This window comes from Copadichromis virginalis, linkage group LG1 (assembly GCF_057382275.1).
Source record: "Copadichromis virginalis isolate Kocher_CV1m ecotype Utaka linkage group LG1, C_Virginalis_male_GT1.1, whole genome shotgun sequence".
Classification (NCBI taxonomy): domain Eukaryota; kingdom Metazoa; phylum Chordata; class Actinopteri; order Cichliformes; family Cichlidae; genus Copadichromis; species Copadichromis virginalis.
Window position 1 is genome coordinate 8,464,800 of NC_140618.1, and position 120,871 is coordinate 8,585,670.

Sequence of the window (120,871 nt, forward strand, 5' to 3'; positions counted from 1 at the left end):
TTCACACCACTGACATCTACCATACCTTCACACATACCTGCAGCAGCAAATAACACGCTCACAAGCATTGTGATATATACATAAGCTAGGTGTGGCAGTTTCTTCTGTACTTTCTGTTGTGTCTCTTTAGCATTCCAGTTTCATGAACGCCATCTTTGGTCTCCTGCTGTATGAAGCTTGTGAGCTAACAATCTGAAGGATTACTGCCCTCACTTATCACACACGCCAGCACGACAAACACAAGCTGGCACTGTCAGCACTGTCAGTATCTATCTCTTCCTGGATTGCTCATTTTCATGTTTTACAACTGTACCAACACACCTCACATGTCATCCCTGCATGTAAGATAAAAATAACTGCTCACAGTCTGACCCTGTCAGCTATAGCTGCATGTGCATGCATAAATGCCAACGTACAAACACACTCACAAAGCCACTGGCCAGATGTGTCAGTCCTTATTCTTATCTTTCTTCTTGTCACTTACTGCAGTGCATAAAAGAGCATATTGAGACAGAGGAAGATCAGATATTGGAGTGCTTTACAATGCACACAATTAAACCTATTCCCTCTGGTACAAAAAAGGGCTGGTGGCTGTGTAATTCATACCACTGCCCACCGGCTAAGTCAGCACTATCAGCCACAGTGTTGTCATCCAGCCTCCTTTTTCCCACCACGTGTAATGAAACCAGTATGTCTGAGCCTTAGCATGCACAAATGATTAACTGATGGCAAAGAAAACTGATTAAGGAGATAAAGTTTGGCACACAATAGTCTCAGTGCTACAAGTGTACCTGCAAAAACCAGAGCTTCTTCAAATGAAGAAATTATTCATCTCTTTGGATTTGCACAAACTTGAATTCTGAGAGAAATCACTATATATAAATAAATAACAAATATCAAGACATTTTAATGTGACGGTTTCTCACCACAGAATTAAAGCGTAGTGCAGAAGAACAGCAATATGCTTTAAGTTATTTTAGGTTATGCTGATAGTAAAAACAATTCTGGAAAAGACTTTGGGGTGCAGAAAACAGTCAAAACAAACAAAATAACTAAAATAAAGAAAACAGTCAAGTGTTCAAAGTACAATGTACAAAGGACGTGGCAGCACCCTTTTCTGGCAGTACATGCACGGTTAATTCGTGAGCCACATGAAAACAAGGTGGGCTTTATAAGATAATTGTTTACTTGGGGCTGATAGCAGTGGTTGACTTAAACATGCACTTCACTCATCTCTATAAAATCTATGTTCTCCGGTGCCTGGAGAACATAGATTTTGCGACTAAGAGAAGACCCAAGCAATCAGGTTCTACTGATATAAAAAAATAAATAAAAGTGCAGTTATAAGGACCTGGCCTGTTTGGCTTTTGGCTCATGATTAAGTTTGCCAGTCTCTTTAGTCCCACTAGCAAATCAGAAATTTAATCATCATCTAGTAAGTTCTTTCTTTGTCCCTAAAGCAGCTAAAGAATGTGGTAGCCCTTTTCACAAACAGATTTTGGGACAGTTATAGCAAACTGGCAGGTTTAGTAAAAGCTGTCATATTCTAATGGACTCAATCGTCATCAAAAAATGTTTCATTACTCTTCAGTTTTGCTCTGCAGGTGAATTTACATTGGTCAGTGTACCTGGGTTACCCCAGAGCACAACTGTCACTTTATTTAATCATAATCTACATTAATAGTGTGAATGACTGAAAAAAATTATGATATGGGACATTTTGTATTATAAGGATCTGATGTGTGACTCATTAGATGCATTCTTCATTCAGTATAGTTTATTATTAATTTTTCTTCCAGATTTTGTTTTAACTTGTGCAGGGCTGCACTGCTTCTGAAAAGGACATTATGCACTGCAAAGCATATCTAGCTGGCTACAAATGCATAATCGCTCCATAATTGCACAAATGCAAACTTTTCTTTCCCGTTTTTTGCACAACTTTGCGTGCTGTCTAAAAAAACGGCCGATGATTGTTATGATAGAGAAGGGTGAAGGATACCTCCCTCAGCTCTTTCTGTACACAACCTCCCGACCCTTGGCTCTGTCCGAGCAAACACAGTCTGCACGCAATGCACAATGATTAACCCGCAGATCGTCTATCGAGGGAGCACTCACTCAGGAAGAAAATAGTTAGTTTCCTGGCCGCAACATTTAGGCCTGAACTTCTGCTAGTTTATTTTTTCTTACTGTTTTCCTCGTGTCAAATCCAACGTGCTAAGAAGTACTAGTGGAAGTTATCTGGACGTTTTCTGACTTTATTAATAACAATAATAAAAAAGTATTTTGAAGTTTAATTTTTTTAAACTTTTATTTAAATTTAACCAAAATGAACTATCATTCATTTCATCACGTCTTTATACTTTTGTTAAAAATAAAAGACCCAGTTCGGTGCGTATGGTTATCCACAACAGTTTCCGTAAATATATTTGTCATCGACGTGAAATTGCAATACAAGCCACTACTCGGGTCAGTTCTTTAAAATAAAGCAGAGTGAAACCTCTTAAAATCGCGATCTTTGGTTTAACCTGTAGACGATCGGCTCGTTGACAGGCCGTTGGTTTGTACTGCAGAAAGAATGAAGGTTATGGTGGGGGCATTGTGTATGTGTGCTTGCGTTCGCGTTTGTGTGTGAACGGGGCAGAAGAGGTTAAATTGTGTCATGCGTGACTTGCTTTGCGTGCCAAGCTTAACCATATCTTATTTCTCCATAGACAAAAAGAAGAAAAAAAATAGAAACGAAGATCAGCTAACAATTGCAAAAGAAACCTATACACTGTTTATCCTACAGAAAAAAACAAAAATAAACAAACAAACAGAAAACTGGGAGGACCTTCAGCAGTGGTGCCACATGTACAAAAGTGCTATTGATGATTGTTTAGTGGTAAAGGAATAGTACACGGTCCATTTATCAGAGCAGTAATTAGAGCCTGAAAACAGGCTTACAGTCTATAGTTTGGTTTGGTTTGACACCATGTAAAGTCCCTTTACATTTTGCATAGACAATGTTAATGGTATTGACTAAAGGAGCCTTGAATATTTTCTTGCATGAAGCTGGAGATTTTTTTTTAACCTAGGCGCCAGCATCAGGCCAGGGCTAGACACTTACAGTCTCATGACCCCAAAGCTCATTTACTCTTTTTCAGCTACAGCAATCAGTCAGTCAGCAGATATCCCATAACCAACAAAACTAACACAATACAAAGCTTGCGACATTCAGCAACTCTTTTTTGTCTTTTTTATATATGTATGCATATTGATACCGCCAAGAAGGAGGTTATGCTGTTGATTTTGCTTGTTTGTTTGCAGGATTACTCAAAATGTTATGTATGTATTTGCATGAATACATTATTAGTTGGGAGTTAGGTCTTCTTAGAACCGATTTGGAGTCAATCTGGACTTGATCTGGATTCAGGAATTTCTGCAAAGATTATTTACCATTGTAAGAAAAGGCAGAATTTTATATTTCCCATCAAATCTAATTACATATCAAATTGAAATAGGGAAAAAAATGGAAGATATCATCTAGGTTACCTCAGCAGAATATAATTAACTGATTCACATCCAAATATGTTTCTGGATCCAGGGACTAAGTTCATGGAAGTATGCAATGATCATTTGCTGTCATTTGTGTCATGTGTGTGGTGGTGGTGCAAAAGAGTCTACCAGACTACTTTCTATCTTTATCTGATTCAATTCAGATCATTCAGGGCCAGGTGGGGGCAAGTTTATATATACATATTTGTGCGTGTGTGTGTATTTATTTGTTTAGTTTTAGGCTTCTCTTTTTTTATGCTCTGCTTTTGTTTACTTTTTGCAGAGCGGGTCATAACTCGACCCAGACACGCGATCTCAAGCTTTTTTTTTGCTTTATGATCGCTCTCTCTCTTTGCCTGTTCCTTCAGTTATGACACCTTCGTGCTCCGCTCAGGAAGAGGTGACAGAAAGATGAATGACCGAGATATTTCCGCACGCAACTATTGTTCCTGCCACAACTCGCCAGTATACCGTCTTGCATAAGGACAGAGGAGAGTTATGGGGATAGGAGGGAGGGGACATCATCAACCATTAGCTCAGTTACTAATGCGGTATTTACGCCTGGTGAGGAAGGGAAGGTGATCCAGCAGCCCCCTCCCCACACACACACACACCACCTCCTCACCATTACTCACATAAAATATTTGCCTCCTCGGCATGCAAATACAGACGCACACAATTCGTGTGAAAAGGGTTTTTTTTCCCCCTTAGGGACAATGCAAAGTGTTTATGGTTGCGTGTGAAAGACAGCACGTTTCAATGACCTCCCTGACATGTTATCTTTTGGTTCTGCCTTCTTTTTTTGACCTAAAAGATTAAACTGACTTTGTGTCCTCTAAAATGGTGTAATCACTTGCTCTAGTCATTGGCCTTTAGATAAACTGCAGTTTTATCACTTCTGAACTGTCCTAAGATCACTTTAAAGAAAGAGAACACTTAGTACTATAGATTTTTATAAGTGAGATATATGTTTTCAGTTCTTAGAGCTTTGAATGTTAAACTTTAACATCAGTTTAACACTGATTATAAATACAATGAACAGAGTGTACATTGGATACATTTATTGTAAGATCAACCTGAAAATCTGGTGAATTTGGTGTATTTCACAAAAAAGGTCAGAATTACAAGACAACTGCACTGTGTGCTCTACAGTGTGTAATTCAAATCAACCAAAAACAACAACATTTCACCACCACCATTTCCTAGCTGTTCTGTTTATTCAGTTCACATTTGTGCTGGTACCAAAAGTCATATTGTTGTGTCATTCAGGCGAATTGTTTTATATTGCAAGAACATGACATAAAACCTAATCCCAATATTTTCACATTTAATGCTAAAAAAAACGACACTTTTCACTTTTAAAATTGTGCAGACAAAAAATTCACATCTAAATATGAGGTTAATGAAATTACTGTTTGATGAAGTGCAGCAGGCGCACAACCCTGCAGATATCCCAGCTTTTCATTATGTTTAGGGTTTCCCCTTACAGTATTTAATATGTTTTTGTTTTTTGTTTTTGGTGAGCATATTAGTGCCAGCCTTCCAAAATGTTGGCTAGTTTGTTTTTGTGTAGCATACAGGGGTGATGGTGAAAATGTGAAGGAGGCCATATATTGCGAAATTACTGCAGTGACAAATCCATATGCATTTTCCTAATGTGTCGTGTCCATGTTTAGTGAATGTTCCCAAAACCTGAGTAATACTGGTATATATAATATGTGCTAATCAGAAAATACTATATTTCAAATAAGATTTATCACCTCTAAGCAAAACCTCATTCCTTGGCTATAATCGCTGATTTTTTGTCAAAGTTGTTACACTAACAGTTCCTCTGACTGCAGCAACTTATTCAAAAACTTATCCAAACTGGGCATTTGTTCAGGACCTCATGTGAGCACATTTTAATGAACTAAGAAGCCTTAAGTATCATTTTAACATGCAGAGTTATGATCTGTGGGCATGTTGTTAACTCAAACCAGGATTCTAAACATAATCAAGTATTTTGTAGTGCTTAAACTTAAAGTTAAAACAAAGTGAAACAAAAGCATTAGGCTTCAAAATAAGTCCACCACCACTTTTCCTGCTATTTTCGCATTCACATAAATCTTACCATCCTTTCAAACAGAACAGTAGTGTGTTCAGCACCAAAGGACATATTATGCATGTTTAGTTGCTTGGCTTGGGTTTTTGATAAAACAGCAATTTCACTGGGTGACAGCAGGGTCACTCTTTAACTGACCTGTATCAAAATCAGAACATTCTCACATTCAGAATAGTGGTGGAATATCAATCTTCACTTTTCACTTGACAAGCGTATGTAATTTCATTTTAAAAAAATTTCTTTCCAGTCTCCAAATTACAAATGTCATGATACACACGTCCCTAAAATACAGTGGAAAAAAATCAAATGGGATCTGTAACTAAAACAAAGACCCTAAATAAATAAAACACTGTGTAATAAATAAGCTACTTACATAATCAAATATGATGCATTGCTCAATAGATAGTCATAAACATTTAACATGCGCAGGGGAGCTGTAGACTAAAATCTAATGTGACAAAAATAACTTTTACACCTTGCGTACAGCAAAGAATGGTACATTGTATGTTCATTAAACACACAGGTAAGCATGCTTTGTGTTTTATTATGTTGTTAAGAGAAGTTGAGCGGGAATTCTTCTCTACATCATTAAGCTGTCGTGAAGACCTTTGATCATATCAAATGCAACAGATGATATGATAAAGCATAAATGCAGTTATGTGAGGCATGAGCTAATCCATAAATATGGCTCATGTTAGCCTGTGGAGTGTTTGATGCAAACTTACGGGTTTAGCTTCATATTAATACCTATGCGGCATATGTGTATTAGCTCATAGGCAACATTCCTGTGTGGTGTCATGACCTGCAGCCCAAAATAATCCTATTAAGTTTTGCTCGATGGGGCACACGCAAGGCCAGGAGCCTGTTTGCTGATGTCCTACTGGTCGGGCTTTGGTCTCATTTATAGTAAACGTGCTGTACATTTGTGTTACTTTGAGGTTTACCTTTTGAATTCACAATTAAAGGAGAAGCTGAATAAGCATTAGAAGGGCACACAGTGATTTCACACATGAAACTCAGGTTACTAATCAAGAGAAGTACTGCTGTGAAAATGAAAATGATTGCATCCTCTGATGTGGCTCAAAAAGAATCTTTCCAAAGATGAAAAAAAGAAATGGTGATGAAAGACATGGGAAATGTAAAGCTGACTCGCAATTGTTGCATACACTAAGATTTAGAATATTATTGTATGTGTTGCTCAAGTTGGGGCAAAATTTTCAAAATCAGCTAATGAGCCACAATTTAATGTAAGAGCAACAGAAAACAGGTGCCATAACTAATCAATAGACCCATGAAAAAGAGACCTGTTGTTGACAAGAGTTACAAGGGAAACTCCACAGACAAAGGTGATAAGAATTAAACATGATTCTTCCTTTAAGACCATTGAAGGGAAATTCCTATTTTCTGTTTTATTTCCCTGGAGGTACTGTACAGCTGTCAGTACAGCTATCCTAGACCGGGTATACCTCCACTGTTTTATGCAGCAAAAATTGGGTTGACTGATTATCAGATGGTTTAAGCAAGTATTGTACGATTGTAGTCGTTCGTGTGGATTATTATCATCTAATAAATATCATTCATCATTATTATTTTATAGAGTTTAAAAAAAAAACAAATTATAGCATTATAAGAACCAGAGTGGTGTGCTTTATTTCTCAGCTGATTCTAAATCACGAAACTAACACACAGAAAAAAACCAGCCTCCTCACAGCACTGGTATGCAAAGAACCACGATCACACACTTAGGCAGTACACACCTGCTCTCAAGGTGTGTGCGTGACAACCTTTGCGTGAGTAGAAACTTACCAACCTTCACAGTCATTACACCAGCTTTTATGTCCAAGAATTCTTTAAGAGGTATATGGCTGAGGGCAAAACATTTTTTTTTCTTGTTTTTTCTACTCCCAGTCCTACTTCTCTGAAATGGACACATTTGCAAACTTAGACCAAGCACCTTCAGGCCAATGTACAGCCTATCACTGTGATCTCTTTGGTCATTTGTACACACAGCTTAGTATCTATACAGTAGCACAGCTGATGGCTTCCCGTTGTAGCAAATAATCTCTTTAATCCTGTTAAGAATGTGCCCCTCACCACAGCAACTCTCCTGTCACTCACATCAATGCTCCCACATCTTTCCTCACCTGCTCCCCACGTTTGTGGCATTTACAGCTGTTGAATACTGCTCACCATTTGTGATGTGACACACACTCCTGCAGCCACTGTAAACACAGTATTCTCTGTAAAAGCTCCCATGTCAGGCGGTCCGCACACAATCTCAGTCGCATTCATCTCAAATCGGGTTCAGTTTTATCCCTGGGGCTTATTGACACCCATCACACAACTTACAAATGCAACAATTGAAATGTGATCCGTTTGATTCGGAAACACTTCAAGTGGTGTATACTGTATAATGCCAAAGGGATACTCCAATGCTGTTCCAGATTTTGGATTTACTTAGGTTCACTGGACTGCATTAAAGTTAATATTTATTCTTTTCATATTATTGAATTCTGACACTGCTGAAAGATGAGTTTCTGTTACTTCCTCAGCTTGGCAAAATCTTGCAACTGTTGCAAAGGTTTTAATGCAAGGTAAACATAATCTTTTCCCTCCATAACTGCATTATAAACCTGTTTTATAATTTATTTATGGTGTTACGATAATGATATAAAATATATTGTTACAACCAGTTTGTAGGGCTAGTAAAAATGTGACATATTTAAAACATTGTGAATAAAAATAGAGCTGCTTCATTGTAAAAGGAAAATTAACTTCAGCAGATCATTGTGCAGTTACGTTTCTTTACATATTAAAGAAAATATTTGAAGATTACCACACATGATCACAGATCTAAAAGCCCTTTTTACTGCAGTGACCTCTTTTGTTAAAATTAATTAATAGTTTTGCCCAGAAACTCCATCCACCTTGTTCTTATCCTTGCAAAACCTCTGGGAACTGCTGCGTGACAGAAAGGGTGACTGGTTCACCTTGTTCCTAAGTTTCAGTTTTCGTAACTTTCTTTGCCTGCTTTCGGTGGATTCTCGCCTGTGTGGCAGTTCGGAATGGCCCCACGGTGTTACATGACTGCAGTGAATGAAGCCTGAGTGACAGATTGCATGACTCCAAAGCCCCAAGATCCTCGCATTTACAGAAGCTATAGCGCGCAAATATGTGCACCTTCGTGCCCAAGCAGGGTGGAGAAAAAAAAGTGTCTGCGCTCTTTGTTCTGCAAGTTTAAAACCCTTGTGTCTTTTCCAGAGGCTGTTGCCTTCGCGTGACTTGACCAAGCAGATTTAGGATTGTCCAGAAGACCGAGACCCTCCCCTTTGGACGGCAGCTCCGCTTCTCACGCAATCTGCAGCACCAGAGGCGCAGCGCCGTGGCGCACTGCAGAGTCTCGGGAGAATCAGCACTCCCATCCCGGAGGAGCACGACAAAGCTCAGCGTCGCCGATTTTGCGCCCCAGATGAACAAAGAAAAGTTTTGCCTTTATTTATTTATTTGTGTGCTAGTTTAAAGTTATTCGTGAGTTTTTTCATCTTAATTAAAAGAAAAGGGGGGGGGGGGGGGGGAGTAAACAGGCAAATCAATCAATCAATCAATAAATTGTGGTTATGTGCTACACCCTATTAAAGCGAACGGGATACTTTCAACAACCAAAGAATAGATTTCATTTTTAAAAATTAATTTTCCACCCACATTCACTTGATGAAGTTAATTAAAGTCTTTAGGCTTAAAAATGTCTATATCACGGGCAAAACGCATTAAAATACATTTGTCCATAATATCTTTCTCTTTTTCCTGCTATTTAGCTTGTATGGTGGTCAGAGCACTCTTGGTGGTGTTTTAAATTAAGGCTGAGTAGAAATTTTCAGGATGTAACGCAGAGACTTTTCATGTCACTCTGCATAATAATAAATAAAATGAAGTGAAATGAAATGTGTATTTCATAGAAAATTAGGCCCAATAACAGGCTTGGTTAAAGTTTAAAGCCCGAATTATAACTGACACTTCTGATCAGGATTTTTCCAGAGCAACACTATTTAAAAGGCTGCGATGGTGAACGCCGTGCTTTGATTGGTCATTTTTAATGTTTTACCAGTGCTGCTTAAAAAATAATGCTATCATGGACATTTTTGATCTACTGTTTTAAGATCTATTTTCTGAGAAATGGCGATTGTCTGAGTTTTTGTTTCCTCACAATAATAATAATAATAATGATAATAATAATAATAATAATAACCGCCAACACGGCCCAACCCTTTAGTTCATCATCTTTGCATTGCTGTGGCTGGAATAAGAATTCGGAACCCACGATGGACTGAGAACAATTTTTCAATATCATTTTCAGAGTCTTTCCAAAGCTCCGGGTAAATACAAATCACACGGACTTTCAGAGAAAATTAACTTTTTGAAGAACTTATTGCTGCATTAAAATCAACATTTGCCTCCAATCACGTCGTAGTTGAACAAATATTCAGAATATTACATGTTTCGTATAATTAACTAATTAGCACTAATACACAGGCCTAAAAAATAAAATGTATATCTGTCTGTTGAATAACCGTTAAATTGCTTTGTGATGACATTGTGATTGTACGTTAAAAACACAACTAGTAAGTTGATTGTAAAAGCAAACGTATACAATTAGGTCATGTTGAAAAAGGTCATCTATATTCTGATCATAAGTCCCCGAGAACTTTATAGTAACACATTTTGACATCTGTGATCACACAAACTGAAGATCAGTGAAATGTAAAGTGCAGGTTGCGTTCTGTGCGGGATTCTTGCTTAGAAGCAAGTGAGGATAGTTTAAGAGTTCAGACTTTTAAATCTTATTAACACTTAATTCTACAAGTTTTTCTTTATAACAAATCTCATGCAGACGTATAATAGTAAAGACTATATATATTTTAAGGGAAATAATTAATCAATATACTTATACACTTGCAGGGTGGGGGCAACTTTAAAAAGCTTCACTTCTCAAATGAAGTTATTATTAAAATGCAGTTGTTAACCCCTAAATTACACTGTGTTCTGTGTAATTATATACTGAAAGAATAAAAGTGGTGACAATAAGATATGAATACTGAACGTATCTGTCCCAGCGCTCGAGCAGTGAAACCTAACTGCTCTCCCTCCCTCCCTCCTTTCCTCTCTCCCTCCCCTCCAGCATCCCCTTCAAAGGAGAGGTGAGGGCTTGATCACTGTGCTCTCACGCAACTGGTCAATCTTTAACTCCAGCGGAGAACTAACAGGTACAAGCACGCAATGGTATCTGACTGTTTTATCAGGACTTAAAGCCGTCTGGGAGGTTACAACTGGGGGGTTGTCACAAACGTCCGTTCTAACTCCAAATGTTTTAAGCATGACGAGGTCCTTCTGTAGTTCAATAAGTTATCATCTTTAGGGGATACATTTTTCATGCAAAACTGGGCTGCAATGATGTAGGTGATTTTCGACTCATTGCGCTGTCCATTCTTGCCCAGTAAAACCAATTTCACATCACGCTAGTAACAAGCTGCCCTAAATTATCGATACAAGTTACAGCGGGTTATAAGTTGGTCGAAGGAATTGCTGAGACATCACCGAGTGCTTGGGCAAGAATCACGGAGATGCAACAGCCTGCAATCATTGGCAATGAGAATAAGAACAGTATTTTTTACCGCTCAGACTGTGACACTCGAAAAACAAGCTAAATCAGTCCGAAGAAAGTTGGCACAAGGCAATGTAATCACAGATTAAAAACCCTTCTACAGTTGTGGAAGTTATAAAAAATGATTGTGCCATATGTGGCCCTAAACAAAAAATATAAACTCATATAAATGATAAAGACATGATGACTCCTCTTTGCATTTCTTATGTATTTTTTTTCCAGAACACACGCGCGCGCGCGCGCGCAGGCAGGCAGGCAGGCACGCACCGTTTTTTCTGTACTAAGTTCATTCATGACAAAAAAGGGAGGGAGAGGGGGCAGGGTACGTCACAAACAGTAGCCAATCAAGCTGTCGAGCACAGTATAAAGCAGGAGTCCATTGCCGATTTTAGGGACATCAAGAGTGTGACCTCACAACAACTCTTCCAAACATTTTACATGCACTTTGGAAAAACTACTCCAGGAATCAGAGTGCCGTTTCTCCTGCATCAGTTCATCAAAGGTAAGCTTAAAACATGCATATACAAAATGGCAAGAATGCAGCAGACTGATTTATAGGCTGACTGACTTATTAGCTGGAAGAAAAGAGAAGTGCAAAATGGAGATTATTTCTGCTAGAATAACTTTGATGCATTACTTAGTATTTTCACCTGAATCATAGACTGTAGTAATTAATTTATACCTATACACATAGGCCACTACTTTGCATAGACTACCTGTAATAAGTGCTGGTGTGCTTTTAAAAATAAAAAGCCAAATAGATACATGCAAATACACGTCAGTTCTCAGTTACTTCAAACTTTATAGTGAATGTTTTCTACATGTTGCGTAACACTTATTTCTCTCTCTCCCATTGTCTACACTGCTCTAATGCACCTGCAATTTAATTTACAGGTTGAAGCCAGAAAAACGTCATCATGGCACTAATGATACTGCCATTCATTGGAGCACTGTCAGTATCACATGTTTTGGTGGCTGTGACAACAGCGTGTCTGGTCTACCTGATTATTAAGAATGCACAAAACAAGATTCCCGAGGGGCTTCAGCAACTCCCTGGCCCAAAACCCTTCCCTATCATTGGGAATGTGTTAGAGCTGGGAAATAGACCCTACCTGAGTCTCACTTCTATGAGCAAACGCTACGGTGACGTCTTCCAGATCCAGATTGGCATGCGTCCTGTGGTCGTTTTAAGTGGTAATGAAACAGTTCGACAGGCTCTCATCAAACAAGGGGACGAGTTTTCAGGCAGACCTGACCTGTACAGCTTTCGCTACATCAATGATGGCAAGAGTCTGTCTTTCAGTACAGACCAAGCTGGCATTTGGCGTGCCCGCAGAAAGCTGGCCTACAGTGCCCTGCGTTCTTTTTCCAACTTAGATAGCACAACCCCAGAGTACTCATGTTCCCTGGAGGAACATATCAGCAAAGAGACTGAGTATCTGATCAAAGAGCTCAACACTGTCATGAAGACCAAAGGCAGCTTTGACCCCTTCCGCTATGTCGTCGTCTCTGTTGCCAATGTCATCTGTGGCATGTGCTTTGGCCGGCGCTATGACCACCATGACGATGAGCTGCTTAGCTTAGTGAACCTCAGTGATGATTTTGTCAAGGTTGTGGGCAGTGGCAACCCAGCGGACTTCATCCCCCTTCTTCAGTACCTGCCCAGCACAAAAATGAAAAAATTTGTGAGCCTCAATGCTCGCTTCAGCAAGTTCGTTCAAAAGCTTGTCACCGAGCACTATGCCACCTTTGACAAGGTACGCCTCACACTATACAATATTATTTAGCTCATTGTACTTTGCAGAAATTACAGACATTAATTTAGATGGTCCTTAAATCCACTTTTAGGACAACATCCGTGACATCACAGACTCCCTCATAGATCACTGCGAGGACAGAAAGCTGGACGAGAATGCAAATGTCCAGATGTCAGATGAGAAGATTGTTGGAATCGTCAATGATCTATTTGGAGCTGGTAGGAGAATTATTTTCTTTGTGTTAAATGATATAATCATAAAGGAACATAACTTCGGAGAAAAAAATATTCTGACCGAACTTTTGTGTCTCTCCTAGGTTTTGACACCATCTCCACTGCTCTGTCATGGTCACTGATGTACTTTGTGGCTTACCCTGAGATCCAGAACAGGCTTTTTGAAGAAATTAGTACGTATAGTTTTTTTGGGGACATATTGTATTTCTCTTACATGATAGATTTTTGATAAAAGAACAACTAAATGATAAGAAAGTGCATCGATACATCTTGTTGCTCTCAAAGCAGAATGATTAACTGTAATTTGGTAATCACTGACAGAGTCAGAAGGTACAATGTCAATCCTCATCTTCTCGTACGCTAATATTTTATCATCTCTTTTCATTTTCAGAGGAAAAAGTAGGTCTCGATCGTATGCCTGTTTTTTCTGATCGGAACAACTTGCCCCTTCTTGAAGCCTACATCCTGGAACTCTTTCGCCATTCTTCATACCTGCCCTTCACAATCCCGCACTGGTGAGATTCATTCATTTTGTAATAAGAAAGTAAAAGGATATAGGTGTTAAATGACCTGCTAAGTATCACAGAAGACCAAAAAGATGGACACAAAACAAGGCTTTTACAGTCATAAAAATAAACGTGAAAACCTGTCATTATGCAATGAATTAACACTTTGTTGTTTTTTAGCACCACAAAAGACACATCACTGAATGGCTTCTTCATCCCCAAAGACACCTGTGTCTTCATCAATCAGTGGCAGATCAACCATGACCCGTAGGTTTCCTTTGCTACATTTTTACTTTGCCAAAACGAATGATGCAAACTGACTCATATTCAAAGCTACCCTATACTAGAGAAATACAGTAACATGTCTTTCACCAGGCCATTTTATGGATAGTTGTAAAGAAAGACAATAGTAGTCTTTATTTCCTTCCCCAAATCTGCCTAGAGATTTGTAAGCTTTCAAGCCTGTTAGCGCAATATTTTTTATTCCTCTTTTTTCTGAACCTTTCAGGGAGCTGTGGGAAGATCCATTTTCCTTCAAGCCAGAACGTTTCCTGAATGCTGATGGCACTGAGGTCAACAAGGTAGAGGGAGAGAAGGTGATGACTTTTGGCTTGGGAAAGCGACGCTGCATTGGCGAGGTCATTGCACGAAATGAAGTCTTCCTCTTCTTGGCTATCCTCATTCAAAAACTAAACTTTCAAGCTTTACCTGGAGACCAGCTAGACCTGACCCCAGAGTATGGTCTAACAATGAAGCACAAACGCTACCATCTGAGAGCCACAATGCGAGTTAAGAATGAGCAGTGAGGTTCCTTGTAATGTACAATTTGTAACTTAGTAAGTGATATAAGGTGAAGCTGTAAGGATCAAAGTTAGAATGTAAGACAATGGATATCAAATTTGGCTTATAGAGCTAATAGCATTAAAGCAAATAAGCAGAGTTTGCTTATTGCACAAGTGATGTCTAGGTCCGTGTCTCTTGTTCTGTTTTTGGTTCGCTAAGAGATACTTCTGCAAATGGCTGCTGCTTCTCAGTGAAGTTTAAGGAGTTAGTTTTTTTTCTCTTGCTGTGTTGTTAGCAGCAATATAAACTGCTCCCATTCAGAAATGAAAACAAAACAACTGAACTTTGGGACAAAGCATATGTCTTACTGGGTGGATAGTTTAGTATGCTGCAACCAAACCTTTTCTACGGGACTCTGAAGTGAACATATTTTACCTTGTGATAACATTTACACATGTAAGCTAATTATTTGCATTCCATTATGCTGTGGATGTAAGACACACTGAAGCTATATCTGTATCCCAAAATGTGATTTTGAGTGAACACCAAGACTTTTGTATTTCATAATGTTGTTTTTGTTTGTTTGTTTATTTTGTTTTTAAGATCATAACATTTATATTTGCTGTGCAATTATATGACTTATCAAGACAGCATTGCGATCAATTGATTTTGGAATATATGTAATACACTTTTATATTTCAGTTGGTAATGTACAAAATGTAAGGGCATGAAACCTTGATACACAAATAAAAATGTATTTTAATTAGTTGTTCTCGTTCATCTTGACTTGGGGGAAAAAAGACCGCCAATAAATGAATAAAGAAACAAATAACACATAAATAATCACAATATAATTAGTTTTGCAGAAGAATCGTGTACATAGTGAGATTATGTGTGAGTATTGATCGTCACATGAGTGGAGACAGACACAAACAAAGCAACGTGGGACATAAAGGAAGTGACGTAGTATCCCGGAACACAGCGCTCACAAAAAAAAAAACAACAGCCTGGGCTCTGTCTTGCTTTGACATTTCACCACAGCTTTTCGCTAAGGTAAATCTACCCACTGTAGATTCAGTAGATTTAGGCTCTTAGCTCAAGGGCGACAGAAACCAAATTCAAAATTGCTGCAATCTGCTTTTATTAAAACAAAGAAAGAAAAAAGAGGGGACAGAAGACAAGCTAATGTTAGCTACCGAGCTAGCTATCATAGCTTCCTTGGTATACGGCGAAATGTTGAGATTTGCGTAATTTTGTTTAAATATTGTCCTCACAAGAATGTCAGCAACAGCTTTGGTCATTTTTAAATAAATAACTAAGTATTACAACATGACAAATGAAGGCTTTCCTGCTAAAACGGTAGGTTGCTAATATTTACACCTACTTGTGAAACGTCTGATTTGTAATACGCCCACCACAACCACACAGGTGCTGGTTAGTTAAGCTAATTAAAATCTAGTTTTATCTTGTGATTTTTAGCTTCCACGGCCGCTTTTACTAACGCAAAGTTTATACTCAGCGTTCAGGACTCTTAGTGTAAAGTCTTTTTCTTATAAGGTCTCTGGTCAAAAAAACAAGTTGTACGCCAGATGGCTAATTGCTGGTCACGCCTACAATGGCCCAAGTTAGCCAAGTTTTAATAAATTAGTCTGCAAACCGTATGTACTCGTTACACTGAATTAGCCTGTTAAACATTTATCTAACACTTATCTCACTAAAGCCCTTTTTCCGTTGTTGTTTTTAAAACAGGATCATTGTAAAGAGAATGGCCACAGACTGGGTGGGTAGTGTTGTGTCCATAGACTGTGGAGCAACGTTGGGAGTTTATCAGGGTGAGGTTTCATCTGTTGATCGAGTCAGCCAAACAATCTCCCTGAAACATCCTTATCACAATGGAGTCAAGTGTCCTGTTCCTGAGGTCACATTCAGGTAATGCATAGAATACACCAGGGAGCTCAGAACTTTGACCAGGTTTTGTAATTCTCCTTGGTGTGTGTGTGTGTGTGTGTGTGTGTGTGTGTGTGTGTGTGTTTTTAAAGACCCTTCAGCTTCCCCTTTAGTGCATGAGTACAACTTTGAAAAAAGTGTGTGTTTGTATAAAATCCTCAGTGCGTGCTACTGACATGTCACATTTTTATTTTGCTGAAATAAAAAGCATCTGGAAATTAATACAAAACTAAACAAGTGTACTACCTTGCTTAATAATTCAACAGATCCCCATGTTATGTTGAACTTTGATCATGTTTTAGCAATTAAAAGTAAAGAATGATTATTGAACTCTTTGCAGTGAACTGAAGTTTGAGTTGACTGAAAATTTTTCAAATTCAAGGAATCCATGCTCACCACAGAAAACATCAGCACAAGCTACTGCTTGCCAGTAAACCCAGAGGTGAAGGCCTGTTTTGACTTCTGGTTAGACGAATCAGAAATGCGTTCTTTTTTTCCACCGTAACAGTGGACATAAATTGTTTGACAGCATCAGTTTCAACAAGCAGTATTGTGATAATGAGTTTTATAGTGGCTTCTAAAGTCAAAAAGATGTAATAATAGGCCCAGTATGAGAGAAAATCAAGTCTTTGTTTATCCAAATGTCATGACGTCAATAATGGTATATACTTATTTTTTTCCATAACTGTACCAGTATTACTTAGTTTTTATTAAGTTTGGCATCACCATGTATTCATTGAAAATTTTAAACATAGTCATCCCAAACTCCATATTTTTCTATGAATGACAAACGAATTGACTGTAAGTGCTTGTTGAATGAATAGCTTTAAAATTAGGCAAAATATATTAATTTAAAATTTTAGAACCAGTCAAGAACTCCGTTAATATCACTTTTTCTGGTTTTGGATTGAAAATTATTTCCCAGCAATGTAACGAATGGATATTTCATTATTAACGTAGTACCATTTGGATTCCAAGTAATGTTAGTTTTGTTTTTGTTTTTGTTTTTTTGTCCCTTTTAGTGCTATGGATATCAAGGACTTGAAGTTTCTGGATATCCAGAACAAAGTCAACAAGACCAGCGCTGGGAAAGACACTGCAACAGAACCCAGCTACATATCAACAGGACGCCATGGCCAGACTAACAAAACAAATCACTCTCTTGCAATAAGCAACAGCTCTGGTTTGAGCAGCAACCCCCGTAAAGGTAGGTCATGACCTGAAAGAATTGACATTTCATCATCTAGCTGTTTATTTAATCGGTAGTTAATATAGGAATAAAGCACTTTAACACTAAAGGTCAGTACCTTATAGTCACTTGTGTAATTCACCTCTGTTCATGTTAACAAAAATAAGCTAGTGTTTTGTTTTGTTTTTCCTTCCATACCCTTCTTGGGTAAGACTCAAGCAGGTGCACACAAACTTAGACTTTGGCAAAAATGCAGCACTTTAATAATTTGTTCTATGTTCTACTTATCTAATTATATTCCTATTATTTGATGCAAAGTCTAATGTTTGGAAAGTAATAACAAAATTCAAATGTATGGTGAAAATTACTAAATTCATTTTTTTCATTTTTAAGTATTGTTTTTTTTGGACTTGTAGGGAAGAAAAAAATCTGTTTTGTACCAATGAAAAGGCCAAATTTATGTTTTTAAACATGTCAGAAACCTTTTTGCTATGACATGAGACAAATGCTGTACTTGTAAGCATCCGTTCATATAACATCTTGACCACTGATATGACAGATAACCGAGTGACCTTTAGACTCAACAAAGGATGTGCTAATCAAACTACAGCAACTGAACACAGCTTGGAAAGCATGTGGTTAGGCATTATCATACGAGAATGGTGGCATATTATTTTACAGTTGTTCCAGAACAATGAGACAGTTTGACATCTTTATAAAATGGGGAAATCCCTGTGTTTTTAAGACTTCAGCTTATTGCTTACTGTGAAGCTTTGTTTCCTAGTTGTCAAATCACAGAGGGCTATTGTTGCAGAGTGCAGCAATAATGTTGAGAGTGATGAAATACGTAACAGGAATTTACCACAGCAATGGCCATAGAGTTCTCTTCTGTTAAGTAGAAAATGAAATTGATATTGTTCACTGACAATATAGGATTGGGCAATATGTGAAATTGTTGACAATCAGCAATTTCACATATTTCCCAATCACACTTTTAATTGCCTGAAAGTTGCCTCACTGAAGATGGGCAAAAGTGCAGTGTCACTCAACATCAGAGTTTGTGTTTGTACAATCGAAATGTTCTTCACCAAATAACAAAAAGGAAGTGCAAATCATTTTTGGTTACATAAAATCTAAACTATAAAATGATTAATAGCCTGATACAATGGCTTTTAGTTTTTAAATTCTTACTGTTTTTAACTTGTATTGTGTTTTTACTTGTACTGCTATTTATCTCTTTTATTTATTCATCTTTTTAGTTTCAAAAAATCAATTTTTGAAACTAAAAAGTATTCCAGTATCAATTTGTCTTTGATACTGGAAGGGAGCTCAAAGATTTTGGTTATCACGACTAGTTTTGTATGCCACCCTGACCTAACACTAGTTTGATATACACACTTTGCTTTCACCAAACAATCAATCACAGATTTCCAGTGATTTGGAAATGTTTATCTGATAGAAACAAGAAACTAGCATAAAATTGCTGGATGTAATGTAAAGCTGGGCATACACTGTGCGATTTTTTTTTTTTTTTTTTAAATTTGTATTTTTTTATTTATTTATCTATTTTTGCGCACATTTTAAGACGATTTTTCACTCGTGCGACCCTTTTGGGGATCGGCCCGATTTTCGCCTTAGCATACAAGAGATAACAAGAAGCAATTAGCACCTCACAGCCAGCTCCCAGTCAGCAATCGTGTGGTCACAAGAAAATCAAACCTGTTTGAAATCCTGGTCGCCCCTCGGATCGGGCCATATAGTGTGAGAACATATATCGTGAGCTACGAACTTCTAACCCCTGCAATTCAGTCGTACAGTTTGAGTAGGAGCTCAAACGCGACTGAAAAAAAATCACCCAGTGTATGATCAGCTCAATGTAAAGGAGGACGCGTCAGTATTTTGAACTGAGTAATATAAGGATAAGTGGAAGTGAATGTCAGCATGGTGATTAGCACTGTTGAAGGTCCTGAGTTCAATTCCACCATCAGGCTGGGGTCTTTCTGTGTGGAATTTGCATGTTCTCCCGGTGTTTGCGTAGGTTCTCTCTGGATACTCCAGCTTCCTCCCACAGTCCAAAGACATGCAGTTGGTGGGGATAGGTTAATTGGATACTCTAAAATTGCAAATAGATGTGAATGTGAGTGCGAATGGTTGTCTGTGTCTATATGTTAGTTCTGCGACAGACTGGTGACCTCTCACCCTAAGACAGCTGGGATCGCGACCCTGTAAAAGGATAAGTGGAAGTGAATGGATGATAATTGAATTTTTTTAAAAAGCATACAGCTATTATGAGATGCAATTGCAAGGTGCCTTGACTGATTTGAAAAAAGACTTGAAATTAGTTGGTTTGTTTGAAGTAGTGCAGCGTTACACCACTCCCAGCCAAACTGTCACGCTTGGAATGCACACTCTATACACATCAAAGACAATCTCCTGGATTTCACATTGTCAAAATGGTGATGCGTGAACTTGAGCTTTGTTTCGGGTAAGCTCGAGAGTTGGACAGGTAGGGAGTGACTGTTGTGCTGATATATCTCGATATTTTTTAGCTGGATGGCGATATAAGATATATATCTCGATATTTTTTTAAAACCATAAAGTAAGAACAAAAAGAGAGTTCTTAGTCAAAGCTGTGTCCCAGATGTCACACAGGCACTTTTATTAACATACAGCACAGATGTACATGAAAAAAACTACTCAAAAATAAATTATGAGCACTTATTAAATAATAATGCTCCATAAATAAAAGAAAACTGTTGTTTTTGTCCATAACAAAAAGCTCACAATTGTGCAGTCAAAATGTAAACTAACAGACGCTGAGCATAATAACAAAGATTTCACAGCTGCTCTGTTCCCAACTTCTACTGCGTGACCGACAGCCTGGAGTTTGAAATTCGCTTCAGGTGCCATTTATGGTCCTTATACACACACAATGCGTTGAACCACAGTGCGTCTCAATCCGCGAGGCTCCTCGGTAGCCGTAATGCTCCGACAATCCATCAAGCGGTGCTGCTCCGTAGCTTACCAAAGTTGTACTAAAACATTTTTTGACAGATTGCTGAGCGCTGTGTTCCAAATAAAATCGGTTCGCGGTCATCAAGCACAACCAGAATTCATACATAAGGCGCGCTGTCAACTTTTGAGAAAATGAAAGGATTTTAGGCTGTGCAGCCCCTGTGGGCTGCATGGCGTTAGCGTGGTTAGCTCGTTAGCACGTTGACGCCGTCCAGCCCCACGCACGGAGCGATGCGCAGTAACTCGTTAACGGAGATTTGCCGTGTTCATCTTGTCGCTGCCTGCAGGTGAAGCTATGGGGGAGGAGGGGGAGTTGTGTTCAGTGAAGGCGAGGCGGAGTAACGTTGCGTAGAGACAAAAGTGGACGAAAGAGAGGCAAACTTGTGGCTCCACAACTATAATTATAACGTATATATCGATATAAAGGATATTGTCACATCTTATATCTCGTATAAAAATATATCGATATTTTTAAAAAACTCGTTATATCGCCCAGCCCTATGCTGTGGGTTGATATGTGCCCTTAGACTGCATGCAAAAGATTAACATAACCACTGTGATATTACTCACCCATCCACTTAATTTAATGGCTATTCTTGATATTTTTTGTTTTTGAGCAAGAAGGAACCATATTAGTTTCCAGCTAACACTGGCAAGCCCTATCAACTCTACAGGTGCAATATACAGATGCTGATACCTGCTTATTAGTCTTAAGTAACAAACTAATAAAATACTATCATTTCAGTCACCATAACTAAAGCAACATCTTACAAGTCCCTATACCTCACGGCATCCATTAAAACAGAATTTGTTAAATTTAACAGTTAGAAGTTAAAAGGAAGTTAGCTTTGCTAGTTTCTACCTAAACATGATATAACATGTTCTGACTGAAAGATTGCTGAAAAAATTAAAATGTGCAGCTCTGCTATCACTTCCAACATAAACGAAGACAGAAAACTAAACAGCAGTTACCTTTTGTATGGTGACTGAAGTTGGACCAGCTGGTATATAATGATGTGCTACGTGATCGCTAGCGACACAGCTATGTAAGCATAACATAAACAGTGAAGCTGGAGGATGAACGCTAACTTTTTTCCACTCGATAAAAGTTAACATGAGGGTTCCCGATATTACGTATCGGTCTGATACTGACCTAAATTAATGGATCGGATATCGGAGAGAAATAAAAAAATGTAATCCGATCCATTAAATATCAAAAAAGCACCTCACAAAACTTGAGACATGGCGTAACTTGCTCATAACCGTAGCACGTCGGAGCAGTATGCATCAGGTGATAGAGCGGCTGTGGCGTGCAAGCCCTGTCAGTGGTCTGGTTGAGTATTTGTAGCCTCGCTACCAAACCGGCATTTCATCTCCGAGAAAGTTATCCCAGAGAGAAGTAAAGCAAGTGTGTAAGTTCATCTCTGAATGTTAGTAAAGCATCCCTGCGTTTACCTTAACAACCGATATATGGAGCGACTGCCTCTTCTCTCACCCTCCCTCTCCTGCTGCTACTTCAATATGAAACTGATCAATAATCAGCTGATCAGCTTTTCTGTCGCGAGTCCGTCTCTCTTGTTTATCGCCCACTTTGCGCCAGAAAGAGGAAACCAGCGGCTGAACAACAGCAGCACGTTTAAGCTTGATAATCTGTTGTTAGAATTTATTTAATATTACTTTCTACACCAGGATCTTTTTCTACTTAGCTGACAGGTGGTAACTGTGCAGGGGCGGATCTAGCAAAGTTTAGCCAGGGGGGCGATAGGGCATTAACAGAAAAAGGGGGCACAAAGACATACTTTTCTTTCTTATTCTCATTTAAAATGTCTAGCTTTTAATAAATAATTATCTGAATTTTACACCCAAAGTTTTAATCTGATGTAAAATGTCGATTAAGCATCACGAGCATGAGGTGGTTGCTTAAAATACCAGAATAGGGAGGATGGAGTGGGTTTAAGTTTGTTAGATTGATCAGTATTGCTGAACTATGAAATATTTTGGGTGCAGTGTATGTTTTGCATACAGGTATAACAGAATAGCTTTAGTGTTTGTTTGTTTTTTTGTTGTTGTTTTTTAAACTTGAGTATGAACTTATACAAAATGCAGCAAGATATTAAAAAAACAGTTTTATTGATTAAAAAACACACTATATCGGATTCATATCGGTATCAGCCAATATCCAAATTTAAGATATCGTTATCGGACATAAAAAAAGTCGTATCGTGCCATCTCTAGTTTGACTTATCTGACTGTTTTGTTTCGCTTAATGCGCCTTATAATCCAGTGCGCCCTATGGTCCGAAAAATACGGTAAGTGACGCTCCAATGAGATCCCCACTATCAGAATAGTGAATGCACTAGCCTTGTCCTTGACAGGATTAAATAAGGTTTTATTATGATTTCAGGCTACCAAGGGCATCTCTTGTCAAAAGAAGCTGGTGATAAAGTAGACTAACCCTAGTAGACTAACCCTATTAAAGATGGATTCTACCATCTTTATGTTGCATATTGTTAAATTGTTTGTTTATCTTGCACAGTAGATTTTGCTATAGAGGAATATACAGGTATCTCATTTGGTATGATGGTCAGTTTGTGATCAATGCATCTCTTTCGCAGATGTTATTTTCAGAACTAACTGATTAATTTGTTGCTGTTATTGTAACTTTAATGATAAAGTTCTGTTTTGTATTTTAGAGGTTTTTTTTTTTTTTGTTTGTTTTTTGTTTTTAAACTCATATCGACATTTTAAATATAAAACCAAGATCTTGGGGTATTATTATTGTCAGTCGTAACCTTTTTTTACATGCAAACTCTGATGCATGTTGACACTGAAGCACATATTTAGATTTTCCTGTCCCAAGTTGTGCACATTGCTGTAAAAATCAGAATGTGTTACTCAACCTTCCTGATTAGATAAAAGTTAAAACAGTATTTCCTCTAGTCAGCAGCAAATAAGGAGGAAATCTGCTTGGACAGCTCTGTGGCCTCTGCTGGAGTCATTTAAAGTCTGTTCAGTTTTACACTCAGGATCACCAAACAATGGAAGAGTCAGGGGTCAAAAAAAATTGCCAGTGTTCTCCAGTGTGATTAAACACTACGTCCTGAACATCGAAATAGAAACGTGAACAATAGAAAACTGGTCTTTTCCATGTTTCATTAAATGAATAAGTCATAGATTCAAGTCATAAGTCATAAATTGCTAATCCATTGTCAGTTCCTGTGTGCGTGTTGCTGCCTTCTCTTCAGAAACCTGAGCCTGGGACCAAACAGTGCCTCGCTAAAACTCCCCACTATGATTCCCATAGCGTGCTAAACACTTGTACCAAAGTTCCTCTTTACAATACGTGTGTGACTAAAATCAATAAACATTACCCCTCCCTCTTGGTGTCTGCTCCTAAAGAGAAGGTTATGCAAAGCCAGGCTTTTGTGCTTAGTGCCCTGCTCTCTCTCTCACTCTTTCTCCCCCCCCAATCTCATTTCCCTGACTTGCTTCTGGCCAGCACAGGAAACCGACACCCCCTCCCCGACAGGAAGCCATGTTGTCCCAGTGTGCTTGGAAAGCCAAAGCGATATCAATTGTGGAAGCAATGTTTACCTTTGAGTTTTTATTTTAATCTCTTGCTTTCAGGCTGGAGGCCAGGGAGCTAATGCCCAAATTGCACAGGGCCAACGTGCTGAGTGGCTTGGGCTGGGCTGGTCCTTTCACACGCAATGCCATGCTCCCAAAAAGCCCCCAGTCACAAAGACGGGAAGGCAGGGTGGGCTGTTGCACACATAAGATCACAGATTCTAGGAATTTTTTTTTATTTTTAATATCTGTTAATGATCTCTCTTGGAGAGCACAAAGGGAATATAGAGGAGGATACATAGGGGTATAGAAGAACAGTTGATTTCATTAACCCCAAACAGATCTCATTCAACTTGTCTTTTGGAGGAGCTGCTTATATGGAGTGAAATCATAGTTAAAAAATAAATAATAAATAAATAAATCCAAAAGCCAAATACGAAATGTTTTTACTGCCTCTTTGCTGCCCACTGTGTGAGACTCAAATGCCTACGTGCTCCTTAATGCATATTAAAATCTGCAACCATTTATTTTTAGTTGCAAATCTAATCAAACACTTGTACTGCCCTGCGTACCACCATTGTTGCCTTCCTATTGTGTTTTCCATGCCATCACGAACATCCTTGTTCTTTAAGTAACCTCACACACTTCCTTTAATCGGAAAATGCTGCCGTTATAATAGACTTCGAGAGTCTATTTTAAGTATGTAAGTAGGTCATTTTATTTGACTTTGCCTTTTGATTATCAGTGTGCATGTGCTTCACCACAATCATCAGCAGCTCTTCCATTTTTGATTGATTTTGATTTTGCTCCTCACCAACAAGTTTTCATGGCACTTCTAAGCTTTGCATTTTCAAATGTATTTACTGGTGTCTGTTTAATGTGGTTGTTTTGTTTTTTATTTTTTTTATTTATTTATTTTAGTCACATTTACGTCGTAGGGATTGTTTGGGGTTTTTTTTGTTTGTTTTTCTTCTAATCACTGATGATAACTGATGAAACCAGATATTGAGTAGTGCAAGGACCAATTTAATGAAAACCACAAAGATCTCTAAAAATAATAAAATGTATTGTTTTATGAAACGCTTTCACAGTTTGAACACTGTGTTCTTACCTAAACTCACATTTCAGTTAAGAACATTCCAGGCCTCTGTAGTTGTATCTGTTGTGGGAAGTTTGTCTAAACTCAAATCAGTAAGGTTCACTGTCTGTCTACTTGTTATTCATTAGCCTGTTTAACTTGGAGCTTTGCCAAGTTCATTCAGATTTTTGATTCATAGCATGACAAAACACTTCCTTGTAAATAATGACATTGTTGGCTTGCTCTAATAAGACGCTAGCTTTTATTTATATATATATATATATATGAGTTTCTGTAAAAAAAAAAAAAAAAAAATTGTGATGTAAAAAGTAATTGCATGTTTGGGCACCAATTCACTGCTGAATAGAGTTACAGCGGTGTCAAATTAGTTTTGCTGGCAAATTTGTGTCAAGCAAAGTGTACGATGACAATATGCTTTCCAGCATATAGCGTGAGAGAAGCCAGAGTACCTTAGCTGTCACACTGACAGTAGCGTGTGAGTGTGTCTCCTTGTTAGCGTGAGAGAGCTCTAGATAGTTGGGGTTGAAGGCCAGGTTTTTCCAGTTTGCTTTTTTTTTTTTTTTTTTTTTTTTTTCCCCCTTGGTTCATTTTGTTTTGTTTTGTTTTCTTTTTTTTTTTCTTTTTTGGTGCTTACATGTACATAAACTTTATCAAGCACCGCTCATTCAGCCATTGGACCTTTTAAGTGTTAGCAGTGTTTTGTTCTCATTGAGCTATCGTAACTATCCGTGAGACGATAAGAGTCTGCAGTAACAGCTATCCAAGATAAAAGGGCTGCAACCTCCCAGTCCGAATTTGAAACTGCTGAGTGCAGGAACTTGTGTATGGATTACACGGTTTATAACACAATGGCTTTCAATATAGTATGACAGCTCCTAGCTTCATTTAGAGATGATTAGGATATAAGTGGGGTCTGACAGATTAAATATATATATTTAAAATAATCTGTATTTCAAGGAAAAAAAGGCGTGTGCCAGTTTAGAGCAGAGCCTTTGGCTCCCCGCTCCGAACCTGCAGCTGATGGGGTTTAATCCTGGGGATTCAGACGGGAAGTTCTATATGATTAATTTGTTCTTTAGATTCTAAATGACACCATAGTAGAGATTAATTACACTATAATTCCCAGATTTTTATTGTAATATTTTGTTCAATTTGAGGTACACTAGGTGTTTTTTTTTTTTTTTTTTTTTAAATAAATTAAGAATACTTTTAAATCTATTTTTATGCATATATCTATTTGGGGTTTTTTTGGTGGGGGGGGGGGGGGGGTTTCAACAAAGCTAAGAAATGGTGACCAACTTTTTTTTTTCTTCTTTTTTTTTTTTTTTTTTTTTTAATAAAAAACCAAAACAAAACACATTGCTGTGTCATTTTGTGTGTGTAAAAGACTGGCATCATTTGACACATGCTCAGGCTTAGCTTACAAAAATGAACCTAAATGAACACACTCCTTTTGTCAGCTTGTCTTGAAAATTCACAACTGGATCTAACATGTGACACATGCCAGGACCACATTACTGCCAAATATAGTAGAGACGGTCAACATTTTCATTTCAGTTCAGTTTTTTATTGTTACCAGTTGAAAACATAAGTAATCTCAGAGCACTTTGCAAGTGCCCCAGGTTCACATCAATGTGAACCCCTGCTCTACTCCAACTAAAAGTCTAGAATAAGTTTTCTTTTTACAAACTCGGTAACAGACTGTATTATATTTTTTGGCTCTTTACAATAAGACAGAACGTAAGCAGTCGGCACACTTTGCTTTGTATCATCTGATCCTCCTGTTTTCGCCTTAACCATTATTCAGCTATGAACAGAGTAATGAGGGCGTGTGGCTGTAGTGGAATATTACTATGCCAGCAGGCCTAGCATCAGCAAACTATGAACATCTTAATGGCTAGTATATAAATGTATGGAAAAAGACAAGCATTGCTACTTTATTTAATTTATTTAAATGTAGTGGCGTAACTCTATTGTTTTTCCTCCTTGAGTAAGAGTAAAGGATCTGCTCAAAATGCTAACATGATATACTATTAACTTCATACAGACCACCTCTGATGATTGAGTGTAATCTTTCTTTTTTTCAAATGTTTGCATGCTTGGGTATTTAAATCCATAACAAGTTTTGAATCGTTTGCAATGGCACATATACTCTTTTCCTCAGGGATCATGAGGTCCCATTTGTGCACCTACCCCTGATAATGTTCTGATTAAATCTTTGCCAGCATTGTCCAACACCAAATCCTGTTTTATGTGAGCAATCCTCAGTTTGTGTTTTCCATTGTCTCCAGGTTCATCAAACAGCAGAGGGACGACACAGTCCACACCCAGGAGAAGCAATGTGAGGAATGGAGGGGCTGGAGGGCAGAGATCAAAGAATGATGAATGCTTTGGTGATGGGACTGATGAGAATCTGGACACTGACTTTGATTTTGAGGGAAACCTGGCTCTGTTCGACAAGGCTGCTGTTTTTTCCCAGATTGATGGGGCCAGTAGCAACAGCAACAAGTTACAACATCACAATACACAGGCTGAGCAGAAGACCCAGTCCTATCGCCATGATGAGAATATTCTGGAGGTGAAACCGGTCACATACAGACAGATAACTGTGCCCCAGCATGGGGGCAAGGAATACTGTACGGGTAAGAAGAAGATGCACACACAAATTTTTTGTGGCAAGGACACATTTGTGTATGACCATTTGTGGTCCAGTGTTTCAAAATATTTAACTTCATTTTAATTAAAAGTAGACAAAGTTGCAGAGAAGCCAAAGCTGCAAGTGGAGCCAACGGTGAGTCAGTTGTACTCTGCCCTGCAAGACATCATAGTTCAGATCATTTGGCCAGACCCTTCAGGACATTCAAACAGTAGTCAAACTCTGAGTGATCCATGCTAGACTACGCTGTGAATATTTAAAAAAGAAAAAAACAAAAAAGATCCTTTCTTTACACAATTATGTAACTGTGGACTACACCTGAAAACTGTAGAAATCTGTTTCTTTTTAGCTGGATACCCAGCTATAATAACTAGCAATATTCCACGCAAAATTCAGGTCACTTTTAAAGAGTTGTGATTTTGTTCTCTAATTGGTCATAAAAGGACTTTGAGGTAACATCTGAAAAATATCAGCTTCACTCGGATGTCATGTTGAATGAGTAACAGGCAAATTTTATTGTTTTATTGTTTATTTTATCTCTTTCTGTGATCACACCTCACAGAAATAAATAGTGGATAAGAATGAAGTATGTAAATGCAAGGCCTTTTCTGACTGGTTTTCTATATTTGATAAAAGAACAAAATTAATCTTGCTACCACACAGTTTGACTCACCTTCATTAATACTTTGTGCATCGTGGGAAGTATTCTTATTTAAGTTTATGTAAGATGGTGAACATTAAATATACAGGACATTTTTAAGTGTGTCTTTAGTTTCGTTTGTTTTGGACAGAGTAGTTTTTTCTCCCACTGTTTCAACCTTGGCTAGGTGTACACTCTGGTTATATAATAGCACTGTTTTGACAAGCACAGTTGGCGAAAGGGTTATGGCTTTTGTCAAATGGTGACATAGTCTCTATTACAATTGATATTAAATGAGCTTTTAATAGTGTCTCTTTTATTCAACACAGATACAGGCCATTTCCCCCTTTTTTTTTTTTTTTTTTTTTTTTAAAAACTGTTTGCCATTTGATGCAACTTCTGCAACCTCTTGTGGCATAAGCCTATAGAAATGATGGCCCTCTCCTTTCTCAAACTGGCTCAATCTAGGAATATTATGTAATTGGTTAACACAGACACAAGATAGGTAATGGCTAACAGGCCCTGAAGTCAAAGATGTGATTGTTGTCAGGTGAGCAGTAATGGCTGTAGCACAAAGAGTGGCCTGTTTTTAAACTTTACTGATGTGGTCTGATACGGAATTAACTGTAGAATAAATTAGTCCTGCCACAGGCAGACCCTAAAATGAGGTGCTTTTTTTAAAACATTTTTCTTGGTCAAAGTATGCTTCTTAGTTGTCTCTGTGGTCAAATGTAATTTGCATATTTTGCTGACCGTTGGATAATGTCAGGTGTTGAACCCTGCATTGTCACATAATGTTGACACCAAATGATTCAAATTTAAATTGTTTCCTCAGGATGCATGGTTCTATGTAAATTTCTGAAGATGAGCAAGACTAGATATTAGTACAAGGGTGACGGGTGTGTGTGACATTGGTGTTTTTATCCCAGATCGACAGTTTTATGTGGTGACTCAGGAGAGCTCAGTATAAGCAGCTGCCAACCATTCTGCAGATAGCTTCCAAGCAGAGCCTCCTTTCTTACCGTGCAGACAGATTTGCTTCCCAGGGCTGTCATCATAATCCCCGTCCTCTGCACACTGTAATTAGTATGCCGCCGTACAGCCTTACATAAACAGCACCTCTGAAGCAGGAAAAAACCGCAGTGCTCTTGACCTGGAAACTTTGCCAGTAAACAGATAAAACCACAGTGCAAGAACACAGAAAGTAAAACAAAGTGCCCAGCTGTTGGTTAGGTTGACATAACAAGCAGACATGGGGATTTAAGATTCTGTTTCTATAAGTCATTGTTGTGAAGGTTGCAGCCTCTGTAGTTGTGCTGTTCTCTTCCCTACTGTAGTGAAACTTCAGGTCAGGCAAGCCAAATTAGAAAACATTTTGCAATGATTTAAATATGAGCTTCTTTTACTTTAACTATTCGTGCTGCATCACTTTGTTGGCATAGATGGAAGCATATTTTGAATCGTTACAACCCATTTTTAACAACTCTGACCTGGTTGTTTAGAGCAATGTATAGCATGAGCTTGAGCTCATAGGAGTTACTTGCACATATATTAACCTTGTTATTATGTGCACTAATAGTGCCTAGAAAAGGTAAAAACAATAAGGAAGACTGAGACTCAAAAACCTCTGTGGCGCTCCAATATTAAGCTGTTTGAACCACTAAATTACTAAAAGGTAATATTTCAAATTTTAATGTTAGTTTTATTTTCTTCTTGCTACCTCTGCAACTCTTAAAGTGGAACAGAAGTGAATGAAATGGGCTGCTTTCCCTCCCTACCCCAGTGCAAGCCTTAGTCACACATGGCTCGTATCCAACCAGCGCGTATTGCTTTCAGTCTTGCCAGTTTCCTTGTCACGCTTGAAGGATAACTTCCAGCTCAGTTTATTTTAGCGCTGCTGTATACTCACAGCTACCCAGTTTAGCTAGTCTGTTTTTAATACTGCACTGAGAGTGTGTGTGAATTGTATGCATATGTGAAAGCGAGAGAAAGGTGGGGCGTTTTGGTTGCAGAAACTTAAGCAGCAGAGTTACGAAGCGCACCTGATGGGTTGGTTTAAAAGCAATTAGTGCATACTAATGCAACACCCACTTCCTCTGAGCTTGGCACTTAAGGCAGCGCTTGCATGACAAGAACCAGTTGACTTTCCTGTGCTTATCGCTCACAGGAGGATTGGCATGCTCTAGATTTTTGTTGCCCACTGAAACATATTAGCAGTCTTTGTGTGGTATCAATAAAGAATAGTGGGAGGGGAACAGGGCCGACCTAAAGATAAGCAAGAATTTCGGTCAGGCACGGCATGAGACTCTGTGTTTATATGCAATTATCTTGTGTATGAGGGTGTGTGTGTGTGTGTGTGTGTGTGTGGAATGTGTGTGTCATTGAGTGTTGCATGTCTGGGTGCAAAGTCGTGGGTGTATATGAGTGTGATGTGGGGTCTGTGTTTGTGTGTGTGTGTGCACGTGCTTGCATCTCTTTGTGTCAGTGTAAGTTCTGTGCACACCAGTGAGGCCACCAACTTCTCAGCTGCCAGGCTGGAGATGTGTAAGAGGCCATTAAGGACTTAACTGCCTCCCAGTAGCTTTATTTATCAAAGGGACCCTGAGCCGCACAGTTCCCCCAGCTTGACTCTTATTACCCTTATAATGTGCCACAGGCAATGGATAGCTAGGGATTAGCACACCCTCTATGAAGCTTTCCACACAATTTAGTTTGTACAGTGATTTTTAAAAAAAGAAAAACAAACTGCAGATATACATTACAGTAATTCAAGGAAATACACAAGAACAATTGTGTTTGGTTACATAGTATGAAGGATGCAATTTAAAAAAAACAAAGGAATTTAAGAATTTTTCTTGAAATAGGACTTCTTATGAAAAGTTGACTTGTGAACCAAAAGCTACTTTTGTAGTAATTAATTAAATGTGTATTAAGAGTTTGTAACAATGATTTACTTTTTTCTTAACGGTGCTCTTAAAATGATTGTTTTTGGCTCCTATAGTTAGCTAATTAAAAACAGAATTTTTTAAGAAGTCCAAAGTAAGAGTCATTAGGTTAGACAGAACAGTCCAGTAGCTGAAGCCTCCAAAACGATTTGGAGAGTGCTTCACACAGTTCTTAAAGGTTCCTGAAGTCAAAAGGTGGCAAATCTTACCTAAAAGTGTATAGTGCATGCATAATGTTTTTGGGTTAAATACTTTGTCTGATGGTTCATCTGGTCATGGGTAACGGTGTGTTTTTAAGAAGATGAATGGACTCACTTTTTGGCCCAATCACCACCATCATCCATCTTACTTTAGCCCTCCCCAGTTTCTCACCACAAGATGTTGGGATACAGGTGCAGGTGTTCATATTTGTGTGATGTTTGCCCCCCTTTTTTGTCACGCGAACCCGCTGCATGTTTTGACTGAGAAGCAGCCAGTGTGGGGGGTCCAGTGCAGTGCAGTCCTGTCCCGCAGCTAAGAGCTGGGAATTGGTCAGAAACCATGTGATGGTGCGTGTGAGTTCAGGGCCTGTGGGGAATAGGCGTTATCACTCTGACTGCCTCATGTTTGCCATCTTTTCTAAAGGCTGCCAATCTTTCCTTTGTTTGCTCAGACAGCAGTGACAAACAAGAAGGGAAATGGAGAATCTTGTGATGGGAGCAAGATCAGGTCAGATAGAGGAAGAACAACTTTTCCCCAATAGTTTACTCACAGTTAGCTGCAGCCCTAGCCCTAATCCAGTATGTTATTGATTATTCAACCGATTAATCAAGCAATTAGGTAAGACATTCTTTTGTCTTTATGTATTTATTTATTTTATTTAGAAAGAGGGGCAATACATATTAATGAACAGTTTAACAAATGTAAATATGCCAGATTATAGCCTTGGGCTAATTTCCATCTCCAGACCCTCTGGCAGGTTGGTGTTAAACACAAGCTAGTAAAAACATAGAGATACTATTTACAGATCATGTGACAAGGACAAAAAACTGTGATCACTTTATACTAGAACAAACAATGACAAGAAGAGTCATTAGTCTCTTATTAATTAAGAGTCTTACTAATGAGCAATAATAAATATTAAAAACAAAAAACACAGGACTTTCAAAATAAAAGTCTCATTAATTTCTATTTTAAAAATTCATGTTTTAATAGTTTAACTGCATAGATTTCTCAAAAATGCATGGCATATTAAAATGAAATCCAAAAATAAAAAAAATCTCACGTAAAGTAATGTCAGTTAAAAGCATGTATGTCTTTCTTGTGCTGCCCTGCAAGAAAGCTTCCTTGTGTATATTTTTAAATGTATAATACAGTTTTATTTATATATTATTTTTAAAATTGACTAAATCTGAAAAATGATTTTACCTAAACCTTCAAAATAAACATGTTTTACTATACCCCATGCTCGCCTTTAGACTCACCTCTCCTTGTTGCAGGTATCACAACGATAGAACGTGGGATGGCTATCATCAGCCTTCAGCAATCTGCCTATTTTAAACATGGTGTCAGACGAAGTTCATAACAGTTCATTGTCATATTTTAACGTCTGCAGCTTTTGCTGTGTAAAGCAAACGACCGTGGACAGAAGCAGCTACAAGTTCACTTTTGATCATGTCAGAGCTTGTTAAGCACGTCATTTGATGAACCACACTTTTTCCTAGTAAAATTTTTATTGGTGATTACAGTAACAAGTGGAAACAAAACATGCTAGAAAAATGATTTGTTTCCACTAGAGATGGCACGATACCACTTTTTTTTATGTCCGATACGATATCATAAATTTGAATATCTGCCGATACTGACTCTGATGAATCCGATATAGTGTATTTTTTTAAATCAATAAAACATTTTTTTTTAATATCTTGCTGCATTTTGTATAAGTTCATACTCAAGTTTAAAAAAACAAAAAAAAACCAACAAAAAAACACTAAAGCTATTCTGTTATACCTTCATGCAAAAAATACACTGCACCCAAAATATTTCATAGTTCAGCAATACTGATCAATCTAATAAATCCTCCATCCTCCCTATTCTGGTATTTTAAAGAGTACTTAGTAGAACTATTAAGCTCCATATATCGGTTGTTAAGCTTAACGTGGGAATGCTTTACTAACATTCAGAGATGAACTTACACACTTGCTTGCTTTACTTCTCTCTGGGATAACTTTGAAATGAAATGAAATGCCGGTTTTGTAGCAAGGCTCCAAATGCTTTACCAGACCGCAGAGAAGTCTCACACGCCACAGCCGCTCTATCACATGACGCATACTGCTCCGACGTGCTTCGTTTATGAGCGGAGTTATGCCATGTTGCAAGTTTTGTGAGGTGCTTTTTTGATATTTAATGGATCGGATTACATTTTTTTTATTTCTCTCAGATATCCGATCCAGTAATTTAGGTCAGTATCGGACCGATACGTAATATCAGATCGGTCCATCCCTAGTTTCCACCTAAGTTCCCCCAATGCTCTTCTCTGTGTCTGTGTGTGTGGACTGACTCCACATTAAACTATGGCAGCATCATCTTCACTGCTGCTGTTGTGCTATCAGTCTTTTTGTTTAGAAGCTGAGGGCTGCATGAGCTTCATATTGCCGCACTTTTTATTCGCACACATGCTCCCAGATACGTTTCTATTGCAGGTTTATTTGTTGTCGCAAATGTTCATGAAATGCTTGAGTTTGCATGATGTCAAGCAAAAATTATTATTACTGTTATTTAGGGCTGTGCGATATGACCAAAAGCTCATATCCCCGATATAAGACATGTATCGTCCCGATAACGATATAAATCACAAAAATGTAACATTTTCTGTAAATTCTGTGAATCTCGGGCAGCTCGACTTGCGTGACGTGTTTCCAGCTGGGCGTCGTGTACCTGGAGTCGAGTGTTTTAATGATATACGAAATTATACATTTTTAGACATAAGTTGTAACGGCCGCCGTTTTCTTTGTGAGTATTTATTACACAGGGTGCTGCGGGGAAAAGCCTGTTCTAACGTTTGAGTCGAAGGCTTATTTTTTAGCACCTGGCGGCTCTTTTTGGCTTCTCATCCGTAAATACTCTGCATACTCTTTCACGTGATTCAGTTTATTTTGAAAAGGCTCAACAGGATCTTGAGCTTTATTGTGAAAGGTTTATGTGGAAAATAAACAAGCGGACACGCGATGGTTTTACCGTCGTTGTTGCTAAGGACAACGCATAACAACAGGCGCTTGTCCGTCCATAGTGTGGTTATATTAAATATAAGAGAAAGAGAGAACTTTAAGAAATGAATATAGCCACTACAGTGACCATCAAAACGATGAAAAAATATTGCCGTAAACAGTTTATTTTGCGACACCACGAAACAAACGATAGCGTAAAATGAAACGATAGATTTCTTTATATCGTCATCAGATATATATCGTTATATCAAACAGCCCTACTGTTATTTATTTTTTTCTTCTTTTTTTTTTTGCGATCCAGTTATTTGAATTACTTTCTGATTCAATGCAACCCGACTACTGTCCGCCGGAAAACCTGGGAATGTGTTTATCTGTAGACTAGGGTTGCCAACCGTCCCTTAAAATACGGAATCGTCCCGTATTTAGAAACAAAAGTACACGTCCCGTATTGAGCTAATAAGGGACGCACTTTGTCCCGTAATCCAGTGAGAATCAAAAGTAGTCTATAACTTTTAATGGAATTAACGCTTTGTTTGAAAACATAATTCCCAGCCCCTCTCCTGCTTTGTGACCAATGAGCTGACAGCACACTTATGACAATTCGAGTATGACAATTCAGATTACCGCTCATCTCATTGGTCGAGGAAAGGTCGCTTACGGAGAAAATACCGGAAGACAACAGATGACCACAACAAGAAGCATGGCCAACAGGGGAACAAACGCCGACACTGCGGTGCAAGTCTCGGACGACAGTACACCTAAAGCTGGGCAGACACTGTGCGATTTTTTTTCAGTCACGTTATTCAGCTCCTGCTCAAACTGCACGATTGACTCGCAGGGGTTAGAAGTTGGTAGGTCACGATGCAGGTCTCACACTATACCGCCCGATGCTCTGATGCGACCTGAGTGCTCACACTGTGCCTCCATAACATGAAGGTTATAACAGAAAATCTGTCGCGCTCTCTCTCTCTCCGTCTTACACTCACACAGACACACACACCACCATCAACTTTGCTAAATTGCTAATGAAAAACACTCATCAGGCAGCTGTGATTGAGCAGCAGAGTAAATCCAACTATTTTCACGGTTGTTGTGGTCGTGATAATTTTGTGATGCCACATCGAAAAGGCTCGGATGAGCTTTCCAAAGTTCTACAAGTTGTGCCTCCATCGCTTGTGTCCAGATCACACGCTGCACAGCCGTGCTGCTCCGTCTTTTACACCAACGTTTACGTGTTTGCGCGCGAGCAGTGTGAGCGGCTGTGGTGACACCCTCACAAGCGATTGATGATCGGGAGTTGGTCGTGAGGTGTTAATCACTTCTCGTTACCCCACGTATACTACACGACGCACGATGAAGGCCAAAATTGGTCCGATCACTCAAAAATCGGCTCAAAATGGGCCTAAAACCGCACAGTGTAAGCCCAGCATTAGAGCAGCAATGTTTGTTCCCCTCAGAGAAAGGGAAGAATGGGAAAAGGAAAACACCTGGCTGGAAAAAGTTAATATGGGCATGTGCAGTGAATATCAGCGCTATGTGGCCAGAAGTGTGATAATATAATTTATTTTGTGTAATAAACGACTGCAAGGATAGATGATTACAACAAATAGATGACTAATACATAAAAGTAATACATAGATGAATAATGATGATGAGTTAAGATGCGTAATCATGGGAACAAGCGGGTTTACAAACAGGAGCAGCTGATTAGCATTAGAAAAGCTGAAATAATATTTCAACTGAAGCCAATTGTACTAAATGCACTAAATGTGCACTGTTACAAGAATATTTTTCTTTCTATTGTTTTCTATTATTTTAAGTTAAGCAGGACAGAGTTCTTTTAAAGAAAGATTTACTTATATTCTCAAAAGTTAAGCATGACAGGCTTCTGTTTAAGAAGGAGACCTGTTTTATGTGTTAATGTTGTCATTTTGAGCTAAAAATAAATGGCTAAATGATCATTTGTTTCACATGTGTTCATATCACAAAGAATACACATCTACTTAAATCAAATTAAAGTCAAATGGTTAAAAAAATAATTTCACACACAAAAAAAGAGCTAGAAAATTCACCACACTGGGAAGGGTGAAGACAACTGGGTCGCCCGGCCCTGGCCACGAGGTGTCCCTTATTTATTTTTCAGGGAGTTGGCAACCCTACTGTAGACTAATATGTCCTTATCACCAAAGTCCTATTATTAGATTTGACTTTGCTTCTACTTTTGTTTCTAAAGCCATTTTGATGGAGATTAATGGCTAAATGGCTTCAGTTTTATTAAATGTTTTGCTTCTAGAATGTAACTAAAACTGGTGCTGAAATGAAAACACATTAACACAGTCTCTATCTCACATGTTTTCTTTTTGCAGACACAGGTCTGGTGGTTCCCACCGTGCCCTATGAGCTTCATAAACAACTCCTAGCAGCTGCAGAGCGCTGGGGTCTTTCTCTTGAGCGCAGGCTAGAAGCAGTCGGTGTTTGTTCCAGTCAGATGGCTCTCACATTGTTAGGTGGACCGAACAGGTAAGGAGTACCAGTCCTAGCTTCAGTAGCACCTTAGACTTCCCAGTCTCATGGCTAGCTACTGTTAGTGGTTTGTATTATAAGAAAAAGAATGTACAACAGTGTGTTAAACATCCTTGTCTGAAAAACAAGGCTTATTGTTTTAGGAAGACACTACATTCTACATTAAGATTAAATAACATCCTAAAAGACCAAAGCAAACCCTGTTCGGTATTATTTACATGTACTTTTAAGCAGAGGTGGGACCAAGTCATTGTTTTGCAAGTCTCAAGTCTTTATCCTCAAGTCTCAAGTCAAGTCTCAAGTAATGTCAGGCAAGTCAGAGTCGAGTCTCAAGTCACTGGTGTAAAAGTCCGAGTCAAGTCACAAGTCTGAAACTTTGAATTTCAAGTCCTTTCGAGTCTTTAAAAAAAAAAAAAAAACAACGAAAAAATAATGTTGCAGTTATATGCTAAATGTAAATATTAGACCATGTAATTTTTAAATCTGTGTTTTTCTCAACACATGACAAAATAGTGAACTTAGAAAATATACACAAATTGTGAAATTGCACCTCTATAAAATGCAGCTCAATTAAACCTAGCTCCAAGAATAATTTTCACCGACAGTTCTGAGATAAGCTGCATGTTATTCTTGGATGCGGTTGTAGGACCAGCTTTAAAATCGCATGACAAAAATATCATACACATTAAAAAAAACTGTATCACCAACGTAGCCTGGACAACATTTGCTAGTTAGATGAAGTCAGCTATCTCATTGTAGCATATTTATATGCATATTTATAATCATACGGTTCTTGGAGTGAGTGCATACACTCATGAAGTTTAGTAACTTCAGGTCACTGCAACAAGCCCAGGTACAGTTTACCGACGGATGGGTACAGGACCTTGAAATGCACCGTGTAGAACGAAAGACCATCGTACGTATCATAAGTTTACCAGTCTCACAAATCGTCATCATAAATACACATTCCTTAACCGTTTATTAATAGGACCTTTGAGCTCAACGGTAATTAATTAGTAGTGGAAATAATTTCTGGTACCCATCACAGAAATGTAGCAGTGACAACAATATTGTATGCTGTAATCGTACTGGGCAATTAGTGATACAAAAAACCTGTTTTATCCTGTGAATAAAAGTATATGTTTTTGTCAATGTACCATAATAACAGAAGCGAAACGCAATATTGTGTCAGGACAATTCACTATTTATGCACAATAAATAAAGGAGCATAGCGCGACAATTTCTGTTCAGCGCCAGACTTGCTTGTAACCTATATCACCAATTATGTTATGAAAATGACGTATTAACTACTAAAAAACACTGACCTTCGTGTAAATGCTTGGAGCAGACTAACCTGTGAGCTGGAGTGTTCTGGGATGTTATATTTGATCTTTGAATGGCTGCAATCCAGGCCATCCGTCGCGTCTTTGTTACTTCGGAAACATGGCTCGAACAATTTCTCTTCAACGACGTAATCCGATAACAACCGATCTCTTTACCCGTCGGCTTCCCGTGGCTGTCATGCGACCGGCTATTGCAGTTAATAATACAACAGCTTCTTGACATTTTTGTGTTTCTTTTTATCGCTGTGTGACTGATTTTAATTGAAAGCCTGCGTGCGCTAGTACCGCTTGCCACGAGTTCCCAGAATCCTTTGCGGTTCTACCCGTGAATGACGTCACATTTTCAATCTCTATATAATATGCATGTTAAATTTTATATTTGGGGTAAAATATCAAGTCTTTTCAAGTAAACCGGTTCAAGTCCAATTCAAGTCCCAGGTCATTGGTGTAAAAGTCCAAGTCAAGTCACAAGTCTTAGAACATTTTTTCAAGTCAAGTCTAAAGTCATAAAATTAATGACTCGAGTCTGACTCGAGTCCAAGTCATGTGACTCGAGTCCACACCTCTGCTTTTAAGTGTGGCAGAGGCTTATTTAACATCAAAGAAACACAACACAGTAGCTCATAACAAAACTGGTTTATTGCCTCAGTCCTTTCATCTACTTTGCACTGCAATACTTGCATGAGTCAGATTTAAATTGGAAGTACAGTGCACTCAGATCAGGTTTAATTTTGTGTTGTAGTGCAAAATCACAACTATTTCAGTGAGAACCAGCAGGCACTCAATTCTTCTGTTCAGTTTAATATTAAACCTTGTAAATATAGAAGACTTTATTTAAGATTTATCAAGGTTGGGATATTTTAAAAATGTAATTATAAATAAAATACTTAGTATAGCTCACATGCTTTAGTCAAGTACCATTGTCATAATTCCCATAATCAAAATTAACAAACCTTTGGTGGGGTTCAGTTTTTCTTTTCTACAGAAATTTAATGAGTGTTTGACTTCCCACAAAATCCTTGAGATGGGGTTTAGACTTGCATTGCCAGTTTGATCGCAAAGTAATTCATGGGCTTGTCATTGCCTGTGATTTTTATGGAGAAATCTTTCTTTTTTCAAATATTCATAGGCTCACACCAAAAAATGTCCACCAGAGACCCACCGTAGTCCTTCTGTGTGGTCCCCATGTTCAGGGAGCCCAAGGCATCAGCTGTGGTAGGCACTTAGCCAACCATGAAGTGGAGGTGATCTTGTTCCTGCCTAATTTTGTCAAGATGCAAGAGTCGGTCACCAGTGAGGTCAACCTCTTCAGCAAGACAAGCGGAAAGCAGGTCTCCAGCGTCAAAGGTAAAACTCCACCAGTATTAGTATTAAAGTATTTTGTATTCACACTGTAGCCTACACAGGTCTCAACAATGTTGCTAGAAAAGTGGGGCACTGTGTGTTAACCTTGCCCAGTTGTAACTGACTATCATAGGCAAATGTTGCCCTCTAGTGGAGGTGCACCATTTAAGACACTCCTGACTCTTGTGCTTGGAGCTCATACTGATATCTTGGACGGAAACTTATAAATCAAAACACTGGTTTTATCTCTGCAAAGTTTTAGTTAGTCTAAATTAATACAAGATAATCCACTCTTGGTTTATAATTATTTACTGTTATTTTGATAAGTGTTATCTTGAAGACAGCTGGAAGTCTTGCAGGGAGGGAGGGAGAGACTTTTTATCCCCACCCCCCTTTTTTGTGTGTGTGTTTTGTCTTTTTGTTTTTTCTTCCACACACATAAAGCATAAACACATTTCCTTAACAGTTGTTATGTATAGGTTATTTATGAGTCCTTACTAAGATAATGTGACACTGCAGTTTAAAAATATTCTTGTTTTGTTGTCATAACAAATCGTGGATTACTCATTTATGCTCTGCCCAACTCTGCTCGGATCAGCTGGTTGTTGTGTTTATAGCAATCCAAACATGTTGCCAACAGGCAAGCTGCAGAATGTCCTCTGGTGGATGAACTATTTGACTCATAATGTGGTAAAAGGGTGTGTCTCCTGTCTCTTAACTTTTTACATTTTCTTTTATCGGGTGTTTATAAGTACCAACATAATACATCAATGAATACTTAATATATAGGTTGAGCTCTGTAGTATACCCCTCTGGATTAAAAGCTAAATGGTGAGATGCACCAACATCTTTTTGAAAGGGGTGATAATTTCACTCCTTGCTACAGGAATTGAAAGTGCCACATGTGTTGGCACTTTCAATTCCTGTAGTGTCTCAATGTACTGTTTGTAATGGGATCACATGCACTAATATTTTTTTTTTCTGTGTTATGATTTTGCAATACAACTAAAAAACATTCTCCCTCTTTGGCTGTGTCCCAGACTTGCCCATGAGCCCAGTCGATCTCGTCATCAACTGCTTGGACTGCCATGAGAATCCACTGCTGAAAGAGCAGTCCTGGTACCAATCTGTTGCTGACTGGGCCAACAAGAACCGTGCTCCAGTCCTAAGTATTGATCCCCCAGTCAGTGAGCAGCCTCAGAGTGTGGACGCAAAGTGGACCCTCTCTTTAGGACTTCCACTGCCTTTAGCAGACAAAGACAGCAGAGTCTACCTCTGTGATATTGGCCTCCCTAAGATGGTTTACCAAGAAGTTGGAATCAACTACCACTCACCTTTTGGATGCAAATTCGTCATCCCTCTGCACTCAGTATAACAGAGTCTATACTTATTGGTGCTTGGAGTGAATGGGTCATTTGAGTGTGCAGACAAGCAACAACATGCCCCAAGCAAAACTGTGTTGCAATGTGTATGACACTTATTGATACTTTTGGAAGCATCATTGGAAAGAATAAACTGTGTGTTACGCTGTGTGTGACACCTTGTTTTGGAAGGGGAGAGGTTTCCTGTTCTTTGTGCGTTCTGATAAGGGCTCTGTGGTGATGTGAATATGTTTACAAAATGCTGACCACTGTGAGTATCTTTGACCTCTGACCTTGTGACCAGTCAAAGTAGCAAATACACAGTTCCTATTTCCTTCTTTAAATTACATGTGGAGTCAGATCATGACTCCCGGACCTGGAGTGGCGCTCAACCTAAAGCTGACTGCCAGTCAAAACTGCCATTCATCTTCCACAGTTTAGGTCTGTGCCCATTGTATTTCCATATGTTGTATTGTTTTTTGTTTTTTTACTGAAAAGGGTGCTCTTTGTCATATAAATTGTGTAGCATGTTCGATTGAAAATGTGATATTATACAGAATCTATATTTTTATTTTTATTTTTTTTGAACACATCTCAGGAATAACTTCTTAAAAAGGTGGAAAAACAGAAGTTTATATTTTCGTTGATATTGTGGTAGCACTCTTTCTACACTAGTTGGTGTCTTTAGTTCATAGTAGTTTTCTACCACTTTGATTTTCCAAGTATTACTGCTATTTATTGTGGCGTTGTTGTTGTTGTTATTACTATTTGCATAACTTTTTCCTTTTTGGCACTTGCAGTTAAATTACCTCTCTAACTGACTTGCTCTTGGTCATCATGAAAAATTTCTGTTAAAGCTAACATTTCAGCAAAATATTAACTGTACCTGAACAAAAAAGTCTGTATTTTATTTTCAAAACTGAAGCTGTGCACTTTTGAAATGGAGCAATAACAGTTTTTCAAAAGCTCATAAGACTGGTTTTATGAACGTTTTTTTGCATCAAACAAATATAGTTGAAATGTAAGGGTATAAATATGAAGGCTTTGCAGTTTTACACTTTATGTACTCAGTTAACTTGTTACATTTGTAAATAACTGTTCCTTGTTTTTTGTACTTCATCTTCGGTGTCCATACACATTTCTTTTTGTGCATTTGCTGATTTGTCATGTTTTGTTAGAACATGGCAATAGGTATTTTGCCAAAAACAATAAGAAGGAATCAGGGAATTTGTTTAGAGTGAGTGAATTGCAGAAAAATAAATATTCACAATATCAAAGTGACCACTCAGGATTACAAAGGTCACAGTGACTACAGCCTCTTGTGTATTCTCACCGTTCATTGTTTTCATTGTAGCGGAGACTAAAATGTGATCATGACTCATCAGTTCACGTTTTAAAATATGCCTTGGATTTTTGATTGTGGAGAAGTCTCATTTTGAGGTTCATTGGTGTAAAAGGGGGGAAAAGGAGAAGATTTGCAAAATAAAAATGTTGAATTCAATGCCTTTCTGCCTTTTAATTCTTACTACAAAACCCAGTGATGTTTGAACAAATGACTCTTTATTGTAGGACATTTTCTTTCGTAAATTATGCTTGTTGGACCACCAGCAAAGCATGGAAAGGTATGTTTTAAAATTCTAAACTGCGAACTCAAACTATCACCACCAGGGGGCAGCATTATTTGTTAATCTTTTCAGAAGTGTTCTGTTCTTTGAACTTAGGGTATTTCTAACCCTCATTTCCTAAAGGTTACTGCTGTAAGAATAATTACAGAATATGAATAGTTATGAATGATTTGCTAAGGTACTTTAAAAACTTACATCCACTCAGTGTATACAGTGTGACATTACACCATTAAGCTGAAACAAGTTCAACATCACTTGATGTGCTGGTGTTTTAGACATAGTAATTGCAGATGGTTCTTCACAAAGATTCTTGGTAACTTTATTACCATTGTAAAAGGTAATAATCCAAATGTTTAAAATTTGTTTTAAAAAGGTTAACCATTTTAAACAGTTTCTCAAAGTACAGTGCAGTCTCCACTAGGGATGGACCGATCTGATATTAGGTATCGGTCCGATACTGACCTAAATTACTGGATCGGATATCGGAGAGAAATAAAAAATGTAATCGATCCATTAAATATCAAAAAAGCACCTCACAAAACTTGCAACATGGCATAACTCGGCTCATAACCTTAGCACGTTGGAGCAGTATGCATCACGTGATAGAGCGGCTGTGGCATGCAACCTGTAGGTGGTCTGGTTGAGCATTTCATCTCCGAGAAAGTGATCCCAGAGAGAAGTAAAGCAAGTGTGTAAGTTCATCTCTGAATGTTTGTAAAGCATTCCAGCGTTTACCTTAACAACCGATATATGGAGCGACTACCTCTTCTCTCACCCTCCCTCTCCTGCTGCTACTTCAATGTGAAACTGATTAATGATCAGCTGATCGGCTTTTCTGTTGCGAGTCCGTCTCCCTTGTTTGTTTATCGCCCACTTTGCGCCAGAAAGAGGAAACCAGCGGCTGAACAACAGCAGCAAGTTTAAGCTTGAGAAGCTGTTGTTAGAATTTATTTAATATTACTTTGTACACCAGGATCCCTTTCTATCTGATGGCTGCTAACTGTGCAGGGGCAGATCTAGCAAAGTTTAGCCAGGGGGGCCGATAGGGCATGAACAGGGAAAATGGGGGGGGGGGCGGGCGGGCACAAAGACATACTTTTCTTTCTTATTCTCATTTAAAATATCTAGTTTTTAATAATTAATTATCTGAATCTTACACCCAAAGTTTTAATCTGATGTAAAATCCATTACTGTATATAGTAACTGTTAAGTCTAATATACCCTAGTAAGTACTTTTTCCTTTGGGAAGGTACAATCTGTGCAGTCTGCAGTTCTGTTGAAGAAAGATGTTGAATCTATTTAATTTTTGCTGGGAGTTTGCAACCCTATTAGTTAGGTTGCTTACTCTTTAAAATACCAGAATAGGGAGGATGGAGTAGGTTTAAGTTTATTAGATTGATTAGTATTGCTGAACTATGAAATATTTCGGGTTCAGTGTATTTTTTGTATACAGGTATAACAGAATAGCTTTAGTGTTGTTGTTTTTTAACTTGAGTTTGAACTTATACAAAATGCAGCAGGATATTTAAAAAAAACAGTTTTATTTATTAAAAAACACACTATATCGGATTCATATCGGTATTGGCCGACATCCAAATTTATGATATCGGTAACGGACATAAAAAAGTGGTATCGTGCCATCTCTAGTCTCCACACTAAGTCTTCTCAAAGGCGTTCTGTCTGGTTGAGGTCAGGACTCTGTGCAGGCCAGTCAAGTCTTCCACACCAAACTCACTCATCCATGTTTTTATGAACGTTTCTTTGTGCACAGGAAGGGGCCACCCCCAGACCATAACACCCCCCCGGTCAATCGGAATGCCAGATGGAGAACTATGATTTGTCACTCCAAGGTCACGTCTGCACTGCTCTAAAGGTGCCGCACTTTACACCACTGCATCAGACACTTTGCATTACACATGGTGATGTAAAGCTTGGATGCAGCTGCTCAGAAATGGAAACTCATTCCATGAAGCTCTCCACAGAAAGTTGGCAATCTTTGCCCACCACCTGCATCAGCATCTGCTTACCCTTCTCTTTAATTTTATGTGGCCTACCACTTCATGGCTCCACTTTGTTATAAAACCCCTAACAGATGACTTCCCAGATTTCAGTGTAATTATAAAAAGCAATGTTTTGCTAATTTTAATACCAAAAAGTTATTTTTTGTTACTTATTTACTTTAGTATAGTATAAATGGTAGAAAAGAGTCAGAAAAGCTATAAAACGTAAAACCTATGAAACTTAAAAGTTATACTTAAATATACAGGGTGGGCCACCCACCATTGTTTTTCTTGTGACATTACCAATAAGTTTGATGTGTCACATGGTCCTCTTCCTATTGAAAAAACAAAAGTCCACCCATCTTGAGGAGTTTGCCCCCTCACATATACTAATGTGCCACAAGCAGGACTTTAATATCACCAACCATTTCCATTTTATTACGGTGCATCCATATAAATGGCCCACCCTGTACTTAACTTTAGTTAAAAGCTGTCCAATGAGCTGAATTTGAGTCTTTGGAGGGCCAATTCTAGCCCCTGGGCATTATGTTTGACACCCCTGCGTTAAAGTAGATAGGTATACTGAATAAACATTATTCATGCCTTCGGTCTGAATAACAGTACCTTATGGAATTATAAAAATAAACAAACACATTGGAGCACTGCTATCAAAGGTCACACGTGCTGTAGTCCACTTTATTCTTCGAACATGTTGCACTAAATCACCACGCAGCCCTAACAGTCAGGGGCGCCTCCAGAATAGTTTCATAGGGGTCGCCATATGGGGGCCACTAAAAATAATGCGGTGGCACCACAAAACAGAATTTCCATTTTTATCATGCTGTTGTCACTTGGAAAATATTGCAAAAAAGAGAGAAAGAAAAGAATTTTATGTCTATGAAAACCAAATAAGACTTTGAAATTCTTAATAATCTGTTTTAATTGCAGTCTATTACTAGTAAATGACAGCGTATATCTATCCTGTATCCTGTATTACTGCACCGCGGCTTTATCCCGTTGGAAAGGGCAGCAGGTGGCTATTTAGCGGGTAACCTTCCGCTGTAACAAGTCAGCCATCGGTTGACAATCTCACCTGTTGGCCACACGGCTGTGCTCACAGACCGCTCGCCCGTTGGCCGTGCTATTCCCATTCCCAAGCGCATGCGCTTTGCACTGACGGAGTGGAGACCATTTCCTTCCAGCAGCAGGCCTCACAAAGCTCCATACACACACACACACACGCAAACACATAAGCATACACACATATGCGGTCTCAGCACAGACAACAGCCGTCAAAGCGAAGCAGGGTTTGGAATAGTGTAATCTTAACACCGCAACACCTGGATGCTCCCCAACCGCAGGAATCATTCTAATGGGTGTTCATCGCTGAACTGCAGCAGCATATGGTCGACAGCACAGTGGTATCTTTTGGGTGAGTTGCCCACAGCGCATTGACTGTTTTGTCTTGGGTTTGTTGCTGCTGCCGCTGCAACACAGGGTTTTAGCACAGGGGTGGCTCAGGAGCTACACCACACAGGAGTGTTATTACTGGGCTTTCTGTTACGTTTTAGAGTCAGGTTTTTATCTTACATTCACTAACAGAATGAAAGTGCCGTTTGCTCTAAATAGGTGCTGCTGTGAAGCGCAAACCCGAATGGGAGTGTTAGCTTGAGCTGCTAGTTAACGAGCAACGTAGCGTCACGAGATCCATTATCGGACGCAATTCAGTGTTATGCTAGGCTTGAACTGATTTTACTTACAACTCCTTACTCCCCCACCAATGCAGTCAGTAAGCTTGACAGTACAGCAGAAGACGGATAAATAAAGCATCTGTTAAAATGATCTTTGCCTTGTATGCTTTTGTCACCCAGATTTACGCGCCTGTGCTGAAAATCTCCCGAGTCACTACCTTTTTCTTTCATCTGATTCCATAGTCGGACACCTTGGTCGTGTCTTGGGTACTTGACCATTTCCTTTGACAGTCTTTGTCTGTGGAAACGCTGTGGTGCAATACCGCGTGGAAGCCCAAAAATAAAAACATGGGTCCAGCAAAACAAAAAGTACAGCATTGTTATACAGGCAGATTTTCCAGGGTTTTTTTGTTTTTGTTTTTTTTACTTGTGGTGGATCTAAAGGTAGAGGTTCAGTTAACGTGTCGTTGAAATTACAACCCTGTGCACAAATACTGCGGTCTGACCTTTTAGTGTTGTTCAGCGTGTTGCTGGGAATTAAGGGCGACAAAAGACTGGTTCTGTCCGATAATGGGTCCAGTAATCTTAGCCTCGTCCGCCTTGCACTAGAACACAGGGATCGAGCTGAGGTCCAGCCCCTTTCCTGAGGAAAATCTCATTCGTATCTCTCATGTTTTAATATAAGCTTGCTAACATCCTTACTCACTTCAGCATTTGTCTTGGTTTTAGGGCAGGACCAATAAAATAACGATAACTGTTAAAAAAAAAAACAACCAAAAAAACACTTAGTTATGTGATACTCTTTATCCCACGGGGAAATTGTTTTTCACTTGGCATTGCTCCACCGGAAGGTGCAAGGTCAGGTTTAACTAAAATTACATAGGGATGATTTAGTGTCCTGCTCAAGGATACATTCACAGGTTAAAGGACATGAACTGCACTAACCACAGCTGCAATATTCATATTTCAGTCCTATTGGTAGTTTATAAAATTGGCATTACGACTCGTCTTGTCCCTGCAGCTTTGGCATTGTGTGCAGGTTCCGTGCACAGAACTTAAATATAATTGCCTGTTTGCAATGTTGAAACGTACATACCTTTACAAGCCAAGACTTGAGTACCCAAAAGCATGGTTATAGAGTATTTGTACTTTACATAATATTACTGTGTAGTTTAGGAGAAGACTGTCTAACTCTAATGGTTTGTAGTACACCTAATCAGTTCTGATCTTACTCCAGGGTTGTTTTCAGGGAACAAATCTTATGATTAGTGTATTATCTCTGTGCCAGTTCTTGTTATCTAATACATTAGCATGTTGTAGTAGCTTGAAATCTCAAATATCATCAGTCCAGATCTTGTTGCCTATTTTAATAACTGATTGCCTCAGCAGGTTTGACCAGCGATTGGCTTTTTGCATTATAATCTGGATGAAAGCAAAACAGCTGTTTGATGGGAGAGATAGTTGCCTTGCTCTTTTTGGATTGTAATATAAAATAGACACCTGTTTTTGCCTCTAAATTTTGCACAATGGTTTAAGAGTTTACCCCAAAACTGGAATTAAAGCCAAAAACTAACAATAACTTGAAAGAGTAGATTTTTCTTCCTTTGTTGTCAGAAAGTTATTTTTTTTCCCCACCTGTCTTGACTCGTGCTAGTTATCATGAGCACATAGTGCTGATGAAAGCAGGATGAAGCTTCTGGTTTTCTATTAAATAAATTCTTTTACAAAGCATGAAGTGGGGGTGCACAGGCTTGGCATTCGTTATCCCCAGAGGAATCTGGTGAGCCAGACTGCAGCATGTTAGGAATCCATATGCTGTGTCTGTCAGGGCTAACCTGCTGCCCATAAGCTTGAATGTCCAGCATAGTGCACTGAGGGTCCCTGGAAGTACATTTTCTTGTTTTCATCTGAAAACTCTTTACCTTAAATGTTAGAAAATGCCATATTTTGGAAAAAGCTGAGATTGTGCTTTGAGATGAGAGGTCACACAGCTCTTTATTTGAAAAATCAGACTTATGTAGTATGGTGGCCCACACCTTACAGACGGAAACCTTTGACCACACTTAGTTCTGTCCATTCCTATTGTCTCTTTGTCAATAGCTTCATCCCCGTCACCCTGAATGACTGATGGGTAGATCAGAGTAGTCCTGATTGAGGTGCAGCTTGACAAGCAGTAAAGGTGACAATACAAGCCTACTGGCCTGGATACATGTCAGCTTTCTTCTATTTAGCAATGGGTTACGAGAAGGAAAGGGTGGGGGGGGACTATGTCTGCTCGATCCCTAAATCTGCAAGAAGCTGAGCTGTGTTACTGTCTCATATTAAGCTTTGTGCCTGGCTTATGTGCTCAGCAGGGAAGTAATGGCTTCTCTGTCTTTACACTGACCATCTCATTGCACATTTGAAGCTTGTCCAAGGCCCTGCTGACCTCAACACAATGACATCGTTTAGTTGCCCCCACCCCCCCACAGGACTCTTCTCTTCAGCACATGCTGTCTCTTTAATCATTTAAAGTGAAATTGCTTGTTATCACTTTATAGGGAACGCAAGGTAAGTACCCTTTTATCTTAATGTGACTTTTATCTTGGTGGGTTTTTGTCTGGAGACTATATTTGTTCATTTCCCATGATACCGTGCTATGTAGTAACCCAGCCAACATATTTTATCAAAGTCCAGAAGCTGACAGCTTTGTTGTTGTGTTCTGTAGACAAGAGTAAACAAATAAAACAGTATAAGTATAACTGCTTTCACACTGGATATTATTTGCAGTTGTTCTTTCGCCTCTGTCACCCAAAAGGAGAGAGTGTCCTTCACGCACATTCTACTTGAAATACTCTGATTTATAAGAGGGAGCTGCCTTGGTAGATGTTTAGGGGACAGGATGTAGCTTGGCGAAACTGTCTTGGTATGTGTATCAGTAGATTTTAGCATTTTCATCACTTTTTAGAAGCACTTGGTTAATACTAATAATTCTGATATGAAATGTTTGTACTGTTGTGTCTCTAATACTGACATCCATGAGCAACAGGATTTCACACATAGTGCAAGGCACAGTAGGCTCTCATGTCACTCTGCATGGATGAATTCATCAATTATTTCATGGCTGTGTTCATTTTAGCATCGTGGTGTCGTGTGTTAGTAGCTCAGTGTGATGTATTGTGTCTGCTGCTTTTATTGTGTATACCTCCTGAGTAATGCACTTTTATGTTAGACCTTGCAAGATGCAAAGTGGCAAGACGTGGTACACGTGATTAGAAAGAATGATAGAAACGGAAATTGGCAGCACATCTGCACTGCACCTGCACTCCTTCCCCTTTTTAGGTGCATCACACAGTATCACTGGATATAACTGTGTAGTGAACAACAGATTAATTGTCTCAGCTGGTAGGTGATCATAATTTTCATCATATAGCATAACATTATAATACAACTGTATCATAATGTTGTCTATATCAGTTATTTTAGTAATCACGTAATCTATTGATTATTCCACCGATTAATTGGATACGAAATACTTTTGTCACATTAGTAAAAGGACATACGTCTTTCAAAACGAACTGCTCATTGGTTTCAATTTTAGAAATTAGAATAGAATAGAACTTCCATTTATTGTCATTGTACATGTACAACAAAATTGTGGGTGCACATTGGAGAAGTAGTGCAAAGAAAAGACTTGGTCTGAATAGAGTCGGTGTGTGAGTGGCCTGTTTTAAAGTTTAACTGCATATGTCTGTCAAAAAAACAAAAAAAACAAACAAAACCCAAGCCATATTGGTGGTTTCCAAAAGGAATGTGCATATGTGTGCGTACATTGTTCAAGTGTGCGAGTGAATGAGTTAGTTATTTTATAAGCCTTTAAAGGAGGATGTCGTGGCTGCAATGAAGAGAAGTGAGCATATCAGCATTCTGAAGTTTGCCCTGGACTTTGAAGGAGAGTTTTTGTGCTGCTGAAAACAAGATGTTATGATGGTGTAAATGTTAATTAATAATAACCTAACAACTCTCAGGTCAGAAGATCAAAGTTTTACTGGCCCATGTACATTTTTATTGGCTTGTGAAAAAAAACCCCATTTATTTTTATATTTTTAAATATTAATGCACTTTAATTAATATGATATTTTATATTATTTCACTTTTAATCTGAAAATGTTGCGAAAGCCTTGAAATAAATGTGGTCTAGTACACCACATGCTCCCCTTTAGATTCACCCCCGTTTTCTGCAGGTGTCACTTCCATGTAAAATAGGTCGGCTGCTGTCAGCCTTCACCATGCTATATAATTTAAACATGGGGTATCAGACTAAGTTAACAGTTCATCTGCAGATGTTAATTACAACTTCTGGAGGATTACTGATTTTTCTAAAACAAACTGCAGTGGATGTTTGATGAAGGTCTCCTGCTAATTTTTCTAGTTAAACAAAGCATTAAAGCAAAGAATTTGTGTTGATTTTTTTATAATCGATTTATTTGATGAGTCATTATCCAACTCATTACTGTAGTTTACAGGTTCAGGTTACAGTGCAAAACCTGAAAACATAAAATTTACCATCTTATTAAAGGACTGATCACAACCTTTTAACTTTTCATCACACTGTCTTTGAATGAGCACAAAGCCAGTCTTACAAAATACTGAAACCAGAGCACAAAAACTATAAAATTGATGTGACCAAGCAGATAAACATTGGTCTCCTTATGTGAATCGTCATCTTATTTGCAGATAGACCAGCAACTGACAGAAAGGCTAATATCAGTCGACATTGCTCTGCAACATCGAGATCAGTTTCCTGGGTCCAGTTATATTAATAGCCGACTAAGTAACAATTCATTCAATTTAGTAACTGTAACTGATAAGCAGCACAGGCCTTTTTTTTTTTCATGTGTTTCTACTAATGGCAGGCTGGCAGGTTGCTGTTTTGGCAGTCTTCAACATTTTGTAGCTTCTTCTCCAATGATTTATTTGTAAATCACACATTCAAATATATTCTAGCCCAGGTGTCTTGGACTGAGCTGGAGGGCTGGTCTCACCTGCAGGAGCTGTAGAACTAACTCTTGTGCCACCACACTGAGTTCTGCGAGGATGCAGAGCAAAACAAGGACATGCTGCAGGCCATTAAGTTAGAGCTGGAGCAGTTTGATAACTTGCTGAAGACGTAGCTATTTATATTTTTTTGTATATTGTTTTATATTAATCTCTCTGTATGGATGTTTAGCACAGTTTCACACTCATGATTTGTTCGCCCTTCTTTTTCACACTACTGCATCTTCTCTGACCTCCGTCCCCCATCCCCCGTGCTGTAATAGAGGCAAAACCTCTACATCCACTTCTTCCTACTGATCATGCATCCCAGTAGAATAGTGTAATTGTGGCAGCCGTCTTGCATGCAAACTCAGCTTGGCTTTTCCATCTGGGCAGCGGCTGGACAGCTCCTTGACGACCGGGGGCCTTCTACCGCCACGCCTGCTGGCTAGCTGCACAATGCAGGCAATGAGGAGAGCTGTAGGCCTGACACATGCCTTAGTCTTTCACTACGCCCACGGGCTCCGGAGATTTCCTACTGGGAACTGTTTAACAAAAGGATAATGATATAATCCGACATTTTAGCTTTTTCCTGTTTGCCTGTTCACATGCTGCTACTGAACGTCTGAAGATACTACCAACAACCAAGAAAACGGTTTTATTTCTATTAATTTTGTCATTTTCTGTACTTTCAGTGTGTGATGAGTCACAGCTGTCCATAAATATTTTTTCTGGTTTCATATGTAAGCTTCCTGTTTGTGTGGCTGCTTTATATTTTTAAGAGGTATTGTCATCAGAAAAGAAGCCTGATAACAACCCCATGAGATCTTTTCAACCATTTTTAACATGAAGTAATACCTTAGATATAGCATGCTAAAGAATCCCCTGAGTCCAAAATTAAACTGCCATTTAACCACTGGGATCATCCTTCAATACACCACCTTACCTGTCTACCAAGAGTTACCTCATGGTGAAAAGCAGCAGACACAGTGACTGGTTATTTAAATGAAAGATCAACTTGATGACATCAATTTGTTTTGGATTTTGCAAGAGCTGATTTAAATTAATGAGGAAAAGGATATGTGTTCGCTATGGGAAACAGTTGGACACTTCCTCTTTCAGTGGAATCATGCAGAAGAGCACAAGACCAAATGATTCGCTGCTGGTGTAAAGCCCATTTCATTGAATTGGATACTAATTTGCAACGGCGTCAGTACCAAAAGGATGATCTCTGCCTTCTGTAGTTCAGGCACCACTTCAGACAGGCAGGCACACAGCCCCTGCACTCACTAGTAGACGACATTCACAGCAGTGAACAGCACTTTAGGACAAATTTGGAGAAGGCCGTTAAACCTCCCATTGAAGTATTAAATGGTACACCACACATGGTAACGTTAGCTGTTTAGCTATTATCATCACCCGATAGCGACTTTAGCTGTCTTATGTTATTAAGGTAGTGACTAATGGTAAATGGTAAATGGCCTGTATTTATATAGCGCTTTACTAGTCCCTAAGGACCCCAAAGCGCTTTACATATCCAGTCATCCACCCATTCACACACACATTCACACACTGGTGATGGCAAGCTACATTGTAGCCACAGCCACCCTGGGGCGCACTGACAGAGGCGAGGCTGCCGGACACTGGCGCCACCGGGCCCTCTGACCACCACCAGTAGGCAACGGGTGAAGTGTCTTGCCCAAGGACACAACGACCGAGACTGTCCAAGCCGGGGCTCGAACCGGCAACCTTCCGATTACAAGGCGAACTCCCAACTCTTGAGCCACGATCGCCCCTGTTGGCTAAAGCACAACAGCACTTAAGAACTTAAAATGTGTATATATATTAATATATATACATTTGTTTATATCTGTATAGGTCTTACATGCATGTTAATGTATTTTTTAAACCACTGCAACAGACTTTTTAACATGCGCTACATGACTAAAACATTGTTTAATCATGTTATATCAGTGGCTCCATTTGTTATAGATTAGCAACTCTATCCTTTATATTTTGACTTTCCCGATTGCTTATCCAGTTTAGGTTCCTTTTGCCAAGAAAATGAAGAAATTATATGAAAATATCTGAGTCTTGCCACCTGATTATTGCACAAAGATCATTGAGATTTTGACATATTCAGAACAGCTGTCCCATGTAATATGTCCAGTCAAAGGTTTAGGTCAGTTAAAGGATTTTTGTTGCGATACAGTGTATTTATTTGACAGGATTTTTTCAGTAGAGTTCCTTTTCTGTCTGGTTGTTTTCATCTATAAATCAACTAGTTGAATGGACCACGTTACACGATACAAGGAAAAACTGACAGTTTTGTCTACACGAAGTTTATTAGCCAATTGCTAGGACATCCCATTCTGTCAGAACAGCTTCAGTGCACTTTTTCCAAGTCTCTGGAACGCTATTCTTCCAAAAGATTTTACCTTATTTGATAATGGCGGAGTTTAACACAACCTAAAGGTGTTCAGTTGGGTTGAAATGTAGTGGCTGCAAGGCGCATAGCATGTGATTCACATCATTTTCATATTCATCAAACCACTCATTCACCCTTGGTGTGCACATCCTGGAAAAGACCACTTCCACCAGGATGGAAAGTTTAATCACAGGACAATGTGATGACTCAGAACTACTGTGTATTAATTTGTAAAAAATTCATAAAATGCTTCCCACGGGATGAGGGGGCACCAAATCTCCTCATCATATGATTCGTGGTTTAAGGCTTCTTTAGTTTGTCACCTCTCTGCTGTGTATATACCCTGTGTGTTCGGATGCTTGGTCCTTTGGTTAAATCTCATTTGCCTGTTCAGTCTGACTTTCTACATATAACACCTGCGTCCTGGTTCACTGAAGCGCCTCATATTTGGGCCAGTGGGGGGAAATACGGAGGAAGTAGTGCAGTCACTATGAAGTTGGTGTATTCCTTTGCTTCAGTTATGGCGACATTAAACCCAGTTGGAATTATTTTGACTGTTCTAAAAAGAATACAAGATGATTCACTGATGATAATGGCAATGAATCCTGTCTTAGCAGGGGGGCTTCAGCAGTTCCTCTTTTTATCTGCCCTCTTCAACCCCCCAATGCGTTCGAGTCATCGGATACACTTCAAAGATACAGTAAACGCTTGTGCTTTAATGATGTCACACAAAGTGCTCAGATGTAAAGTGACCTGAATTAGCTCCTCTTTAATACAAGGAAGATTTTACTTGATCTATTTTGTGTGCAGTTTCCCTCAGGCTATCTTTTTAATAAAGCAACATTTTTATTCTTTCTTTTTTTGTCTTAGAAGAGATTACACTAAAAGTGCAGATGGTTATCGTTAACTGTGGCCTACATCTGAGCATGTTTCTGATACAACAGCTAATAATCTCAAGAAAATAATATTCTGAGCAGTAGGTGGCAGCTGAATAGATGTATATGTAAGTGGGTTTATAATTACAGATTAGAGATGGACTGATTAAAGGCCGCCTATTGTGTTTCATAAATTAAAATCCTACCTCACAAAAATAGCTTAATAGTATAGCCCACGTGTTTTAGTCAGCACTTGAAATATTGAAAATAGAGAGAAATAGTATATTTTTGTTGCACTTAATACTCTGAATAATGGTGGCGGGTAAAATAAATAATTATTTGGTCTTTAAGGAAGTTTACGTTACATTCTGTATCTGTTGCTGAGGATCGTTTATTTAGGGTACGTACACAATGGGAATCTTACATGTTCATTAGATTCAGCATTGTGTGGCTTGGATCTTGTTATAAATCAAGTCCACCATCATGGTCATTTTAAGTTTCAGGCTGAAAACAAGGCTTTTCTTTTGCAAGTTTCAATTCCCAGGCTAGTCCTGTTACACATGGTCCAATGGAACCTCAATGTTAAACGTGTATTTTTAGAAATACACTGAAGGCTGATCTAGTAGTATGCATGTTAGCAGGTGTTATTGGTTGCATAGTTTGCACTGTATAACTAGTTTCTACTCGGAACTCGGCTCTTTCCCTTTTTCTTGCATATTCTTACTAAGCTGTATGATTGATTGTCTGACACCCTGGCCCAATAAAACAGTTCCATAATAATCTATTCAAAACACCTCCAGATTATTCTTTTCTCTTATATTATAAATAAGCATTTCAATATGAAAACAATATTTAATAAACCATTTATCTACAAAACAAGTGAACAACCTGGGATGTCTTGAGAAAAATGTATGCTTTTTAAACTGTATGTCTTCAGTTTTCCATATTCTGTCAGTCTACGGGCATCACAAAGACATTTGTTGCATCACCATCTCAATTCAGTGCACTACAACAGAACAACAAAAGAAAGAAGGCTCTAAAACTGACAATTCAGACTCCAGGCTTGGATGAAATGAACAGTTTTTAACAAAATTGGTATTTGCAACAGAATTGTATTCTACGTACCAGTACATGCAAATTAAAAATGAATAAATAAGTCTAAATTTAAAAAAGTGACGCAGGTACAATGCACTAAACAAATAAAAAAGTGACTGACTGAATATGTTAACCAGTTAAGAGCTTATCCAAATGAACCTAATTTTCATAAAATTGCGCATCTCACACTCACACAAAGGCTCATAGTCCACTCTGAGTTGTGTACATACATTTTATCACTCATTTACAGATCATCTGCTGTGACTCCTGATGTCGACAACTTTATGGGGTCAGTGTCTAAGGAAAATAAACCCATCCTTCTCAAGTTTCTGTAAAGGCAGAGTCTCCTGGGAATGTAAGAATTCAGGGTCATTTCATATCCAGACACTTCTCCCAAAGTATTTATTTGGTCTTTTTGAGTTTTAATCTCGTTGTCTCAAGTAATTTAGACTTTTAGATCATTTTCTGTGGTTCTTGTCCAATGTTCTTCCTGTTTTTATGTCTCAGTAGGGCAAGCAGAAGATTTTTTGTTACTGGCACAGGAGGTTCCTTCACGCTCATTGTGAAGTTATGATACTAATAAATACTGTTTCCATTTTTTATACCATAGTTATGCATGGATATATCAGGATTCCTGAGAAATAATTTTAACCAGTGCTTTTTAAACTGGGGTTAATTTCCTCAAACATAGAATACATTTGTTGATTTAGAAATAGAGGAAGACTGTATATGTGTTTGTTGAGTAAGGTAGTAGATTCATTGTCTTAACTGTATGCGGAACAATCTACCTTATGTGTGTAGGCACTCCCCAACGGCCCATTGTGAAAAAGTGGAAAAGTCCTGTATTTGTATTGTGTTATAGCTAAGCATTCAGCGTTGGTGCATTTTAATAGCTTGTATTATGGTGAGTTTTAACTGTGAAAATAATTCTCTTATTAGTACTTTTCGCTCGTGCAGATGTGAACACAGTAATCGCACTTTGGTAGGGACCAGAACAATCGCACTGAGACCCTTTGGAGGAGGAGTCTCGGTATGGTCCCAAATGAGCTCCAGAGTGCTTTCTTTATTGTGCGAACCAATAACCAGGTGTACATTACAAGTTTGAGGTAAGGAATAAAAAGCCCATAGCCACATAAACTTTGAATTCTCAATGCGGGAAGATACAATAAATGTGCAAAGGTCTGTACAGACTAGCAACTATCTGTGAAATGAATGTAAATACTCAATATTTTCCAATAGTCATCCAGTACAGCACCTTCTTCCTGTATTTACTCTGTTACTCCCACCCAGAACAGACTTAAAACTCTCACTTGGGTTGTAGTGACGCGTTCCCTTGGATTTTTCTTTGTGTGAAAATAAACTAAACCATGAGTAAAAGCTACAAGTTTACAAATTCATCAACTGATCCGGACCAGAGTAAGCGAACTCTAGGTGTGAAAATGGCCTAAGACTGGCTCAATTTGTTAATCACGTATGTACTTGTTAATCACAAATGGAGGAAGCCCTAACTTTATGAACTCTGCAGGTCAACTTGCAAATCTCAGCAGAGTAAACCGTGTCTGTTTGTTTTTTGTATAACATATTTTTTGTAATTTTCTAATTCTGTATGTTATTTTACTGACCAAGGTATAAAACTGTATTTAAGGTCATACAGTGCATCAAACTTCACTTTAAGGCTGTGTGCCTGTCCCTGGACTGTGAGAGTGAATGGGGTTATCGGTGCATGAAATCTGTCAAGCTTTCATAAATTTGCAGAAGAAATCCCCAAGTCCTACTCTCTGCAGGGAAGATTTGGAGCTGCTGTCTGTGCAAACATTGGCTCTGCATTAGCAGAAAGTCTCCTAATACCTCATGCCTGCCTCGCTGTCTACCTGGGTTTTCTCACCTACACCATTACTGTCACCTTAACACCCAGTGTCCAGTGGTAAAAACAAGATCTGGATGTGCTGCCTAAATGCATTTTTCCAGTTTACACATTCTCGTAGAACCACATGCACTAAAACGTTCACACAGCTGTATATTCTGAGCGAATGTGCTCACTGCGGGTTTCTCATTCTGTTTTTTGTTTCTGCTAGTCTTGTGTTGTTTTCCAGCCCAACAATAGACTGTTTGGCAGGTTGTGTTGCCTGGTATCTGTGTGGGGAAGCAGAGATGTTTTCTGCTTTGATTTAACAGAGGCACAGTGTGTAGGAGAGTGTCTTTTCAGTTAGGCTCTTTTTGCAGCAGATGCAAAGCAGGTGAGTAAGAGGAGTTTTTGGTGTGTGTGCGCTTGCATTTTAACGTCCTAGGCATGCTTAGTATGATTTTAAAAGGACTTAAAGTAGGACATTGTTTATATGGTGAAATGTGAATATTTTCATTTCTGTCGTGCACACAGCCATTCTTTGGACCGTCCCTCATTTTCAGTGTTGAGCGTTTAACATACAGTCACAGCAGCATTGCACATTTATATCTGTCAGTTCTCCTTTAAGCTAATTGGGCTACATCATTTAACCAAGCCTATGAAAAGAAACCAATGACCTAGTTAATAGTATCTCTTGGGGTGTACTATTATGGCTGAAACAGTAGTAATTCTGAACTGGTTATGCTTGCGAGATATTTTAAGTGTAGTTTATCCCTGTCAAAGCAAAAGGATAGCTACGTGTCGTCATTATTTTGATGTGTTGATTTTAGAAATTCCTGTTATAGTTTTGTTTTAGTAATTCTACAGTTGTTTATTATTAAATCTGACATGCTTTGATAGTTACATGGAAGTAACAGTAATGATTACCCCAAGTAAACAAAAACAAAGAAACATCACTTTCTCTCTGTCACAGCAGTTTTCTAAAGAAAAACCTGCTTCAGAGAGAACACTAATTTCACTCGTTGTCAGTGTGGTGAATATGCCTGTGCACACACACACTGTGTGCGCAAGTCTAAACAGGCAAATGTGTCCGTACCCCATAGTGTGCGCTAATGCAAGTCTGTGGTTGTGAATTAATAATTCAGAGTACTGGCATAGCAGGGTGGAGCCTTTATTATTCATGGTTGGCGATGGAACCAACAGATGACTGCATTAAGGATGAGCAGATAGAGTCCTCTGCCAAGAAACCACACTTCCATGCCTCTAGCCGCTGTCATTTACACCTACCAGTCCTCTACGCTCGTCTGACTCCTCCTCTTTTTTTCTATGTCCTTGTTCTCCTGATCTCTGTCCTCTCCATCTGTGAGCATCTTTTTCTCTCTCATTTAGTATCATCTTCCTCTCTCTTTCTGCATCCTAATTGCGTTACAAAGATCTGTTGGCAGTTAAAGAAACATTATGTAATAGCACACGTATATTAAATTGGAAATATAATGTGGAGATCAAAAGTATAGTAGTGATTCGTCAATTAAATTTGGTAAACTATATAAATATTGTAATTGCTGAGCAGAAAGGATTTATCAATGACTGCCTTTTGTGATTGGTCTGGCCAGTCAAACGCTCGTTGACCACGACAACCTGATGAGTGTATCTCTCATTTTTTCAGAAGAACGCTCTGTTTCTAGCTGTTGTTGTTTTCTCTTGAGCAGTAACATCCATTTGTAGTTACCTTATTTTCAAAGGCGGAAAATATTCCGGTTATTTCCAAATCTGGGATTACTCGTTGTGCAGGCAGTCTGTATAATCACCGTTTTGAACCATAATAGTTTCAAGTGTCATTTGCAATTTGGGTTTTGGCTTCATCTTCTCCCTGTATGCCTCTCTTCTCCCTAATTCCCTCCTTTATTGTCCACTGAATCTTTTTCTGCGTGGTCTCAGTGCCACTGCCCCTGAATGCTGCTTTTATTGAAGAGATTCTGAGCTGCTGTTGCCACTAATGCTGCTGCCATATTGTACCCGAACCCCGCTGTGGCTGCTTCTAATGAGATTCTTTGTGTTTCCATCGCCGTGCTTTGCCTCCTCGTCTCCTCTTCTGCTCTGAATAGAGGAGTTGTCGCGGTTTCGCATCAAAGGAATAGGAGAGGCAATGAAAGCAGCAGAATCAGCAGGCGGTTTCTCTGTGTATCCCCTTCCTCAGTCACTCTCCTAGGATGTTTAAACCAATAACGTATATAAATGTGCACGTTTAAGGTATAGTATATTAAGCCATGACTGCGTGTGCTTATTTGTTTATATACGCATATACACTGCATTGTTTCCCACACTTGAGCTGTTTTCACAGAGTCTGGAAAATCTGGAGAATCTGGGCACATTTAGCACACAGCAGTTTGTTAGGGATGTTTTCACAGGGCTGCTCATTTCCAGAAAAGGTTTTGTCAGTATTGAGATCAGAATTATCTCAATACTGACAATTGCTAGGAGAAGAAACAGCTACTTTTGGGTGCTCCCTTATTTATAATGGGCTGCAACAGCAGGTAGCCGCACATATTTAATCTGGCAGATTTTTACTCTGGATGCTTTCCTTGATGCAATCCCAAAAGGGATTTGTGTCTCCTTTCAAAATCAAACTCGGGATCTTTCACTTTTCTGGCAAATGTGTAAACCACTACAATGTGGAGACACATTTAACATGATCTGCAATAAATACGGGTGTAAATTTTTATGTGGCCTAAAAGTGTGTCGTTGACATGAGGGCACCATGAGTGTATGTTCCGTAGCACGCATTACGATTTAGTAAAAAGGAAGCTAGTTCAGCAATGTTGAACAAGCACAATGCTTTGAAAATATGCAAGAAGACTGTTCCTTCTGTCATATTGTGCAGGCTGCTGAAGAGTTAGAAGGTTACGTTACTTTACTGTTAACCTGCTAAGCAGCTTTTATTTAAAATTTCCAGTGAAAACACTCCCTAGGGTACGTTTGTGTTTACATTAGACTTCTGCTGTGGTACTGTAAATACTGCTGTGTAACATCTGTTGCAGTGTAATGCTGCTTGTGGTAATAGAGCTACACTTTGAATTAGGTAGTCTGTCATAAGTGATGGTAGGAATTTTCCCTTTATTTTGTTTGAAGTAATAAATGTGGTAGCCTGCAAGCCGGAGTAACAATAAAGCATTCAGTTTTTTGTTTTTTTTCTGTGTCGTTACAACTTAACGAAAGAAAGAATATCTAGAAAAGTTCAAAGTTTTGAAGTGCATGTGCAAAATGGCTACAGACTTTAGTTGTGCAGGCAGCCTGGCCATTTTAATGGCTGGGACTAATTTAAGCATTCGATTTTCAAAGAACAAACCCATCAATGATAATTTGATTAATGGACAATCCATTGGTTATTAGTTTGACTTCTGTCACTACTACCCACTGAACACGGGGCTTTATGTCTCCGTTCCCACCTGGCTCGCTGATGTAGCCCACTTGTTAAACTGCTTCTCCAGTGAACTTTTTTTCACATGGACTGCAATTCCCCGTCCGTTTCTGTCTCAGACCTCTCATCTCTACTTGAGGAGCTTCCAAGAACCCAAGTCATCTTTTCCTTCTGTTCACCTCTGCATTTAACATGAACACTTGCATAACATCACCACTGAGCTCTCCTTGGTCTGTCACACCTACCATCTCATTAATGGATGTAATTAAGTCTGTACAGCCAGCCCCACACACACCTACTTGCACTGTACTTTTGAACCTGTATTGCTTTCACTTTGTTGACTCTTGCCATCACAATTGCTCAGAATAAACCTTTACAAAGAGCTCCGTGCCCCATCATTCAAAATAGGACTAGAGTAACTTGAAGGTAAATGCTGGTGATGATAAATACTTACAGAAACTACAGTCAACATTTCAAGCATCTGTTACATTTCTTCTGTCTCTCCTTAGTCAGGTGAGCAAGCCATTTTGGTGCCTTGGCAACTCGTAGAGCATGCATTGCATAGTCTGAGATTAGACCAGACTTTATCTAGCAACTCCCCTGACTTCATTAAATGCAGTCCTAATAGAGTTGATTGTCCCTTTTTAATATATTTGGTGCTACTAACTGAACAATCATCGTTCAGCTAATTGTATGAATATGGATTTTTTTTTTTTTTTTTTTTAGCTAATGTATGTTCTTATGAAAACCAAAAATGCAACGCAATTAATAATGGGGCGATCCTCTAAAAGTAGTCCAAGCAGGCTCACTCCCAGCAAGTAGTCTCTTCTTTGTCTCCAGAATGTAGGAAATGATGAAAATGACTGTAGCCTGCCTCCGCCTGCATGGATATTGAGAGGATATAAATAGCTGGGCTAGTATGAGTGTGTGCTGAGACTGGAACCGCAGCACACAGAGCTCAAACAATAAGCCGTCACCACTACCCTTCCTCCCCTCTGCTTTCTCCAGTCCAGCAGCCTCCCAGAACTCAAAGGGGGAGGTGGAGAGGAGTAGGAGGAAGGGGGTATTCTCTCTCCCTCTTCCTTTCTTTCTTTCACTTCCTGTCTCTCTGCTTTTGTAATTTGTCATCAGCGGCAAGCTCAACCCTGTCACTTGTTACGTCAGTGAAGCAGACTGGACGGCTGCCTCCTGTCTTCCCACCTGTCTGTCAGTCAGTTGGCCTGTCTGACTGTAGAGTGAGAGGGTTCTGTGTCACGCTGCTCTATTTTTTATTGAGCCAGATAAAAATAGGGGTCGACGGATTAGATACACTGGAGGGTTTTTTTGTTTTGTTTTGTCTTTTCTTCCTCAGTTCAGACTTTGACTAGTATTTACTGTAATAATTTCTTTTAGGTTTATGCAGATTTTCTGGTAAAATCACAACTTGCTTATGTTTAAAATTTAATTTGAAATCTTAAAATAATTTAAGCTGCAGCTGCTAAGTTCATTTTATGATTATCCATGTATTGGGCACTATTTTTAAACTGGATAAATGTTTCTGAGACCACAAAATCGCCTCAGCCTACATCACTGCAACCGTCCGTCTGTCTCTGTTGCTGCTAAATCAGAAAGTCAAAATAGGAACAAGAATTTCTGTGGGACAGTTACAGCAGCACCTCGGCTAAAAAAAAGAAAAGGTGGTGGCGATGGCTAGAAATGTTTCATGTGGCAGATGGCAGAGGGAGCCACACAGTCATAATGACTGAGTAAGCCACAGTTTCTCTGAACTTCCTTCCCTCTCTCCTGCCGCTCTGTTCTTCTTGAGATTTCAGGGTTCTCTGCAAACACTTGGAGAGAACATGGCTTTCTCTTCTGACTTCAACCTGGTATAATCCGAGAACTGTCTTTCAAGACCAAAAAAGGAATAAGTGGAGATAAAACCCTACATGTATCGATCCAAATGTATACACCACGGAGCCCTGCTTCAAAAGCTGTCACAGATTTATTACTCTCTGTGAAGATTAAAAAATAAAGGTAGTTTTTGGAGCATGTGTAGTTCCAGGGACTTCTTCATTGTTAGCCAGCTGCACTGAAAGGTTAGCCATAGTGCTGAGGGTGTTTAAGTCAAGTGATTGACAACTTCAGTTGACGCTGCCCACTCTGTCCGATTTTGGTTTTGTTGTTTGTTTGATTTTTTTTTTTTCTCCCCCTCTCGTTTTGACTGGTGTGCAGACTGGATGGTGCAATCAGATGGCAGAACAGGTGTCCAGAAAATGTGACCAGCGCTGTTTTATGCAATATTAAGGTGTGATTACGCCACAACCTCAAATAAGTTTCTTACCAAAGCATAACCAAGATTCTTACCATCCACCAGCATCTCAGCAATAAAAAAATTACTTTAGTCTTCTTCCATTGCATTTAATTTTGATTTAAACAATCTAGATGGTGTGAATTAGGATTAATACATGTAGTGTAAAGGAACAAATCAGGCAGATGTTTTTAAAGCTTATATCATGGAATCAGTTTATTTTCTGTAGCTCTTTTCCTCATTAACTTAAAAGCTTTAATAGCTCTGTAGAGCTTTTAGAAGGAAGACGAAGCAATTCTAAGCTGTGTTTACACTTTGCAACAAGCTACGCAACTGTTAAAACATACACCTGAGGTGTGTGTGTGTGTGTGTGTGTGTGTGTGTGTGTGTGTTTGTGTGTGTGTGTGTGTGTGTTTGGATGAAAAAACGTTTACAAGAAAGTCATTTCCTCCTTTGGGTTTTATGCAAACTTAAACATATGTTGTATATTTCAGTGAATTCATGCCTTCAACTTTTCCTGCGTTTTGCCTTGTGGACCGCTGCTGCTGCTTTCTGGTGTTGGCATGTGTCAACTAGGAGCAGGTTACACCTTGGAGAGATCGCCTGTCTCTTTTTAATTTTAGATTTTAACCAGTTTAACATGTAGTTTCATATAATGGTGATGAGTGACATGACACTTCCTGTGAAGAATTATCCAAATTAACTGTCCCTAATAGGTAGGGCTGCTCAATTAATCGAATTTTAATCACGATTACGATCTGGGCTTTCAACGATCATTAAAAATGACTGAGCCGATTATTAGCCCCTCCCTCATTTATCCGCGACACCTTAAAGGCCGGTCCGTGAAAATATTGTCGGGCATAAACCGGTCCGTGGCGCAAAAAAGGTTGGAGACCGCTGATTAAGAGGACCCGAGGGAAGCTCGGAAAGCTAAGCAGAAGTTATTTGGAGAGGAGAGTGACTGCCGTTGGTTGAAAAGAGAGTTTAAAAAAAAAAAACTTCAGTGGTGTTGCACACTATTTGATATTATTTTTTTAAAGTCATTGTTAACCCTTTAAAGCCGTCAGAGCAGCACGCTCCGTTTTGCGTAACTATTTTTAAATCCCTGTAGAACCTGAACCGTGTAAGCTAGCGCAATAATTTGTTTTGCATATGAAACCGGAGGAGTTGTACTTACATCTTATGCCATCAGCTTGTCCTCGGTCACGGTTTCGTTCCACATATAGCTTTGCCTGTTTGGCTGCTTCAGCCTATAAGTCGATCAGATCAAAGTACTTTATCATCAGTGTATATTGATATGGTATATTTTCAAATGTTTTTCTCTGTGAAAAATGCCATATGCTTGTCTTTGAGAGCTAACATGTTGAATGACCCACTAGCCACTACTTTTAGTCCACCTGAAAATCAGCTGAATTCACCCTCAGTTAAGCTTTTCGGTCTTTTTGAACACTGTGGTTTGGTTTTAGAATTGTGGAGAAATTATGTTGTATGGTGATTTTTTTTTTTTTGCCTCGCCCTTGCTCTGAACAGTCAAAGTCATGTGATCAGTGAAGCATGTGGAGCCTCGGTAGTGGCTGCTTGCTGTGCTGGACGACAGCTCATCCAGATGAAGGGCATGTGGACACTGAAGCCTATTAAATGTCTGGGGAAGCTGCTTGCATCTCTAGGCACATCATCTCTCTGCATTTCCACTAATTGGTGCCTACTTCCTGCTTCCTTGTGGGGAGTCTCTTGGCACATTGAATACACACACATCAGTGTAGTTGCAGATGCAGATACGAAGACAAATGCACACCACAAAGCCTGCCTGCTGCTATTTCTTCTTATGTCCATTTTAATCCCTCACCCTGTTTCTTTCAGTACAGCTTTGCACCAGTGTGCTGTTGATTTTGAAAATCAAAAGCTTATTTAAAAAAACCCTGTACTTGTTTTTTTTTTCAGACACTTGTCCTCTGATGGGATGACTCTGTTGCCAAATATTTCTGTTTAACTGTCATCCCATTGGACTTGCTGTATGCTGTGATCTAATAACGACATTGTTTGGTTAGTTACTGCCCCTTCTTTTTATTCTTGTTTTTCTTTCTAAAAATTGGCTTTTAACATTTTCTGTGGGGTTGTATTTTTGAAACTCAATTCGAGTGCAAAGCTCACAGTTTGAACAGCCAGGCGGTCAGGAAGTGATGGATTAACTGTTCACTCTACAAAAGCTGTCTTTTTTTAGTTTAAGCTTATACTGTATATTTGCATACCCAGTAGGTCACATTTCCATATTTCCCTGCCTTTTTTTCTTTTCTTTTACACAATACAAATACAATACAAACTTTGTATTGTGCCTGAGTTGAGGTTCGATAGTCACAGCTGCACTACACTTACTGCCATAATTGTAATAACTCCATGTGCTAGAGATAAGACATTACTGTTGATACGTCATTGTTTAAAAATATACAGTCTGTTTATTTACTCTACACAAAATGAGGTTAGTAAATAGTGTTTATACATATATAAACTCATTTGTTCAGCAGCATATATTATTAAAAACACTACAATTTGGTTCAAGCCCAGGCACCACCAAACTGCTCTGTTGGGCTGTTAAGTCCAGGGCCTTAGCCCTTTTTGTTCCTTGGGTGCTGCATCATGGCTGTCTGTGCTCTGCTCTCTGCTTCTTCCTTCTCTTCTTGTTTCCATAACACTTTATCTGCTGTCAGTTAAATGCAGAATTTAATAGTTTGGTTGTTTTCTTTCTTTCTTTCTTTCTTTCTTTCTTTCTTTCTTTCTTTCTTTCTTTCTTTCTTTCTTTCTTTCTTTCTTTCTGTCTGTCTGTCTGTCTGTCTGTCTGTCTGTCTGTCTGTCTGTCTGTCTGTCTGTCTGTCTGTCTGTCTGTCTGTCTGTCTGTCTGTCTGTCTGTCTGTCTGTCTGTCTGTCTGTCGTTTATCATCAACTCACTTTTAATTTTACAGTAAAACATGTAGTCTAATTTAGTTCAGCATTATATGTTTTTGGTTGTAAATGGAAGCGTAACAGGGTTTTGGGGTAGTGTGTAATGGCCTGCCTTTGTCTTCTTAATTTGTTGATCATACACATCTGTGCACAACTAGAAATAATTTTGAACCTGCAACCCAAGTTGGCTTATAACGCTGTGGCTTTTCTTCAAAACAGTCAGAGAACCCAAAATAGTCTGACGCATGAGCAGGCCACAACTCTGTTCCACGCCACAAACCACCAGACTGCTAATTTTGTAGTTCAACCCTGTTTGTTGGTTTAGCAGTAGCTTACTAGTTATTAATGTTATTACAAGTTGGCTGGTTACAGCAGGCCAAAACGGCACTCATGGCACTGGGACATGTCCAAATGCTCCAGGTGGGCAAATGCCACCGTGTCCTGACTTTGACAAGAATGAACAATGCCTAATGTATGTTCACATTTGCAGTGTTTATTTACTACTACTGCTTCAGTGAATAATTCAAATTCACACAGTATTAGCTGCTGCAGTTACACGTTGCAGTTTACACGTAGATTTGTTCAGTCTTTTTTACGGAAACCAAAAGACCCACAACATTTTTTTTTGTGTGCACCAGCTCTTCCTTGTCTGCACCTCATTTCTGTTCTGTTCTTAATTGCCCCCATAGATGAGTTTTATTAGTTAATGTCACTAGATGCTTGGTAGGTCCAAGCATGCCAGCTGCATCAGTGTGTGGGTGAACATAAACATAGATCAAAAGCACACACTCACTGACAGCAACTAGTTTTTTGGTAGTTCTATAAGCTTTTAATTTTTTGAAGTTCGAAACAAACTGACAGTGTCTGCAGTTAATTTACCCAACATATATTCATGTGAGTAAGATGGGGTCTTTCAAGAAGTCATAAATGATGAATAATTTATTTGATTAATTGCCCCCTTTTAGTAAGACTACTAAGTAAAAAGCTGTTTTTGCAAAATATAGATTTTGTTTGGAGTCCTGCCAAAAGACGCAGAGTTTGCGCAGCGTCGAAAACTAGCAGTTCCCAAGAACCAACACACAGCTGGAATTTAAAACGTGCAATGCACTGAAAACACTTTGTGTTGTGAATGGAGCTTTCTTGGCACCAGATTGAATAGCATTACCTGACTAACCAGTCTTGGAATTCTTTGGGAATGTTGTTTACAAGTTTTATGTATAATGCTCTTCTTTGTTGAGTGTGATGGGAGCTGTGGCATAATGCTGTCTAAGTAAATAAAATTTCCCTCAGGATAGTTATTGGCTGTTTAACAGACAGAAATCTAGGTCAAGCTAAGTTGCCACCCCCAAGTCAAAAAAAAAAAAGAAGGAAAAAAAAAGACTTTAATAAGTTCCTGTAGAAGCATTACTGTTAGATTGTAATCTGTGGATGGCCTTGGGCCTGCTGTGGACTTGAGCTTGCATAACCCAAGGCTTTGTCACAGTAATTTTAGAAATCAACAACAGCAATCTCAGTTAAACACCAGCCTTCTCTGGTGATTTCTGTTTAAGCTCTTATTTATCCAGGAAAACTGACATGGCAGCAATCAGTTGAACATTCTCATAGTTGCAGGCAAATGATAGGTGTCTAGTAAACCAGTGCTGCATTTCTTGGACTGAGTCAAATAATAAGAGCTGGACTAGAACCATAAGCTTAATAGAGGTGGGAATCACCATACATCCCACGATACGATATTATCACAATACTTAACGCACAATACGATATTATTGCAATTTTTTAAAATATTTTGCGATATTCAGATTCTGTACATAAAGGTAAACTTTATCAATATTCATTTTATCTAATAACAAAGTCTCACACTCAGTCTTTCTCTCATTTCAGTTTTATTGTTGACAAACTGAACGGTTTGTATTACAGTCTAGTCCAACTTAACTGAATGCAACCATCTGGTACAATTATAGCTATTCTGAACTATGCAATTTATGAAAACTATGCAGCCCATTCAGCAACTGAAGAATTTGAAAGTAAATTAAAACAAAATATAATTTTACATTAAATAAAAAAGTTTTAAACTTAATTAAAATAAAACATGTTTTAAATTAAAATAAGTAAACTGTCATGTTTATTGCTGCCAAAAAACAAGTTAAACACATTTGGACAGTGAAGGAATGTCAGGATTCTTGCTCAGAAAAAGGAGCTGATCAACATGCTCTGAAGTCAGAGTTCCAGTCCACAAAAACTTTTTTTGTAACAAAATATCGATTTCTGCTGTCCTTGTATCGATACATTATTAGCAAACAAAATATCACGATACTACACAGTATCGATTTTTTTCCCCCACCCCTAAAGCTTAATGGACAAGATTTTAGCTTGCGACCAAAGCAAAAATATGCTCTTGTAGCTTCCATGTTGGCACTGCCCAAAGAGGTTTTGGTCTTCCCCAAAAAGAAAATGACCAGGACTATATTTGTTTTTCAAGTTGGATATCAATTGTTCAAGCATAAAATATATTTTTGTTTATTAAATAATGAACAGTAACACAGACTCTGTATCTTAACTAAATGCCATCTAATTGTGCTTGCATACATACTTTTGCCTGGCCAGCTCATCCAAGAGACTCTATTGAATTCCCAGTACAGGATAGGCAATACACACAATCACTCCAATGTATCCTGGGTCTGCTATGGGATGTCCAGTAGGAAATGCCCAAAACACCCCACCTAGGAGGTCTTCAGGAGACATTGTTGTCAGATGCTTCAACATTGTCAGTTGGCTACTTTAGATGTTGTCTAATAGCAGTTCTACTCAGAGCCCCTTCTGAATGAGTGAACTGCTCACTATATTTCTAAAACCAAGCCAAGACACCTCTCAGAGGAATCTCATTTGTGCCCAGTTTTTTATATCCACTCTTTAGCCAAAGATCATAGCTATACAGTTTATATACATTTGGACAGGAACATTTTTGATTCTGTACATTATCAAAATAAATTTTAAATAAAACCACTCAGATGCAGTTGAAGTGCAGACGTTTAGCTTTAGTTCAGTGAGCTGAACAAAAAGATTGCATAAAAATATGAGAAACAAAATCATTTTTGAACACAATCCCATCAGGGGGCTATAATTAGAACAATTGGACAAATAAAATAACTGAAAATAAAATGTTAATTTTTTAAATACTTGGTTGAAAACTCTTTGCTGGCAATGACAGCCTGATGTCTTGAACTAATGGACATCACCAGATGCTGGGTTTCCTCCTTTTTAATGCTCTGTCAGGTCTTTACTGCAGCAGTTTGTTTGTGGTCTTTCTTTCTGATGTTTATTCTTAAACCAGTGAAATCATGCTTGGTTGGGTTAAAATCGGGTGACCTATTTCGCCATTCAAAAATATTCCACTTCTTTGCTTTAATAAACTCCCAGGTTGCTTTGGCTGTTGTTTTGGGTCATTGCCCATCTTTATTATAAAACTCCGCCCAATCAGTGTGACCGCACGTAGCTGATTTGATAAGACAATATGTCTCTGAACATGTCAGAATATCATCATTAAACACTAGTGTCTTCAGTGCCACTGGCCATGCACGCCCAAGCCATCACATTACCTCTGCTGTGCCTTACAGATGTGGTATGCTTTGGATCACAACTGATACAACTTAACTGATAATTAATGACATAACGTAGGAATTACCCACACCTGCCCATAAAATAGCCTTTGAGTCAATTGTCCAAATACTTTTGGTTCTTTAAAAAAAAAAAAATGGTGGCACATGTTAAGGAGCTCAAACTCCTAAAGCCTTCATCGGGTTTGAATGTGGATACCCTCAATTGAAAGCTGAGAGTCTACACATTATGTCCATGTCCATTAAATAACTCTAATTGAAATATCTTTCAGTAAATGGGAAAAAAAAGAAAAGAAAACTTGTGTCAGTGGTTAAATCAGTTCAAGTACCCTGAGGTTTTGCTCTCTGCAATCACTAAATAGTGATTTTAATCTTTTATATCTAGATGACACAAATTTCCCAGTATTCTAAGAACTGTGAATTCGAAAATGCACTCCAACATTATTTTATGTCAGAGTCAGTCTCTTGCATTTCACTTCTTATGAAATTATGCAATGGGAAAATTTCTATATTGGAACAAATTACAACTTCTTAAAGCAAATGAACCAAAAATGTGTTAAAATGAACCAATAACACAATTAGAGACCCTACGTCAGTGTTACATTTGTTTCAAAGGAAACATTTGTTAATTCTGTTTTGACATTTTTGGTCTTTTTCTCTCTCTTTTTTCTTTTTAATAAAATGAAGCAATAGATTATTTTGCAGTAACTGTCCTGTCCGCTGACGTGGGGGTGTATGAATCATCTTTTGTTACCGCTATCTCAGTTGTCTTTTTTTCAGAGCTGATTTGTGAAGTATAGACACCATATAATAAAAACCCAGTCCTGTCATAGTTTTTGATAGTTCTTTGTATCTGTGTTCTGTGGTGCGCTGAGCAACAGCTCTTCAGGAATCAGGTTGGGGGTGTATAGTACAGAAACAAGAGTTAACATCGCTGTATTCTCTGAGGTCATGGAAAATGCAGAAAGTTGTCTAAGAGCTTCGATGCACTGAAATATTAATGTGGTGAAACAAGATCATACAGGCATATTGTAGATGGGAGGCGAGCACTTAATTTCTTTAATCTACATCCACCAAAGTGCAGTAGGTTGCAGGAGCTGATATGAATCACAAAGGTTTAAAAAGAACAGGATGGCACACACAATGCAGGTTAGAATACAAACGACACATAAAATAAAACCATAACATTATTACTGGCATCTGGCACAGCAGAGAGAAAAGCAGCGCTGCATCAAAGCCTACTGTTACATCACTTGGTGTGTTGCCATAACACTCAGCTCCTGTCACACAACAGAAGACAATTAGGAGGAGGGGCGTGGAGAAAGAAGTGATTTGCATTCATGTGTGGTACATGTGGTACTTGGGGGGGTTGTGAGCCTGAATTAAAAATGTACTCTTTGATGTGATATTTGAACAGCCATACACTTGAACCATTTCTCTTTACAAGATTTTGTTGTTTGTGCTTATTGCTCATCTGGCCAGGATCATGGTTCATATTTACATCAGGCTAAAGGAAAACTGAAGGTTCACATTCCTAGGCTAGTCTGTTATGGATAAACATTTTAAGCAAAAATAAAAGCAAGGAAAAAAAAAAAAGTAATATTCACCGGGAATTGTTTAACTCATGGAGAGTGATGTGATCAGTGAAATGTTGAAGCTCTTGAATAGCTTGCAGCTATTCCTCAGCGCTGGAGCAAGATAAGAATAGCACTCACTTGTCTCCTTTCCATTGACTAGCAAGTGTGGCTGCTCTGTTCCAGCAGGGTTGCTTTAGATGTAAAGAATGGTAAAGGGAAAAGAAGTACCCTCTGGGTTCACAGGAGCAGCCTGGCCTTGGATATATTTGGCTCTGTCAGTTTGCATACTGCTCTGCAGTGGTCTGCAATTAGGCTGTTTCCTGTTTCAACACAGGATATGGTAGGGCTGTGAAGCTTTGCTATAGATGCTCTTAGGGAGAATGCCAGGCTCTTTGAAGGAGATGCATCATATTCATGGATCTAAAATTACACAGAGCTCTGTTATTTCATAAGTTGGGGGAATCGCCTGCTTATGCTCAGTGAAATATAATCCAAGTGAAAGCTGTAGGTTGTTTTTCATCAAGTCCATCTACAATACATAGAACAAGTCACAGTCCAATTTGAAGGGTTTTTTGTTGTTGTTGTTGTTTTTCCCCCAGTACTGACCTCTTTTAAATTGATTTTATTTTAAAGTTAGGTTTAGACCATTTAAAATTAGTCTAAAGATCAGCAGTGTAGACATGTTCACATTGGTATCCAAATACAGCCCTTTCCTGCCTCCATAAGAACCACTGGAAACTGTTCGTCAGCAACTTCTTCCTACTTACGCTCCACCCTCCCTGTTTCAACTTGCTGTTTTCTGGACTGGACGGAAGTAAGATGCTTGAATGGAGCCTACCGTGAGAGACCTGCACCTAGTGTTACTTCTGCTTCATTATAACAACGCTGTGTTGTGTAAGACTTTGTGCAGTAGAAAATTTAAAAAGTAATCTTTTAAAATGCAATGTGGCAGTTAGGGCTGGGCCATATCATACCTTTCACGGTAATACCGGTATAATGTTCGGCAACGATAAGAAAATGAAATATCGCGATAGGATATGGGTAAAACGCACATGCACAGTGCCTTTGTTTTCATATGCACATGGTGGAAAAAGGATGGCGGAGAATGAGAAGGGCGAAAGCGGATCGTTGAATGAAACGGATGAATCAGAATTGGTTTTTAAAAATGCTGCAACTTCAGTGGTGTGGAACTGGTTTGGCCAGCACTATTTTTGGTAGAGCATGCTAGCGGGCCGTCGTTATTACAGTGTTTTTTGGAAAATACGGCACACTTAAAATCAATCCTTTGATTTTTCTGAAAATCGACAGTGCCCTTTATAATCCCGTGTGCCTTATGTATGAATTCTGGTTGTGTTTACTGACCTCGAAACGATTTTATGTGGTACACGGCACTCGAAAATCTGTCAAATCTTTTAGTACGACTTTGCTAAACTACGAACCCGCACAGCTTGATGGATTGTCGGAGCATTACGGCTATATTAGGCAGGAGCCTCGCAGAGTGATACATACTGTGCTTCAACATAATATTACCGTGTTGTGCGTGTATAACCTCTTTTTAAGTTCTGTGGATATTATACATGGTTATGCTGAGGATATGTCGGCCAATTTCAACTGGAAATGCCTTTTGGTTAAACTGTCAGCAAGGAATTTGCATTTGCACTGTTAAATTTTTATTTAACTTTAATGCACATAAAAAACACCTGCTCGTTTAAGTGAAAATACTTTGATCGTTTTTTGGGGTTTTTTTTGCACTAATAAAGTTGAGGAGTTGTAAAGTATTTTGTCTAGTGTCAATTATATTGTCAGTTATATCGTTATCGCAAATTTTCAAATGTATATCGTGATAAATATTTTTGGTCATATCGCCCTGCTCTAGTGGCAGTTAAGCACTTTAATAAAATGCTTTCTTTTTTTTAGACAGTAAGTAAACTTATGATTGCTACTGTGCAATGATTGCATTTGGTTATTGTCTTAAAGCGGCAGTGGGTTCTGGGTTTGAATTAACCGAAGCCTTTGTGTGTTGACTTTGCATGTCCTCTCCATGTTTACAAGAGTTCTCCCCAGATACTCTGACTTCCTCCAACAGTCCAAAGGCATCCATGGGTTAGGTAAATTGGCATTTCTAAGTTGGTCAGACGTGAGCATGAGTGGTTGTCTGTTCATATTAACCCTGCGATGGATTGATGACCTGTCCAGTGTGTCCTGTTCTCTATAAGAGAATGGATAGATTGGCGTTTTACGTTATTTTAATCCTTTTTTTTTTTTTTTTAATTTAAATCACATTCGCCCTAATCTCTACTAACACTTTGTAGCAGACACCATCCACTAATCTGTCAGCCATGCTAGCTGTAGAGTGATCAGATCAGTGCTAGAGTTGTTGGAACTGTTTCATTTGGGCTGATTAACCAGCCAGTGAGATATGCTTGTGACTTGCTTTTGTGGCTGTTTGTGTTCTTATTGTTATGACATACACTGTGATCATTCAGCAGTTTTTATATAATACATTTGTTGTCTTTCTAATGCCTTTATCTTTATGTCTTACAGCTCTCATGGTACTAGCTGAACAGTGACCGCTACCTGCCTGAGGACACCTGCTGCCAAATTCCCTTCATCATGTCTGGGATCCATGTAAGTGAAGAACATATTGCTTTTTTCCACCTTTGCTTGCACACTTTTTGTGTCCACGTGTAATAGAATTAAAAATCCTCTTCCTCTCTATATTTCAAAGAATCTGTTTGAAATGAAAACTCAAGATTCTCTCATTAGCATGTTTTAGTTGTTCTGGATGGTTACAAAGTCTATAAAAGCTTTAGATCTAACTCTTTTCCCAGTTATGAATCTAATACATTTGTTTTGGGTATCTGCTGGTATCACCCCAATACCAGTTTTACATTAATACACTGTACACTCCTGAGGAAGAGACCTTTTTTTATTTTATGTATCGGGCATATCAGGTTTCAGTTAAAACTGCTTTCCTAACTTTATCCAATTTAATGAATTGGTATTTTTCTTTAGTAAATTTTAGGTGAATAAAAATGAGAAACAATGGTTGACCCCATTTATTTGCTCTACTCTCAGTTCAGTGCAGCGAGTCTTCACTGCGTACTACTGTCATTTATGATTGCCATAGTTTCTTTTTACCCTGCTCTCACTGAGTGCACCTGCGCTCACTCACACGTGCATCACATGTAGAGTGGAGCTGACAAGATAGATGAAGTGAAATAATATTAATCACGCTGACAAGAGCACATTATGTAACTGAGTGCAGTAAAGGCTTCCCAACAAGTCTTAAAGTGAACATAACGATGACACATCATAATCGTCTGAGCTTTTCTGTCACATCAAGCAGCTGGCCCACAGGTTACAGTTCAGTCAAAAACTAATGTAACCACACAAAGAAAAGCTGCTAGCATAACATTGTGAAATACCACCAATACAGACATCTGATCTTCCAACAGCACTATTCTTACTTTAGATATAAATACATGTGCAACTCTTCCAAATAAGTTCCCGTGGTTTTGTTTACAAATCATTAAATTAATAATGCCTTTCTGTAAAGATAGAAAAGTTTCCTCACGTCTTCAGTTGCTGCATTACGTTTGCCCTCTGGAGGTTAATATGTCCAAGCAACAGTTGTCTGGTTTTGTTAATGTTGTTTAATGTGGATGACGAGCATCTCTCTCTCTAGATTAAGACAACACTGTAGCATACTCCTCCTTGATCTGCCAGAGGTTTCTTGATGCTGTGATCACAGCACTTTTTAAAACTTCAAGACTTTAACTTTTGTTTGATCCTTCTTCTATATTCTGTCTAATCGTAAACTGAAGCTTCCTATTAGCACAAAGCTGGAAGTTCAAATTGCACGTATCTGAGTTATACTGACAACTACTTTTAACTTCTCTTTTTCTTGTCAATATTTAAATAGTAGAATTTTATTTAGGAAGATTAAGAATTGCATTTTGCTTAACGCTTTAAATATGTAACCATCTTGTGAAATATAATTGCATCAGATGAATGAAATCTAGCTGATTATGCTTTTTTGCACTTATTAGCTTTTTTTAATGTTTTCTCAATCAGTCCAAGTTGTAGCTAATAATAGTTTCATTATTCTAGATATTTAAGCATCAAAATTCAAAGCTTTGCAGAAGTATAAATGTAAAGTCCTCTGTAAAGATTGACAATGTAAGGATGGGGGTGGAGACTGTAGAGGTGGAGTAAGCAAATACAATAAACTGACTTGTATATCGCCCAAGAGGTGAATTCGAGGTGGATGATCTACATCCTCTTCTCGAGCGCTTCCCTCTTAGGAAACAACACAAGGAAAACATGCTGCTGTTAAAAATATATGAACGCAACTTGGTGTTAAATTTAGCCGTAGTTTTCTTCCCCAGCTGTTTTGTGTGTTGCATGAGGCTATGTCTTAAATTACTTAAGAGCCGCAAGGAAATTTCCCCCAATGACACATTAGGTCTAGCAGAGCCTCAGTTTAATAAAGTTCTTTTCTTGATGTGACCACATGGAAATGAAGGCTATGGGAGATGCAATGGTTTTTGGGGGTTTTTCTGTGTCACGGCAGCCATCAAACTCGTAACGCTCTATTGACTGCGATAGACACATTCACAGCCTCCACTGCAAATAAAGCAGCTTGTTCAAGGGCTCTACTCGCTCACTCACACCTGCTGCTTTGTTCTCTGGCTTTGTCATTTCACGTTATTGAGGCATGATAGTGATCATACCGCTTTGCTGATCTAACAGTGCGAGCTGAATGCTCTGTTTTCCTTTCTTTTCTGTCATTTATATGTGATTCTTGCAGCTGTGGCTTTTAGACAAGTCAAGATTGATAGTGAGTGCAACTATATGGCAGAGCTTTAGCTGAGGTTCAAAGTCACTGCAGTGGAGTGAACAGGCAATAATTCTCACTGAAAGCACATTGTTTTGGGTACACACATACACAGGTATTTATTTTTTTCTCTCAGGGTTATTTTATCTCTAAGCAGGTACAGGTTTGGCAGGGCTATGCTGGGAATAAGCTGAGGTCAGCAGATTTAATAAACCTACTGTTTGTTATCTAGGAAGGAGATCTGCCTCATCCGGTTTTTGTTTTACAAGCATAAACAAAATTAACCCATGGAGTGGTAACTGAACTCTAAATGTCTGAAAATGGAAAAATATCAAGTTTGAAATGAGATTCTTGAATTTAAATGTCCTCCATGCTTGTTTGAGTAGCTTGAAACGGTCAACAACTCCCATCTCAACACTAGTTAAATTTATGCGATTAAATGGTGAAATTTCCTTTAAATTACACATTTAAATGCTTTTTAATGGTAGACATGTTTATCAAGCTGATGTCAATTGGCAATCTAAAAGAGAAATGTATTTAGAGAAGATCTGTTTTCATTTTTCATATATAATTTTTATATATGAAAGGCTGCAGTGAGGCCCAGTGTAATGTAAACATGGACTGATCATCCAAAGCTACTTTTGATTCCAAGAATTCAAATTTGGAGCTCGAAATGAGTGTCATAGGTCCCTTTTATTTCCTTTTAGCAGATCATCCAGAAAAATGCTTATTTGGATATCAAAGCAGAAAAACATTTTGGCTTTAGACACTTAGGTGTTATATAGGGTTTTATGCCCGTGATTCATGGGGAGGGTACTACCATTACACAAATAAAGTTGCTGCTTTATACAGTTACTGCTTCTATCTGATATGTTATTGCAGTCTTAACATTTTTGTCAAGATTCAAATAACTACCTTGGGGTGCATTATCTCTGCCTTTCAAGTGTGCAATATCGAGCACAGCTCAGCCCAGACAAATTATTGCTTACTATCTATGCCACACCTTTTGTTCATGCACAACATTTAACGTTTAATTTTTAGATTAATAAACTCTTTTAATGACTGAACAGTGGCTCAGTGTTTAGCACAGTAATCTCCCAAGTAGGGATGGGTATCGTTTAGGTTTTATCTGATACCGGTGCCAAATCGGTACTTTTGAAACGGTGCCGGTGCTCAAACCGGTGCTTAAAGAATGGAGAACACAAAATTGGTCCAAAAACCTCTCATGTTCAGCTGTTTTTTGTAAAAAGATAACAATGTTAGCCTTTTCTGCAGCTATGGGGCATATATGGTATCACTCTTGGCTGGAAGCAGTGCTTAAACAATGGAAAAAACACAAACTTTGTCCAAAAACCTCTCATGTTTAACTGTTTTCCACTTTTTCTTTGGTCATTTTAGCCTTTTTGGCCAGGGTGAAGGGAGTATCTGCCATCAAACAAGAAGACAGCCGCATGTAGCTATGATGATGTTTGCTAGTTCACCTTACATGCATTAATGTAATAACGTGGTTAGCCTACTCACGCAGAGAAGAACGGCTGCTGCTGCCATCATCATCCGTCATCATTTCTGCTACACTGGCAGGGCTAGGGGCCAGGACTCTCCTCTTCGTGTTTTTGGGGGATGTTGCATAACAGGCAACCCACCCGCAGTAGATGCGCTCGTGTGAGGTCTCGCAGCAAGATATCAAATACGGCGCATTTCTGGGCTTTTAAAAAAACGCTATGCATCGCCAGGTGTTTCATCGGATTTGAGGTGTTACCTCCTTTGACAGTATCACAGTATCAGCTTAAAGCAGTTGTTGCAGGCTGCTGAGTTTGCATATTTTGCTGTGAAGTACAGCCAGACTTTTGACCGCTTCGGCTTGGACATTTTTAATCTGTAGCTCTGCTCTAAAAGAACGTACGTACCTGGGCCCGCCTACTATTCTCGGAAACGTAAAATGATTGGCTAGAAGTGTATCACAGCTCAGGAAAAAAAAGCACCGAAATAAAGCACCGAAATGTGCGCTGCTTTTCGGTCTGGTTACTACCGTTTATGTCAGAACCGGTGCCATCATGGCACCGGACACCGGTACCCATCCCTACTCCCAAGTTTCCATGAAAGCTCCAGTTTCTCTAAACATGGGGAAGAAAATTACTTGCTAGGTTAATGTTCATACTTCCTGTACTGCACCAGGAAACTACTGCAAAAAGTGTTACTTACGATTTTATTTGTTGAGGCCTTATTGGATTTGAACAGATTTAACACGGTCCTGAAAGATTTGAAAAGGGAAAACAAACAACATAAGAAGAAGAGTAAACTCTCTAAAGAAACATTCAGAATAAGGACTGTAATGCTGGCAGGCTTTGGTTTTAATAAGTGGATCCTAGTCTCATAACACTGTGATTAGGACTTGTTCTCGCCCTCCCCAATTGCCTCTCCACCTCTAAACTCTTTTATTGTGTTCTGTAATTTGTTTCATTTAGCTCCTTATGAGTTACACCTCTAGATAATGTTGGTTCCTCTGTGTTTTCTATAATCTAGGTACCATGGTCGACTGGCACAGAGTGTGTAGCCAAGTATAACTTTCAGACTGCCAATGAACAGGACTTACCCTTCTGTAAAGGAGACGTACTGACCATCATCGGAGTCACCAGGGTAAGAAAACAAGTGCCTTGAATATGGTTGTTCTAACTAAACCCACAGAGCTGCCATCCTAGCAATTATTATTCAGTGAATAAGTTACTGTTTAAGCTGTTTCTGTTTCTTCATGGGTTTTCACAGTTAATAGGGTTGTTTTTTTTTTTTTTGGATTGTTCACCAATGATTGGACTTGTAAAATGTTCTCTGTATGTTAAAAACAATATACAGATGTATGCAGAGATGTAAAAGGACATGGATTTGTCTTCATTCTTGAAATGTCAGCAACAGTACCTATAACAGGATTTGTGCAGTATTTCATGAGACAATCCTAGTTTTTTGTACTTTAAGTCAGAAGACAAGACAACCAAAAGTTTTGTCCCTAACAAAGTAGTTAGTTTATTCATTTGTATGACAAATGACAAGACAAATAAAGAGCTACATTTAAAAAAAAAAAAGTGTATCAGCTTTTAAAAAGGTGCAATGAACTTAATCCTATCAAACAGCTTTATTGCTTCAGTTGGTGGGTTTCCTTTTAGCTAGAGGCACTCGCTGGTTTCTGTTGATGCAACAGCTTGTGCCCACAAATATCTGATGGGGCTGAAGTGGATTTTGGCTTTTATTCTCTACTGTGTCTTTCTGTGTTGTGTTATCTCTAAGGTACAGAAGTGTTCCTTACCCACAAAATGACTTGGTATAAAAATGGTACCCCGCCTTAGTTATGGTATTTCAGCTGTGTTGTGGTGTGTTCGACTGTTTCAGGATCCAAACTGGTACAGAGCAAGGAACCAGGTGGGCAGAGAGGGCACCATCCCAGCTAACTATGTCCAGAAAAGGGAAGGCGTCAAGTCAGGAGGGAAACTCAGTCTTATGCCGTGAGTACTAGAATGGATAATCCCAGTTAAACTGTCATGTCTGTGTGTTTGTGGTGTTTTGCATTTATTTTTAAGACCATACAAACATTTTTTTAATGCAATGTAAGAGGATAAAATACTTTTTTTTTTTTTTTTTTTTTTTTTTTGTAGGATTGCAGAACTGTTTCATTCTGAAATAACATTTTAGTTGTTATAGCCCGATTCACTTTTGTCTCCTGCTGTGAGAGGGAGAAATTAGTCTTGACTTCAAAAGATGAAAATTCCCTGTCTTCTGTTGTCTGTGTCAGACACCCATAGAGGCTACAGCCAGCTGTGCACTAGATTTGAGTGACATTTCGGGCTCTTTGAAAATGCAGCTATTCAAAACGAGGAAAACATAACGAGAGGCATATTCAAATGAAAGGAGACAGGAAAGCCGAGCTGCTGCAACCGAGCTATGAGCTATAAGATGTTGAAAGCTGTGAGAGCTGTCAGACCATTTGTGTTTACTCTTGAGATGGTAATAAACAAGTCTTAAAACTTTGCAAAGCAGAAGAAAGTTCTTAATTTCAGTAGGAAGTACATGAATTGCAAGAAGAGAATGGTAAGTTGGACCTCAAAGTTGTGGTTTTTTGTAATGGGCATAGTTAAGTTAATTAAGTCAAAGATAAAGTACAGATTGTATTTCAGTTTCTCAGTGTTTCCAGTATTGGAAGTATCTAATTTTCTTTGACAGTAAGGAGTTATATACATAAGCTGCTCATTTATTTCCTTGTACCTTTCAAACCTCGTGCAGCAACAATGAACTCTTCTCGTGCTCCTAGAAGGAAATCATTAACACAATAAAGGTGTCAGCTGCGGATAGAAAGTGAAATGCAGTCTTGTCAGCATTGCATGTGTAGCTCAAACTATTCTTAGTGATATGTTCTTAAAATGTTGGCAGGAAACATTTATATAGACTTTTGACCCTCTTTGTCTCCCTTCATCAACTGCTGCTGAAAGCGTTGACCTCTCTATTTGCCACCTCATACCGTCTGTTCACACCATTTTAAATTCGGTTACTGTGTCATTCAGCTCAGGCATGTTTTGTGTGTGATATTAGGAGGCCCGGTGGTGCAGTAACTTAAAATGAGCCTTGTGCAGCTACAAGGGATTTGTGTGCACACAACAACACTGATTATTAAAGGCTAACGTGGGGAACAGCTGTAATTAATCTGTAGCTCAGAATGAATTTAATGAAACTTGTTTTCAGCCATAACCAAATGTCCTTCTCAGAGTTGCTTTTCTAAAAGAAAGGAGGAAAGAAGAAGAGGGTGCTATGAAACTAACTCACTGCTCTTTGACTCCCAAATATTCAGCATGCTTTCACATCCTGACCTTCTGCTCTAATTGCTGCCTTTGAGATCACTGCATAGTTCAGTGTTTTAACTCAAGTCATCAGAAGTCGTTTCTCTGTATCCTGCAGGGACTTTTGGATTTTTTTATGAATCATCAGCAAATGTCTCGAAGAGGACCTCTCCCTCTCTTCTGGGTTACGTAAGGGTTCATCTGTGGTTTTCTGCTTTAACGTTCACCCGTATCAGTTGATACTCGGCTGTAGATACAGCGCTTGCCTCCTTTACTTGACTCTGCTCCATCTACTGCCCTCATGTGGCAGATATCTGACCCATGTAACCAAACCACCCTAAAGAAAGCTGGCGTATTCATCTGCGCTGTCCTACTCATTCCTTCCAAGTTGTGCTGAACATGTTGTTCACTTTTATTTCAATATGATGTCATTTCTGAAAACTGCGGTTAATTTCTGGAGACAAAGCAGCAAGTGTGTGTCTACCACTGGGCTTTGTGTTACTGGGGCCATCCACTCTTGGCGCCTGCTCTCGGATTATTGGGAGTTAAAGAGCTTCTCTCCATCGGAGAAGCTCCCTATTCTGATCTAATCAACTCGAGCCATGTTAAGCAGCTTTACCACAAGGGCCTCTGCTGTCTGAGGAGACCAAGTGGAGTGATTGAAGAGGAGGAGGGCGTGACAGAGGCAGCCACAGGAAAGTGGGCTAAATCATTCATAGTTGTTAATTACCACCCATTGACCAGCCAGTGCCGATAAGGAGACTTTGTCCTTTGCAATTCTTGATGGCTAATGTGACCTTTCATACAAATAGTGGCAGAAATCAGCAGGGTACATGGGATACCCCCCTGTGTTTATGCTTAATACCACAGATCAATAGCCATGAATGGAAGGAAATTCAGAATACTGAAATAGGGTGTTAGCTTTTGTTGTAGGAAACTGAAATGTATCTAACAAAGATTAAAAAACATTTACCATTTAAGCTCGATGGAGGATGCATTATCATTGAAAAGCAACAGCAGTGTGAAAAAATTCTGTTTTTGTAACAGATGATTGTAAAGATGGTGGTTGAGTAGATCAAAGTGTGTGATCTTGCTGTCTAATCCGTCCTTCAGTAGCATATAGATGCCTCCTATCAAGCCATATGGCGAGGTTGATGCTCGTTGTGTAACAGTTAGCTTCTAAATCAGGAAGCAAGCATTTCTTTGTTGCCACAACCAACAGAATTGTGATCGGCTTTTTAACTTAACAGGAGGTGGAGTTGGTTTTTGATCTCCCTCCTTTTCGCTACAGCGGGTGGTGAAAGTTCAATCCGTCTCTTGGTCTCTCTGACCGCAGTCGGGAATGGGTGACTTGGTTTTATCCTGCTCCCCGCCTTGTCTGAGCAGCTTTTGCATTTTCCTGTTATTGCAGTGCCTGTATGTCAGTTTCCGACTCTGCCCCAGGCTTTGTGTATGTGTGTGTGCGCATGCATGCGTGCGTGCGTTTTAGCACCATGTTTCCTGTTGTTTGGGTTCAGGTACTTTTTCACTGACTCCCCAAGATCAGACAGCCTCGCCCCTTCACCATTCAAGCTGAACAGGGTGGAAGTGCTGCTGTCGGCTTCCCATTACTGCCCCCCTCTTGTTTTTCACTTCTCATTTCAGAGGAATGCTGTGGGCCATGATACATGGAATTTGGTACCTCTGTATGGTTGAAATTTAGTTGTTTTCTTCTCTCTCTCTTTTTGGAGATATATTCTTAAAAAACGGCACAAGTTGAGTTTCTGTACATAGATCAAACAACGTCATTGTTACATAAACACTCTGTGTGCGGCCATAAAACACTTCCAGTCAATCCTGTGTGTCCTTTTTGTCTGACATACTCTCTCTCCCTCTTCCCTCTTTGTCTCCTCACGTCCTTCATTCCCACCCCTCTCTTCACTCTCTCCAGCTGGTTTCATGGGAAGATAACTCGGGAGCAGGCCGAGCGGCTCCTCTACCCTCCAGAGACGGGTTTATTCCTGGTGAGGGAAAGCACCAACTATCCTGGAGATTACACCCTGTGTGTCAGCTGTGATGGCAAGGTGGAGCACTACCGCATCATCTACCACAACGGCAAACTCACCATCGACGAGGAAGAGTATTTTGAGAACCTCATGCAGCTGGTGGAGGTGAGGAAGGATGGAGAGCATATAGCTGTTATTTGTAGTCTAATTTTGTTGACAGAACACCTTTAATAGTACTACTGGCATTCAGTTTGGCAGTAAAAAAACGATGAATGCCTTCTCATAATCATCATCATCATTTCCAGCTGGTTTTTGTTTTTAAGAGCCGAAAGACTTGAGGCATTTAACTGAACGTCAAAGAGAGCAATTTGTAAGAAAATGAAACTTTAAATGTCACCTTGTTTTAATGTTCCAGTGCATACTTCCTCTATCCTGAAGGTCACAGAGAGTTAGGCTACATTTTATTTAGGTAGCTCAAATTAAGTAGTATCGATCCTTAAAATAACTGTTACAGTAAAAAAAGTTGGTGATTTTACAAAGTTTATTCCATCTTAGGTTTTCTTCAGAAAGGGTGGCGCCATAGTTTAGCAACTAACACATGTGCCTGACACATGAAAGATCCCAGTTTGAGACCAGGAGAGGAACTAAATCTCCTCCTGTGGGAGGGTTGCGTTAGGAAGGTCATCTGGTGGAAAAAATCTGCCAAATCAAACATGTGCTACATCTGCTGTGGTGACCCCTTGTGAATAAGGGAGCAGCCGAAACAAGCAGAGTTTCTTCAGTAAAACTGAAGAGCAGCAGGAAAACAAACCTACTTGTTTTGTTTTGGTTTTTTTTGTTTTCCCCTTAAAAGGTTGTTATATAATTCCTATGAGAATTTATATTTCTGTTTGTTTCAGGCCAACTGTTTATCCTCTCAGATATGCTTCGTCTGTCTATCAAAGGTGTTTTAGATCTTAACACAGTTAACACTGTACGAGAGACTTGTTTCTAGTCTATTACAGAGCTAAAAGCCTCTTATATCACGTATTTTCTACAGTTAAATATTGTATCTCATTGTCCATTAGGTCACACTAGGGCTGCTCGATTATGGCAAAAATGATAATCACAATTATTTTCACTGAAATTGAGATCTCGATTATTTGACGATATTTATTTAACCCTTTAAGACCTACTATAGAACCAAGTCCGCCAGAGCTTATATATATATATTTTTTTTTATACATGCTGTAGTGCCATTTCTGGGAGCATTTCAAGTTACTATACATCAATACAACTGTTATAGCCCATAATTTAATAATATGTATGCATTAAGTCCATAGTAACTACATTAATTGCATAAAAGTGCAATAAACTACAAAAAAAATTAATTGAAAATCGTTTTTGTTACATATATTTCTACTTGGAGAAATTTAAGAGGCTTATCCCTCAAAACTTTAAATACAAAAAAGTTGCAAAAAATAGTTTACAACAACAGGAAATTTATTTTGAGTGTCTTCATAGTTTTATTTTTGAGATGCACCAATTTTTATATACTGCAGGAAAAACGAAAAACAATCCTATGATGCAAATTTGCAAAGAAAACAGCAGGTGCATCAAAATAAACTATTTCCAGCAGTGTAATTCGAGTTCTAAGCATCACAGAAACTATTCAGAAAAGTCAAACATGACTTATAAAAACACCAGTATAGGCTTTTAAGGCCTACAAGTAAAAAACTACATTTTCCGCAAAAATGACGTCACTGCCGGTTTAGGGCAGGAAATGGCGGACATGCGACAGTTCGTGCTGACGTCTGTTTCACTGTGGGAAGTGGCAACGCGTGTTTCTGTAATATTATGTTTTTGTTCCTGCAAGCGCTTTTTATGCAATTTTTGCAAAGTTTTATGTGGAAGGAAACCGTGACCGAGGACAAGCTGATGGCATAAGATGTAAGTACAACTCCTCCGGTTTCATATACAAAACAAATTATTGCGCTAGCTTACGCGGTTCAGGTTCTACAGGGATTTAAAAATAGATACACAAAACTGAACGTGCGGCTCTTTAAAGGGTTAACAATAAGAATGTATTGAATAATGACTTTAAAAAATAATATAAAATAGTGTGCAACACCACTGAAGTCTTTTTTTTTTACCTCTCTTTTCAACCAACAGCAGTCACTCTCCTCTCCAAATAACTTCTGCTTAGCTTTCCGAGCTTCCCTCGGGTCCTCTTAATCAGCGGTCTCCAACCTTTTTTGCGCCACGGACCGGTTTATGCCCGACAATATTTTCACGGACCGGCCTTTAAGGTGTCGCGGATAAATGCAACAAAATAAAACTAGTACCGGTACCGAAAAAAAGAATAGTTATTCATAACACACGTGAAAAGACCAAGGAAAACCGAGTTTACGATCAAAACGATAACAAAATAACGCTGAAAACCGATAAAAACCCTGAAACCATACATTTCACACCTGAGCCTCAACTCTCACGGCCCGGTACCAAACGACTCACGGACCAAGGCCCAGGGGTTGGGGACCGCTGCTCTTAATTGTTGTGACGCATGTTCGAAATGCAGAGAGGTGCGCTGGATTTGCCACACGGAGCAGCGTGAGAGTAAAGCACGAGGGAGGGGCTAATAATCGGCTGTCATTTTTAATGATCGTTGAAAGCCCAGATCGTAATCGTGATTAAAATTCGATTAATTGAGCAGCCCTAGGTCACCCAATGATCCCATCACATTCCCCTAGCATTTGTGACAGTCAGTCAGTTGCATTAAAAGCTGATTATCTTACATTACACCTGCAGTCTTTGGTTATTGATTATTTTTTATTTGTTTGGTAAAAAGGAAAATGTAAACCTGTTTGAATCAACAAAAAAGTTGTTTTGTTTTTTTATTAGGAGTAAACAATTGGAATCCATCTTCTAAACTGCATGGCACGACAGCTAATAGAAATAAGTTGTGGTAGTTATATGGTGATAAATGATGCAGCAGTTTGATTACATAACTCTGTAAAGGACACACATGCTGAATATCTCTGTGGACTTCTCCCAAAACTCTGACTCAAGTACGTATCCTTCAAAAAGCTGTCTGATCCTCTCACTCCCTGACTGCTCTCTGTAAGCTGGTTCAGAGGAAGGACGGAGTGTGGAAAGGGGAAGACGGGGAGACATGATGATAGAAACGGAGAGGGAGCGAGATAAAGGCCTTTCATCCTCTTAGATAAAGAGAAGAGCTGGATTGGCGGCTATCACACTTTTAATTGGGCCTCATCTTTTTTGCCTTGTGGGGCGTTGGAAGTGGACAGGCAGGAATGTGCCAGCTGGCAACGAGACCATCTACATCCCCAGCGCATTCTTGTTATCAGCCACCCACAATCTCTCTCTCTCACACACACTCTCCAACACACACTCACCCTCCGGGCTCAGTTCAGCCTCTACTTCCTTTCTCCACCTCCCTCCCTCCTCCTTTCTTTCTGTCTTTGTGTTCCCTGGTGGATACCTGGCATATTGCTTTCTGTCCTCCTCCTCCTCTCATCTCCGTATCTTCCTTTCGCCCTCCACTGTCTCCGTCTCCCTGCTTTACCCTGCTATGTTTCTTTCTTTCGGTATCTCTTTACATCTTTATTCTGTAGCCTGTCTGCATTCCCTTGTCTCTTCTTTCTCTATAATTGCGCATGATAGAATTCCTTACATTCTTGTGTGTTTTTCCGGCTCGCTCGGTGTTCCTCTGCTCTGTTATTCTTCATATAGACCTACACATCAAATGCTGGCAGACCTCTGTCTTCAGTCAGCGCATCCTCTGATGCACGTGGTTTTTAAAAATAACAAAACAAAACAAAAACAAAAGCAAAGCTCGCTCCATATGGTATTTTTAGGGGTGTAATTGCACAGTCAAAGTATTGTCTGTTAGGGTGCTCACTGGCTGTTTCAACTCTGTGATCACACCTTTCTCTGCTAATTACACATGGGAAGATTGTGATTTAGCCACTTGTGCTCTAAAAACACATTGTCATGCATTCTAAGATTGCATTTCAGTGATTATTTGTTATATAAGCAATGCTAATTAAGGTCCGTTCAGGGCTGTCTTTTTCAAGATCATATAGGCAACGCTTCAGAAATGATAAATAATGACCTGATAAATGCTATACATAATCTAAATGCATCATTTGTGTATAACTGTGGCTATTTTACATGTGCAGTTAATTTGTCTTCAGCCTTCCTTCACCATGCTGCCCCCTGGTGGTTATAATCATATCTTACAGTCTATAGTCATCACATCAGTCCACAGTTGTGTAACAGTGGTCACAAAGAGGTTTCATGATTTATGTAACTTCTGCTATCACTTAAGGAGGCACTGATTTCTTTTCACATGATTTTTTTTTTTGCCTTTGCAATTCAACGCAGATGGTCTTTATTTCTTTACTTGCCGTGACAAACAGGGTCCTTGCCTTTGTAATACTATCCTAAATTGATAAGCAGATATGGACTGGGATTAGATTATTTTGTTGTCTTTATAAGGATGAACTGTAAAGTGTAATATGGTCCCACAAATGTGTCTGCATACACGTTTCCATTTGGACAGACAGCAGAGAGGCGTTTTCACCCATGTCAGGTCTGCTGCCATGCAGTCTTCCAAAACCTATCTGCACATCGCTGGAAGCAGATGATGTATGCGTCTGCTGAAAGGCGATTGGTTGACAAGTGGGCCAGAATAGGGAAGGGAGTGACAGAAGAGTTCATCTTGAATGAGAGGATTGTGGAAAAAAATCTTAAAAGATCGGAAATACAGTATAAAAAGTAGAGACAGCAGCTGCAGTGGACACTTGTCACTGTCATTGTCACTTCAGCTGTTTATATGTTATAACCTCACTCTTCTCCGTGGCTGGCAGACAGACCAGCAACAGTACATGCCAGAGTGGCCCAAAGACCGGTTGTACCACATACTTTGCACGCTGCCTCCATCTGACAGCAGAGCTCTCTGTAGGTAGACGAGTCATCCCTGTATTGTCAGCTTGGTGCAAATGCACCAGCCCTCTCACCCTCCTCCTTGTTCCCACAGTAAATGCTCCCCAGGAACCTCACCTTTACACTAATACTGACAGTGTCCAGCAGAGGTTTAAACATTTCCCAAGTGTGATCTTTTCATCACAGTGTGTCTGACTTTAAAGTGTAGATTTTTATTCCTTTGTGTTTTTTGTTTGTTTGTTTTTTTAACTGACTTCTGTTGATAGTTACTTTTCTGTAGTGTAGTGATTATTTAAGCATTTTATATAGTAGCCAAAGCTGCAGGGGATGTAATTTTATAAGTGACTTGCCCTCCGTATTGTTGTCCCTTGATCTGTCCACATCTGAAGTAGCTTAAAGAGACTACACCTTATGCTTTTTCTTATTTTGTTTTACAATGGTGGATGCTCATATCATATTAAACATGTTCAAAGTTTCCAGTAACAAACAAGTCTACTAATGGGTCTGCATGATGTCAGTAAGGGCTGATATCCATAATTTGGTCATCTCAGACACGCAACTCAGGCTGTGAGCATAGGAGACCCACCCACAAACTTTACCAAAGGACAGCCAATCAAAAGAAATCTGTCTTAAAGGGAAGGAAGCTAAAATGTTTTACACAGTGGATGAGTCTCTGTGTAACATGAGTAGGAATCGTTTCAAATGGAAATGCAGTGAAAGACACATAAAAGACCTTTAGTAAGTTTAGACATAGTGGATCATCTGTCTCTTCAACTACACGAATTTAAAGAAAAAAAATAGAGCTTTTAAAGTAATAAAACTTTATTCTGGTGGATTTTTTTGGTTTGTTTTAGAGCTGGAAAAAGGGCAAATCTGAAAATGTACTCATGTCTTTTGTAACTGGAGCTGATTAGAAACACACACTGCTTTAATAGAGTACTTCTGACTGGAGCTGGAGTTAAATTTTACAGAGCAGCAGAAGCAGCCCTTAAACTTCAGGCGAACACCTTACTGTGTTTTCTCGCTTTGTACTCTGCTGTAAATCCTCCCAACTTTGCTGCTCCTGTTTTATTCCATCTTTCATATGGAAATGAGGCCGGGATTCTGTCGTCCCTCAAGACGAGCCTCCTCGTCTTTAACAAAGATGCATGTTGATAAAAGGTAAACCTGTCATGCTGTACCTGTTTGGTGGATGGAGCCTCCTCTCATAAAATCTGACAACACAGCTTGAATCTTCTTTTCATCGCTACCGTCACATTTTTCTGCAGAGGGTGGCCCCGAACATCAGCCTCTCTTTTGTTTTGCATATCAAAAGCTTGTATATAGACTCAACAGTATGAAGTAATCCAAGAACATCCGTATCGGATCATTCAGCTAGGTACAGTGGCACAGTACAGTATATACTGCTGACCTAAATTCAGGGAAAACCTTTTGAGAGAGGATTTTCTTTGTAACTTTTAACACTTGAAGCATACATACTTTTTTTTTCTTTATGCATGGAGATTGTATTTAATTCTCAAACTTTCTCTCTCCAGCACTACACCAAAGACGCTGATGGCCTTTGTACCAGGCTGATTAAACCGAAGTTGATGGAGGGAACAGTGGCAGCGCAAGACGAATTCTCTAGGAGTAAGAGCACATAGAGCTCATTACACAGCCCTACAGGGACACTGGCACCAATACACACAGGGACACTTTGTTATGCTTGTCTTTATATGCCACATTAACCTCACAGTATCAGATGCATGAACACACACACACAGTGTACAGAGAAATCCTGCGTCTCCTACGAGCTTTAATAGCATTAATCAACTGAGGGTGGTTAATCTTTGTGTGGCTGGGAACGACTGCTGGGCTTCACCGGCTCTCAAGGTCAATCTCCAGCTCTGTCTGTCTTTATTTACCCTCACATACCCATCTGACCCAGCTAATTCTTACACTAGAGAAATGCAAAGATTAATTCTCCTGCTTAAAGGATATACATCATTGTCAAAGTTATTTTAACAAGAAAATAGCTGCTGTAACTGCAAAGTCATGAACAGAGGATTTTTTTCATAACGCCTTTTTGGAATAATATTATTACTTACATTATGATTGCAGAGTGTCATTAACGTCCTCTTTTGGCAGGTGGCTGGGCCTTGAACAGAAAAGAGTTGAAACTCCTCCAGACCATTGGCAAAGGGGAGTTTGGGGGTAAGAACCAAATTTAAACAGGATATTTTCATATTTCATTTTCATTTCTCACATCAGGCCAAGGTCACCTTGGAGAATGTACTAAAACTTTGTCCCCTCTGTGTCCTTGTCAGATGTGATGGTAGGAGACTACAGAGGGACCAAGGTGGCGGTCAAGTGCATCAAAAATGACGCTACAGCACAGGCTTTCATCGCTGAGGCTTCTGTCATGACGTAAGATCCGCAGCTATTGCTTTTTGTACTTCACACCACCACAGATGTTTCTGTCTGCAGACATGTTTCTTCATCAAATATTAGGTCATCCTTTGTCATTTTTGTGGGTAGAAGTTGACCATGATTTTTAAAAAATATTTTACTGCATGCTTACCGCATATTTTTTTCCCCCTCTGTTTCTGTGTTTCGACAGGCAACTGAGGCACAACAACCTGGTGCAGTTGCTAGGGGTAATCGTGGAGGAGAGGGGCAGTCTCTACATCGTCACAGAATACATGGCTAAGGTCAGCCCAAGTGCTCTTTTATGACAAGTTCTAAAACTGGAAATGGTACATGCTCGCATTAACCCTCTGCGATTTAAACGCTAGTTCAGTACATTAGGAGAATAAAACACAGTCAAAACCACGCTAATGAAACAGTTGTTAGCCTTGCTTAGCATAAAGACAGGAGACACTGGAAAACACCTGACCTGACCCCATTCAGCGGGTACAAAAAGATTTATATCTTGTTTGTTTCATCTGCAGAGGGGGTTACAGGTTGTGCACTAGAGGAGGCATTTGCTTCTAAGCCAAGAAATGATGACGACTGTGACCTCATGTAAAACAGCAAATGGATTTTTAAAACACTTGTTATTGTACAGATGAAACAAATGTTTCCCCTTATTAAAAAAAAATACTTTGACATGTTTTCTTTTTTCGCACGGGGTCATCGATTTGGTTTTTACTCAGGCTATTCATGCTAAAAAATGTACCTACACAGTTTTCTGTGAGACTTTCTTGAATGTAAGCATTGTGTTAATAATCCAAACTGCACCACAGGGCAGCCTAGTGGACTACCTGCGCTCTCGAGGGCGGACTGTTCTCGGTGGAGACTGCTTACTCAAGTTCTCACTGTGAGTCTCTTTCAAGCAATTATTTAAAGAATTATTTAAAAGAACATTTTTAAACTGCTCTTTTCGGGATCTGAAACTAAATCACTGCCACTTTTAACCCTCTGCGTTCTTACTGAACTTCAGGAGAAAAGTGTCATAGCAGTAACATGAACGTTGTTTGCTGCAACTCATACATCCTTATTTATTTTAATTTAATAATTATCTAGCTAATATTGTTATCTAAAGCAAGTTAAGTCCATTGTGATCAGTACAAAGAATGAGTGTAAGCTTTCAGATGAGCATTATTATATGTTTGTCTCAAATTAATCAGTTGAAGTTTCATTTTTCTGTGCCAGCCTTGTAAGTTTTGAAATAACTTACAGTAGTGAAAAAACATTTTGGAGCATTTACATCTGAAACTAAATTGAAAATCATAATGGCTTAGTTTTCCCTCTAGCCAAGCTAATTTTCCTGACAAGGGCAGGTGATAAAAGTAAAATCCTCAACCACCTATTGCCCTATATTAGTTAGCCAGTTCTCACTCATCCTCTTTCCTGGCAGTGACGTGTGTGAAGCTATGGAGTACCTGGAAGCCAATAACTTCGTCCACAGAGACCTGGCGGCTCGCAATGTGCTGGTTTCTGACGATAACATCGCCAAGGTCAGCGACTTCGGCCTCACCAAGGAGGCATCCTCCATACAGGACACTGCCAAGCTGCCCGTCAAATGGACATCCCCAGAAGCACTAAGAGAGAAGGTGATGGGATGAGACAGGGTTGATGTTGCTGACTCGACTCTTAATTGATCTGAATAAGGGCGGTTTATTTAAAATGGATTAAAAAGGGGAGGCTGCAGGATATCAGTTTATTTGAATGAGAGTGCCAGTCCAAGACAGTCTTTTAAATAGTGGTATAATCTTGATCCCGGGTCTAGCAAGTTCATTAATAGTGTGTTTGTCTGCCCTAAAAGTATTTAAAGAGGCCAGTTTAACAAAGAGTGGTGTTTAGTGGCTCATAAACAGTTTTCCTGCTGGAGAGTAAAAGCAAGCCCAAAGGTTTTCTCAACATCTTAATCGAATCATCTGTCAAGCTGCCCAGAATTTCTGCCCAGATAAAGTAACTCTGGGCACCCAGAGCCTGACAGCAAAGAGTGTATGACTGTTGAACAAGCTGCAAATATGGGGGGGAAAAATAATTATTCAGCTCTATTTCCAACAAAGTTAGGACAATGTGTAAACAAATTCACTGAAATGTTAATGAATTAAGGCCTGAGTTTAACTGAAAATGTTGAGAATGAGAAATGTTTCTGAATTTGATGCCAACATCTTAATGTTGGTTTAAAAAAACACAGACGGTGTGTGTGTGTGTGTGTGTGTGTGTATATGCGAGGGTCAAGGCAGCAGACCAAAATATAATGGCTGTGGCAGCAGTGCAGTGGAAATGGACAGTTATAGAGTGGAAATCTTTATATTTAAAATGAAAATGAGGGACTGTCTATAAAAATGTCAGCAATTCCTTAAGTTTAAGCAGTCCTTTTGTTAATGCCCTTGAATTAAAGTTGAAAGTGTGCACTTCAGTCACATCTTGATTGTTTGGTTTAAAATCCACCGTGGGGGTGCATGTACTGTACGACCTGGTTTTGTTGGTCTGGAGGGAGGCGCAAGCCTGATCTGCTTTCTGAATGCCTTTATGTATAATGTATGAATTTCGGCTTCTCTCTTAATCCAACAGAGGTTTTCCACTAAGTCAGACGTTTGGAGTTATGGGATCCTACTGTGGGAGATCTACTCCTTTGGGCGTGTGCCTTATCCTAGAATTGTAAGTACCTTTATGGGATTTTCTGTGGCTCGCTGACGTCTGACATACACCAGCAGATGGCAGGCTTTATTGCCTGAACCATTTATTTATTTTTGTGCAAGATCAGTGTAACTGCTGGTTCTCTGTGTTGGCCTCATTCATGCCATGAAACAACTGAAGCAGGTGATGTGTCACCGGTTGATACGTTCGCATTTTTAGTTATTTTTAGTTATTCTTGTTATGTAGTTACCTTTGCCTGGAATATTGCATCACCTTTGAGTCCATTGCATCAGTTTGACTGATCAAAATGTTGAGCTAATGTCAGCATTTCTTTGTCTGTGTCTCTCAGCCGTTGAAAGAAGTGGTGCCTCGGGTAGAGAAAGGGTACAAGATGGATGCCCCAGACGGCTGCCCCGCCGTGGTGTACGACCTGATGAAGCAGTGCTGGACCTTGGATCCCGTGATGCGGCCCTCCTTCCGCATGCTGAGGGAGAAGCTCCAGCATATCAGAGCCAAGGAGCTCTACCTGTGAAGAGGAGGTGCTTGTGGGGGGTACCGGGGGAAGAGGACGGGGGCGAGATGCAGCCCAGCACAGCTGTAAAGTGGGAGGAGGAGAAGGAGAAGAGGGACCACAGCACTTTCCTCCTACCTGCCAAGCCTCTTGACCTGTGGGACTGCTACGCTGTGCCCCCTCCCCCGACCTCCACCGTCCACCAGCCGTCCTCTGCTTTCACACTAGGACTGTTTTCCTGTTTGTGTTGTATAGCTTTTGCCAGACAATTTCCTCTTCTCGCGATGGGCCGCTTCTCTTTCCTCCTCCTACACCTGCCACTGCTCACTCACTCTCCCTTCTCTTTGTCACTTGGTCCAAATTGCTCTTCTTCTTCTATGTGAAAGTTCCCTTTTGTTTCTTTGTATTTCCTCCCCTCCTCCTCCTCTCCTGAACATGGCATTAACTGGAGGGGAGGCTGGCCTTTTCCTCCACGTTTGTCAGGTGCTCTTTTCTTCTCCAGTCCACCCCACTCGATCATTCCCAGATTCCCATATCACCATGTGGCTTTGCATGCCTTTCAGCCCAACTCTGTCATTCCTTCCTTGCATCCCTCCTTGCTTTCCCTCGGCCTTGTTGTCAGGTGTGGGGCCTTCGCTCTGTGCCAAAGTGCCTCCAGTCTACAGAGCTCCAGACTTCCCTCCAACACTTCTTTTGATTGGACTGTTATGGTTTCAATTTTTATTTTTTAAACAAAATCTTTTTTTATTGCTTTCTTTGTTCCAGAGGTTATGAAACTGTTTGGGGTTTTTTTAAGTGGCATCTCCTTCACCTCCACCATCTTTACATCAGACTTTTTTTTTTTTTTTTTTTGGTTTTTGCTTTGTTAATCCAAGCATCCATGAAGAGCACGAGAATAGGAAGTGAGGAGACTTGGAGGGGGCCAGTGTCATGTTCATCCTTCCTTAAAGACCGCCCAGAGGAGCGGTAGGTGGGTGGTTGGGTGGCAGGGCAATAACAGGAGAAGAAGGGGGAGAGGCAGTTCACAAACATGGTTGATTCATCATACGTGGGCTTGTTTTTATATCAAAATATATTTAAAGGATTAAAAAAAAAAGAACAAGGAAAAACTGACTTGGACAGAGTTAAAAAAGGACGCTTTTCAGAAGCCAGGAGCAACTTGCCGTTAGGGATGTTCAGTGTCTCTGTGAATGCTAGGGTCGGGGTGGTGCATGCTGTGTGTGAGAGGCCTTGGGTTCAACTGTCAGTGCTTTCAATGTTCATTGTTTTATTATGCTATCATAATTATGAATAAATCATTCCATCTGAACAGTGTGGAAACACCTGCATAATTATATCTAAGTGTGTGTGTGTGTGTGTGTGAGAGAGAGAGAGAGAGAGAGAGAGAGCATATTTTAGAAGGAGGAGTGCTGTCTTACTGTACAAGCACCTCCCCACCTCTATGAATGTGTGGTTTTTGGATTTGACAAGCGCCAAATTTCAGGGTTGAAAATAAAGCAAATGCTAAAATGCCCAAAAAAAAAAACTGCAATTCCTCTGTTGGCCACTAGAGGCTGGCTCCAAAGTAAATTCCACCAGACAAAATTAACATGTTTACATCCCGGTACAATAAAGCCACATGGGCACTGCGCTATTAATGGTTCTAAAAAAAGAAGGGGGGGTTTCCACATCATGATCACAGTCCTTAGTGGAAATATTACTAAATCCTGTTTTCGTTTTCTCGACTTTCGTGGTTTATTCTCCAGGGAGTATGAGCTGTGTGAATCTATATTTAAATTACTTTTGGTTGCTGTTTTGCCATTTTCCTTTTGTCTCTGCCGATAATGAGGAAATCCCTTGATCCCAATTAAAGAGACATTTAAATCCACACTCGGCTTTCTGCATTGTAATGCCCTTCAGTGAGTTGCAAAGTAAATGTGAAGGGTTAAAGATGTCTAACAGGATGAAAAATGCTTATTTTCCCTTGTAAAAGGAATAATATCAAAACACAACAATAGAAAAGAGTTCTTTGATATAACCGTTCAACTCTTTACCTTTTTTGTGATGCAGATCAGAAAGCAAAACGACTGATCTAGAGGAGTGTTTTATACCTGCAGCTATAAATAATCCTCATGTGATCATTCTTTGATAGTACTGCTACAAACAGATGGGGTTTGTCATCAAGGTGTGAAGGAGTGTCAGCTGAGTTGTTCCCAGTGCTGCCTTCACTGTGCCTCCTCTGCTCTTTGGAGAGGGCCCAGTTGTCCCCAGTACAGTGACCTATAGGCTGAAACGGGACCAAGAGTTCAGTGGACTGGCCATCTGTGTGGTGCTTTCACTTTTAGCTCATTTGAATCTCATCCATCCGCCTGCTTCTCAATCTTCCGCTGCAGCAGCAGACAGTTGTTTGGGTCGCATTTTCATGTGAATCCTATGAATTTTAATGGCAGTGACAGGGCGGTAACAATAGGCTGGTTACGTAAGCACGGCAGTTTGTGCTCGTGGCCAAGACTGTACTGCTGTCAGGACTCATCGCGCCAATTTACCATCCTGCCAAGACTGCACAAGACGGGCCTTTTGCAGAAGCCAACCCTGCAAAAAAAAAAAAATCCTAAAGTAGCTCTGCTATTGGTGAAAATTACAGCTCATTAGGGAATTGGGGGAGGATTTCTAGATGTCATCTGACTGCCAGAAGTCACCACCAGGAGGCATCCTACAGTCTGAGATCCCAAGGGAGCTGAAAAGGAGCAGCGCAGAGCTTTCAGCTCAGATTTAATTGCAGTGCTGAAGGAGGCACTCAAGATATCAAACGAGAGATTTTCTCAATCCATGTCAAAGGTCAGAAGCAGCTGCATCCTTTAATGACGTTTGGATTCTTAATGAGACGCCATTTGCTGTCGCAGCTCATCTGCTTCCACCTCATTATACCCTATTTGTTTTTTTTTCTTTAATATTACAGTAAACTATTGTGCGATTATTAAAGTATATTTTAAAATGTAAAGCCCAGCTTGAAGTGTCACAGTGACAGGAGCTTGTGGTTATAGCAGTGACGGTTAATGCACTGCTCTCACATCTGGAAGCCTCAGTCTTTGGTTCACACTTAAGTAATCCTGACAACCGCACAGCTCCTCGTTCTTAGCAGGCACAAGCACGGGGGTTGATGTGTTAATCAGCTTTCGATAAGTTATGGATCTGTGCTACTGGCAGCAGCCAGGCACAACTCTACTGACAGTGTAATCTGATTACACCAACACAGTTTTTGGGAGGGAAGGATGAGGAAGATGCTCAGGGCTCTGCACATGTTTTTGTGCAGTTGGCATGTGCATTGTGTGGTCCCTCCCCCACACGTCAAGCTGGACCTGACAGACTTACATGCGTGACAGAATGAGGGTGAGGTGGGGGGTGTAACTTCACATACAGGCAGCACATAAACATTAAGCTTGTATCATGTGCTGTTTATGGGTTTCACGATGGAAGGGTTCTTCAAGCCCCCGGTTCGGTTGCATAGCTTGGATTACTCTGCAGTTTTTTAATGAGTACTTTCGCAGGGCCTGTATGCAGATGGGCCACCTCCGCTGTAGTTAACCTTTAATACCCTGAAGCAGCTGGAGGTTGCAAAATTTGCACTTCAGTAGGCTACATCATGACAGAAGTGAGTCATCGGACTTTTCCCCTGCCAAACACATGACATTACTTTAATTTAAAAAAAACAAGCTAAACTTGGTCTGAACCAGACGTTAATGATGCAGGTGTGTTTTGTTAACTTTGGAGTGAGCCAGGCTAAATTGAAGTAGCTGACTGATGCCTTAGGCTTTGTATTGGCACCCAGACATGACTGCTGTACAATTTTCTCATCTTAACTCTCAGCAAGAAAGTGTCTTAACCTAAATGTTGAACTGTTCCATTAAAGATTGTTGTCAGTGATGCAGCAGACTGTAGGGGGGGGACATTTGGATGCCCCTTAATTACTGACTCTAGGACTCAAGGGGGTTTATTGTGCAGCTCAAGCACTGTCACCAAGTGTGGGAGTTCTTTATTTTCACACTGTTTTAGTGACAAGGAGCGGGCATTGAGCTGACAGCTGATGAAGGAAATGATATTGACATTATCAGGCCAACATGTGGCTGGCTGTGTCAAATGTGGCCTCAGTGACAGAAATCTTTTCACATGGACACATCCCTTGGTCACATCACGTCTTTTTCTGTCTGGCTTTGTGCCCCTCACCACTTCGCTAAAAAGCCTAAAAACACGCTGCTTCCTGCTGCAATTAGCTTCTATTTAGGGACTGACAAGGATGTTAACATTTCAAACACTGATAGCACTTTTCTGTCCTTGTGTGTGATGCTGTATTCTGGACCTTGTTCTGTATCACTGCAGAGTAGGGTCACGGTTGTTTTTAGCAGTCTGAATCACTCCCCTCTTGGCCATATGCAACATATGTTCTTTACTCCACTGCATGCTCTGTTTGCTGTGAGATCAGCAGTCATGTCTGCATTGTAAATGTTGACATTCTTCTTTGCATCTTTCGGTTTGTGTTAAGTGTGGCACTGAAGCTTCATTTAACTCTGTCACATCAAGAGCTCATTGAAATATTCGTGTCTGAGTGCAGCAGGCATGACATCAGAAACGGAACTACTCATGAGCACAGCCAGCGAAAGCTCATGTACACCATGACAGAAGGGAGCGTGATCTCAGATGTCAGAGAGTGTCATCAGGACATCCTCTGCTGAAAAGGGAGCTCTTTAGCTATGAATTAACCCAGGCATAAAAAGAATTTGGTACAGAACGATGAGCAGACACATCAATTAAGCACTTTAATCTTTAGTTTTATGTTTATTTTCCCATCAATTTGAAATGTATATTAATAGATATCCATGAGTGTTCATTGGCCTCTATGTAAGATGTAATGGTTTTTGGTAAAAGATCCCATTCAAAAACATTTTTGATACTATATGGGTGGAAAAATTCACAGTTCTTGTTCTGTGTTTAAAAACACTCCATCAGTGTGTGTTGCAATGGTAGATACCTTTATAAAAGTACCATAAGTTACAGGTCCAAAGCACAAAGGGGTCCAAATCTTGCATATTTTAATTCACATTACTTATTTTTCTAGCACTATGATGCTCCATAATTTCAGTAGTATTCTTTAAAAAACATCATATTTTCTTTTATGAGGATCATTATCACGGGGCGTACTTTCATGTGAAAAAGAGTTTTAACAGGGCTCTATGCAGACCTGTGAAAAATTAAGCACACCCTTGCTGAATTAAGAGGGTAAAGAAGCAGTCAGGCAGTGCTAATCAAATGCACTTGATTAATTAATCATTAGCAAGTGTGATCACCTTTTTGGCAATTTGCTGGTCTGGCTCATTCCGGTGTGTGCTTAAAGAGTGGCACGGGGATGGACATCCCAGCAAATTCACCATAAGATAAAACTGAGCAAAGCACAAAGAAATATCGGGAGAAGTGCAGGGTTCAGTATGAGCACGGCAGTGGAGGGGTGATGATTTATGCATGATTTCAACCACAGGACCTGGCCACCTTGAGCAGAATTTTGGTCCCAGGCTAATTTTTCTAGTGACAAATCTTGTCCACATAATGACATAAAATCAATATATTCAAACTTAAATATTATGAATATAATAGAAACAGCATTGATGATTACCTTTTAACTGATCAGGCAGCTTTAAGTCCTTTAAACAGTCGGATGCAATAAAAATGTAGTGAAAAGCTGGCTATCAAGGAGGGGCAGCAGATGAGGCACATAAGGCTCATAGTCTCAATCCATACTGGCAGGAATTGACAGTAATCTCTGCCATGTTCCTTATCTTAGCATAGAGTTTTGGGCTGATATGAACATCTTTATTTGGATAGTAATGATAGAGGTCCAATATAAGAGTCTGAATCTTAGTGTGACAGGCTGTTCAGTCGTTGTTATAGTTTTGTCAGTTGAAAACCCCTAAAATGTCAACCTGCTGGTGGTGCTAGAGGAAAAGTCAGGATTTTAACCAGGATTAATTCCACTTCCCCGGAACTGTCCATCCAGTGGTTGCTGAGATATTTCAGTTTGGACCAAAGTGCATCTAAGACTGACAGCGACATTCACAGAGCCACGCTTCTTCTATCATAGTGATGCAAAAGACATGAGGTACAAGTGCCGTCCAGATCACATTTTCACAGTAGACTCTGATATCATATTTATAAAGTCATCGGTTCCAAAGCATCCAGACTCTGATCTTTATTTTTTCAGTTTATAATGCAGCCTGGATGAAGGGGGTTTGAGTCCTGGTGCTGTCCTGCTGCTAATCATAGCTCAGGCTGTGGGCCACATGATGTTCTGGGGAGCTTGGTGTATTGGGACAGATAACGCGCAGGATCTGGGTCCAACAGCGGACCTGGTGGGTGAGAGCGAAGCAGTTTTGTAATGACGGTCCAACGTGAACCACTGTGTGTCCTCTTGTGTCTCATCGTCATTGTATCTCACTGTGGGACTCGGTGATGGCTCACAGGCGGAGCGAGACTGTGGAAGGAGGATAACAACCACAATCAGAGGAGAGCTTTGCCTGCTGAGCTACATGAAAAACAGTCCCTCCTGCATGTAACGTAACACCGGCCTGCTTTCTGAGCCTCCTCTTTAAATAACCCAATGGTTGCCCTGCAGTGTTGGCTGACATGTTCATTTGACTTTGTGAAATATCAAGGTTCCCTGAGTCGCAGAGAACATGTTTTCTGCATCGCTTGTCAGCATGAATTTACATTTTGCTCTTGACATTTCACCACCTCGTGCCCTGGGCCTGCGGCCTGCTGGTTACCAGCCATGGGGGGGAATGTGCCAACACACATCCCAACAAGAAGAGGGTGAAGGGCCTTCTGGCCCTTGTGAGGAGTCATCATATAATCTGTGGTAACGTTCCTACCTGTATTATTCTCTCTTCTGCTGTAAATCTGCAGCGAATAAATGAGGAAAAGCATTAAATCTGGACAAAGATGAAAACACTATGCTACAATCAAAACTGATAGGTGGAGAAAAGGTTACATTTAACAATTTTAATGCTCTTTTTAAAGCTGCTCCAATCAGTGTTTTCATACTAACAATCCATCAAATGAATGTAAGATATTTTACTCACCAAAACAATATGAAATTATCACTCAGCTTTGCAGTGGTCTCTCAGCCCCTGGAGCTTTTTAATCAATTTAAAGTCTCTGCATCTTTTCAAAGCATTTAAATTCATTGTAAAGTTTTGTCTTTTGTGTTTCACTGGCATTTTCTTTGCAAAAGTCAACCAACTAGTCAAGACTGCTAAACATGTAGATATAGTGAATTTCAAGCAGACTACACTGAGCTGTAAATACAGAACTGTTAAGTCCTTAAAGTGAGTGAGTGAATTGAACTTTTTTTTATACTCGGCCTTGGTTTATCTGCCTGTTCTGGATTATTGGAACTTTTCACCTGCGTATTTGTTCAATTTTATTTTAATTAGATTTTTCTAATGCATATGTTTAAATAATTAACTTAGTTTTATTGGGATCATTACTTTAAATATGCTGTGTCAGGGCTTTGATTGTTGTGGATGTGTGATCTCCAAGTTTAGCTAGCAACAGGTCGCCATGCCAAAGAGTCGTGTAGCGATTAATCACTTCCAGAAATTAAAAAAAATAAAAAATACAAAAAATACAAAAGAACAAACAAGTATTTCCGTGTCTGTGAAGTTCTTTGAGCACAGGTTAAAAAATTAAAATGAAAAAAAGGCATTTTACAGTCTTAAAGAAAATACTAATTTTGTTTCTTTTCAATCAGCTCAAGCTAAAATTAAGTAATGCTGACTTACCTTGACAGTTCACATAACTCATCCTGTATGCGTTCCTAATTAAATTAAGGTGCGACCCTCAAAAAAGAAAGTTATTAAACTCATCATCTCTAATTTTACTAAAAAATTTTAAGTATCATAACCATTTCATAACCATTTTTGTACGTAAACTAATTATATTTTAAAGTGTAAAGTCCACAGTCGCTCATTTACATAAATTTATCTGGCACCACTTTTGATAATTGATAATACATTTGACTTTAATCAATCAGGGGTGTTCAGAGGGGGAGAGGGGCGGGTCTCACTGTGAAAGCGCATGCTCATTGGCGAATTTAATTTTTCAGACCTGGAAGCAATGTCCGTGTAGTAGTCCTGCTCACCATTAATGCGGTAGTACAAGAGCTGCTGGAAACTGGAGTTATGGCTAGTTTGCTTAGTGATTTGCACAAATAAGAAAAAGTCCTATTTGAGATGTAATGTATTGAAATATTAGTGGGACTGCAGAACCAAAACAAATCAAGGCCTCACAATAATCACTATATCGCGTCAACATAAACATACTGCAAAATGTTTCAACTCCTGCAAGAGAAAGAGGAGACATACTAAAATTAGACCTTTTGTCATCCCAGTGTGCCGGCTCAGTCGGTAAACATGAACAAACGGAGTCTAGTTTGCTTGACGTCACCTCACAGGATTTATGGGTTTTGAAGTTCAAATAGTTTCCACGGACGGCTCGTTGCCATTTGGAGACGCTAGTGTGCAAAGTTTGCTGGTTCAGCTTGAAAGACTCTTCTCTCCTGACAGCCTGGCGCCTGGCAGATGATGTGAGGTTTGATGAATCCTCACAGAGTGAGTCAGAGCTATAGTCTGACATTTGCTGTCATTCAGAAGTAGGAGTTTGTTATCACTTTTTATAGACGAGGAGCAGGCTGGGTGGCAGGCTGCCTGAGCAGATGACGTCTTTGTCTACCATTTGCAGTGGGTGTACTTGACAAACAAGGCACAGCACCTTTCTATACAAAAAAAAAACCCTGTAAGGAACACACAGGATCTACGAGGCACTAATAGGTGCACACTAGTTTCCAAACAGGATTTACAAATAGAATTATTGACTTGTAAATATTAAGCCAGCCATAAAAACATAACTATATATAGCCTAATAGCCTATGTTGACATGCCTGGTGTGACAGTTGCAGAGATGTAATGGATAAACTGAAAAGGAGACGTCTGAACATTTCCTGTCTCGAAAATGAATGCTGTGTCTTTCGGGTTTTCCACCCTCACAAATGACCCAGGCTTTGTTTCTGTGACTTTGTGAGCACCCACAGAAGACAAACTATAAACTATTGTGACACATGAGGATCTGCAGCCAACCGCAAGTAATGTTAAGGTTCACAAAATGCCTGGGAGACTGCAAATAAAACCGTCCAGTCAAAGGCTTGTCACAACTGTATGTTCACAGTTATATTACTGGATTTCTTGGGTGGATGTTTGTAATTTAAGGCCTGCCTTTAGGTCAGGGAGGACATCGGCTCAGTCCTGCAGCAATGTGTATGAAATACCCTCCACTGTTTTCTTCCAAAGCTTGAAAAATGTTAGCGTTTAGGGGAAAAAACCTTTGGCAACTAGACTGATTTTCCTTTGTTTGTGATTACAAATGCATGCTTTTCAACATTTTAAGAAGAGGCCAATTGCCATGTGCGCTCTCAGAGCTCCCACCTTGTCTCACCATTTATCCACGAGGGTGACCACACACACCGTCTGAATTTTACTCCTGCAGCCTGGCAAGGAGGGAAGGGGGAGGAGAGACACAGATGAGGACTGAAAGCCTGTGCAGTGCTGTTAGCCAGATCCTCCTAGAAGCACAGGAGCTAATGAATGCAGCCAGAAGTCAGTGTGTGGCTCAGCAGCTGCAGCTCTACAGCACACACTACCTCACAGAAACGGCTCTGAAAATGAAAATAAAAGAGGAAAATGAGGAATGGCTCACCAAGTAAAACAAATGACCAGAGATGTGTGTTGGATACAAGGAGAACATTCTTCCACGTTTATAGGCAGGAAAATGTCTGTAAATAACTCTCTCTCTGTGTTTGTGTGTGTGTTTCCTGCTCTGTGTGTGAGTGACATAACAGCCCCTCTACGGTGGGCAGGAATGACTCCGGGCTGCTCCAAGCACATTCACATTAATTAAATTGATGCATTGTGGCAACTCACATGTGAACAGACATGTATAATCACGTAGCCGCGTCAAAGCAAGCTGCTAGCAAGCTCATATGTTCTCCATGTTTTGGGTTGTTTTTTTTAAAACAAGTAAAAGATGGTATGCAGGAGCCTTTTTCTCAAGAGATCATATGGATAATTTGCCTGCTCTGTTCTCTTGTATACTTTACCTCAAATATAAAGTGCACTCGGGGCAGCGCTTGACCCTCCCACTTTGCCCCGTTGTGTTCTTCATTTAATGGATCACTGCTTCAGTGGTATTGCTGTTGTATTCCTGTGCCGATTTGTGGGTCTCACACTGTAGTTTTCTGCGGCTTTATTTAAGGATGTGTTGTGTGGACACTGTAATAATGTGAGCATTAGAAAGCATCTATTTATTATCATGTTGTTGATCATCATAGCATGCTGCTACCTCTGCCTTTTTCTATGTGTGTGTGTGTGTGTGTGTGTGTGTGTGTGCATCTACATTATCTATCTGGTAGATTTTGCATAATTGTATGATTATAGCCACCCTCATCACTTTGTGAACTGCAGTAATTATGATTGCAATTATTGTGCAGCATTTTGGGAATCTTCTATGCACATCCTCATTATTGAGAACCAAAACAAACAATAAATACCCAACATTTTCTCTTCTCTAGGGCTGAAACTGACAGTTTAACAAAATAAAGGACAATTTTCATTATCAATGACTCTGTAGGCTGCCTTCTTGATTAGCAGACTGATTGTTTAATTTATAAAACATCATAAAATTGTGCAAAATGCCCTCGACAAACACCAAGAATTCCACCATTAAAAAATCAGCCAAATCCCTAAATCCATCCATCCATCTTCATCCGCTTTATCCGGGGCCGGGTCGTGGGGGCAGCAGCAGCCTAAGCAGAGAAGCCCAGACCTCCCTCTCCCCAGCCACCTCCTCCAGCTTATCCGGTGAGACATGCCCGGAACACCAACCCCAGGAGGCGCCCAGGAGGCATCCTTGTCAGATGCCCGAACCACCTCAGCTGGCTCCTTTCGATGTGGAGGAGCAGCGGCTCTACTCTGAGCCCCTCCCAGATGGCCGAACTTCTCGCCCTATCTCTAAGGGAGAGGCCAGCCACCCTTCGGAGGAAGCTCATTTCCGCCGCTTGTATCCACGATCTCGTTCTTTCGGTCACTACCCACAGCTCGTGGCCATAGGTGAGGGTAGGGACGTAGATCGACCAGTAAATTGAGAGCTTCGCTTTTACACTCAGCTCCCTCTTCACCACGACGGACCGGTGCAGCGTCCGCATCACTGCAGCCGCCACACCAATCCGTCTGTCGATCTCCGGCTCCCTTCTCCCATCACTTGCGAACAAGACCCCGAGATACTTGAACTCCTCCACTTGGGGAAGGAACTCATCCCCGACCCGGAGTGGGCACTCCACCCTTTTCCGGCTGAGAACCATGGCCTCAGATTTGGAGGTGCTGATCCTCATTCCCGCTGCTTCACACTCGGCTGCGAACCGTTCCAGTGCGAGCTGAAGGCCCTCACCCGATGAAGCCAACAGAACCACATCATCCATGAAAAGCAGAGATGAGATTCTGAGGCCACCGAAGTGAAAGCCCTCTGCCACTTGGCTGCGCCTAGAAATTCTGTCCATAAAAATTATGAACAGAATCGGTGACAAAGGGCAGACACCCCATACTCCCGCAGCACCTCCCACAGGACACCCCGAGGGACACGGTCGAATGCCTTCTCCAAGTCCACAAAACACATGTAGACTGGTTGGGCAAACTCCCATGCACCCTCAAGTATCCTTGAGAGGATAAAGAGCTGGTCCAGTGTTCCGCGACCAGGACGAAAACCGCATTGTTCCTCCTGTATCCGAGGTTCGACTAGCGGACGAACTCTCCTTTCCAGCACCCTGGCATAGACTTTCCCAGGGAGGCTGAGGAGTGTGATCCCCCTGTAGTTGGAACACACCCTCCGGTCCCCCTTCTTGAAGATGGGGAACACCACCCCGGTCTGCCAGTCCAGGTGTACTGCCCCTGATCTCCACGCAACATTGTAGAGGTGTGTCAACCAGGACAGCCCTACAACGTCCAGAGCCTTCAGGAACTCGGGGCGGACCTCATCAACACCAGGGGCTCTGCCACCAAGGAGTTGTTTAACTGGCTCAGTGACCTCTCCTCCGGAAATTGGCGGGTCATTCCCCTCATCCCCAGACTCTGCTTCCTCCTCGGAAGACGTGTTAGTGGGATTAAGGAGGTCCTCGAAGTATTCCTTCCACTGCCAGACAATTTTCTCAGTCGACGTCAGCAGCGCTCCGCCAGCACTATTCACAGTGCAGGTAGAGCGCCGCTTTCCCCTCCTGAGACACCTGACGGTTTGCCAGAATCTCTTCGAGGCAGTTCGAAAGTCTTTTTCCATGGCCTCTCCGAACTCCTCCCACACCCGAGTTTTTGCTTCAGCCACTGCCCGAGCCGCATTTCGCTTGGCCTGTCGATACCTGTCGGCTGCCTCCGGAGTCCCACAGGCTAACCAAGCCTGATAGGACTCCTTCTTCAGCCTGGTGGCTCCCTTCACCTCTGGTGTCCACCATTTGGTTCAGGGCAGGCACCACGGCAGGCACCAACCACCTTGCGGCCACAGCTCAATGCAGCAGCTTCGGCAATGGAGACGCTGAACATGGTCCATTCGGACTCAATGTCCCCAGTCTCCCTTGGAATGCTGTTGAAGCTCTGCCGGAGGTGTGCGTTGAAGATCTCGCGGACTGGGGCCTCTGCTAGACGTTCCCAGCACACCCTCACTACGCGTTTAGGTGCACCAGGTCTGTCCAGCGTCCTCTCCCGCCACCTGATCCAACTCACCACCAGGTGGTGATCAGTTGACAGCTCAGCCCCTCTCTTTACCCGAGTGTCCAGAACATATGGTCGCAGGTCTGGTGATACGATTACAAAATCGATCATCGACCTGCGGCCTAGAGCGTCTTGGTGCCACGTGCACTTATGGACACTCTTATGTTTGAACAAGGTGTTTGTTATGGCCAAACTGTGATTTGCACAGAAGTCCAATAAAAAAAACACCACTCGGGTTCAGATCAGGGAGGCCGTTCCTCCCAATCACGCCCCTCCAGGTCTCGCTGTCATTACACATGAGCACTGAAGTCTCCCAGCAGGACAACAGAGTCTCCAGGTGGAGCACCTTCCAGCACCCCACCCAGGGACTCTAAGAAGGCTGGGTACTCTGAACTGCCACTCGGCGCATAAGCGCAGATGACAGTCAGGACCCGTTCCCCGACCATAAGGCGCAGGGAACAAACCCTCTCATCCACCGGGAAAAACCCCAACGTACCGGCAGCAAGCCGAGGGGATATTAAAATACCCACCCCAGACCGCCGCCTCTCACCAGGGGCAACTCCAGACTGAGACAGAGTCCAGCCCCTCTCCAGGAGACTGGTTCCAGAGCCAAAGCCATGCGTAGAGGTGAGCCCGACTATATCTAGCCGGTACCTCTCAACCTCACGCACTAATTCAGGCTCCTTCCCCACCAGAGAGGTGACATTCCATGTCCCAATTGCCAGTCTTAGCAGCCGGGGATCAGTCCGCCAGGGCCTCCGCTCCTGGCTGCCGCCCGGCACGCAATGCACCCGACCCCTATGGCGCCTCCTGCGGGTGGTGGGCCTGCGGGAGGATGGGCCAATTTCCCCTTTTCGGGCTGTGCCCGGCCAGGCCCCATGGACTAAGGCCCGGCCACCAGACGCTCGCCCTCGGGCACCCTCCCCGGGCCTGGCTCCCGGTAACCCTATCCTGGGCAGGGTAAACTGTTCCCTCGATGTTTTCTTCTGAATCGCTCTTTGTCTGGTCCCTCACCCAGGATCAATTTGCCATGGGAGACCCTACCAGGGGCAAAAGCCCCCAGACAACCCCTGGGTAGCCCCTGGGATCCCTGGGACACACAAAACCCTCCACCACGATAAGGTAGCGATTCACGGAGAGGGAATCCCTAAATATTAAACAAAATTGTGAAAAAAAATAAATGAGGCCATAATCAAAATTATTTCAGATTTGTTGTAATGTCAGTCACTAATTAATTAATTGCTAATTGTTTCAGCTCACTAAGTACTGATTGCTCTCCCGGTCTTGGTGTGATTACTGTGACTCTCTGCCATTCGACCCCTGTGACCTCGGTCGACGAGTACATTTTACCTAAGATTTACACTCAACCACTGCTGCTCCTGAAACCTGATCCCAGTTTTACATCATCACTTTTGTGTTGAGTGACATTTTGGTCACGTGACTCAAGAGTTTATTCCTGTCCAGCTATCTGTAATATTATCCTATTATGACATTATGTGAGTCGCGCAGTGAGACGTGATACTCCAAATGTGATCAAATCCATGTTGTACATTCAAATTTTATTCAAGGTCGCTCACTGACTCCTTTACTCTCATTAGTGTTGCATTAGCAGTGTGTTTACCCTGGTCTGTGCTTTAATATTTCCCCACTCCACTGAGATTTGGCTTCAAAAGCTCGCCTTCTGCCTGAGTCCAAACTAGATTACTCATCAGCCCCCCCACACAGACGTAGGCAGTGATGTCTTGCGTGACTCACGTGGCTCCCAAGAATGTTCATTTTAACCCTACGCTGGCTAAAGGAGGGGGGAGTGTTAGTTGTGACCTCAGTGTAAGTTGGAAGGAGCGAGATGAAAAAGGTTCACAAGGTTGGAAGTGATGCACTTTACCTGAAAACCCATTATTAATGATTAAAGTGAACCAATTACTACTTCCATATTCATACATTGACACTTAGAGCTGCCAAGTCCTCGTCTCATGGCCACTTTCCAACTACATTAGAGAGCACTCATAAGGATTAAAGGGGAATTCATACATGTTTCCCAGTTGAGGTTTTTTCACAATCTACCTGTGAAAATATTTTTTCATGGAGTCCACAGGGCTTCGTGAGTCTAAAAATCTGTGAATCCTTTTTTCACAGTCCAGCCCTCGTGTCAGCTACAAACTGTTGCTTTTACTCCACCATGATCCTCTTAAAACAGATCATGTCATCTTTTACCTCTTCTCCTAGCTCATATCCTTTCTTGACAGGTTGAATCACCACCCTGGCACATCAGCAGCCAAAATAGATCCTTACTCACTGGAAGCTGTTGCAGAAACATTACTTCAGCCATCAAATTTTGTGCTTTTGGATACAAGAACAATTTGTATCCTGAAGGAGGATGGCAGGAGATTGGTCAAATGTTTATCTTTAGACTTGGGGATGAATTTGGAGAAAAATGTCAAGAAAGAGACACACAAAGCGCTTCCATCATCTCTCATAACATGTGACAAGAAAAGCTGTGAAAGCACGGCTGTCAATCATGTTACATATAGCAGCTCTGTGCATACATGCCTCAGAATCCCTTTTTTTTTAGCATACAAATGACACATATCTATCAATCAAAAAATGACAACTTTTAAGCCTGAAATGCTGCTTCTGCAAAAAACTAAAATTAAAGATACTTAAAAAGGTTTATGGGTATCCAGTGTGCCTCGTAGCTGTCTGTTCAAGCTGACCAATCTAAAGTTCAAAATGCAGCCATGTCAAGTTCCCTGTGCTGTACTGCAAGTATACAATGCCTATATTAGATGCGGCCCTGCTCCTTGGTGAATCACAGAGACGTTATGTTAGACATCTGTGATGCACAGTGCAAAACTACAAACCTGCCCTTTATATCAAGAAAGAAACTTTTGAAATCTCTTCAGATTTCAAAGCAGCATCTTATAATTTTACCGGGGAATAATCTCCTGCTCCTTTTTAGCCATCTTCTTACTTTGTTTACATGATTTGTGTGTTTGTTGTCATGAAAAGTGTTTTGTTCACTTTTGTATTATTCACTGATACAGTCGGTGCTAATAAAGCATTTTCTTTTTTCCCTGTTGTTTATATAACTGCTGTGTGATGCATCAGCCAGGTGTGCACTGGAGTGCATGGACTGTGACAGGTCTCGTGGTTAGCGGGGACAAGTCGTGACGGACACCACTGGCTTGGAGAGAAATCTATGCAGCCTACCTATGCAGTCACTTGGCATGGAGGCCATAGCTTTGGTGGGATCCATGACACCCAGAAATGCTAACGTCTTCAGGCAGCCTGTCACATAAATCCAACGTTCGGCCCTGACTCCTGAGATGTCAGCGGCCTACTTCAGCAACTAACCTTACCTTCACCTTCAGCTGTGATGGGTGCAGTGACGCTCTGATTGAGCTGGAGTTGATTGAATTCAGCTGAGGTTTCACAGGAGGAGAGGGTGAGACGTTAGCGCTCCAGCAGCGATGGAGATGATGAGTTTGCCTTTGGGGTGAGGGCTTGATTCAGTAGAGCATGTGAGCTGTTTTCAGTGGGTTTCATCAAAGCCAGCCTCATGTTGTTGGAGTGGAGGGGTGGAGGATTGGGCAGATTCATTTACCAATAGACGGGATCTTATGTAACTATTCCTTGTGCTGTTCTGGGTGAGCTGTTATAGAGAAACCTTGCTCGGATGTCAGAGGAGGGCAAAATTCAGTGCTAGAATAACTTTTCTATGAGCAACATTTTAGAGGGTCACATGAACGACTGGTTGGTGGAGGGTTTTTTTTGTAACCCACTAGAAAGCACATCACCTAACATAACATATGGTTATCAACTTTCTCTGTTAAGCTGACTTTCTGCTTTGGGTTCTGTGCACACTCACATAAAAAGTGATGGTTCATGCATCGCATGACTCTTCTTGTACACAGGATGGTCCCTAGGAGTCCAGCCCATTGGTGCAGCCTGCTCCAATCAGAGGCGTTATCAGATGTTGATAAAAATGTTGAAACAAATAAAAACTGACGAAGAGCATGAAAAATGTAACAGAAAAATGCAAATGGTCCATGTTGTTACCATGGTGATTTAACAAAGTCTCTTCATGATACAGAAAACTTTAAGCTCAGCAAAGCTCACTAAGCCATCAAGATTCTGTGAATCCCCCCCCCCCCCCCCCCCCCCCCCGAAAAGAAAACACAAACAAAAAAAGCAAGGCAGGATTTAAGCTATGTACAGTCCTTTGAGATGTAAGTTTATTTCTGAGACAGCTGCAAAGGTATATTCTTTAATAAATGAATGACAGACAAGACAGGTGTTTAATAAACCTCCTTAGGGCCCACATTCACTTAAAATAGTGTGAACAGGAAATGTAGGATTTAAATATTTAAATTTCTCCTTGTAAGGGAACAGCCTTGAATAAAACAGTTGACAATAAATCACTTACTCTGGTCTGTGGACATTCAATAATAACTCTGACATTGCAAAGATTACTCATAGTGAAAGTATTTTAATGGCCATAGTTATGTTCACTACTGAGGGACTGGCAGAGGAAGAGGACTCTGTGGTCTCTCTATCCTCTTCATTTCTGCTCTCTTTGCCATCATCCCTTGACCGGTAGTAACAGATGGCTACCCTTCTCTGAGCCTGCTTCTCCCAGAGGTCTCTTCCTGTTAGAAGTGAGTTTTTCTTTACAGCTGTCGCCAAGTGCTTCTCATAGGGGATCATTTGATGTTTGGGGCGTTTCTCTAATATTGTGGGGTCTTTACCTCACTATATACTATATAAACTGTTGTAATGAACTGGCACTACATAAATTGAACTAAAATGAAACTGATTTATAATTGCACTGGTCACTAAATGATGTCACAATGGACCAAAAATAGAGTACATAGAAAAGTGCAGCATAACCTAGCAGGACAATTCATGCCCCATTATTGATGCAAGCTACTACATGGTACTTAAAAGCAAGCAAAGCAAACTGACTGCACTTTATGTAACAGTGTCACTGATATCAAACTTTTGCAGAAAGCAAATTTTCCAAAATTCATGTAGAAGACTCACTTGAAAGTGTGCTGCATTTGATATTCAAGAAAATCAGTTTCAAGATAATAGAAAAATAATGGTCTTCCTACTCTATTTGTACTTCTTCTAATTATAGGTCAAAATAACACAAGTCTAATTATCACACTTATTGTGGTGCAAGTCAAAGCAATTATATCTGCTGTACTTTCCTGAAAGTCTGGTCTTTTGGCACATCTAGCAAATCTTTTTGAAAAACAACAGCAGCTGATTAATTTGTCAGCAGGTCTATAACCTATGTATATAGTCTGTTGTTTATCTGTACAGTCGTCCGAGAACCTTTGCAGACAGAGGAACAGAGGAAGTGACAGGATGAGGACGATTTAGCTCCACCTCCGCCCACCATAGTGCATGTGCACACAGACACGCACACTGACTCATACTCCCTCCTCACATGGGGAACAACATAGCTTCTCATTAAATCACTGCGTGTGCGTATTTCGTGTTTACAGATATGAGGCCTCTACGGATAACTAGGATTCAGAAGCAGCGATGTGTGAGGGCCGAGATCAGATGAGGTCATCAGGGATGGCGAGCTTAGAGGGGTCTGTCCTGAGCTGTGTGAGGAAGTCAGTGGTGTTTGTTTATTAGAGGAGCAGAGAGGGAGGGGGAGAGGATGCTCTTAGTTGGAGCATATATTAGGATGGCGACATTTTACATTTGACTGCTGATAGAAAAGAAAATGTTTAGGGTCACAATTCTGCAAAGTGATGACAAAATTTCCTTTTTTTTTCCTCCGTAGAAACAAACTATTTATAGCACATACAGTAAGACAGAGAGCTGTTATCGTGTGAATACACATGTCATCACATATAGGCATTTTCCGCCTCCACTCTTATCTGTCCTAACTCCATCATATTTGCAGTGGTTCAGATGCTCATAGATTGGCCATGTCCACTGGGAGCATGTTAACATGAGCACTTGAAAGCTTCCAGTGAATGGACAGACAGAGGCTACACGCAAAGGCAAACAATCATACGCACTTGGGCAGTGAGGATGTATTAGTGGAAGCTGGGTCAGTGTGGCAGACAGTGTGAGCTGTAGAGGCTCTGAGCGTTGAATCTTTGCCATAAGGATCTCAAAAAGTCCAGAAAATTGCTTTCTTTCCCGAGGCAGATGCTTTGTCCTCTGCCTCGCTCTTCTTCTTTTTTTCTGTCTGAATCCTAAAATTTTGTGTGAGCCTAAGTAACACCAGACCTGAGTGCAGGTTTTCTGAGGTTGAACTGTAAGAGTTGTTGATCTCTCTGTAAACACACCGAGACTGTGTTTATTTGAATATAAAAACAGTTCCACTGTGGCTCTTGTGCATGTGACTCTGGCTGGGAAACGTCATCATGTCAGTGACAGCAAAGCCTTCATGTATGTGTGAGCGTGTGTTTGCGAGAGAAATAGCAGAGAGAGACATGTGTTACAGACTTGGGGGTCATAACTCCTGTCATAACTTCTCATTGTGTGGGTTGGGGAGGGGTGTTATGTAACGGAGAGAAATGGATGCATGTAGCCGTCATGGCAGCGCATGCGGGGACTGGGTAAATTTATGTGTCTGTGTGTACATCGGAATACTAACACCTCCCTCATAGCTGCTGCAGCTAGATGATGTTGTTGAGAAGTGTTTGCCTCTGTGACTACTTTGAAGTCTGCCTGTCTGTCAGTGTATGTGTGAGAGAAAGAGAAACAAAGCTGGAACTGTGCAGCACACTGAAAACACATGGAGTGCTTCAGGGAGACCTCAGGGTCACAACAAGATGACAAGATGTATGGAAAAGCTACGGCACGATGCATCACAGGGGATATAAAGTATGCACACAGCAGGCTATATAATGTGTAGTGAGTCTGCTGAGGATTGTACTGTGGGTTTGTAGAACCTTTTTGCAGACGGAAACCACACTAATGACATGAAATCAAGGAACACCAAGTTTTAATGGTTAATATTAGGTAGAAAATTAATGCAAATAGGTAGAAATGAAAGAAAGTTTAATCAGATGACATTGGTGTTTCATTTGCACCTGGAATTAACATGCAATCTGTAATTGCTAATACAGTGTCGTGAATATTGTTTGTGCTATTATGCAAAATTTGCTTTGTTTTGTGTTTTTTTTTTTTCACCCCAGTGTCAGTCAACGTTATTCCTACTACCTGTAGCTTTATGAGGAAAAAGTGCCGATTAAGTGATTGTGAGACTGATTCTGTGCCGTCTGACAACTTGTCTGGCAATTGCATCCCAGTACATTTGCATGCATTTACACCTTCTAGATCCAGATGTATTGTCTGAGTTCGGAAAGCTTTATTTCCCAGAATTTGCCAGTAACAGAGAAACTTGTAGTACATAAGACTTATGATGCATACTAATTATATATATAAATATTTCCACAATACTAAGAGAGTAATAAGGTAATAGTTAGCTACAAAGCTGTCTCCATTCCTGTGTGTCATCAGTCTCTTCTCATGTTTTAGCATTCTTCAATGAGCCAAAGCCACAACAGTGATTTTGTGTTTATTTAAGGCCGTTGTTCCCTTTTTTCCCAGCTGTAATTTTCTTTGATGCTTCCTAGATTTTTCCATCACACAATTTGAGGGGTTTTTTTTATAAGTGTTTGGGAATCACAATAATTTTTCATACATAACCCTGCCCCTCAATTGTTGGCAGCTCAAAATTAATTCGACAACTAATTGACAAGCAGTTTCATGCCCAGGTAAGGACTGTTTCTTGTAATTTCATGACAAATGATGCAAACATGATATCTGAAATTGGTTCAAAGTGTTGAATTTGTATTTGTATTGTATTTGTCTTTGTTTACCCAAAGTGATGTTAGTGGAAGTGAGAGAGACTAACTGAATAAACTAAATAAATCTGTCAGAGAGAGAATGCAAACACTTCAGGAGTGGCCAAATCAATAATGTGTTACATTCTTAAAAAGAAGAAATGCACTGGCAAACTCAGCAACACCAAAGATAAGAAAATCTGCCCTCCAGCTTTAAACTGGACCTCGTATGCTTTGCTATGTTTCAGAGACATTTATACCCAACACAGTAGAGTGATGGAGTCCACAAACTGACTGTTCCTTTGTTAACAGCTCGGCCAACCTTGGGAAGGAGGCAACTCCTCATGTTGAACAGTCAGACTGTTCAGAAGTCTATGAAAAATTTCCTAAAACTCCCTTGACCTTTGATCTCAGTAAACACTTTCCTGACAGATTTATGGTCTCAATTCTTAGTTTTAAATCTTAGTGACTGAAACACACTGCTCACTTTGGGAGTTATGGTTCATATTAAAGTCAAAAGGAAACAACAAAGCACGGCGTCCTTTATCCTTCAGGGGTCCATTTTGCAATTGACAAGTTGCTATTGTATGGTTGTGAGTCTCTTAATTAAATCTGGTAACAGCATAAATTAATCCCAGACAAACTCCACTGACACAGAAGAACATTTATCACATATAAGATAATTCAACTGGGTTTTAGCGCTTTAACACTGCTAACTGGCATCTAACTAATACTTTTGGAAAGTTATTAAGTACGTTTCAATTAAAGAAGTAAATATATTTGAAGATTATTGACTTCCTTACTAAGACACTAAGAAGAAAATCCTTTCAAAGCTTTAAAACCTCAAACTCAACATGAAATGTTGATAGCTTATGTGTACTTTGAGGACCTTTCCCCTAAAAATACCATTTACACAAACACAAGATTATGTGCAGTATATTAATAGTACAGTATATTAAGTTGCAAATGTCAGGAAACAATTTGTTGTCAAAATGACTTCTAGGGTGAGTTTCAGTCACTCCTCCCTGCTCCTTCTTCTTTGACCTTCACCCATCTTCAGCCACCTCATCAGCCATTTTTCTTCCATCCTCATCTCACTCTTCTTACTTACCCAGCCCATGCTCCTCTGCCCCGTTCACCCTCACACTGCCGATTGTTTGCATCTATTCATGAAAGAGAATTTTCCGGTTTTCTCATTCCATTTAAGCTCAGCCAGCACTAACCCATTGTGCTCTGATGTTCCTCTCAGGCAAGAGGTCTAAATCAGGCAGGGGAGACGAGGGAAGGGGGAGGGATGGAGGAAGGATGGTAGGGATTTGAAGGAGCGGTGGGGTTGAGGAAAGGGGAAGGAGGAGGGGTGGATAAGAAGGATGGGTTAGTAGAGGGGAATGAGAGTGAGTAAGGCAAGTGTGTGAGAGCAGCAAAGGAGAGGTGTAAAGAAGCATGAGAGGAAAGAAAACGGAAATAAGTAGAGACATTACAGCGCCTGAGCAGGCTTAGCAGCCAGCCATATGCTCATAATGTGAACTCAGAGCTGACCTGTGATCTTTGCTGCTTGCCATCCTCTCTCTCTCTGTCTCTAACATCACTTTTAAAATGGCTACTTTCCTTATGTAACATGCTAATATCTGAGTTTTACTTAGCATTTCATCTTCACTTTAAGTTTATATAAGAACTGAACAACTAAGGGTCATTTTAACTGCAATTAAATATGGATACAAATCCTGACATTTTTTTTAATTATCTGATGCACGACTCGGCCTACTCGGTAGCCAAGCAAGGCAATAAAGCCGCTATGCTTATAAGGTTTAAAGCCAGCAGAGCTACTTATACTAATACAAGTTCATGCATTTGAATGCAAAGACTTGGAGCATGCTAATGTTAATACTAGTCGGTGCATATATAGAGATAGGGGTTGCATTTGATGTGGGTTTAAACAGGTTGGCAGCAGTTAAAAGCACAGCACAGGGATGAAACAACACTTGTTCAAACATGACTTGTGTGTGTGTTAAGAAATGTACTGCAGGCCACGTGCAAGGAAGAAAAAAAAAAAGTTCCAAAACTTCACCAATAAAAAAACAAAAACTGTCTCCGATTTCAATTTTAGACTGTCTTTTAGAGAACCACATGTGTATCTCAGATTACACCACAGACCTCCGATTTGTGCAGATTTGTGCAGACTTTCATCTTGAGGATCATCACTGGAGACCACACAGAAGTGTCTTCAAGATCCCACAGTGCTTAAGCCTGTGAGGCAGTTCATGAGATCAGTAGTGTGATCAGAAGCATTTTCTTGTTTCTTTTTTGTTTTTTCACACTGAGTCTCACTGTAATAACCTGAGATGTCTATGAGAACATTTGGTACACTCTGTCACGTGCGTCAGCAGTGATCCAGATGGTCTGTCGTGGCAAAGAGAGAGGTGAGCATGAAAGAGAAAATAGCAATCCCCTATCTTTACCTAAGGTCATGAGCTGTGGATAGTGAAAGAAAGACTGAGACTACAGATAGAAGCAGTGTAAATAAGCTTCCTGATGGTGAGGTCTTCAGAGTACAGCCGCTACTCCACCACAGCAAAAGGAGCTAGCTGAGGTGGTTCAGGTATCTAACTAGGATGCCTTACTAGGATGCCTGATTGATTGATAAATAGATAGATAGCTAGACAGATAGATAGATATAGGGTTAGGGTCATCACCAATAATGACTTAGACCTTGGACTGACTAACATGCAATATAAGAGGTATGAACACCAAATAGTAATAGTAATAGGGATTCTATGGCTTTTTGCGAAAAAAACAGTACAGCCAGAGTTTTTGTGGACTGGCTAGATATTCAGAGGCACCCTGACAGCTATTTCTTTGGCAGAATTGCTTTTTAGGAGGTTTTGGTGCCTCTCTTAGACGGGTGAGAACAGGTGAGAGTTTCCACTGTCAGAGTTGCAATTATGTTTGACGTCCTGTTTTTAACTCTCTATTGTCATTAGGTGAGGCTGTTTAAGCAGATGGTGTTCTCAGCAGCATCGGCTGAAATACTTTGGCATTGTCTTTGTATCGAAAGGGTTTCAGCTTTTATATGTCTGCAAAAGACATACTTTTTCATAACAGTAATCACAATGATTTACACACTCCCTGTGATAAATTATCTTCCTAATTTTCAAATGTGCTTGCAGTTTTGGAGGCAGCTGCACACATTTTGAGTCCTTTTTTCTATTCACACTCAATTTCACAACCTATTTCAGTTTGAATCCTCTGAACATTTGTGTTTCATCTTTCTCACTTTTGATCTGCGCCTCCTTCTGCTGTGAATTCTGTCACCGAGTGTGTCTCTTAGCGGCTTCTTTTCACACTTTAAACCACGCCAGTATGTAATGAGAATTCCAGCCTTGGTTCCTGCTTTCAGCTTTTCGTAATCAATATACAGCATTTTCCTTCTCTCTGAATGACTCATTTCCTGGCCATTGTGCCCATGCAAACGTATTCATGTTAAATTCGAAGGGACTCTATGAAATCTACTGAACGCACAAAGAATACTTTGTCACGAGGTCGAAATGCAAGCAGGGAGCACACATCCGCTGATTTGAATGATTTCATTCACATTCACACAACATGGCACTTCCTGGTAATGTGAGTAAAACTGTAAGAAAAAAAATACTTGAAGCTGACTTACGGAATGATTTTTATAATAATATCACTGATGGTAAAACATGCTTGGAAAGCATCTAAGTAGGCCATTTCTTCTCACTTACCCTTTGCGGTTTGTGGTATTGTTACAAGCAGGTATGAGATCGATATGAACCCATGGAGGGTGTGTCAGCTCGAGTTTGGTCTCGAATATTTCTGTCATCCTACTTGGACCAGTCCATCTCTTTTGAGATGTTTGAAACTTAGAAAAAATCTCCATCGCTTTCCAAAAACTGTGTCCCAATTACCCTGGATAATCCACAGACTTCCCTGTCAACCCTTTCCATCTGAACTACTTTCTACTGAAGAAACAGTCTCTCTGAAAATGGTTGGCAATCTGTTCTGTGGCTCATCCAATCTAGCTGAGGCACAGTTTCTGGAAAGAGATATTTCATTGAAATTTTTAAGGATATTTTGGTTGTTGTTGTTTTTTGTTTTTTTGCAAGCCCCACAAACAAAATTCCATCTGCTTCCACTGTATTTGGGAAAAGGCAGAAATCCCAGAGGGAGATATCTATCTCTGACAACCTGAGCAAATAAAATCCAAATTTTCTGCCTGGCTGAACTGATACAGATCGGGCTCTGTGTAGATTTAAGCATCAAGTTTAAATGGTTTCTTAAAAGGCCATAATATTCATGTCATGTGGAAGTAGTTGATGTTAGCTGTTGGGACAGCTGCCATGCTGACATGTGGTGTAGTTCAACACCTTCTAGACAGCCTGCAGTGCATCAAACCACCTCCCCTGGGGTGACTTGCTTTTCCACCATATGATTCCATGATTCTGCGACCCCCACTTGTCTGTTTTGATTTCTGGTCCACCCCTGATGCAGGTAGAACAAAAACAAATTCTTGCAAATAGTGTCAGATGCTTGCTTGATACAAAAAAAAATAGTTTTGTCACTGAGCACACAGAGCACTTTGCACTTCTAATGGGATTAGCGTGATATTTGTCATCTCACGAGGGGGGCACCACATACACACTAACACGCCCACAGCTTTCTTTAAGACAGGCCTCCGAGTAACTTGCTAATGGCGTCATCTCTGCCTGTGTGCATTTAAAAACTCCCTGAATGTGCATATTGTCTGCTGCAGGGCACATTCGTTTGATGAGTCTAATCCCTTGTCTGGAGAAACAAAGGTGTAACACTCGGCTGCTGAGGATCAGTGAGCGTGAGTGATGGTGTACATAAGCCCATCTCTCCCAATCCCACACAGCCTCCTAATCCTGAAAGATCAAGTGTAACCAGACTGGAAGTGTGACTGGGTGGAAGCCAGCGTGATGCTTTCGGTTATGTTCACTCGCACCGTGATCACGACAATCACATTATGTCACGCCTGTCTAACCTTTTCTTACTGCTGCCTGAAATTTTCTTCTTATTTGTAATGAAAGACCAAATACTATCCCTACTCCACATTCATTTTACTAAAGTGTTTTTTCTTTGCTATAGACTTTACTATATGGACTTTGTACCACAGATGTTTGAGCAACGTGTGCAACCACGCATGAATTTTACGGTAAACATCTGTGTAGAGGCTATGCATGCATTTATGCGTACATATATAAAGCATGTATGCTTCAAATACGTCTTACAAAGACCTTGGGGATTGATTTCCATTGTACAATGAAACATCAGTCAAATCTGAGTAGGCAGTAATACGAACTGAGCACCGGCAGGAGCCAGGGAGCATTAACATGAGTCTATTTTTAAATCAGGAACTGTGAGTAATGTTGTTTTCCTCCATTTGACTAAGAGTGTTTCATTTCAATCCCACATGCTCTTATTTAACAAATACAGCTGATTAAGTCCTTCTTAATGTTTCTATTTTCTAAGTGAAGGCTTGATAACAGCCTCTGATTTGAGATATTTTTACTGAAACAGCAACCACATTTTTGCTTCCTTTTGTTTTCAAGAGAATTTTGACAGGATTCAGTGTTGATATAGTTTGGCTTTTCTTTAGTGCTAATATTCTCTCCAGTTTGCTTAAGTTGCAGGACACAGCGCTTAAAAAAATTCATGAACATTTGTAGATCGTGTATATACTCCAAGTATGAATAAACAATAATATCTACATGCAGCTATACAGGTTTTCTGGATAACAATATATATGCTGACACACCTTTTGCTATGGAATCTTCTGAACTTCTGTCAGTTCTCTCAGTAGAATAAACTGAACTGTTGACCACTACATTGAGGCGGTCCTGAGGTTGAATCTCTTACCACTGTTGTCTCTAGTGGGACTTTCCATGCTACAGTCACAGAAGAGACAACAGTAGTGGGAGACCATATTTGACTTGCAGTTTTATTACCTTATTTATTATTTTTATTACATAAAATAATCCCGAATCTATGAAATCTGTTGACACAGAAATGATCATTAAATAGAAATTCACATTAACTTCTTGCATTCAGAGTCCAGTCCCAATGTCATAGATTTAAAACAGAAATATGGATACTCTGCTACAAATAGTGGCACAGCTGCTGCAGGACAGTGGTTCAACTACAAAATGACATAACCTCGCTTTTATAAAGAAATATAACCTGAATGCA

At 39.9% G+C, this 120,871-nt stretch overlaps 3 protein-coding genes across 5 annotated transcripts; all 3 read left to right on the forward strand.

Annotated features, from left to right (window-relative positions):
• Window positions 1-11,673: 11,673 nt before the first annotated feature.
• Window positions 11,674-15,339, forward strand: cyp1a (cytochrome P450, family 1, subfamily A). The gene is made up of 7 exons (XM_085444013.1): window positions 11,674-11,796; window positions 12,189-13,051; window positions 13,143-13,269; window positions 13,368-13,457; window positions 13,676-13,799; window positions 13,971-14,057; window positions 14,299-15,339. Exons 2-7 carry the CDS (start codon window positions 12,212-12,214, stop codon window positions 14,594-14,596), a joined length of 1,566 nt encoding a protein of 521 aa, XP_085300139.1. The 5' UTR covers window positions 11,674-11,796; window positions 12,189-12,211; the 3' UTR covers window positions 14,597-15,339.
• A 203-nt stretch (window positions 15,340-15,542) lies between these two features.
• On the forward strand, window positions 15,543-42,909 carry LOC146718283 (enhancer of mRNA-decapping protein 3-like). 2 transcript variants are annotated; one of them, XM_085444123.1, is made up of 8 exons: window positions 15,543-15,626; window positions 16,323-16,502; window positions 17,543-17,727; window positions 27,682-27,731; window positions 27,870-28,032; window positions 37,204-37,357; window positions 39,833-40,050; window positions 41,088-42,909. In XM_085444123.1, exons 2-8 carry the CDS (start codon window positions 16,339-16,341, stop codon window positions 41,420-41,422), a joined length of 1,269 nt encoding a protein of 422 aa, XP_085300249.1. In that variant the 5' UTR covers window positions 15,543-15,626; window positions 16,323-16,338; the 3' UTR covers window positions 41,423-42,909. The 2 variants fall into 2 exon arrangements, with proteins under 2 accessions (XP_085300249.1, XP_085300331.1); XM_085444205.1 differs by having other exon boundaries at window positions 15,551-15,626; window positions 27,682-28,032.
• Window positions 42,910-46,220: 3,311 nt separating this feature from the next.
• On the forward strand, window positions 46,221-95,299 carry cskl (c-src tyrosine kinase-like). 2 transcript variants are annotated; one of them, XM_085444410.1, is made up of 14 exons: window positions 46,221-46,465; window positions 73,867-73,922; window positions 74,359-74,442; window positions 79,178-79,291; window positions 80,036-80,148; window positions 83,405-83,624; window positions 89,942-90,035; window positions 90,534-90,599; window positions 90,713-90,812; window positions 91,006-91,096; window positions 91,631-91,704; window positions 92,245-92,440; window positions 93,414-93,500; window positions 93,829-95,299. In XM_085444410.1, the coding sequence occupies exons 3-14, from the start codon at window positions 74,428-74,430 to the stop codon at window positions 94,009-94,011; spliced, it is 1,353 nt and encodes a 450-aa protein (XP_085300536.1). In that variant the 5' UTR covers window positions 46,221-46,465; window positions 73,867-73,922; window positions 74,359-74,427; the 3' UTR covers window positions 94,012-95,299. The 2 variants fall into 2 exon arrangements, with proteins under 2 accessions (XP_085300536.1, XP_085300455.1); XM_085444329.1 differs by lacking the exon at window positions 73,867-73,922.
• Window positions 95,300-120,871: the final 25,572 nt, after the last annotated feature.

Coding starts and splice junctions, on each gene's coding strand:
- LOC146718283 (XM_085444205.1), top strand. CDS start 16,339: ATGGCCACAGACTGGGTGGGTAGTGTTGTGTCCATAGACTGTGGAGCA. Junction 28,033..37,203: donor GGGCAAGGAATACTGTACGG/GTAAGAAGAAGA, acceptor TTCTTTTTGCAG/ACACAGGTCTGGTGGTTCCC. Junction 37,358..39,832: donor TTGTTAGGTGGACCGAACAG/GTAAGGAGTACC, acceptor AAATATTCATAG/GCTCACACCAAAAAATGTCC.
- cyp1a (XM_085444013.1), top strand. CDS start 12,212: ATGGCACTAATGATACTGCCATTCATTGGAGCACTGTCAGTATCACAT. Junction 13,270..13,367: donor CAATGATCTATTTGGAGCTG/GTAGGAGAATTA, acceptor TGTCTCTCCTAG/GTTTTGACACCATCTCCACT. Junction 13,800..13,970: donor CCCTTCACAATCCCGCACTG/GTGAGATTCATT, acceptor GTTGTTTTTTAG/CACCACAAAAGACACATCAC.
- cskl (XM_085444410.1), top strand. Junction 80,149..83,404: donor GGGAAACTCAGTCTTATGCC/GTGAGTACTAGA, acceptor CACTCTCTCCAG/CTGGTTTCATGGGAAGATAA. Junction 92,441..93,413: donor CAGAAGCACTAAGAGAGAAG/GTGATGGGATGA, acceptor TTAATCCAACAG/AGGTTTTCCACTAAGTCAGA.